At 47.5% G+C, this 131,710-nt stretch overlaps 32 protein-coding genes across 32 annotated transcripts in view; 19 read left to right on the top strand and 13 right to left on the bottom strand.

The window, feature by feature from the left end:
* The window catches only part of GGS22DRAFT_172711 (galactose oxidase), a 2,703-nt gene extending 1,470 nt beyond the window's left edge, over window positions 1-1,233 (top strand). Inside the window, exon 1 of the mRNA XM_047962803.1 lies at window positions 1-1,233. This exon is cut by the window's left edge and continues 1,470 nt beyond it. Within this exon, the coding sequence (XP_047815056.1) occupies window positions 1-758 (758 nt within the window). The 3' untranslated portion in view covers window positions 759-1,233.
* Window positions 1,234-3,044, bottom strand: GGS22DRAFT_172709 (uncharacterized protein). Its single transcript, XM_047962802.1, has one exon. It carries the CDS (start codon window positions 2,398-2,400, stop codon window positions 1,711-1,713), a length of 690 nt encoding a protein of 229 aa, XP_047815055.1. The 5' UTR covers window positions 2,401-3,044; the 3' UTR covers window positions 1,234-1,710.
* Window positions 3,045-12,330: 9,286 nt separating this feature from the next.
* On the top strand, window positions 12,331-14,581 carry GGS22DRAFT_181758 (uncharacterized protein; the record flags this gene model as incomplete). Its single annotated transcript, XM_047963894.1, has 4 exons — window positions 12,331-12,530; window positions 12,990-14,081; window positions 14,212-14,392; window positions 14,444-14,581. 4 exons carry the CDS (start codon window positions 12,331-12,333, stop codon window positions 14,579-14,581), a joined length of 1,611 nt encoding a protein of 536 aa, XP_047815054.1.
* Window positions 14,582-17,459: 2,878 nt separating this feature from the next.
* GGS22DRAFT_72416 (galactose oxidase) lies at window positions 17,460-20,434 on the bottom strand. Its single transcript, XM_047967917.1, has 3 exons — window positions 19,808-20,434; window positions 19,433-19,751; window positions 17,460-19,379 (listed from the first exon to the last, which is right to left on the bottom strand). The coding sequence occupies exons 1-3, from the start codon at window positions 20,232-20,234 to the stop codon at window positions 17,846-17,848; spliced, it is 2,280 nt and encodes a 759-aa protein (XP_047815053.1). The 5' UTR covers window positions 20,235-20,434; the 3' UTR covers window positions 17,460-17,845.
* A 1,097-nt stretch (window positions 20,435-21,531) lies between these two features.
* On the top strand, window positions 21,532-23,398 carry GGS22DRAFT_192304 (WD domain-containing protein; the record flags this gene model as incomplete). Its single annotated transcript, XM_047965239.1, has 2 exons — window positions 21,532-23,215; window positions 23,277-23,398. The coding sequence occupies 2 exons, from the start codon at window positions 21,532-21,534 to the stop codon at window positions 23,396-23,398; spliced, it is 1,806 nt and encodes a 601-aa protein (XP_047815052.1).
* A 1,066-nt stretch (window positions 23,399-24,464) lies between these two features.
* On the top strand, window positions 24,465-26,565 carry GGS22DRAFT_72391 (transcription factor IIA, alpha/beta subunit). Its single transcript, XM_047967916.1, has 3 exons — window positions 24,465-24,731; window positions 25,299-26,263; window positions 26,323-26,565. The coding sequence occupies exons 1-3, from the start codon at window positions 24,612-24,614 to the stop codon at window positions 26,405-26,407; spliced, it is 1,170 nt and encodes a 389-aa protein (XP_047815051.1). The 5' UTR covers window positions 24,465-24,611; the 3' UTR covers window positions 26,408-26,565.
* Window positions 26,566-36,220: 9,655 nt separating this feature from the next.
* GGS22DRAFT_72214 (methyltransferase LaeA) lies at window positions 36,221-38,040 on the top strand. Its single transcript, XM_047967915.1, has 7 exons — window positions 36,221-36,606; window positions 36,688-36,820; window positions 36,882-37,042; window positions 37,110-37,169; window positions 37,222-37,365; window positions 37,433-37,855; window positions 37,905-38,040. The coding sequence occupies exons 1-7, from the start codon at window positions 36,542-36,544 to the stop codon at window positions 37,951-37,953; spliced, it is 1,035 nt and encodes a 344-aa protein (XP_047815050.1). The 5' UTR covers window positions 36,221-36,541; the 3' UTR covers window positions 37,954-38,040.
* A 4,259-nt stretch (window positions 38,041-42,299) lies between these two features.
* On the bottom strand, window positions 42,300-45,305 carry GGS22DRAFT_181754 (GroES-like protein; the record flags this gene model as incomplete). Its single annotated transcript, XM_047963893.1, has 8 exons — window positions 42,300-42,558; window positions 42,623-42,707; window positions 42,819-42,945; window positions 42,979-43,109; window positions 43,501-43,502; window positions 43,803-43,855; window positions 44,154-45,060; window positions 45,124-45,305. The coding sequence occupies 8 exons, from the start codon at window positions 45,303-45,305 to the stop codon at window positions 42,300-42,302; spliced, it is 1,746 nt and encodes a 581-aa protein (XP_047815049.1).
* A 1,988-nt stretch (window positions 45,306-47,293) lies between these two features.
* Window positions 47,294-49,432, top strand: GGS22DRAFT_172676 (uncharacterized protein). The gene is made up of 3 exons (XM_047962801.1): window positions 47,294-47,672; window positions 47,754-48,968; window positions 49,123-49,432. Exons 1-3 carry the CDS (start codon window positions 47,445-47,447, stop codon window positions 49,186-49,188), a joined length of 1,509 nt encoding a protein of 502 aa, XP_047815048.1. The 5' UTR covers window positions 47,294-47,444; the 3' UTR covers window positions 49,189-49,432.
* Window positions 49,433-50,496: 1,064 nt separating this feature from the next.
* On the top strand, window positions 50,497-51,060 carry GGS22DRAFT_172672 (Skp1 family, dimerization domain-containing protein). Its single transcript, XM_047962800.1, has one exon. The coding sequence runs from the start codon at window positions 50,663-50,665 to the stop codon at window positions 50,876-50,878; it is 216 nt and encodes a 71-aa protein (XP_047815047.1). The 5' UTR covers window positions 50,497-50,662; the 3' UTR covers window positions 50,879-51,060.
* Window positions 51,061-52,006: 946 nt separating this feature from the next.
* Window positions 52,007-57,076, bottom strand: GGS22DRAFT_172671 (putative 3-oxoacyl-synthase). The gene is made up of 2 exons (XM_047962799.1): window positions 56,896-57,076; window positions 52,007-56,829 (listed from the first exon to the last, which is right to left on the bottom strand). The coding sequence occupies exons 1-2, from the start codon at window positions 56,997-56,999 to the stop codon at window positions 52,209-52,211; spliced, it is 4,725 nt and encodes a 1,574-aa protein (XP_047815046.1). The 5' UTR covers window positions 57,000-57,076; the 3' UTR covers window positions 52,007-52,208.
* A 129-nt stretch (window positions 57,077-57,205) lies between these two features.
* GGS22DRAFT_72152 (fatty acid synthase beta subunit) lies at window positions 57,206-64,130 on the top strand. Its single transcript, XM_047967914.1, has 3 exons — window positions 57,206-62,830; window positions 62,906-64,018; window positions 64,089-64,130. The coding sequence occupies exons 1-2, from the start codon at window positions 57,595-57,597 to the stop codon at window positions 63,934-63,936; spliced, it is 6,267 nt and encodes a 2,088-aa protein (XP_047815045.1). The 5' UTR covers window positions 57,206-57,594; the 3' UTR covers window positions 63,937-64,018; window positions 64,089-64,130.
* A 1,664-nt stretch (window positions 64,131-65,794) lies between these two features.
* On the top strand, window positions 65,795-66,589 carry GGS22DRAFT_181750 (uncharacterized protein; the record flags this gene model as incomplete). Its single annotated transcript, XM_047963892.1, has 2 exons — window positions 65,795-65,955; window positions 66,037-66,589. 2 exons carry the CDS (start codon window positions 65,795-65,797, stop codon window positions 66,587-66,589), a joined length of 714 nt encoding a protein of 237 aa, XP_047815044.1.
* A 2,867-nt stretch (window positions 66,590-69,456) lies between these two features.
* Window positions 69,457-70,983, bottom strand: GGS22DRAFT_71936 (uncharacterized protein). Its single transcript, XM_047967909.1, has 3 exons — window positions 70,487-70,983; window positions 69,967-70,414; window positions 69,457-69,828 (listed from the first exon to the last, which is right to left on the bottom strand). Exons 1-3 carry the CDS (start codon window positions 70,740-70,742, stop codon window positions 69,654-69,656), a joined length of 879 nt encoding a protein of 292 aa, XP_047815043.1. The 5' UTR covers window positions 70,743-70,983; the 3' UTR covers window positions 69,457-69,653.
* Window position 70,984: 1 nt separating this feature from the next.
* GGS22DRAFT_71944 (putative citrate synthase) lies at window positions 70,985-73,124 on the top strand. Its single transcript, XM_047967910.1, has 5 exons — window positions 70,985-71,490; window positions 71,555-71,752; window positions 71,814-72,551; window positions 72,746-72,828; window positions 72,933-73,124. Exons 1-5 carry the CDS (start codon window positions 71,279-71,281, stop codon window positions 72,989-72,991), a joined length of 1,290 nt encoding a protein of 429 aa, XP_047815042.1. The 5' UTR covers window positions 70,985-71,278; the 3' UTR covers window positions 72,992-73,124.
* Window positions 73,125-74,915: 1,791 nt separating this feature from the next.
* On the top strand, window positions 74,916-77,487 carry GGS22DRAFT_71947 (MFS general substrate transporter). The gene has a single exon (XM_047967911.1). The coding sequence runs from the start codon at window positions 75,471-75,473 to the stop codon at window positions 77,106-77,108; it is 1,638 nt and encodes a 545-aa protein (XP_047815041.1). The 5' UTR covers window positions 74,916-75,470; the 3' UTR covers window positions 77,109-77,487.
* Window positions 77,488-77,825: 338 nt separating this feature from the next.
* GGS22DRAFT_197000 (FAD binding domain-containing protein) lies at window positions 77,826-80,176 on the bottom strand (the record flags this gene model as incomplete). The annotated part of the gene is made up of 2 exons (XM_047965921.1): window positions 77,826-78,633; window positions 78,688-80,176. 2 exons carry the CDS (start codon window positions 80,174-80,176, stop codon window positions 78,380-78,382), a joined length of 1,743 nt encoding a protein of 580 aa, XP_047815040.1. The 3' UTR covers window positions 77,826-78,379.
* Window positions 80,177-80,281: 105 nt separating this feature from the next.
* On the bottom strand, window positions 80,282-80,727 carry GGS22DRAFT_71950 (uncharacterized protein). The gene has a single exon (XM_047967912.1). The coding sequence runs from the start codon at window positions 80,627-80,629 to the stop codon at window positions 80,387-80,389; it is 243 nt and encodes an 80-aa protein (XP_047815039.1). The 5' UTR covers window positions 80,630-80,727; the 3' UTR covers window positions 80,282-80,386.
* Window positions 80,728-81,264: 537 nt separating this feature from the next.
* Window positions 81,265-82,837, top strand: GGS22DRAFT_172652 (uncharacterized protein). The gene is made up of 5 exons (XM_047962798.1): window positions 81,265-81,709; window positions 81,797-81,811; window positions 81,949-82,274; window positions 82,351-82,404; window positions 82,473-82,837. The coding sequence occupies exons 1-5, from the start codon at window positions 81,688-81,690 to the stop codon at window positions 82,644-82,646; spliced, it is 591 nt and encodes a 196-aa protein (XP_047815038.1). The 5' UTR covers window positions 81,265-81,687; the 3' UTR covers window positions 82,647-82,837.
* Window positions 82,838-83,334: 497 nt separating this feature from the next.
* Window positions 83,335-85,933, bottom strand: GGS22DRAFT_172651 (uncharacterized protein). Its single transcript, XM_047962797.1, has 3 exons — window positions 85,431-85,933; window positions 84,057-85,296; window positions 83,335-84,000 (listed from the first exon to the last, which is right to left on the bottom strand). Exons 1-3 carry the CDS (start codon window positions 85,494-85,496, stop codon window positions 83,840-83,842), a joined length of 1,467 nt encoding a protein of 488 aa, XP_047815037.1. The 5' UTR covers window positions 85,497-85,933; the 3' UTR covers window positions 83,335-83,839.
* A 533-nt stretch (window positions 85,934-86,466) lies between these two features.
* On the top strand, window positions 86,467-91,000 carry GGS22DRAFT_196992 (uncharacterized protein). The gene has a single exon (XM_047965920.1). It carries the CDS (start codon window positions 86,741-86,743, stop codon window positions 90,662-90,664), a length of 3,924 nt encoding a protein of 1,307 aa, XP_047815036.1. The 5' UTR covers window positions 86,467-86,740; the 3' UTR covers window positions 90,665-91,000.
* Window positions 91,001-91,413: 413 nt separating this feature from the next.
* GGS22DRAFT_71890 (uncharacterized protein) lies at window positions 91,414-93,426 on the bottom strand. Its single transcript, XM_047967908.1, has 3 exons — window positions 93,301-93,426; window positions 93,181-93,229; window positions 91,414-93,111 (listed from the first exon to the last, which is right to left on the bottom strand). The coding sequence occupies exons 1-3, from the start codon at window positions 93,360-93,362 to the stop codon at window positions 91,450-91,452; spliced, it is 1,773 nt and encodes a 590-aa protein (XP_047815035.1). The 5' UTR covers window positions 93,363-93,426; the 3' UTR covers window positions 91,414-91,449.
* Window positions 93,427-96,433: 3,007 nt separating this feature from the next.
* On the top strand, window positions 96,434-98,081 carry GGS22DRAFT_71859 (uncharacterized protein). Its single transcript, XM_047967907.1, has 3 exons — window positions 96,434-96,672; window positions 96,730-97,198; window positions 97,252-98,081. Exons 1-3 carry the CDS (start codon window positions 96,545-96,547, stop codon window positions 97,738-97,740), a joined length of 1,086 nt encoding a protein of 361 aa, XP_047815034.1. The 5' UTR covers window positions 96,434-96,544; the 3' UTR covers window positions 97,741-98,081.
* Window positions 98,082-100,071: 1,990 nt separating this feature from the next.
* Window positions 100,072-101,769, bottom strand: GGS22DRAFT_71848 (CTLH/CRA C-terminal to lish motif domain-containing protein). Its single transcript, XM_047967906.1, has 2 exons — window positions 101,398-101,769; window positions 100,072-101,335 (listed from the first exon to the last, which is right to left on the bottom strand). The coding sequence occupies exons 1-2, from the start codon at window positions 101,522-101,524 to the stop codon at window positions 100,152-100,154; spliced, it is 1,311 nt and encodes a 436-aa protein (XP_047815033.1). The 5' UTR covers window positions 101,525-101,769; the 3' UTR covers window positions 100,072-100,151.
* A 376-nt stretch (window positions 101,770-102,145) lies between these two features.
* GGS22DRAFT_172641 (uncharacterized protein) lies at window positions 102,146-105,422 on the top strand. The gene is made up of 2 exons (XM_047962796.1): window positions 102,146-102,578; window positions 102,642-105,422. Exons 1-2 carry the CDS (start codon window positions 102,364-102,366, stop codon window positions 105,175-105,177), a joined length of 2,751 nt encoding a protein of 916 aa, XP_047815032.1. The 5' UTR covers window positions 102,146-102,363; the 3' UTR covers window positions 105,178-105,422.
* Window positions 105,423-105,677: 255 nt separating this feature from the next.
* Window positions 105,678-107,851, top strand: GGS22DRAFT_172640 (LETM1-domain-containing protein). Its single transcript, XM_047962795.1, has one exon. It carries the CDS (start codon window positions 105,925-105,927, stop codon window positions 107,557-107,559), a length of 1,635 nt encoding a protein of 544 aa, XP_047815031.1. The 5' UTR covers window positions 105,678-105,924; the 3' UTR covers window positions 107,560-107,851.
* A 2,093-nt stretch (window positions 107,852-109,944) lies between these two features.
* GGS22DRAFT_71835 (uncharacterized protein) lies at window positions 109,945-112,403 on the top strand. Its single transcript, XM_047967905.1, has 4 exons — window positions 109,945-110,545; window positions 110,612-110,882; window positions 110,947-111,101; window positions 111,164-112,403. The coding sequence occupies exons 1-4, from the start codon at window positions 110,334-110,336 to the stop codon at window positions 112,134-112,136; spliced, it is 1,611 nt and encodes a 536-aa protein (XP_047815030.1). The 5' UTR covers window positions 109,945-110,333; the 3' UTR covers window positions 112,137-112,403.
* Window positions 112,404-112,586: 183 nt separating this feature from the next.
* On the bottom strand, window positions 112,587-117,766 carry GGS22DRAFT_71810 (Golgi CORVET complex core vacuolar protein 8-domain-containing protein). The gene is made up of 3 exons (XM_047967904.1): window positions 117,294-117,766; window positions 116,801-117,239; window positions 112,587-116,749 (listed from the first exon to the last, which is right to left on the bottom strand). The coding sequence occupies exons 1-3, from the start codon at window positions 117,630-117,632 to the stop codon at window positions 112,638-112,640; spliced, it is 4,890 nt and encodes a 1,629-aa protein (XP_047815029.1). The 5' UTR covers window positions 117,633-117,766; the 3' UTR covers window positions 112,587-112,637.
* Window positions 117,767-118,192: 426 nt separating this feature from the next.
* On the top strand, window positions 118,193-119,605 carry GGS22DRAFT_172634 (uncharacterized protein). The gene has a single exon (XM_047962794.1). It carries the CDS (start codon window positions 118,273-118,275, stop codon window positions 119,416-119,418), a length of 1,146 nt encoding a protein of 381 aa, XP_047815028.1. The 5' UTR covers window positions 118,193-118,272; the 3' UTR covers window positions 119,419-119,605.
* A 527-nt stretch (window positions 119,606-120,132) lies between these two features.
* On the bottom strand, window positions 120,133-122,212 carry GGS22DRAFT_71796 (uncharacterized protein). The gene is made up of 2 exons (XM_047967903.1): window positions 121,680-122,212; window positions 120,133-121,613 (listed from the first exon to the last, which is right to left on the bottom strand). The coding sequence occupies exons 1-2, from the start codon at window positions 121,967-121,969 to the stop codon at window positions 120,419-120,421; spliced, it is 1,485 nt and encodes a 494-aa protein (XP_047815027.1). The 5' UTR covers window positions 121,970-122,212; the 3' UTR covers window positions 120,133-120,418.
* Window positions 122,213-125,305: 3,093 nt separating this feature from the next.
* Window positions 125,306-127,106, top strand: GGS22DRAFT_172630 (putative U-snRNP-associated cyclophilin). Its single transcript, XM_047962793.1, has 8 exons — window positions 125,306-125,521; window positions 125,624-125,649; window positions 125,854-125,996; window positions 126,049-126,108; window positions 126,163-126,240; window positions 126,290-126,575; window positions 126,631-126,800; window positions 127,052-127,106. Exons 1-6 carry the CDS (start codon window positions 125,484-125,486, stop codon window positions 126,488-126,490), a joined length of 546 nt encoding a protein of 181 aa, XP_047815026.1. The 5' UTR covers window positions 125,306-125,483; the 3' UTR covers window positions 126,491-126,575; window positions 126,631-126,800; window positions 127,052-127,106.
* Window positions 126,668-127,734, bottom strand: GGS22DRAFT_71783 (uncharacterized protein). The gene has a single exon (XM_047967902.1). It carries the CDS (start codon window positions 127,698-127,700, stop codon window positions 126,915-126,917), a length of 786 nt encoding a protein of 261 aa, XP_047815025.1. The 5' UTR covers window positions 127,701-127,734; the 3' UTR covers window positions 126,668-126,914.
* Between the last annotated feature and the right edge of the window lie 3,976 nt (window positions 127,735-131,710).

The following is a 131,710-nucleotide window of genomic DNA, read 5'->3' as shown; positions in this document are numbered from 1 at the left end:
TTGGTGGCGGCGATGGCCCTGCCTATTACAACGATGTATACGTATTAGATACCGTCAACTTTCGGTGGCATCGACCACGAATCGTAGGAGACCGGACACCAAGCGCGCGGCGAGCGCATACAGCATGCCTCTATAAAAATGGCATCTATATGTTTGGTGGCGGCGACGGAGTACGTGCCCTGAATGATATCTGGAGGTTAGACGTGACGGATCCTCAAAAGATGAGCTGGAAAATGGTATCGGGACCCTCGACGAACTCGACCAGCAGCGCGAATGGCAGTACCCCGGTCAAGGACACCAGTCGGCCGAAAGCGCGGGGTTACCACACGGCCAACATGGTGGGCAGCAAGCTGATCATCTACGGTGGCTCAGACGGCGGGGAGTGCTTTAATGACGTATGGGTATATGACGTGGAGACGCACGCGTGGAGAGCGGTGCATATCCCCGTCACTTTCCGACGGCTGTCGCACACATCGACGATCGTCGGATCGTACCTCTTCGTGATCGGTGGCCACGACGGCAACGAGTACTCCAACGACGTACTGCTGCTTAACCTGGTGACTATGACTTGGGACAAGAGGAGGGTGTATGGCCTGCCTCCCAGCGGACGCGGATACCATGGCACCATACTTTATGACAGCAGGCTTGTCGTCATAGGTGGCTTCGACGGTAGCGAGGTTTTTAGCGATGTCTGGATTCTTGAGTTGGCTGTTCATGCGTACTACTCGCAGATCAGCCATTTTTCTATCGAGGTCTAAGCTATTTACCTAGGTCTTTTTGATCATCTACATACATATATATCTTGGCATTTAACAATCATATTTGGAGCGTCGGCGAGAATCTGGATGCTAACATACCTTGGAACCAACATGGAGATAGCTAAACTACCTATCTACCTACCATCTCATCACTACAGAGATATCATCGCATACATTAGAACGAGGACTAGAGGATAATCTTTTTTTGCTCTTTTTAGCGAAACCGTTGGTCTTTCAGGGCTTCTCCCGAAGGGAGGGGAAACGGATATAAAAGGGGTTTCTTGGACCGGGAGGGGATCTTGGAGGTTTTTTATATCTCGAAGGATGGGTTGGATGGACGACGGGTCACGAGATGACGATTACAGGAGTCTGTCTAGTGGCTTAGCACCTAATGTTTGTTTGGTCGATCTAGGTATGCGTTGTAATATATATTGAAGCACGATGCATTCGTCTATCATGACACTTTTTGCCGCCGCCTCTACCCACCACCGTTTATATAATCCGCAATATCCTAGGTTCTCAAGCCAATCTTCCGTTTCCTCCCCTAAGTTTTCGTAGCTCTGGTCAAGGAAGATGTAGGAATCGTAACCAGAACCTCGACGACTTGGATGTTCTCTATCCAAGGTAAAGGAAGTAAAGGTGATTTTGTACACGAAGCGAAGTGAACCGATGAAGAGAAGAGAGGAAGAGAACCGATTTTTTAAATTCAACGAAAACCCCAACTGCGTGAAGCAGTCCCAAACTCCGGTACAATGATCTGATCTAAGGGAAATATGCAGGTGATTGAATATGTGAAAGTGAATCCAGGACGTAAGTGTCCAAACCCCTTTTTCCTCCCATTATCACGAAAGCGGCGTGAGGCTGGCCTAGCAGCCTAGCCTCACCTGCTCCTCTCGCCATGTTCCCATCTCTCTTCCCTGCAACAGCGAGATGAACCCAAGCCCACACCCATCTATTTCTTCGCCTTCTGCGCCGCAATCCTCTTCTCCTCAGCAGCCACCATATCCTTCCACAGATCCTGGCCCTCATACTCCTCCTTATGGACCTTCTTCTCGATCAAATGCTTCTGCTCGGGATCATCCGGGTCAATGACCTTAATAATCTCCCACCTGCCCGTGCCACTCTTCGCGTCCGCAGTCTCGAACACCGCGCTCGCAATCAACACCGCGAGCGTCAGGCCCTGCGCGTATACTCGGGCTTGCACCAGTTTCTGCGACGTCGTGATGTACTTATTCCGCCCCACGATCCCCAGCGCGATCCCCATCGCCGCAACCCACGACACGAAGACAATCGAGTACCGGTTCTCGCGGCCCCACGTCGTGAACCGCTGCCAGCTCGTCTCGTTCTGTCGGATCAGCTCTGCGGTGCGCTGCGCTTCGTCTACGTAGAAGTTCATCGGGTTGTTGTTCCGGTGGAAGGCGTTCGACCACCGCTCTGCGTTGACGATGGCGCCGAAGGTCCCTGTGGAGGTGACGAGGAAGGCGCGGAAGGGGACGGTTAAGGAGCTGAAGGTTGGGTATCGCTTTGAGGCGAAGATCACGCCGCCGATCCCGAGGCCGATCCCGAGGGTGCCGCCGATGGCGCCGCCGCGTAGGACTTGCCCGTAGTGTGCGGCTTCTTCTTCTTTCGAGATTACTTTCATGGTTGCGGGGTTGTAGTGGGGTTGGGACCCGGCTTGGTTGTTAGGGATGGGTGATGTGGTTGTAGGTGGAGGTGGAGGTTTGAGGTGAGTGGAATTGGTGGCTAGCTTGGTTTGGGTTGGTTGTTTGGCGGGGTGTTAAATCAGTTTCTTGACCGGGTTGGGATGATTCTTGGTTTGCTCGGTGCGACGATAAGATGGATGATCTTTGTAGCTGTGAGGGATTTTGCCTTTGTAAGATTGATGTCGTATGTGTTTTGTGTATCTTTAGGTAGGCACGTGGTCGTATGGAAAGTGAGTAATATTAATGTAATATTCGAGGTATGTCGGATATCTAATGGGAGGAGGTAATTGGTTAAGCTGTTCTTGGCTTGGTGTCTTATGTCTGATGTCTGATATTATCTGATGTCGCAAATTGCAATTGTTCAGGTATGACGAGGTCGCCACGCAGGATATTTATTATTCTAAAGCGTCCTTAGGAATAGGAAAACGGCGATTGGATTTCTAGGAGAAGCGATGTAAAAAAGTGAATTCTTTCCCCGGTCGGGATTTCAAGGGCAAGTGGTGGTTCTTAGTAACACAACGTCAAATTGACGATGTTTTTCCAGACGGCGCATGGAGAAAGTCGGGAAAAAATTACATGATGTAATCCACCCCGTTCAAGGTGGCACGTTTAGCGAGGGTCTGGTACGATGCAATTATGGTTCCTCGCAAGGGGAGACCCCGAGCTATTCCCGGATCGTGGCTGGTGAGCTTGTGGCTTTCGCAGGTATTTGTCGGGTTCTACAAGGCTAAAATGCTCTCAATCATTCTCTCGGGCAAGTGGCGGGGCAGTAACGGCCAACTAAGCCACACCTAAACTTCATAGAGGAAATGCTAAGCGCCGCTACTCGCCGTCTGCTTGCGGTTACACAAGGAAGTTCGGGGTTTGGGGGATTTTAGCTTTCCAGCTATTCGTAATGGGTAACGAGAAAACACGGCGTCTTCCGTCCCGCCACTTTTTGCTTTCCCAATCACTACAGAAGCCACATTATGCACTTGATGCCCTACAGGCTATCGCCCACTTACCATCTGCATCTGTATGTATATGCCTTAATAAGCCCTATGCCTTGACTCGGTCACGGTCGACTTTTGGACAACGGTCGGCGGTACGGCGTGTCGTTCAGGCAATTGACTCGGTGTCGCCATTTGAATTCCTAGAGATTTGCATCGACTTGGGTTGAATAAAATTCCCATGACGATGGATGATGGTCCATGGATGATCATGACCTTTCGATCATACGTTTGGCTTTTATATTATATCAACCATAAAGAAGCCCGACGATGTTCATTCTCAAACTTGCTCAAGCTTCAACGAACGGACGACTTTGAAATTACAAAATAAACGCCGTGGCTAGGCGGACCACCGGCTCAAATATCGGAGCTTACGATCCAGTGATCACTTTCCCAACCATCACAGGGTCGTATCCCATCACGTGCCACGATCCTCTTCTTGGCAGTCGGTCTCTTGTCAGCTCCGTTTCCAATGCGTTCGTGATGTCTTGGCTCAGCCAGGGCTGTTCGGGAAGAACGCATGAGATGCCGGAGGACGCAGGGAACGTTTCATGGGTTGCTATGTAGGGCTCGGTTAAAGCTGACACGACCGTGGTGAAGCCAAGCCAACTATTCTGGAAGCATTCTTCTGTAGGAAGGTGAGTTGTGTGATGGGATTTGTGAAATCATGCATACTAGGGTACACATATCTCTTAACCGTCATAGCTATCGCCATTCATACCCTGTCCGCTTCGAGGCGATTATGCGCCTCATCAAGAAGCCAACAAACCGATATACCCAATTACTTACCTTAATCATTACCGACTAAAGGGAGTCACGAACACGTAGCCTTAGGCACGATAGGCAATTCAAAGTTCATATTCATAGGATATTAAGAACTTCGAGATCTATTAAGACCAGGGAATCAAGTCACGCCGGTTCTCTTTCGGGAATGTACATGCAATAGCAGTCTGCGTTAAGGAGCTGAGAAAGGAAGACATGATCCGAACGGATCACAGAGCGATCCAAGGTCGCGGCCGAGATGGGGCTGCTTCAGGATGATCGATCACAATTTCCCAATCGAACCCGTCGCCGTGGTAGTCGTCGGACCAAACTCCGAATGTGTATCCATCGAAGGTGCACATGGTGTGGGTTCTTAGTGCTGTCTTTTAACGCGGCTCGGAGATGAAGGCCTGTCGTTTAAACATGGCAGTGCTCTCAATCGGCACTTCAACGGCTACTTGTGTAATTATGTAATAAGTTGCTACTAGTCGCGAAGCCGTCGCCTATGTGCTGGCTAGATATAGCAACTAGAGATGGCATCTCCGGCATTAGCATTCCTCAACAGCAACATTCTAACCCAACCGGTCTCTATAAAGTAGCATAGTCCAGCGTAGTTCTGCGGGACGATCTGTTTAGTGTAAGTGAGCTGCTTGGCCGTCTGGCGACGAGGATTGGTTAGTTGGGAAAGGTGGGAAAAGTGGAAAGGTCTAAAGGACGGATTCTATTGAAGAAATCGAGATTGCATGTGGATTGCTTGTTCTGCTCGTGAAGTTCGCGAAGTGGGCGATATGGTTGAAGCTTTGCCGGAGCTGACACCGGACCAGGGGATATTTAGCATCTGGTTACTAGTAGCCCCCCTGCAGGGTCCAAGGGATGGGATACGAAAAGTGGAAACAAGATTTCTCTTCGTGGGCATCTCTAATTCAGGGTCCAAGAACGCTAGCGCATATCATTAGAAGGCAAGCGCCTTGTGACGATCGTGGTGGGCATGGTATGTAGGTATAGGCATAGTGGGCGCGGTGGGCGCTGTGGGTTGAAGTTCGTTTCTAGTGCTTCTAGCGTGCAGCGTGTTGCCTCAAGCGCCATCCATCGCTCATCGGCGTGCCGCACCCAGGGGAGAGGATCAGCGAAGTAAGAGGCATTAGACGATATTAGACAACATCTCTGATTGGTAGCATCCCGTGCGGCAGTTCGATCTCTCATAGGCGGCTGGTGCTAAAAAAGCGGTGAACGTCCTTGCTGAAGTGTCATGTTTTCCCGTTCGTACGTAGTAGAAATGGTGACCTCACTTGGTAAATTGCGACTCTGTCTGGGGATGCTGGTTGATGCTGAGGTCAGATTGTTATTTAAAGGAGTATAGAAATATTACACATCACCCTCATATCCAATCGGTATAGAATTGTCGTGAGATATGCATAGGGGTAATCGGGATTGTCTATAAGCGACCAACCGCATTCTAGCAATTGGATTGCGTAGTCGCGTAGAAGATATCCGATCAGTTGCTAGGTAGTTGTTCCCGCGGGTGTGACATCAAAATCAGGTGAATGCGCATAGTAGATCGAAAAGTTCACGAGCCTCTCATGTAAATGGAAAAATATCGATGATTGGTAGCGAGATCATCGATTGGCATCGTGGACACATCCGTTCAAGCCTTCAATTTCGTCATAATAGCGGAACCATGTTCCATTGGTCGCGGGGTAGGATAATTGCTAGTTTACCTAGGTACGCAAAGACCTTACTGCCTTGGAAAGCCTTGGTTTAGATCGAAGATCATAGATTCTAGACTGATAGATTCGCATCTTGTAAACTTGTTCAGGAGATAGTGAAGCCGCGAACGCGAAATGATGTCGCGCATAAGACTTACGACGCAGCGACGAGGTATGGGTATGGGGTTAAACAGCATCGATTTCGTGCATGTCGAATATTCCGCACTTGCATCGACTAGAAGGTGCTAAGATATCAATCACGAGTATCATTCGTTCACTATTAAGCATGGAACTATGCCACGCAGTAGTACCTAGCGGAGATTTAATATCAAGTAAGCCAAAGATTACCATCCCACCTTATCATCATCATATGCTAACGCGCTATGCGTTATGTATTCTTAAGGGGGGGTTGGTGGTTGGGGAGGGGGAGGGGGAATAGGGGATGGTGATGACGATGACGATGGCGATGGTGGAGGCGGTGGCAGATATTGGCGGATTAAAGTCATGTGAGGTTTGCTGAAGGCTTCACATGAAGCAAATAAAAAAATGGCCGAAGCCGAAGAATCGGTAACTCATTTCTTTTTTCAGCTCGGCGTCGTCGTAAGGCTTCCGAAAACAAGGAATTGACGCACGAGCTGAACCTCGAAAGAAAAAGGTCAAGAGGCCAAAACAGGGGGGCGGCCGCATGACCCAGCCCTGAATGTCTTGTGTTTCAAGAATTGCCTGCCTGTTTAGGTAATTAGTTCTTCGAGGCCGATGTTTGTGTATATGTATGTGTTTATGTATGTATGTATGTCGAGGTTATCGTAGTTTGTGTAAAGAACATCCATGATATAATAGACTAGAAGCATAATACGGCCTAGTCGCTCAACAACTTCTATTCATTCACTGGCTGACTGGCCAAATAGGGGATGTTTGCAACGATTTGTGTCCCCGGTTCGTGTAACTAAGTGAAACCAATGAGAAGAGCCAGCGAACCGAGTCCGGCATCTAATGCGGTATCCGAGGCTTACGAAGCAGTCGGATTCCGAATAAGATTGGTATTGGGATAATATGGGATCTGAGATATGGGATATGGGGCACGGGAGAATATGGATGTAAGCCGGATGTTCATATGTCTAAGACGCGCACCAACGGGACTGGATTCCCTCGGCTTACGGGGATATAGAATGGAACCATCAAATGAGAGGTCAGCGCGTATCGGGATTATCAGTACGAAGGCAGTAAGTGGCGTCCGAGAGGCTCTTGGATCTGATTCACCAAGTGGCGTCGGGACAGTCGATACTATGCCAGTATATGCGTACCTAGAAAGCCACATGTGATTATCATTCGCCGGGAGACCGGGTACGTATGAGTCAGGGCAACATCTAGCGAATGAGACATACAGGGACATGAAAGATGGACGGCTATTAAGGGGGGAACTCTAGAACATACCTATATGTATGTAGGTAGATTCTATTCCCGTATCTTGCTTCTTTATGACAGCACGGTCAAGGACGGTCTGCACCTGGATTCCTGGGCACCGTATGCAGCTGCAGCTGATAAAGGGAGATGGATAGGGATAGGGATAAGGATAGGGGAGGGAGAGAGACATACAGTAGACCAAGAAAGATAATTCCCGATTGCGTTGGCTATCCAAGTACGAATATGTATGCATGCCGCGGTGCCGCACGAGTAATAAAGTGCCCATCTCTTCTCATGCAACCACTTAAATTAGGAGTAAGGTTACCTACTGATGGCCGCATCGTGTGGCAATCCGTGCGTGAGAATGAGCTTATTCAATTCCATCCGTCTTTCGAGTCATACGCATGCTGCGATGCTTTGCTGCCAGGTAGATGCTTTTGCTTACTACCAGTCTGCCAGTCTGTCAGTCTGCGAATCTACTACCCTACCACCGTTTTCACATGATGGCCAATCAGTCCCGGGATAATGATGATCATGGCTGAGACTCGAGGCTGGCTGGTCGGGTACTAGGCAGCTAGGTAGCCTTGTCTAGAACCGACTTATTTGGCTTATTCGACTTATTTGTCTTTTGAGGTTGTACGAACAGGAAGAGTTGGTTGTGTGACAAACAGCAACTAAACTACAACTAATAAACTAGGATCTCTTTAGCCTTTAACAATTATACCTAGTACGCTAGCATGTACTTCGTACCCATGGATGTTATGCATACCAGCTAGTCTACTTATGGTATATAGGGACTATGACGCACGAGCATGACATAGCGTTCAAGCAGAAGTCGCGCACAGGCGCAGAGGGCGAACAATAAAAAAAAGACAGGGAAAGAGCAGTATCATCGCAGCATCGTTCCCCAGATTCTAGGATCAACAGATCCCGATCAACCTTGAAATCCTGTTACTGTAAACATAACATTATTTTTATTAAGTTTTCTTAATTAAGCACATGCTTGATAGTTTGAGAGAACTCGTGGAGAAGATAACTTAAATTTGTCGGTACGTATACCGTTTGGATATTTTAAACATTGTTCAATCATTCAATTAAATCCTCAGCCGGGTCCCTGCTAATTTCATACGCATCGGCTTTCCTTAATCGGTGATCGTGTCGCCCATAACCCCCCATAACCCCCCCATAACCCCCCTAGTTCCTTTGATTCCCTAATTCCGTAACAGACTTGCCGTTGAGTGTAACCTTGGAAGCCATGGAGCCATGTGAGTTCCACACCATCTCTTCCGACGATTTGAATATGAATTTTAATAAATCAACACGATCCCGAACTGTTCACCGTACCGGTATTATTTCACGGTCGTGACATTAGCAGTCGTCGTGGTTTGTTTTGAGTCCTGAGTAACATAAGTCTGACTAGAAACAAACCTTCTATCTCGGGTCTAAGTTACTTTTAAATCCTTGCTCATACGGTATCATTCTGATTCACTATTATAATCGGAACTTATTAATGGTTTTCTTGGTTTCTTGGGGGCGATAAATGTCACTGTGCTGGGACTTCTAAGTCTCTCACAGGTACTGTAGATATGGGGAACTATCGTCACTGATCAACATAACTGGTGATTCCTACTTGCTATCGATGTTAGACGGCCGTTTCCGGAGGTGCTAAACATCACTCTCAACATCTTTTCCCCTCGTTGCCCTCGCAAATAGCTTGTACGAGACTACAAGTCAATTCAGACGATCAAACGACGTTGCAGCGAGTCTAGTATCCATAACCCAACTAAGGTTAGGAGATTGCCGTTAGATCGAGTAAAGTGGTTCGGTGACAATTACAAACATCAAATTCGTGTGTAACTAGCTCCATCCTATCCCGTGTGCCTAAATTGTAATAGACTTGATATATCCTTGGTATAACATAGGTTAGTTTAGCTTCAACACCTACATAATACTTACCCACAACTCTAGCCGCGCATTATATTGTTGTGATGGATCAAGTGGATGGATCGTATTAAATAACCACTACCCACGTTTCTGACCTTGTACATGCAACATGCATACAAATATCCTTGCGTAGCTGCGTAGGTAGCTGCGTAGATCGAAGTAGGTATAATACATCCATGGATATATTCGTACACATGGATGCGTAACAATATATTATTAGCTCTTCCGTGTTTACTTTACTTGCTTTCCTTCTGAAATATCTCAAAGTGTTGCTATTTTCGATCGCGCTGGCGAGAGCCTATCCGTATCCGTATCTACCTGGTATCCAAATCACCTCCATCTTTCGACTTACATACACATTGGACACCGCCGAATCTCGACTCGGGATTAAAGACAGCTCATCGTAATTATAATCCTTCATCCCATCATCCATCTGATGCCGTGCAACCTGTTGCCGTAGCATCTGCTGCACAACCTGACTAAGTAATCGTCGAATCTAATATCCTGAACATCCTGAACATCCGCGACGACAAGGACCAAGGACCAAAGGCCTCAACATCTGCAACTTGGCTGCTTGGAAGCTGCTTGGAAATCCTTTGATGTTTTCCGCCATTACCCACGGATCTAGGTGCAACCCGAGGAAGCTTATGTACGCGGCAACGTTGTCTACCTACGTCGAGTCTAAACTCAGAATTTAGTCTCATCTCAAGTTTGGCAGCGGGTGGCTGCGGAGTTTACGTTTACGTCTCAGAGGCGAGAGTTACGTTTCCATCCGACTTAGTTCGCCTCCACTAAGGTGACTATTATTATTACCAACAACCCGGAGAGGTCTCGTGATTCCTTTGTGCTTTACACATCGCGAAGTTTCAAACATCTATTTATTATTATTTACTACTTCATCCGAACTATTATTTGGATCTCACCGGAAACTCGCACAGATCTGAACTGTGTGATATTTGGGACGGCGGATCGTGCACACGGATCGTACAAGATATACAGGCATACTGTGTGTTTGGTTTACGAAGCTTTGATCACTATCCGGGGCGGTTCTCTAAACCAACCCCATCACGTCGTCATCTTAGCGTTAATCTCAACCAACGATCGAACAGCAAACACTAAAAAGGGCATCCAGATTCTGGATTCTAGATACCTAACTGCCCAGACAACTTTGAATTGGGATAACTGGGACAACTAGAACGTCCTGTTTTCTAATTAAGCTTACACACATATATCCATACCTACCTACCTCATAAGGTATACACTCACCTCTTACATACCTCCCTACCTCCCCAACCTACCTACACGATACGCACATAAGTGTTACACGGGCGTACATGAATGTCGAGTTGCGAAGTGGTACGACAGGCTTGGAAAGGGTTCCTACAATACTACGATACGGCAATACGACTTTGACGACTCGGGACTCATTCTAATTTCTAACTGCAGTCACGGTCATAATCCTGTAAGTGCTGGAACTAAGTTATATTAACTTATTACCTTATGTACGTACCTTAGTCAAGGCAAGACGGAAAGGCGCGTCTTCGGATTCGTCCATCCGCGCTCCAGATGCATCTGGTTTCTTGTTCGCCTGTTCGCCAGTTCATCTGTTCCTGTTCGCGCTCACGCTCACGCTCAAATGCTCGCCATTCTTATCCCCCCAATCCCCTATTACCTACCTAGTACCTACCTTATTATTCACTTCCGTCACTTTCACATTTTCGACCGCTACTTTTACTAACCTAACCCCCCTTCTGTTCAGCTTGTAATATTGGGATCTCGACTCGACCTCCTTTCTTACATTTTTATTCACTACTATTCAGTCAAAGATTAGATTCGGCTCGACTCGACTCGACTCGACTCGACTTGACTTGATCCGACCCGACTCGGTCTTAAGTTGAACTCCTTGAATTCTTGAATTTTCGTGGTTTTATTCTATTTTCGAGGTTACCGTTTTAGTCCCTAGGCGTTTCTCGTTAAACACTTAACTCAATTCTGGAACTCTTTAATCCCTACTACAACGTGCGGCTACTACATCCCTAGGGGTATCCGTTTGTTAGGAAGGTACGTAGACGTCTTGCCTCTTGCATCCCGTCTCCCATCTGATCCGTCCTAAAGCATTGACCACAGTACCTAATACCGGTGTCTAAAGGAAAGAGCAAGCGCAGGCTAAGGACCGAGGACCAGGAAGGCCGTCCAAGGGTTGAGTCCCACTAATAGCCAACTGCCAATCATGAAGAGCAGCGCCCTGGGTCGATGGCTAGCAGGCACGACACGTACCCCATCTCCAGCGACTACCCAGTCTACACAGTTAACCCAGTCGCACTCCACCCAGTCTTCCGCCCAGTCTACCACCCAGTCTAATGACACCGAGCATCCGTTTAGCAGCCGCAGCAGCGCCGAAAATAATAATTATTATTTGACAGGCACCTGCTTTACAGGAAGTGCCTCTGGCTCTGATCTTGCCGCAGTCGCAACTACTACTGCTTCTACCGCTCCTACTACTGCCCCTACACCAACTTCCTCCCACTCACTCACCTCGCCGTCTCCTTCACCACAGCCCGCGACCCCGGACGATCACTTTAATAATATTCCCGGTCGCAACAATTATTTCGCAACCGCGACCGCAACCGCAAAAGCGACCGCAACAGCAACCGCAGCTGCGTCCGCCTCCACCACCACCACTACTTACTTTACCTCCACCAGCAACAAATCCGCCCAATCCACCAATTCCACCAAATCCTCCACCAAATCCACAACTAAACCTAACACCAACAATACTACCAATACCACTAATACCAATACTACCATTAATACCACCACCACCTGCATCGGCGCACCCACTGCTTTTACTGCATCTGCATCGCACTTTGCATCTGACTCTGCATTCCGCCCCTCATCTAAGCCAATCGATATCGCGAATAAAACAAGGCCGCGCATTCGTTCCGATAATTCTGTCTCTCCGCCCCCAGGCCACCACCCCAACCCAATCTCCATCCCCATCGAAGCCGATTTTCTTCAACTGAACGTCGACGGCGATCTTGACCTCGACCTCCAAGATTTCGAAATGACCACCGGTCCTGCGCTCGACTCGGCCGTGGGCCGCAGTCGCCAGGACTCCTTCGTCAGCGCTGGGCCTAAGCCCATTTCCATGATCAACCCGAATCGCGAACAGGCTAATCGCGGTAGACGGGAGAGCTTGGCCGGTAGTTTAATGAACGGCATGAGCTGGGGAGGAGTGTCAGTTGGGAGTTTCATTAGAGATGAGTAAGTCGCATCATCATCATTTTCCCATGATTTTCCTTTGTACCGCCATGTCATGTCATATCAAGTCATGTCTTGTCATGTCTTGTCATGTCTTGTCATATCTTGTCATGTCATGCCTTGTCTTGTCTCGTCTTTTCTTGTTGTATTGTCCCGAATATTGGTTCCAATCCCGAGTTTTCAAATCCCAAATCCCAATGTCCCAAATCCCAAGTCTCAGGTTCCAAGTCCCAAGTACTTGTCCCTCGCGCTGTCATCCCATCAATTTGTCTTCCGCCTCCGGTTACCGATTCGAGGTTTGCTGCTGCTCTTGCCGCTGCTGCAACTCGTTACGCAACCGTTCCCGTTTTACCCGGGTATATTCTTTTTTGGGGATTTATTTTAAGAAACATTCTTTTACCTACCCGGCATGTGAAATCCTCCGATGACGGGTTGCTAACCATTATGTCTTGTAACGAATAGCCTCGCTATGACTGGCACCTCGCCGTTCACCGGTGCCCATCAATCGCCTTCATTCCACTCCAACTCTTATATACCGAAGATGGAGGCGGAGTATTTGCGCAACTTTAAATGTTGCGACTTGACTTTGGATACCATGCACGACCTTCTTCGCCACTACGAGACAGTCCACACGGGCCTTCGAGATGCCCAGCTAAATCGCAACGGATCCGGCGTGCAGATGCCCCACCGACTCTCGGTCACCAATCGACCATCGATGTCCATGGTCGGACGGCAGGACTCGCAGGGTTACCAGCATCCCGTGCAGATGGGATTTCCGCAGAACCGATCTATGGGTAATAACGTTAGCTCAGGTCTAGGCTTCAGTGGATTGCAGATGGGACGACAGTCTTCGGCTTTGGATTCGAATTCTCAGAAGCGCTCGCAACAGCTCAATCGAATGCAGCTGAACGACGAGATGGACGCTGTAGGCGATATGGAAATGGACGATGCTCTTGGTATGATGGAGATGGATGACAGCCAACGAACCATCCAGCAAACTCGTCAGATGTTTGGGCAACAGCAGCGACCTCAGCTGTCACTGACCACTCCTGGCTTGCAACACCAAGCGCTCCGAACATCGCAGCCATCGACGCCTGGCTCCTCGAATTTTGGATTCCAGAATAACCCTACTGTCTCGTCAGTTAATACCCCGACCCTGACAACTCAGCAAGCCGCAATTCAGCAACAGTTGGGTGGGAACGGAAATAAGGAGGGAATGGAAATGGATTTCTCTCAGCTGGGCAACCTTGACCTGACGAACATGGGCAACTTCAATGGGACCAACCTTTCCGAGTTCTTCATCCACGATCCGGCTAAGCGCCTTTACAGCCCGGGTGGTGGGCCGGCGAACCAGAGAGCATTACAGCAACAGATGGCTCAGTTCGGTTTGGATGCAAGCCAGTTTGGAAATATCACGGATCCGAGCCATTTGGCTGCATTACAACGTGCGATCGCAAATCCAGGATCTTTGGTCATGCCTCCCGAAGAGGATAAGCCGTTTAAGTGTCCCGTTATTGGTTGTGAGAAAGCTTACAAGAACCAGAACGGATTAAAGTAAGTTTTCATTTTTTTAAGGAAAAAATCTTTTTCATATCTTGTCTTTCTTTCCCCTCTTCTTCTCCCCTCCCCCCAATTTTGCATTTCCCGGCCCTTATCTTAACTTGTCGCTAAATTGATTATGCAGGTATCACAAGCAACATGGCCATCAAAACCAGCAGCTCCATGAGAATGGGGACGGCTCTTTCTCCATCGTAAATCCCGAGACATCCGCTCCTTATCCTGGAGAGACCGGAATGGAGAAGGAGAAGCCGCACAAGTGCGAGTACTGCCACAAGCGGTATAAGAACTTGAACGGTCTTAAATATGTATGTCGAATTCCAATTGTATCGGATGATGCGAAGCTAACAAAACAATAGCACAAGCAACACTCTTCGGCTTGTGAGATTCAAGCTCAAGCGGCCAACATTAGAGCCAACTTGGCTAACAATCAGATGCCGTTCAATATGTCTGGCATGAACGGACTGCCCGGGATAGGCGAAGAAATGCAGCTGTAGGACATGGAGTAATTCTTGTCTGTCCAAAAGGCAGTGGTCTCTCTCGAGGATGATAGTCCTGGTTCGAGAGTTGGCTGCACCGACTCGTATACATTCGACGATCACATGATTCTCGAGGATTGATTCAACAGCATAGATGTGCTCTTATAGACTGGATACCCCTTTTTCTTTTCGCCGTGGCCACTGTACATAGCCACGGCTCATCTCGGTTTCGGAAAAGTTTGTCCCTTTACGGCATCTTGGGCGGCGTTTTTGTCATAAGGCGTCCAGTCCAAGATATACCCCTTGATAGACTTCTACACTACCCCGTCGTCTTTCGCATATTTCCTTTGGTTCTTAAAATAAAACTCGATCATCAACGACCCCCCCTACGACGATACATTTTCCAGCACCCTGCATTAAAACTGCGTTTCGATGCCACGGTATATAATCCCCGCACGACTAAAACGAGGACACGAAAAAACTGGAATCTACGGCGGATGGAAACGAATGACGGAGATGATGATGAGCGTCGAGCTATATGTTATGGTCGATGAGAGATAATAGCAATCTTGCCCCTCTTATTCGCACGACTATAGCCGAATGCATTTTCCTTTTCTTATGCCCTTTTCCTTTCGCACAAAAAAAGAGACGCTCGTTCTCGGAGATTGTTACGCCTCACGGCTCATGAAGATATTCATTTCCCCTCTATTTCCTTATTTCTTATTCGACGTCGTTTTTGCACCGCTCCTACGAATAGGGGAGCATAAATAGGCGTTTTTCTACGGTCTGACATGGGCAAGGGTCATGAAGAGCAGATAAAAAGGGGAGATGGAAAAGGAGATCAAGAGAAAAAGAAAAAAGCAATTTAGGCCTTCCTTAAACGTCTGTCTACCCACTCATCTAAACTCACAAACACTTTCGTCGTCTTCTTGGGCTTGGACATGGGACCTCGACAGACCAGACTTGTCTATAGATTTGGGGTGGCTAGATAGGCATCTGGCTTTACCCCTTAGACATACTTCGTACCTTTCTACGTGTAATTAATCATGAGAACTTCTACGAAAGCTTGATGATATGCTTTTTACGTGATATCTACCATACAAGCTCAAATACATTATCCACTCTACTTACCACCTGCTCATCGTAGGTAGGTAGGAAGTCTTTCACCTGAGCCCTTAATGTCTGCCCGTAGAGGTTACTGCATAGCACACTAGAAGATGCTATATTCGTCTCCTTACCAGAAGAATTTGTTTGCTGCCCTATAGCAAAATGGATCCAATATTACTAACACAAACCAATTTCCCAAATTTCTACCTCCACAACCTTGAGCTAGAAGCAAGGCAGATGCTCTCCCATCTGCTTGCTAATCTAGTCCCATTCTATGGACCAGCCAGCCCACAATCCCTCGTCTCGAAACCGGAGTCCTTCACACTAGCATCGGAAACCCAAACCTCCACGGTGGACCTCCAAAACTTCACATCTCACTAACAACGACATTTGCCCCGTCGCGCCCTTAGCAAAAAGAGTCCACTCTCAGATCCCGAACCCCCATGCCCCACCGGAGTTCTCGGGTGTGGATATACCTAACCTACCGACCTAAGAAGGTGCTTCAGTCTAGAAGCCTGATGGAAGCCGGTGAATAGTGTTTCTGTTACATTATGGGAAATCCCGAACCATCTGGCTGCATATGCGGGTAAGGATAGGGGTCGTTTTATACTTTACAGCGAAATGAAGTTCGACAATCACTTGTATCCTTACACCCAGTCTCAAGGCTCAACAGTTGGCCAGGCTTTGCTGCAAGCCTGTCTACCCTCTTCATCTATTCACCACGATCTTCCTCTTCCTTGCCTCGTTAACGCTTGATACACGTCCATTCTATTAGCCTCAATATCCAAAGCTCCTCCCCCCTCCCGTCTGCGCCTCAGGACTAAAAACTATTACGAACATCCTGCATGAAAACCCCCCTCAGCTCCGCCTCAGCTGAAGCCGCCTCAGCTCGCACAAGCGAAAAGCAGAAAGAAGGCACACGACACACACGACACCCAACACGAGCCCATGACGCGTAGCCCGCGCGCCAATCCCTAACCCGTTAGATCCGCCGACGCGGCTCCCGCCCTATAGAGCCTCTCGGATATGGCCTTAGTAATAAGCAGCGCGGCCACATGAAATCGACAACACCTAGCGTTCTAGCGCTATATAACACCTACCAGGAAATACCATGTTAACAGAGGTAGAACAAGATGCAGAATCCAAGAGGCCAGACCCATGTATCTAATTTACATACATGTACGCTACAGACCAGGAATTTCCGGAGTTCCGCAACCCACAAAACCCTACCGAAGCCGGCTCTTGGACCTAATGTAGGGCCCGAGTCATACTACCATACCGTCTCAAGCTAGGCCATGCCGAGCTCCGTAACGATGACCCATCTCATCTAGACTTACCTACCTACCTAAGTACTTACCTCATGTAACGTTAATGCAATCCCAATTTCACATGCCTAGTATGTAATAGCCCTTTCCACTCACCAACCAAGCCATCAAACGAACGAACGAAGAAAAACCCACGAAGTGGACCACCCAAAGAAGGCATTGAATAATTTCCGTAACACTACTAACTACCTACTGCACTACTACTACTCCGGCAAGCTACATAACAAAGTAATAAGGTAAAAAGTTTAAAAAAATACGCAACGGCACCCTATACTTATAAGGAGCGCAGCAAGAAGCCAAAGCCAACCCCGATAACATATGTATGTAGACGTAGCATAGCCTAATCGCAGCTCACAACTCAACTTCATCATCTCCCTTTCCTTCCCCGTGTCTTTCTTTCTCTCTTCGACTACTCATCTCCCCACCTCTTCAATACTCTTAGCTCAATACTACAGCCTAATCTCCTCATTGATATCCATCCCATCCCAAAAACGCCGAAGCCATGCTCGAAGCCCAATCTCAACACCTCGCCTAGGTGTGCAAAAAAACAAGGAGAAAGGGGTGTGGGTTAACAATATAAAAAGGTAATAATGGATGCGTCGTTTCCGTTGAGTTCGTGAGAGGATACACGCCAGGTGTATTCCGGATATCCATAAATTGTAGTCCTCTTTGCGAGGTACTTGGGTAGGTAAGCATATATAGTAGCTGAGCTAAAGGCGCGACCGAATAGAGCGATATTCATATGCTTGAATGTGTGTATGTATGCTTGTTTGTCGTAAGTCGCGTTGCTGATGTTGAATATTTGTTATTATTGGAGACCCCTATATTGCATGATCTCCAGCATGCATTGCTATGCGAGGTCCATTCCCTCCGAGTCGTCAACGTCGGAAGGTAGAGCTTGCGTGTGGTCGCTGCTGATGCTATCTTTTCGCGAGACACCGGATGCATCGAATCGGCCACGGCAGTTATCCACATATTCCAACTCGTCACCTCCGATGACCCTGCCCTCCATGTCGATCTCTTGTGATAGCTCGACTAGAGCTGATCGCGGTAAGCGCAGGAACCCCTGGGTGCGTACGATACGGCCCCAGTGTGTTAGACAGAATTGTGCGGCTCTCTTACGAAGCCAATCCTCGCTCGCCAGTCCTGCGCAGTACCAGATAATACATGCGTGCTCTACGTCAAGCTCCTTTGATAGTCGATTCACGCAGAGAAGGCGTAGGTGGGGTATATTGTAAATGTTGGACATGACCAACAATCCCGCGACGTCCGAAAGATCGGTCACGCCGTCGTCGGCATGGATGCTGTCCGTGTAGAGGTAGTATAAGAATGCCTTGACTACAGTGTAGGGCTCCGGAATGTGCATCTTCTTTGTGTGGAACTCTGCCATCTGCGCATTATACAGCCTGGCAAAGTGCGGCCATCTAGCTTGGAGGATGAGCTTGTGAACATGAATCGGGGCAGAAGTGGGCGCATCAGGCGTGAGCCAATTTTGGTCCATTGGTGATTCCCCTGCTCGAATAAGACTCGAACCCATCATGTCGTCTTCGTCGTAGTCATCACCGGCAAGAGCGGTTATTGTGAAGTCAGTTCCACTTCCGGTCTCCGGTGGCTGATTGAAAAGTTTGGCAAGATCGTGACCGAGTCCTTTCGAGGGCTGATCTTGAATCCGAGCGTGGGAGGTTGGTCTAGCATGGTCCGCCCGAAGTTCAGAGCTCGCGTTGTTTCCTAAAAAGCCATATCGTCGCAGATCAATTTCCATTATATCACTTAGATACTCCTCAAAACCATTCGGTCCCATGTCGTTAACTGCGTCGGTCGGGCATCCTAGCAGCCAGGCTTTCGTCCCATCTTCATTCATAGTGCAATAATGCCATTGATAACCCGACTTGAAAATTTCCCGGCCCTCGGCCAGTTTCTGCCATCTCAACGTAGCTAGATCCAAGGCCGATAAGGAACATTCCTTCGAAGTAATCGTCGCAACCGGGGTGACGAAATCTAAGAGCGTACCCGAGGAGTAGATGTGAAAATGGATACCGGAACCTTGAGACGGAATATTTCCGCCGGATATGAATCTTAGGACGGAGATCGGGCCGGGGGCCATCGGAACCTGTCTCTTTAGATGGAATGAAGGGGTGTTGACCTGAGCTGTCCGGATGTTAGCTGCAAAGCCTGAAGCTCCAATAGGTGGAGCTGAACCAATCGAATAAGACGGCCGTGGGGAATCGCCGGGACGGCTTGTCGATGCTTGTCGGTCAGGAGCGGAGCTCCCGATTTGCGGCGGAGATTCGAAATCCGGGCTGCCTTTGAGGTCAAGCCACCATAAATCGCCGATTTTGTCCATGTCCCTACTTAATCCGCCAAATACCCAGACTCGATCGCCCCTACAAAATATTAGCACTAAGCAGTAGGGTTATAATAAACTAAATGAATATACCATATATAGGCCGAGTGGTCGAATCTGGGAACGAAGCGCCATGATCTCGACCAGGTGTAGGTCTTCAAGTCTAAATAGCATATGTCTTCCGAGACATAGCTCTCATGGCCTGTTATGCCACCAACGATGAACAACTTGTCTTCGTGCAAGACCGCCGCGTGTCTAGCTCGACCCTTCGGAACGGGACCGGAGACGTGGGGCTGCGTCCAATGAGCGGTCTTCAGATCGAATACTATGAGATCGGAAAGATACGTCCTATGCTCATTCTCACCGCCGAAAACTAGGAGCTTATCACCCTGATACAAAGTAGCAGTATGTCCTACAAAAATACGTAAGCTTCGGCGCACACGTGAGAACACAGCAGGCCAAACCTACCCATTCTTACGCCAGGGATATCCCCATAGTTGTCCACAAGACTCCACTGGTGGCTAACGAGGTCAAGTTTTAATACGTGGTTGTAGACCTCATCTGTGTACTGATCAAATCCGCCGAAAGCATAGATTTGATTATTTCCACAATATGTAACCGATGCGTTGACCAAACAAGCAGGCCGCTGGCCGAGAGTTCGCGTCACTTTCGGTCGGTAACCATCCATCATAGGCCTACTTTTCATGGGCGAGTTTGGCATAACGAAGGTGTTATTCGACGACACGGCAGACATAGCAGATACGGGAGTCGGCGCATTTGAGGTTGACGGTGTTACGGAGGAGGGCGCGGAGGGAGCGTAGGGAGGGTTAGCGGAGTTGGAAGGGCCGCCAAAAAGGGAGTGCGAAATGGACGAGGGAGTTGAGGGATGGGCCATTTTCGATGTTCGATGTTCGATTTATCGATTATCGATTGTAAGGCTACCTAGATTTAGCTGCGGCAGGTTTTCGACTGGGTTTTGGCTGGGTTTAGCAGCAGCTGAACACTGGAAAGGCTGGACTGGGACTGGGACAAGAAAGACAAAGGTTATCTGTCGATCGCTTTTAAGACTACGTCGACATTTCTATTCCCTTCAGGCGCAAAAAAACTTGCGACGAGAAGACCAAATTGACCAACAAAGGGGTTTAGAATTGATTTGGAACAATGAAGATTATAATCTGAGAGGTGGATCTTGGAACCTTGGACTTGGGATGGCAGAGAAGAGTTTGGTTGTCCTATTGAGTCTGTGAGTCTGTGAGTCTGTCCAATATTTCATCAATCATCAATTTAGATGCACTGATGCAGCATTTGTCAAATGCAGGGGTTACTTGTTCTTCTTTCGATCAGCCAGTTCAGGCTCGGGTTCCCGTCTCACACCCGCTCACGGTCGAAGACAGGGTTGGTTCTGGGTTGGCTCTGGCCTGGCACTGGGTTGGCTATGATCAGGCTGGAAGAGTCCAAGTGGAGATACTTTTTTTAAATAATGACCAATGCGGCCTCGTTAATAAGTGACTAAGCATGGGACTGTGGAGACATGACTTTCGTACGCATTTTATGTAAAGTGACGCACGAGCCACAAAAGCCACTTGAAACGAATGTATGAATCGATAATTAAAATTTGGTACGTGACTATGGGCCTAAACTTAATCGGGCGTCGTTTGCTAGAAATTGGTGGGGTGAAATGGTTGCCCTGCACAACAAAGAAAGTGCGACCCACCCGTTGTAAACACATAAATCCAGAGAGTTCATCAGGAATTTTGACTTTCGATTCTTTCCTCATTACAAACCTTCACTCTCTCCATCCGCAACCCTTCAAATTCCATAAATACTCTCTGCCTTTCTAGGCCACATTACCATCACAAAGCCTTTCGCAAAGAATTCATCACTTTTCGAGTCCATTAGATCTCATCGCTGCTACATACGTACAGCCATTTGATCGCCCCACCGACTCAGCCATTCTACGTGAAGGCATACTTCGATTTATCGAGCACAACAACGACTGATACTAACCAATTTACCCAATCCAGGAACCATTAACTTGAGTCTCTTGGAGCTCGTTCGATATTATCGGAGCTCTCATAACATACTCACATCAATACTCCTTCGAGACATTGAGTTGTACTTCGTCGGAGTTCAACACGTACTTATCTCGATACGCAACCTATTTATAGTCATACACTAGACAATTAGACGCCATGGCATCAGTTGCAGTATCGACTCCACTTAAGTCCCACAAGGGACTTTTCTCTTCCCGTACCGCTGGCGGTCGCATGCCCTTGACCCCATCCCCTCGCCAACGCACCGTGACCAACAATATCAATGTGGAAACGTCTCCCTTCACCCCCGACCGACAATCTCACGATGCGTGCCGCCCAGCTGGCAAGTCAGTTTATGGAGGAAACCTATCGGCACACTTTGCCAAGTCCAACACAAGAGCTTCGCACCGCAATTCGCCCAAGTCTAACATTGCCCGAAGTGTTGCCACTCCCCGCAAGGCTCTAGAGCTAGGTGTGTCGGACTTCACTCTCGTTGGCACTGGACATACCAAGTCCCCTTCTAGCAACAAGACGAAGAAAGCACCCCTACGACAGAAGTCCAACAAGACTACCATCAGCTATGCCGCCGACCGATTCATCCCGAATCGTAGCAACAGCTCCGCCATTTCCAATGTGGGCTCTGGAAAGCTTGATACTCAGGACAAGTCACGACCTAAGTCGGGTGCCAGCAACGAGCCGTCCACTGTCTTATCATCTGCTACAGACGATGCCATCGCTGCTCTAGAAAGCCTGAACATCAACGAGGATGAAGAGACCACCTACGCTCGCCCATCCCCCAACACTGTCGCCTACCAAGACTCCTTGGCTAGTGCTTGTGGCGTCAACCTTAACACACGCATTCTGCAGTTCAAGCCTGCTCCTCCCGAGTCGTCGAAGCCTATTGATCTTCGTCAACAATACAACCGACCTTTGAAGTCTGCCAGTGCCAACTCTGCCCAGTTCAGACGTCGCATCGCAACTAACCCCGAGCGTGTTCTCGACGCACCTGGTCTAATTGATGACTACTACTTGAACCTCCTCGACTGGAGCTCAGGTAACCAGGTTGCCATTGGTCTGGAGCGCAGTGTCTATGTCTGGTCCGCTGATGAAGGCTCTGTGAGCTGTTTGTTGGAGACTACCCCTGACACCTATGTCAGCAGTGTTAAGTGGTCTGGTGATGGTGCCTACGTCGGCGTTGGCCTTGGAACTGGTGAGGTTCAGATCTGGGACGTCGCTGAGGGCCAGAAGGTGCGCAGCATGTTCGGTCATGATACCCGCGTTGGTGTCATGGGCTGGAACAAGCACCTCCTATCTACTGGTGCCCGAAGTGGACTCGTCTACAACCACGATGTCCGTATTGCCGAGCATAAGGTTGCAGAGCTCGTCTCTCACACTTCCGAGGTCTGTGGACTGGAGTGGCGATCTGACGGTGCCCAGCTTGCTACCGGAGGCAATGACAACCTTGTTTCCATCTGGGATGCACGATCCCTTGCCGTCCCTAAGTTTACCAAGACCAACCACAAGGCTGCTGTCAAGGCTCTTGCTTGGTGCCCTTGGAACATCAACCTTCTCGCTACTGGTGGTGGCTCTTACGACCGTCATATTCACTTCTGGAACACCACGTCTGGTGCTCGCGTTAACAGCATCGACACTGGTTCTCAAGTCACCAGCCTCCGGTGGTCTACCAGCTACCGTGAAATCGTCAGCTCCAGTGGTTTCCCTGATAACTCGCTCAGCATCTGGAGCTACCCTACGCTCGTCCGCAACGTCGAGATCCCCGCCCACGAGAGCAGGGTTCTCCACAGCTGCCTCAGCCCTGACGGACAAATGCTCGCTACCGCAGGTAAGGAACAATCTATCACGAAATATGTCTTCTGAATATGCACTAACTTTTCCTACTATAGCTGCCGATGAGAGCTTGAAGTTCTGGAAGGTGTTTGAGAAGAAGGCCGGTGCCTCGGCAGGCATTGGTGCCAGTGGCTCTTCCAGCAAGGCCCAGATGGCTAAGCAAATGACCATCCGCTAAATCGCCATGCAGATCTGGTGAATGTCAGGATCACAATCAACAACAGTAGGTATCGCAATTTTATTCTGGCATCTCTGGTACTGCATTTGGTGTCCCTTAAGCGCGGCGTTGGGGATATTCGCATCCTGCGACCGTGTAAAGGTCTTCGTCCGGATAGGATAGGAGTTGGTCATGAGCTACGATATGATAACGCCTGTCATGGAAGGCCTGAAGATTGAGATTCATATGGGGAATTGTATCACAATGGGCATAATAGGCGTTTACGGTCATCAGGTTGCATTAGGCACTATTAATTAAGGATGAAGCAGTGATAACTAGGAGGTTCGCATATTCTAGTTTGAGCTTCTATTTATATTCCTAAAATTTTTGTGTATTCTCACGATTGTGACTTGCGATGCAGGTGATTCGGCTTACGCTCTCGATTGCTTCCGCTGTAAATGAAGATCGGGATTTGGTAATTAAGACCTGATTTGGCGTGCGATGATGACTTTCTTAGGTACATGCTTAGGTGCGTCATTCCCCGTATCAATGGTGGCAGTACCTGCCAATGTGTACCTGGGCAGCTGGGCGGCACAGTAGCGAGAGGTACGTAGGTACCTATTTTAGTTCGGCGTTAGTGCGGTTTAGGCTGTGTTAGGTAAGCATAGACGCGGCACTTCCCAATGTATTAACAAACTGCACTGTTTTAGGTGAACTTCGCGAGAACATCACCAACTTCATCCATTTCATGGTCAGCCCAACACGCTGCAGCAGTACACAACCGTGAGAAATCATATGCGAACATATGAAGTAAGATCAGGGAAGGCATAAATTTAAGTTTTAGCAATATTTGAAGAGGGCGCACGGGGAGGAGTTTGGGCATTTGAGTGAATGCTTGGGGTTCCGTTACCGACCTGCGTATTCCAGCCATTCTACACATTCTACACTCACTCTACACACACTCTACGCACTCTAACTTTCGCTATTCGCCATTCGCAAGTCGCCGCATTCAACTTTATCTCCTTCGAACTTTCGCAACCCCACGTTCCCGACAATTGTAACTCTTTTCTTGCAATTGTCAATACTTTCCAAGGTTCATAATATTTTACCTTGAATTTTTTATGAAACCTGACAAGTCATTCGATTTATCGCATCCCTTCGCTCTGATCCGCACCCGACCTTGGCTTAAATAGCCATCCGATCTACCCAAACAACCGCGACTTGATCACTCAAGATGTCTAATTCGCAGGTCGGAAACGTTTATTCGCAGATCATCACCGATGTGCTCGAAGCATCGCGAGTAGATTTCGAAGAAGGCGGCGTGGACGAGACTGTTTTGGAAGAGCTGAAGAAGGTGAGTCATCGCGATCTTTTCTTTTTCTTCTTTCCTTCTCTACCGCTTCTCCCTTCGGTCAGCATCAATCATCGATAATCATCATATTATCATCGAATCCTTCATTTCAATAGAATTTTAATCGATTATTGTATACATTTTAAAAAGAATTGTTCGGATTTGAGGAGTTGGGAGGCAACCTCTGCTGTCACTTACCAGACAGGCGTGTGCTGGCAACAGGCGCGGCCGAGGGTGGTGAGAATTGGCGGATTTCGTGAGGGGCGGGCAGGCACTATTTGGGCTTTTTATCCCTCTGCGCCCGCTGCAAAGCTCCTTGTGACTCATGTCGTTTTTTATTGGCTCATTGGTTGAATGCTAATCCACTCACGTGCCACTCACTGTGCACGTTTACACTATTTCACTCGTCGCTCTCATATTCCAAGGATGCCGTCAACCGTCTACTCATCCAATACATTGCAAGCTCAATGTTTCAAGTCACTTACCCATGTCTCCTACAAATTGTCAAAATATATGACATTGTATTATTCATGCAAATATGGGTTCTATTAGCTAACAATTCTCTACTAGGGATGGCAAAAGAAGCTATCCCAGCAGCAGCTGGCTGTCTTCCCTTGGGACCCTAAGCCGGACCCTCCTGCGCCTGCTGTTGCAGCACCTCAACCTACTCCGGTGCCTGAGCCTACTCCTCAGGCTCCTACCAACGGCGCTTCGTACAATCAGCAACATGCGCCTCAACCACAAGGCTTGACTATGCCTGGATCGCAACCCCTTAGAGATGCTGCGATCAAGTCGGAACCCGGCGTCAAGACAGAGCCCGATCTTGAACATACGCCTTCGTTCCCCCAAGCCGCTCAGCAAGGTGGTTCTGACGTCGTTCAAGAACGCGTCTCCCAACAGCTGCAGTCTATGTATGGCGATCGTGCGGCAGCTTCAATCAAGCAGCTTCAGCAGACCTTTAACAACGGCCAGCCGCAGAACGCCCAGAGGCCTGGTGGTCAACCCGTCCCGCAGAACTACCCTGCTCAGTTCCAGGGTCATCCTCAGCAGCAGTACCGACCCACCATGCCTCCTAATGCTCAACAGCAACGTGCCCAGATGCAGAACGGACAGAGACCTCCGCAGTCACAGATGGATGGCGCAAACGATGATCATGGTCACCTCGGAGTGCTAATGCGTCGCAGCCAAGCTGGCGATGTGGAGATGGGAAGAGTAGAGATTGACAGCTTGCTCCATGCCCAGATTGCGGCGAAGGCGAAAGCTATGGAAGGTGGTGGCTTAATGCTACCTCTCAAACGTACGGGTAAGGGCAAAGCTGCTGCCGCATATCACCGCACACCAGTCTCTAGCGGCCCTTCGCAATTCGACGGCACGGGCGCGGACGAAAGTATGAAGGACGAAGTATCTGATGAGGATGCCATCAACTCTGACCTCGATGATCCTGACGATAACCCCGAAGAGGAAGACGAGGACGAGGATGGTGGTCAGATCATGCTTTGCATGTATGACAAGGTCCAGCGCGTCAAGAACAAGTGGTAAGTAAAACTTTTTTGCTGGTAGATCTCTTGAACGGCATTTGCTCACGATCAAACAGGAAGTGTGTCTTGAAGGACGGTGTCCTTAGCGTGAACGGCAAGGACTACGTGTTTCACAAGGCTACTGGTGAATATGAATGGTAGTAGCCGGACGCTCTTCTTTCGATCATTGGCGTTACGTTGTACAAGACATGATTTCTTTTTTCGTATTTGAGGGCGTACATCGCCTACAGGCCGACTGCGACGATTTCCTTACTTCACTGCGTTGCAACGTACTAGCACCCTCGAATAGATAAACGATCAGGGTTAGCAAGGCAACTTAAGAAGCAGGAAGAGGGAATCTGTCTTACTCGGCATAAAATAGGGAAATAAACTAAAAAAAAAAAAAAAAGAACATGAACGAGACTCACAAGTGGATGGGCGGATGGAGTGATTCATTGATTTGCGATTAGGACTAGCATGGGAGGGACGTTGGTAGATATTGCTCTTTTTTCTACACCTTACTCTGTCTCTCTATCTCTCCAACTCTGCATTACCTCCGATCCACTTACCTGCGACGAACGAACGTACTTCACCCCTGATTCTTCCCCGGCTTTTCGAACAGCGGGGAGGGGCGAGGCGTGCGGGAAGTGGAATGTGTAGACCTGGCTTTTTTCTGCCTGGTGCTTTAGGCTACTGGAGCTGGGGTGCTTGTACTAATAGCAGATACTTGTTGCTGAAAATTCCGTTTTTGATATGTGTATGTGCTTTGTGATTGTGATTGTGATTGTGGGTTTGGTGATTTGTGGTGAGGGTTTGGATGGTGTAGAGGGTGGTGATCGGGTAAGGCTAGCTGACGCCAGCTAGCTACGGGTATCGGTTCCGGCGATCGATCTGATTGAAGGGGGAATGTGATTACTCACGTAAGTATTGCCGGCTGATGGCGGGTAAGCTTGGGACGGACCGTACCGTGGTGGGTTGGTTGGGATGGTGGTAGGGGGTGATATGTGTGTATGTCCCCTTTATTAGAGAACTGCCTTGCTTGGGACGTATTTTATATATCTGCAAGTATCTTAGGATTTGGGAGGTGAGCAGGTAGTATTTAGGAGGTTGAATGCCTAGGGGGGAGATGAGTTCATTGGCTTATAAAGGATAAGTTATATAGATAGGTACCTACATTCGAGAAGGGGAATGCTTGAAAAGGGAGTTTGGATATGGAGTATGCTATCTAGATTCATCTTCGGCTTATCAACGGCAGATCCTACCTAAGGGGCTCGACGGGGAATATGTGCCGGGAAACACGTGACCCCACGGCGTAGTTCTGCCTCAGGGTGACTCAGTATCTCAACCCTTGCCGTCGCTAAATTTTCGGACAACGCAACAAGGCTTATATAGTGTGATAAAGTCCGGACATTCAACCGACCCCACTAAATGGACTTATCCTGGGTGACTTGAGGCCAGAGAAAACTCTAACAAGGCTTGCTATATGGTGGAGCGGTATCTCTCACCTGCACTTGACACCGTGGCTTGCCTGACTGGGGTTTTTCGTAGGTTCTGGATTCGAAATTCAGTTCTGAGCTTTTTTTTGGGCTTTTTTATTTTTTTAACTTGGATTATCATCATCGCCATTATAAGCTGATTTTCTCTAGATGACCTTACCCACATACCTATTATATAATATTCTATGCATTAATCTTGACTTATCTGCACACATTCGTACCTTTATATGCTGTCGTGGTCTGATTAGACTTCTTACACATGTGCTTACCACCCACCTGTGCAATACTCATCGAATACTATGCCGTGCCTGCGTTTTATTAGCCACCCAGGTACCATATCTTGGATTTTACTAGAAGGCACATGTCATGCATTCTATGAAATTCTCTACTTTTATGCATTAAAGCTTTCGTGATAGGACGAAGTGTACTCGGATGCGACTGAGTACCTAGTATATCCATGGATTACTCAGATCTACTCCTACTCCTACCCCATCAATTATCATAGCACTATGTCTAAGCGATCATCTACCGCCCTTAAATCCCGTGACTATCGACAGGCGACGAGTACACACAGCTACAGGGAATCATAGTTTATATTATGCATTTAATCGTCCATCTACACTTCAGCTGCTATCAACCGGATGTCATATCCCCCTTTCCTCCAAGACTCGGTGACCTTAATCTTAAGGGGGCCATTGACGATGGGCTAACCCTTCTATTTTATGTTATCGACCTTCTCGATACTATTAGGGCACACGAGATACGCGATGAACGCCCTTTGAGGGTATCAAGATCGCGCACGGGGATGGACGTGAGGGTCGTTGCCTGTCGATGACCCTCAATCCGACCTTGCGCGTCCCATAAGACGCCTAGTTAGAAACAACCATAAGATAATGGCAACCTCGTAAGGAAAGAAACAGGTATCAGACACGTTATAACATCACAAAGAGTACACGATATGTTACTACAACCACATCGAGGTTACCCATGACAACAGTCGCTTGGAAATCTGCGATTACGTAACCAAGTATACATATAAAACATAGTTAATGTTAGATGGTTAAGAGAAACACTTGGAGCCACTTGACTCGCAATCATACACATACGGCTTGAAATCCCGACGTACTTGGCCAGAGTGACGTTAGTTACGTTTGTACACTTCTTAGTTCGATGGCAGGCCATAAACGGGGCCGATATACGAGGTCGTTCTCTGCTGTTTCCGTAGAGATTCACGAAGCCATGCCATATCCGGCCTCATATAGGGACCTTCATAGAGCGTCAAGTTCCGCGAGACGGAAGTGCAGTTCCGAAGGCGCGGGAGCATGACTCCGGTATGATGAACTAGAAGTTAGGTTAGGAAGTAAGTATGTAACTAGTGCTGGTCCTAGAAAGACGGCGATATGTAGTAAGAAATATGGAGGCGGTCTGCGATACGGTCTTCTAGATGAGTTGTCGTCTCGTTCCCAGAGCGGTATGCCGAATCCTGGAGATCTTTACGAAACTAGCATCATCGGTCTGACACGTGGGTCCGTCGACCGGGTCTTATGCCCTTGAGTTAAGACTCGTCATTACTGACACGTGAACTTTTCGTTATCCCTCTGAGGGGGAAACTAAGTCGCATGTGGAAGCTCGTCTCCGTTCGTGTATGGATATCCGTCCCTTTGGAGTTAAGTTATCATGTATGTTGGTCCCGGCGGCCGGGCGGCCGGGTCTCGGGTGGGACCCGCGTCGTAAATCTTACCAACGCGGGAGTGATATGTTATAAAGTTGACATAATTGTGAGCTGAGGGGTATATGGAATGGCTGCATGGGGCAACCTCTACCCGGTGGATGGTGCGTCGATTATAACTTTGTGGCTTGAGGAACTAGTTCGTGTTGGGCTCGAAGCTCGGGGGACAAGTCGGTGATTACACGTGTATTGGTATATGTGGTAATTGATCATAAGTAGCCGTGAGCGGTTGATATCTCGAGAGCTAAGGAAGGGCTAAGGCACCTCACATTCTGAAGCTATCCATGTTATCATAAGAAGAGTGTCATTGGGTGCCGCCGTGTTGGGTTACTCCTCTATGCCATTTTTAGTTGGTACGAGTCTCTTAGCAGCATCTTATACCCTGATAAATGCGCCACAACTCTCTAATTGAGATGAGTCAGCATCCTTGTCTATAAGTACAGTACTTACCTACCCACTACCTAGCATTGCCATCCTTGACCCAAAGCGAGCATGGCTTGTTCAAGTCGGAGTATAACCCGGGGTTTAACGGACAGTAAAATAGCCTCGCAGGATTTTCCTTAATAGGTTACCTCTATGTGGGTTTATGTAGGACTCCTACGACTTCTAGCTGGCTTGGGGTCCGTGAAATTGTTGGAGGATCGAACATAGCGACGTGGGGGAAAGGGTCCGAACATTTAGCTATACGAAGATTCTAACAAATTGTAACAAGTCGTAACCGCGATGTGCCGTTACGTGCCTGGGAAATTGATGAGTGTGAATGCAGGTCTCACCTTCGGTAACTTTTTCTATAGGCCGAACTAGATCGGTCAGGGTTATGGTGAAGATGTGGCGCCTGCGACATGCGGCTCGCGGCAGATGATCGCTAGGTCTAGTGTTCTTGTGTAACTCTTGTTGAGATGACCGGCAGGGGGGATGATACAGCTTGCAGGTTGCAAGGTTGTTCGAATATCCCTTGTTTACGTAATGTCGAGATGGAACTTGGAAGCGAGCTTGTGTAAGGGCTGTCTAGGTATGGTAGTTCTTGACCTAGAGACCGAATAAATTAATACCTACTAGCCAAACAAGTTCACCGGCTGACCTTGATGTTGGAAGTTAAGGCGATTCCATCCCGTGCCTCCCAGGAGGAGATTCTTGAAGCGGGGATTTTCTCTATCCCCTAGTCAGATCCTTGGTCGAATCCATCTAGCTGACTCTTACTAGATCTAATCATAATAGTTAATATAAAAAATGAAATGGAAAAAGTATTAGTACGTACCTAGGTACATATGTAAGCCGGCGAGGGTGGCGGGAAGTGCGGGATCGGCGGAAGAAGAGCAAAAATGTGGAAAAAGTGAAATTTAGTTGACCCGACAATCTGGTAACGAATGTGTGAGCGGTGAGACGTAAATTTATAGGTCTATTCGATAGGCAGTCAGACAGGCAATTCGGGATTTGATTTCGGGTCCCGGTCCTAACTTGGATGCTTGATGCAACCTTCTTCGCCGGCGGCAATTATGATTTGCAAGAATCCTCGCCTTTTGCATAGGATTCTACCTGGTCCTCATCCCCGGCAGACCCGTACTTTCAGTAAGATGTTAAAATTCCGGCTGGCTGGCCGCTTGTCTATCATAGACGGTTCGATCAGCTGATACCAATTTGATGCAACTAGTCTCTCACTATTCCCGTCTTGGGCGGATTGAGATTCTGAGATTCTGGTACTGCGATATGATATATGCATATGAGCTCAGTTTAATGCGCGATCAAATTAACGAGACGGTGTCTGTACGCCTTGGAGAAACCTGACGATAAAGCTAGGACAAATTAACTTGGAAGTGTAGCTGGTCATCGGATGGCTATTCGGTTCCAACTGCGTCTCCTAGATTTTAGCCAGAAGCATTAAAAATGTGTTGTATTATGTCTCCTGCCGAGGGAAGCGCTCTGAGATGATTTGTCAACTAATCTAATATGATTCGAATGGCGACTGACTCGACGGACTCGTGGGGTAGCTTTGTAGCCATGATAACCGTTCCTTTCCAGGGCAATTTGTTGATTAAGAGGCAAGACATATACGACTCGGAGATGCACCTCACCTACATGTCTCGGCGCTTGGTAATTGAAACGCGATAAATTTGTCCTTTCAAGTACCGAATGTTTTCGGTAGAGTTACATGCAGCCGTGTCGCCCTTGTATACCGAATTGGAATTTTTATAGGCATCTGACAGGCGTTGGTGAACGCAGGTCAAAGCTGAAGACGGCTTATCGCAGTTCTCTTTCTGCTTTCTGCGAGATCTATCTTGCTGGCTGTAGGAATGCAGGTACCAGTGAATTACCCGACGGCGGCCTTTGCGGTCTACGATCGATACCAAGACCAGCCCAGTCATTTGATCCTGCAGCCGGCCGTTGCAAGGTCAGCTCGCTCGCTCGGCATCCAATAGGATGGCATCGATATGGTTCCAAAGTAGACGGGCGTCGCACAGTCATAACTGAAGGACCGATGAAATCTAATGGTCAAACATGCCACTAGAAGACCAGGCTGGCAGATAAAATTAGAACGGTGGGTTTTGTACGTCGGGATCGAGAGCGGTTCGCAAGAGTGGTTCGCGGTGTTGTCCGAAAGTTGAAACTACAGAGTGAAAATACGAATCGCGGACACACCAGCGATCGACATTTGTCTACAAGGCCTAATTACAACCTAGCGATCGTTTCAGCTTGGTTGGAACCTTGTAGATGTATTTTTGCCGGAGTAGTGATGCATACCTGCCTAGGTAGGCAGCTATGAGAACTCGGATTGGCTGAGGTGAGCTGTCGGATCGGCTAGCCATGCCCTTGTCGGGCCAGCATAGTCCTCGACGACCAAAATACCGGGCCGAGGACAGGGGTGGCTTAAGGGACATCCCGCTAATGCCTCGCTGATGGAGGTGGAAGTAAGGCCCACCATCTGCATTCTTCCTGACGTGAGGATGACTCTTTTGAATCGATGTGTCTAATGTATGTAGGACACGAGTACATCGTACGGATTGCTGGGTCGCTCACTTTGTTGGAATCCTTTTCAGCAGCCATGGACCCTTTCCATGTCTTCATTAAAGAATTCTGACCCGAGACAATTGCCAACACAGCTCTCTAACTAGTGGGGAAATGCCAAGAACCATGTTAATTGCGTTCCGTACTGTCGGGTTCGATATTCTTGTCCTAATTGGTCTTCGTGGCAGGACTCTTCCCCCGTGAGGGTTAAACCCAGCCTGTGCTAAGTCACTTAAGTCTAGGGTACCTGCTTATACCTCGATATGATAATAAAAACTCCTTAGGGAAATGTCGATTATCTAGGTCATAATACGATGCCGATTATCGTAATAGGCTAGGTTTTGCGACGAACCCTGGCTGCTCCGTCATGCTTATGAGGTTCGACGTATGTCTCTACTCAACTTATACCTGCAGTATTGGGTTAATGACTTGTGGACCCCATCAGCTCGAATGCATAGGTAGAAATGAGGTATCCAATCTATGTGAGGACTTTGTGAGGGCTAGACGTGCTTGGGTCTCGTCTAAGTGAGTTGGCTGACGATCGTCGTGAACACATGGCATTAGACCTCGTTTAAAGATGGGCTTGATTGTTACTCGAGAGGAATTGCGAGTTGCCCGATTGTGATGGTAAAATAGATAAATGAGGGTCAATTGGTAGGTAGTACTGCCTCGCAACGAGATGTTAGGGTAGGGAATTGTACCGAGGGCGCTGTATGGTGTTTTCATATGCAATAACAGCTCAAGAGGAACGGCCTAGTTGCATCTGCAGATGCACCCAACGGTGCAACAAGCAACGAGTACTTCGTAGGTACACCGCTGGACATCCCTGATGCCCATGTTGAACATGTACTTCGGTAGGTTAGAGCTCCATCATCATAACTGTCCCACCGCCATGGTTCGGCGCCCCGCGATGGGAAGACGTGTTTCCAATTTGGACGAGTCTCGTTGATGACTTTATTTCCAGCAGCCTTAAGGTGTACTATAACGAACGGAAACCACAGAAAACCAAGTTTGGTTCTCGCTGCGGTCTCTATCCTAGTCATAAGTGACACGATCAAGGCTTTTAGTTGACCATCCTAGTAAATATTTCGCATATTTAATGGGTATACCCGAATGTTATAGAGGCGGGAGTGAGGGTATCGTCATTGTGCGTGCAGCCACAAAGCAATAACACCCCTTCGAATCTAAGCTCTTATTTGGATTAGCTTGGATGCTGTTAGTCTTGCGCGTTTTCCCATCAATATCGTTACGAGGTTAGTGATACTATCAGGGAAAGAGTGTTTAAGCGTATGTCTGTCTATAGGTAAGAGATGTAAATGCTTTTGACGAGATGTATCGCATTGCGTACCTCCAACTTACCTGCCGTGAGTACAAGGGAGACCTTGCGGAGAGCGGATACCAGGGTTGTTGGTTATCCTAAAAGGGACCGCCGGTGGACAGTCATTGGTGGGAGCGCTGGGAGTTGTTGGAACGAAGAATGTACAGTGACTTTGGACCATACGGAGCCTTATTTAGGATAGTCTTATGATCTGACGTCGGGATGATTCGTTGCGAGAGGCCATTTCGCAACCGCAAAGTGACGCACGCTCTCGGGAATCTGCTTAACCAGCTATAGATTGTCGCCTCTCTAAGTTGCACTTTGTGACTGATTCGCAACAGCGCATTAAGGGGATGTTTCTCCAGAGGGTCGTCTGCTTAGATGCGTCTAACGTCCCCTCTAGACGTAATGGTTTGTTTATGTCTTAACCATGATGCGCACAAGTCGGTGTATTGTTTAGCCATCTGACCTTGAGGCCTCAGTAATGCGCGTTTACAGATATATCTAAGTCGTCTAGTCGTGTAACATGCCGCGTTCTCTCGAGATACACTACAGAGGAGGATATAAGCAACGGTCATAATGTGCCACTAATAACAGGTGGTAAGATGTTGTCAGCAACACATGTTACGCATATGGTAATTCCTCCCTCACTCCTGTGCTAGATTAGTTTCCGGACCTATAATAGCATAGTAGATGATTCGAGGCCATTAAGACGATTGTAGGTCGGGTAGAGTCTAGACTCGAGGGTTAGCAGATGTTATTTTGCTGCATCCCATAAGCTCTCCATTGATTACAAGATCTTGTACTAGTACCTCTCCCTTCAGCATTGTGTCACCGCTAAGGAAACACGATCCTCTTCATCGGGACTGAAAGCGCTATACCGGTGGGGCTAGGCTCTTAGGCGATGCGTCCACCCGAAGCCTTACAAAAAGAACCCACTTTGTCACCAAGTGGACGGGTCAAGCAACGAGGCATCGTCGGGTGTGTCATTAGATTGGTGGTACCGTTCCCGAGACTGCTCGTTGGCCGAGACGGATATGGCTTGATGCTTCATAAGACCTTGTACATACTCAACATTTCGACTTCAATGGATAGGTATCATCTCTTCTCAGCAGAGGTTGATACTTATGAGAAAGAATAATGAAATGTATTGAGAATACCTCTAAAATGATGTTACGAGTCAAAATTGATGAATTCCATATCGATAACTATTAGTAAATAGGTAGGTAGGTTAGCTTGAAGTTTAACAATATGGGTCTCGAAGTCTGGGGTGGATAGACTGAGAAGGTGCATGGACGGTAATTGCGTAGTGGGTACGATGTACCTTCCAAGGAGCATTGGAACCTTGGAACCTTGGAAAATTGTAGGTAGAGTACAGAAGGCGCATTCAAAACATTTTGCCATAGGCAGATCAACACCAGCTGGCGGTGTATGCGCTCACAGCTATCACCCAGCTGCTGACTGCTGGCCTTGATCCACTTGGCAGCTACCAGCACTCATGCCAACAGTTGGCTTACAGCTGTGACCCACTTCAGTGCCAGCTGTTGCCGATCTACCTATGGCAAAATGTTTTGAATGCGCCTTCTGTACATACAGCGCTAGCTAATGCTTGGCTGCTTAAGGGACCCACATACCTCTTCTCCGAGGTGCTAGGATGTGTTGTACCTTAAAGTACCGCTATATAACCAGGTAGGTTGTGCTATACATTTGAGGCCGGTGTAGAATATCTACTTAGGATACCTGGAAATCCTAGGTATTGTCCAGAGTGAACCAGTTAGACAGGTCAACTAGCGGTCGACCAGTAAGAGTTGATGTACCCTACATGCATATTTAAATGCATATTACCTATAACCTCAGAAAGCGATGTTCCAACGTCGTTTTTACCAGGACTTCCAGCTCTAAAGGTCCCCCTGTCCATTATAAATCTCTATCTCAACTTTAAAAAGTCTCCTATGTCTACCTGCTACCACGTCTTCCTCCTCCGCCTACTCCTGCTTCTCCTCCTCCTCATCCATTTTTATGTTTTACGTTTATGCTGCTCGATGTTGCGTCCGCGTCTCGCGTGTCTAAGAGATTACGGATTTACATTACCTATTACATACACCTAAGCACCTATACACCTATACATTAACTATACATTACCTATACACTACTACGACAAATACGGCACCGTGACTGCTCTGGCATACCGGTACTTAGGCTATACTGGGTGGTACTTAAAGCTAGGGTTGGCACTAAAATAATTTTATGTTGTACCTCGTTCGATTGAAACTCACAGCCCCCACTACCCGCTCATCGTCACATACTAGTCACATATCATCTTCTCGTCCGCGATTTCTTCAACACGCGTACCTTTGTTCTAAAGTTCGGTCCCTCGTTGACTTTTTGTCTTTCGAACCTTTCTAAATTCTTTTCTCCTTCGGTATTATCTCCCTATTATTCCTCGGTTGTGAATTTTCGCCTTTGTCATTCATTATTTTTCTTCCTTCCCCCTTTTTAAAACTTTTGCGCTTTCGAGGTCCTAATTTAGAGCCAGGTGTAGCTGGTTCAAGTATCCCAAAGCTACCTATCTGCACCTATACAATTTACAAGGTTCTAACTTAGCGCATCGCCGACTCGACGTTGTCGAATTTATCGCAACATTTAACATCATTCCCATCTAACCTTTCAATACCTTCACCACGGATTCCCTAGGGTTGCGCCCTGTCGCGCGCGTGCTTCCGCCCCGATTGGGCCACACCGTTCCCGCCATGGCTTACAATGGCAACGGTTCGATTTACCCTGCGATTTCAGGCTCGGTTTCTGGCCAGAATGGGTACGTTAAAAGGTCTCCGAGCTTCTAAAATTCTATCTAAAGCTTTTGATTATACTAACAAAGGTCTTTTGTTTTTATTAGTGCACCGATACCACCCAACTCCATCGCGCCCCGAGTCGAAAATAGAATAAAACCGGAAGAATGGTGGTACACGGAGAATGGCCGATCCTACGATACGTTTCGAAGAGGCAAATATATGTTTCCAATGGATGAGGTATGGAGCTCGTTAGATCGAATCTTGACCGAATGGGACTTCGACTAAAACTGGCGTTTAGGAAGAAATGGATAGAATGGATTTATTACACAAGTTCTTTCTAGTGGCACGGCGGGAAGACAACGCTAGCTACGGAGGCCTCTGCCAGCGGCTGCTACCTCGCCACCCCCGAATTCTCGATCTTGGATGCGGAACTGGTATCTGGGTGATCGATATGGCTGAGTGAGTCGTTTATATGACATCGTGTTAGCGCACAGACTGTCGGCTAACCTTACCTATCTCTTCATAGTCGCCATCAAGGACGAGCTGATATTCTTGGCTGGGATCTCTCCTTGATACAACCTCTTAGGTGCGCTGATCTTTGCCATGGCCCCTTATTTCTACTAATGACCTAAGTATAGAATTCCGCCCGGTGTCGCGTTTCAGCGATGCGATATCGAGGAACCTTGGTCTGGTGTTGAAGAGTCTTCTTTCGATCTCATCCATATGAAAATGCTTGCTGGTTCCATAGAGAACTGGACATCTTTGTATAGTCAGGCACTCAGGTACGGGCCATTATCTCTATTTAGTCGCAGACCCACGTAATTATCGACCGCTAACTGTGACTTATAGGTATCTCAAGCCCGAAACGGGAGTACTTGAACATGTAGAGATCGATTTCACGCCCAAGTGCGAGGACGGGGAACTGCCCGAGGATTCCCACATTAAAATATGGGCGCACGAACTAACTCTAGCGATGGATAGAGCTAGGCGACCTATAACAGCGAATCCCCATACTGTTGGGTTGTTGGAACGACTCGGCTACGTTGACGTGAAGCAAATTAGCAAGCGGGTTCCGTTCAATTCTTGGCCCCCAGATGAAAACGAAAGAGAGATGGGTAGATGGTTCAACCTCGGAATTACGCAGGGACTATACGGCCTATCAATAGCTCCCCTAACCAGAATGAACGGTTACGATCCGGAGCAGGTTTCGAATTTAGTTGCTAAAGTGCGGAAGGAAATGTGCTCTCGTGGGATAAGATCTTACTGCACCATGTAAGTTTTCTCTGCCGCTACCCGTATTGACAAAACTTACAAGGGATAGGTACATTTGGACAGCGAGAAGGCCGTCTATCCCCGGCCAACGGGCGTGAACAATTCGGTTCCCTGCGACGCAACAATTGGACCGGTATCTATCTACACGCCACCAGAACCAAAGCTCCTGTTATTTGATCTCCGAGGCCACAGCCCACCTTGGACGTCTATGGCGCTTGCAGAAAAGACCTATCACTCCTCTATGCAGGCTCTTCCGCCTTTTTCAAGTGGATTAAGAAGCTACTATAAGGCTCACTCTGATGTACAACGAAGTACATGTGACTTTAGGGACGTTACCCGAGCTTCTTACGGCCCCCAAATTCCAGACGAACAACTTCCGCAAGGTTGAAATGCACCATTGACCAACTATCTTGATTCTCACGTATGAAATCAGGCTTGTATGAAATGGCACATTGTCCCTGCAGGTTGCCCGTATTGTACGATTTGCCATGTTGGTCGTTTGCTCGACATTCCTAGGCCATTCCGTTTTGACCACCACCGCCTGTTCGACATACTCCTGCATCAAGAGCAAAGTCTGGGTGCCATTCTCAGGGGGCTGAGCACACCTTTTTTTTCTCCGGTATTGGCTAACTAGGCTGATCTGGAAGTAATACGTCTGCGCGTGCATGTCGCAGATTAGCGTGGGATATAATTGGATGTACACTACTTTCTTCACGATGCATTTCGCCTATTCCCGACAACGAATGGCAAAGACTAAACTGCACTTGGGCCTTCTTGATGTTGTTTACGTCGGTGCCTTTCATCTCGACTTGCAGCGATTCCGATTTCCGATCATGATCATGATATGCGCTGCCGGGAAATGATTTCTATCGATGTGTATTGGTCGGTCGTTTTCTGTTTGGCGCAGCAGAAGTCGAACCTTGAGATGGGGAGGTGTCTTCATTGGCGGGATTGGCTTGGCACCAAGCATACAGGTGCATTGGGCAGTGAAGAGTTACACTGCTTTCCTCCGCCTTAGACGAGACGGCGCTCCGGGTCATGATTGCATTACTTTCCCTTGATTGTATGCATTATACATTTCGGCGGGTGTTATTTCGGTGTCATGTTTGTCTGGCTTTGGCTTTTGGGTGTGTGGTTTTGAAAAAAAGTTGACCTGCAGGGCGGCCTCTGGCAGCCTAGTCCCGAGGCCTGTGTTATTTGTTGTCTATTGTTGCAACCCCGTTGCAGTAAATACATTTTTACTTCTATTGTAAATAACAGCATTATTACTATTGTTATTGATATTCCGACCGTTACTGAGCTGGTCTCAGACGTCTCGTGCATTAGTACCATATTGTGTGCTCGAGCGTTGGCTACTTGGCCACATCAAGTTGGTGAGCAGTGATCCTCGTCCAACCAACGTGTTTATCTTAGAGCTTTGTTGCATTCCATATAGCTAACAGTTCCATAATAGGTACATGTTTCAATAAATATGCGCCGGTCAATTAGCAATTGAAGCCAACATCGTATGCCTCAACCTGATCACCAAGTTCGTGCAACTTACCCGACTATTACTACATACATGTAGTCTACTTACTACATACCTACTTAGTACCTACCTAAGTAAGATAGGTTATTGATCATTAAAGAGATGTACCTGTTCCATATATCCAAGGAACAAATACGAATATATTTCGGAGCTTGCTCCTTGTATTCATGTTCATGCCATTTTACTTTAGAATGTTCTTCAGCTTCTAATGCAACTCAACGCGCCTAATGTTAGAAGTTACCTTCTCCAACCAGAATAGGGCTTGTCGGTTTGAAACCACTCGGCCGGGTATAGATTAATGTGCCACACTTGATTAACGTCCATGCGCATGCGAATGACGCACGTCTGTGAGGCCCGGCTGTTCTTCAACGACATCCTCCTCGATACCCGAAAGTCGTCGACGGGAGGGTCGATCCGATCCGTGCTGACTTATCCTGTTCGCTCCTGGATGAATCCCTTGTTCCTTGGTGGGTTTCCCTGGCTGCCGTTTCGAAGGGGCGGATGGGGCCATTTTTATGGCATTCATCCCTTTCGATCACAATTTACCAACCCCTTGGCGGCCGGCTCGTGGTGGCAACGATGGCGCTCTCGAACGGACGGGTAGAGACGACTGCTACCCAATCTACGTAGGAATCACGCACGCTACCTTGACCAGCGAGCGAATCGCTTCCACGCTTCGTTCTACCGGCCCGATACGTCTAGCTCTTCGTGCTATCCGATAATAATTCTTAACGGTGGAGTCTCGGGAGCTTTACGAATACGTAACTGGCTGGCGACATACATAGCAGTAAGCCAGGCCAGCTATTACCTACATCTGCCACATGTAGCGGTCGCCTTGATACCGTCCTTACTCGTGCTCCGGCGCTTCACGCTGCTGCTACTACCTGAACTCGTGCATAGATAGGTATTATATGCAGTAGCGTATTAAATATTTCCTACTTCCTCACTACTACCACGTTCCATTCCTAAAGGAGGTCAGCAGATCTTCCCTCTCATGCAGTTGGTTCCTTCTATATCACCGCACATCACATGAAAACATATAATTGCTTTCCTGCCCCCAAACCTCTGTTCCCTAACTAGAAACGTGTCGTGTTGGCTATCATGCAGTTGGTGCCGGGTCGCATTCGATGATGCCGCCTCTCACGATATTTGAGCGTGTGGAATGAAATAGGGCGAGCGGACGGGGTAAAAGGAGGATGGATGGCCGCCGGCTCCAACCCCCTTTCCTTTTTGACTCTCTTTTCGAGCCGGCAATATTCGTCACGATTGTCAACGCGATACCTACGTGTCAATTCGACTATACAAGGAGGTTCTAGGCGTTGTCGTTGCCCCGGGCGTCGTTACACGATCATCGAGCTCCCGGCAGAACGGCGATGGCTTCCGCCACCCACCCCCCTTTTTTTGTTGTTGAGTATTACACAATGGATACTCGGGAATATTATATTTCGACTAGCGGTACTGAATAAGCGCCTTCGGGAGGTCCCCGGCTCGAATTCGATTACTTTATCGATGAGTGAGTAACGATGACACCCAATTCTCGTACGCCCAACTTTCTGGCCGGCTAGATCCTACTAACAAGTAAGCGGCATATATCACATCAGAACTATAATAGACTCGCATACGCTACAGGCATATGACACGAAGTACATGTATATGTATGTAACGAAATCTGCCGAGGCCAAAATCGCGAACGCCACACACACGGCCACGACCCGACCAGCAATTCCAGCTGTAAACCGGGGAAGCCAGTCCTCTTATCCCGCCGACGCCACTCGGCCGTCATAAAGAAGCCGCGGGAGCGAAATCTGAGCCTCGATCTACACAATGACACCTCCCTACGGCAACTCCCGCCCCTCCTCCCCCCCAAACCTGCTGTGCCCCTTGGCCACTTGCCGTAAACCGTCACCTGAGCGGCTTGGGTCAGACCGTCCGACCAACCAAAACCGGGGTCCTTGCCACACCTTGTTGGTTCGAGTGGGATATGTACAATATCTCGCTCGCACAACGCACGTCAAAGACGACGCACGCACGCCACTCGTCGCCCGATACGATACATAAAACCTCGATCTGGCCATATGTTCTTCCTGCGAGTTACTTTGTTTGTCCCAGATCCAGGTAGGCAGGCGGTAGCACAGGCCGGTCATGACGTTGCGGCAAAAAAAAAAAAGAGGAAAGGAGATAAAAATGTAAAAACCAACACCTTTCCGGATATCATGTCATAACAACAAGCAATGCCCCTCCCACTACTTCCCCGAGTCTGTTCGGCGACAAAACACAATACCAAATAGTAAGCAAAGAAGAGGAAACCAACACGCACGCACGCAAGCAAGAAACGGTGAGGTGATAACGGTGGGCAATTACTTTAATTCGTCGACTGCTGCAGAACACCCTCTCGATGCAAGTTCGTAGATATTGTACACGGGATGACACACGAACAAAGGAAAGAAAAAAAAAGCAAAGACGATGGTCGACGGCACTGGAGTAGGTACTCAAAAAGGGGGATTTTTGCGAAGGGTTGAGTGTACCCTTCTTCGAGAGTGAATAATACATGGTGAGGAATATACACCCTGGCGATCTCTTGATCTCTCCTTTGCACTTTCCCACGCTTGCCGCCGCCGCCGATCAAAAATAGAGAGACGGCCAAAAACCCCCCTTCTTTTCCTCCCCTCTAGCGGGATATTGGCACATCATCGTCGGGTCGTCTAGTTTAAGAGAGTTTTCCGAACTTCGGAATCCTGTTTTTTCGTCCCTTCGTATTACCCACTATGCTTTACCCTTGAATGCAAGAACACATTTGAATCAATTCCGCCTGTCTATAACGTTCCCCCATTCATGCGTAATACAAGAGGTATCTTTTTTAAAAGTTTTCCTTCCCTCGAGAGCTGCCGTAAGCTGCCGTTGCTGCTATCGTTGCCCTTAGTGGTGGGCGGCGTGGGAGTCGCCGTGGTATCCGATTATCTTGAAGCGACCGATCATCTCGCCGACGGTGAAGAAGCCGAGGCATTCAGCGAGTAGGACGCCGCCGACTGCAAGCTGGGTTTTGCTGACGTTTCTCGCTTGCTGCATGAGGGCGGCTGGTGACTGCGCGAACTTGTTGGCCGTCTGGAGCAGCGCGTTCGGGTTCTGGACGGACTTCAACACGTTCTGCCAGTAGCTCTGGACCGTAACGAGAGACCTGCGCATTATCCTGTTAGAACTGTATGCTGTATTTCGCGTAGATGTCGTTGCTCGGAACTCACGGTGGTGACATCTTCTGGCCGTGGAAGATGATCTTGGCGAGCTCTGATACGACCTTCGAGTAGTAGACGACGGTGGGGGTTTGCTCTGTAAATTCAAGATATCAGCCGCTGTCCCGGTATAATACCATATGTACCTCTTCCTTTCCCCCACGATGCAAAGTGTCATCATATTAAATATGTATCCGTATGTACGTACTCTCAACGAGGGCAACTAGTTTTCCCGTACGTCCACCAACGTTACCCAACGACTTCGATAATCCCTTGGTCGCAGCTGCGATAGCCGGTCCGGCCGATGAGGCAACCCTCGAAAGACCCTGCTGTGCCTTCGCCGCATACTCGGAAGCGACCTTAGATGCCTTCGCTGCGGACTCCTTGGCGGTCTCGGTCGCCTTCTGCGTCGAGGTCGACTCGAATCTTCGGGCCGCCATGCGACTCCAAGCTCCCGATTGCCGAAGCATGGGACGTGCGAGACCGGACGACATTGTGACTCGGGAGTATTCGGGGGAGGGAGGAGGGAAGGAAAATAAAATAAAAAGAAGAAGAAACAAATACAACGATTACGTCGATTGACGGAGAAAAATGAACGGAGGAGGGGAGAAAAAAGTCGCAAGGGTCGTCGTCGGATTTTCAAGGTGCGCTATCAACTGTTTTCTCTCGCAGCTAAGGAAAAAACACTCAAAACTTATCGGCTGTTCAAAAATGTCGACGGCGGAAAAACCCGATCCGAGCTTGGACCTCAAGGTTCAACCCTGACTGCCCTGATAACTAACTTTTGAACAATTGACCAATCGGAGTTCATATAAGTATGTGTAACCCCACAATAATTAGATGTGTTAAAGGTACAGAAGTCGCCTTCAAAAGATTTTGCCATAGGGAACCCCTGTCAGGCTTGGCAACAGCTGTGAACCCTTTTTTGCCAGCTGTTTCAGGGGCTGGAAGTTTAGTTCAAATAGACCTTATTTTTCATCAGGTATTCTACCTTGAAAGCTTCATGTTAACTATTAAACTTTTAGATTTCTATTTAATCAAATGAATGCTTAACATTATAGAAGAAATTTGATTACTTTTAAAGCATTATCTATGGCGTGAAGGTATCTTAAAGCCAAAGATTAATCCAGGAAATCAGTGCCAAGCTGAAACAGCTGGTGATGATTAGCTGCCAGTTGCTGCCAATCCTGACAGGGGTTTCCCTATGGCAAAATCTTTTGAAGGCGACTTCTGTACATTAGGTACCTTCCCTTCATCCATTTATTTCTCTTCTAATATTTCAATCACTTTGGTTTTTATGCACTTCAATGTTGCATCTATCATATTCTCATTTCTTTTCCATTACTTGGAGCCGAATAGTCTTCATTATGCTTCCTGTTTATTAGACTGAGGGGATCTGTTCTAAGAGCAACTACATACTCCATAGGTACCCGTCTGGTCTTTAATACCAATATCCATGGATATCCCTAACCCATTATGACCTTTACTCTTAATTATAATTCAACATTTCGCTCTTGATCTAGTCTTCGCTTTTGATCTGAACTTTGATGGCGCCAGTTTTGGGATCCGCTGCCGTGTTAAAAGCCTCGAGGGCATCTTCAAGCTTAAATCGATGAGTGACAAGCTTCTCGAGGTCTACCACGCCGTTCTCGACGAGTCGAATAGCTCGAGGCCATGTGTTGCTGTATCGGTATTGGAATTGCACGTCGATTTCTCGTGTGCTAGCTCGCATGAAAGGGAAGTTGATCTCGTTCTTTCCCACGCCGATTACGAATACCTTGCCTCCGAACTTGAGGGCCCAGACAGAGGCCGCGACGCTGCTCTCAACTCCGGTACACTCTAAAGCGATTGCTGGCTCGATGCCACCAAAGGACTCCACTATCTTCTTCGCCGATTCCTCAGCGCTTAACCGTTCTACCTTGTGTGTTATGACCGATGGGACGAGCTCCTTGGCGAACTTGAGTCGTCCTTCATCAATGTCGGTGACGACCAAGGGACAAGCACCGGCAGCCTTGCAGCAGAGTAATGTGATTAATCCGATCGGTCCAGCGCCGCAGACAAGTACCGGATCACCAAGTTTGACTCCGCATCTCTGGATACCCGCTAGGGCAACACTCAGGGGCTCTAATAGAGCTCCGTTCTCGTATGACATGTCTCCGATCTTGTGACACCAGATAGCCAGATGATTCACGTATCTTCTCAACAGACCGGGGACAGGTGGGGTCGACAGGAATTCGACTTTCTCGCAACCGTTGTATCGGCCAGTCAGGCAAGGCTCGCATGCGTTGCATATAATGTTTGGCTCTATCGCGACTCGGTCTCCAACCTTTAGGTGTGTCACGGATGGGTGTACGGCGATGACCTGTCCTGCCGACTCATGTCCTAGGATATGATCCCCTTCCACGATCATAGGTCCGATGCAACCGGCATGCCAGAAATGAACATCGGAGCTACATAGAGAGTTAGCGAGTCAACCTCTCCCTGTTTGCTAAAACTTCAAACAGTTTACTCACCCGCATATTCCAGTGCTCTTAATAGCAACAGTGACCTCACCAGGCTTCAAGCTTTCTCCCTTCTGCACGTCCTCCACCGTTGGTCCAGTTTCCTCGATCCATAGCTTGTGAGCGGGGTTCGTGAAGACTCCGATGTTCGCCTTAGTAGGCTTGATGATGGTCTCAACAACAGTTGAGCTCATATTGACGGCAAACAGGTGGAATTTCCGAAAAGAAGAGATGGATGAGGACCCTCTTTCAACTGCTAAGTCTGAGGAAAGTTTTAAGCTCCTACAATCGTTGATGGGGGGCAACCTTAAAAGAGGGGGGACTACTAATTGTTTTTATTTCCTGGTAGCTTCCTCTTTGTTTCCCCCATAATTTTTTGTCGAATCCAATACTTTTTCCACCAAACGTGGCTGACCGAGACGATGTCGGATAGTAACCTTCATCCGGAGAACGGAGAACCCATGTTTTGAGCGGCTACACCAAAAGTAGATCGTGATCTGATACGGCTACAGAGCTGTAGCTCTGCCTGGATCGGGACAATTTCTAAATCAGGGTTACCTATGGGGACCACATCGGTTCCGCGGAAAGGTAAGAAAAAAACAACTATTGTCTGGATTGAGGGGATGTGGGGTGTCCGCAATTGGAGATGGCAATACGATAACGTGACGTTCGGTCGGTATACGTCCGATTAAACGGGGATATGTGGAAATGAAGACGGAGGTTTCTATTGTCGATGTTGTTTGCCGCACCAATTAATCGCGTCGCATCGCACATCGCCAAATATTGTCCCCGCAGAAGCTTCTATCACGCGGTCAAAAGCCATACAGTAGCGCGCCTCACAGCGGGTAAGCTAGCATCCCTTCTAGCACCCCCCCTACATTGTAAGTGTGCCACGTAATTATTTGTCCGGCGGGAGACTAGGTACCTACCTAGGTATCGCGATTCTAAGGGTCCTGTCGCCAACCATCTCCATACGGGTAGTATGCCGAATTTGCTCACAGATGCGCATCTATAACCAGGCGAGCTTATCTCTACACGAGCCATGCTAAGGTGTCTTAACGGGATGTCAGGTAGGCGTGTATACCCCCGCGAATGGGAACGGCCCCTTCGGGTGTACATACAAAGATCTAGAATTCAGCGGGGTTTTAGCGAGATATCTAGCATGGTGCCCTGATCTACAGCCACTGCATACGTCTAATTAAGCCCTGTACCCTTACATACCGGTTTCTAAAGCGCACAACAGGGAATTTTTCACGTGCGACACTTCCAAGGTTAATACGAATGCAAGAACGGCTCTCTCATACTTGCCTAGGTAGGTGCTAGAATGAAGAATGTAGTTTCTTAACCTTCAAGTCCTACTAGGAAGCAATGAACCTGTTTTGAAGCCATCTTAGATGTTTAATTGTGATATAGGTACCTACCTATACTAAACGTAGGCCGTGATTCTCGAGTCTTGCTACTGTTTCAATAGTGTTGTAAGTCCCAGTCTTATCGATCTCACTCTCATTCAAACAGCACTGCGATAAGATCAACCTTTTCGAGCTTGAACAACTTCTTCCCAAGATCTCATATATTAGTACAACTATTTTATATTTAAAGCTTTTTACTCAAAGGCTCTAGGAGTCTAATTCTTACATTTATACATTTCTTTGTGACATGAGACAATTATGTTGAAATCTACCTCTTCTGTAATGTTCAAGTTATTGCACTTGCGATCGGTGTTATATGAGACCCCGACTCCCGAGGTCTTCTCTAGAATTGTATAGGTTGTCTTATAACTTGATCAAATCTCTATAGAGTATAATGCATCTAACTATATCAATTGATTTCTAGCACACAAGCTGCAATGTTATTATCAATCATAATTATAAATCTGCTACGCCCGTATTAAGGAAGTTATCTAAGTGTCAAGTGTTAAGTTTAAACTACTACCTACCTGTTGTGTATAAGAAACGAACGATGTACCTGCCACTTTACCTGCTTCCAGTCATCGATTAATAGCATTTCAACCAATTAAATAAACCCATTCAAAATACGAAACATTACCTAGGATTAAAACAGGATATTGTAAATCATTTTTAAATATTACTTCAGCATTACCAATCACCAAAAAAAATCTATATATTTGGAGGGGAAACCCATTTTCGAATTCTTTTTTACTTATAAAATACCTAGCTATATGATATTTACAAAATATTTTCAATCTCCGAGTTTCGCTTCAAACAAATCAAAATATATATTGACTTAATCTCCTGGATTAAGCGATTTAACGTCATATTTTCTTTTTACGTTTGGAATTTCCTAGCTTCATTTAGATATATTTTCATTTGAAAATGAGCGCCAATACTAGCGGCAGCTATTTAGCGCGCCTTGAGAATTTCCATCAACTTGACAAGGAAAGAGAGGATATGTTAAAAGAGCTAATTACTAAGTACCAGGAACTTGAACAGCGCTTCGAGGCCAAATGCAAAGACCATGATAATGAAGCCCAGACACGCAGCCTTTACCAGGCGCAAGCCAATGAAGCTCATAAAAAATACACTGAGATACAACACAAAACGGTAACTTTACCATATTTTCTAATACACTTAAGTGTCAGGGTTGTAGGACTCGACGTGACGGATTATGCTCACGTTGAATAGGAAATTAATTCATTTGTATTTGCAATTATTGACGGCGACGGTGCTTGTTTTCGTGAAGATTGGATTTTAAAAGGGGCTGAAGGTGGCGCTATAGCTGCCGAACAGTTACGCCTCGATATTAAACATCATCTTAAAAATATTTATCCCGATGTTAACGTGGACCTTTGGAATGTTATTGTCCAGATTACCCTCAACCTGGAAGGCCTTTCCAGGAAACTCGATAAGATCGGGTTTGTGAGGACTTTAAATGACCTCCCCAATTTTACTCGCGGCTTCAGCCGTGCTCAAGGACTTTTCTCAATTATTGATGTTGGCTGGGGCAAGGAACAGGCCGATTTTAAAGTCCGGGAGACGTTGCGCCTGATGATTCATAACTTACAGTGCAAACATATTATATTCGGGCCTTGTCATGACAGAGGCTACATCGTCGAATTAAGGCCCTATAAGCTCGACGCCTCGATATCTAATAAACTTTCATTGCTCGAAACTACCATCGCACCGCGAGATTTCCAGGAGCTCCAGCTTCGTAGAGTTAGATTCCCGGATGTGTTTCGCTCTGAACCTCTTCCGGATAGTCCGCTGTCTCCTCCGCCGCCTCCTCCATCTCAATCCCCGCCTCCGCCTCCGCCCCCGTCTTCTATACCATTGTTGCCAGTATCGCCACCAAGGCAAATAACACCAATAATCAATTCAAGCATTGACAGTGATCCTAGCGTCACCGCTAGAGTTCCCTCCAGGATCCCCTCTTCTTGGGGTACACCAAACCCGACTCCGACCATTAAAGAATCCAGGAAATTTATGAGCAGCCCAGACGCTTCGCCAAAATCGACCGCTTCTCCGTTCAAGTACTGTTTAATTAATTCCTCGGGTCAACGTATCGATGAAGAGATACCAGCTTATGACTTTGACGCCGAGTATCGCCTTAAGATGCGCAGCGAGAGAGAAGAGATGATGTTGAAGAAAAAGGGGCCTTGCAATCGATGGCATTTAAACGGTAAATGCGAGTTGACCATATGTCCTTACTACCACGGAGAGCGCCTCAGCTCTGGCGAACAGCTTCTTCTGAAGGGAAAAGCTAGAAACATGGTCTGTGTAAAAAAGAGTGCTTGTAGGGACGTCGACTGCTTTTGGGGCCATCATTGCAAGTATGAATCTAGTGGGAAAAAGTGTCCCCATAGCAATTGCTATTTTGCCAGCACCCATTCTATGGACATGGTAAGCCTCCTTCTTTCCTTGTTTCTCCGTTCAGGTTGCTCCAGTATGTCTTCGCACCCCGGTTTATCTGGGCAGCTACTGAATAACGGGATGCCTGCTCTATATTCCTTCGTCTCTATGTTCCATTTTGTGGATTCGGCTCACATGACTGTAGACACCAACGGAAAGAATTTATGCAGATGGTTCACACGAGAGATTACCTAAGAGACAGTCCTTCTAAATGAGATGACTCGCTGCCGCATTAGAACGCTTATACAGCCGCTGTCCTAGCTATCGCTGTCGCAAATGGGATATTTTTATTTTTATTTTAAACAAATTGATGACTCTTGAAGCTTCAGGCGTTTGGACGATCATTATATTTATTTTAAGGGGTTGGATCTCACAACTTTTTATATTTTAATACATTATTGACTATTCAACATAGTCGCATTTATATTATATACCTATCTAATGCTGGTACTCAATTATTCAGTATTATTTTCTATTTATATTGTACTGAAGTACCCGCAACATTCGATCAACGGGAAGTGGTGGTTAGAGTCATGATGGTGCATCTTGTCATTGAACATGACCCTTTATTTGATTTAACAACGAGATATGCAGTTACCTGTGACTCGTCTTTATGGTATTTGAACACGAATCACAAAGCTCGGTGGTCTTAGCTAGGCAAGGACAATGGTCTTGTCGTGACTTCCATTACAATCGCCTTGTTTGCTCTTCGTACTCGACACTAAAGCATTGTCCAGGTAGCATCACAGTGTTCTTATACCATCAGTGAACCACCGGAGCATCCACCTACGTATTTATTCTTCCACGAATCTTCTAATTCTTGATCATCCATCACTCAAGCTTTCTACAATTCATACAATCTTAGCAAGCTTTACTTCTACTTTTCTACAAAAAAAAATCCAACATCACATCAGCTCTCACATACGCCTTACAATTCCAACTCTACAATCATCTCTCGCACACCATATCAATCCAGCTCCGACTCTTCAATCAGCTCTTGCGCACCAAATAATTGCCATTCCGACTCTATCATCGACTCTCAAATAAAATCAAAAATGTCGTCTAACAGCACTCTCACCCTCCATACCGAGGACGGCACCGACGTCACTATCACTCGCGACGCCGCCAAGCAGTCCGGTATCCTCAAGGACATGATGGAAGATCTCGGTGAAGAGAAGACTAGTGTTCCCGTCCCTATCGCCGCCACCTCCGGCGAAACTCTCAAGCTGGTCGTGGAGTGGTGCGAGCGCCGCGCTGTCGATGATCACGAGCGACTGGAGCTAAAGCAGAAGGAGAAGAAGGAGCGCGAAGAGAAGCGTGCCGCCAAGGCGGCGAAGAAGTTGGAGAAGGAGAAGAAGCTCAAGGAGGAGAAGGAGCAGAAGGAGAAGGCGAAAGCCGACCAAGGTGGCGAGGCGGACGCAGACAACGCGAACGAGAACGCGGTCTCGGATGCCAGCAACGCCAACAACGCAGACAACGTCGACGATGCTCATGCTGCCAACAACGCTAGCAACGCCGACGACGCCAATGATGCCAATGATGCCAAGAATACAGACGATGCAGACCATGATTCCGACTCCGAGCCAGAGGCCGAGGAAAAGGACGAGGAAGAGACCGACCCCCTCAAGGCCCCCTGGGAAGCCACCTTCCTGTCCTCTCTCAACCAAGGACAGCTCTTCACCCTCATGATCGCCGTCAACTTTCTCGACGTCCCCGATCTCCTCAAGGCCATCGCCCGAGCTATCGCGCAAGAGATTAAGTATATGTCGACGGAGCAGATGCGCGAGTACTTCGGCATCGAGAACGACTTCACGCCCGAAGAGGAGAAGAAGATCCGTGAGGAGAACGGCTGGGCTCATGAGCGCGACGCGGACTGTGATTCTGATGATGGCGCTTGGTAGGGGGGTGAGGCATTGCTGTTTCATCTACTTTCAGCTTACACACGTTGCTGAGATGCCTTTAAACCTCTCTCTGGCTCATGGCTAGCTGCTACGACTGCCCACGACTGATGCGTGGGTGGTTTCGACCTACCTACTGTTCATAGCTGCTTGGAGCCTAATTAATTCACATAAGTCTACGCCCCAATAACTGTGTTTTTGAGTGAATAATGAATGTATTGATATTTTCACGTGATTTTGAAGTATTTTGATCCCGAGCTCGATGATTAGGAGGTGAAGATACGTACCGGCGAGAAAGGTGGGTCACGGGGTCGAAGTGGGTTCTTTGTAGGCGCCTCGGTCTACGATGCTGAATTACCACTTCACCAGATGCTCGATTCTAGATTACGATATGGTGTATTAATATTGATGACGATATTTAACAGGAAAAAAAGTTTTTTTGGTGAAGTGAATATGTGGAGTCAATAAGATGTCGGGTTAAAAAAAGATAATTCAAAAAAGTGATTCGGCCGCCGAGGGAATCGAACCCTCAAACGGAGCTCGCTAAGGAGCCTAGAGCTATAACACTGGGATCGATTGCAAGCACCGCCATGCCACACCGGCCCTGCGTGTATTTGCTGCTGGTCGCTTCATGAAAGTCTGGGACCTTATTATATTATATATGTCTTCCTGCGTGAATGATTATTCGGCCAATAGGATGAAAGTATGTATTCGGCACTGTCTGTGACGGGGTAACTCCGGTACTCTTCGAAGACGGTTGCTATGGGTTTCCGGGAGTAGGGGGTCGTGTTGCCTTGGAGTTTTGGGATGATAAGATGATGGTTTGAGCTGCGGTCAAGCTTGGCGGTGGCTGGATGCCGACTAGCAGTACTATCTCTGCTCCCCTTTATTCTTAGTCGTCGAGAGTTGACTTTGTGGCTCAAGGACACAAGATGGGAAATAGCTATAAATAAGCGAGGATTCGAATAATGAAAGTTGCGCTTCTTGTCTCTTTGTTGAGAGATGAAGGCTCATCCGACGAAAAGTGGAGAATCGGGGAGGGAAGAAAAGGGGTATCACTGGCGGTGCGAACCTCGAGTCAAAACCACCATACAACAATTCAATCAAGCTCAGAATGCAACAATATCAAGATCGTAGAAAATAATGATTTAATTACTGCAACATAAAATTAACACCTTTCCACCACCTTCCAGAACCCCTCGCCTATCTCGTCGTGATTACGTATGTGGTGGCGCTGGTACGACACGAATCATCAACCCTAGCCCTAAGCCTCATCACGCTCAAGGAAACGATCACCCTGCAAACGCCTCTCTGAAAACTCTTCCCCTCCTCATCACCCAAACCTCGCCGACGCATCCGTCAAAGCCCTCAGCTTCTCCTCCTTGGAATACGGCGCCGAGTCTTTCAAAACAACTAAACTACCCCCGTAAAACGTGTTCTGGAAATGCTGCTTCGCCCGCGCATACCGCTCCCCGCGCCGCCGCGCGTACGCCGAATACTCGGCCGCCCCGATCGTCGCGAATACGTACTGAGGATGCACCCCTAGCGCTTGCGCGCCCTTCTGCCCAAACCCAAAACTCGTCACGCTGAACGCGTTTACCTCGCCAACTCTAATCGTCCGGTCCGGGAAAACTAGGTTCTCCCACCTTTCTAACGCAGAATCCACGTTATCCAGGTTCCGGTTTCCCGGAACGAGTCCGGACTCGAGGATCTGGCAACACCCGTTCAGCATCCACGCTGCGGCGGCTCCTTTCGGGTGCCCGGTTAGGTACTTTTGGCATACGGCTAACGCGGCGTTACCCGGGGTGCGTCCTAGGTGCTGCAGTTGCCGGTGTAGGACTTCGACTTCGTTTTTCTCGTTGAGGTCCGTGGAGGTCCCGTGTAGGGATACGACGCCGATGTCGTCGGCGGTTAGGTTCCATACTGCTAATGCCCCGCGGAGCGGCGAGATGCGCGTGTCGTGGGTGTGGAAGGAGTTGCCGAAGCGCCGCCGGGCTTCTTTTTCTTCGCGCTGGGTGGCGAGGGTGAGTTCGTCGAGGCTGTTAGGGGTCGAGAGTGTCCCAAACAGTTCTTGGCGCTCCCGTATCGACTTTAGTGTGTGTGAGAGGAGGCGTCGCCGGTAGTCAATATCGAGGAGTGGAGACGGGTTGGGATTGGGAGTTTCCCGCACGTTGACCATGATGCCCTTTCCTGGGGCGGGAACCGATCTACCGGTGCCATCACTTGCTGTCTGCACATGAGCGACAATGGAGCGAATGGGTAGACCTAGATCTAGGGCTATCTTAGCGCTGGTTAGAAGCTGCATTCCGCAGCCCTCGGATTCGACGAAGCCTTTTCTGGACGAGGCACACGGACGAGAGGTCTCGTGTGGGGCGCGGCCTCGTTCGAGGTCCGCCATGCTGTTGTTCGTCGCTTTCATGTTGGCGAATTCGGCTGATGTGTCTTGGGTCATGTCATCGAAACCTCCGACTAGACAGATCTTCGCGGCGCCGCTAGTGATGAGATCAAAGCCTTGGTTGAGCGACTCGAGCGCTGTAGCACAAGCGCCGACGGGGGTTCTTGTCGGGCCGGCCGAGGACATGAGAAGCATGTTTAACCACGCGCCTGTCGTGTTGATGAAAACTTCCGCTAGGATGTCGCTTTGCACTGGTCGATCGAGGAATCTTTGACGATACAGCTTCTGCAAGGATTGACCACCACCCATGCCTGACCCTACGCAATTGGCGAGTTCTGAGATATGGATCGTCTTGTATAATTCGTATATATCTGTTATGCCAGCAGATAGGAAGGTCTCGGCAGCGCACACGAGAGCCATCTGGGTACACCGGTCTACGCTCTCGCAGAGGTCTTGCGGGAGTCCGTATATCGTAGGATCCCAGCCAGTCGGCAATTGGCCGCCTACGATTCTATCGAAGATCCTGGCTTTGGGGATCATCAAGGTGGCGCCCTTTTTGACATGCACCGAGAATTGGTCGCTTTTCGCGATCTGCGTGATCTTCACTTTATCTCCGTGTTCTCGTACGAACTCCATAGCCGTGTCGAAAGACGCGCTAAATGGCTCAAGATCGTGTTGGACGATGACCTCCTGGAGAAACTGCTTGCTGTCTCGGTTGGGGTGGTCTAGGGGGCTTGGTTCGATGAGTCGCAGTCCTGTGTGCTCCAAAATCTGCTTCTCGTACTTCGCTTTTATCTCGCGGTCATGGACAGGTGCGTCGGTAGCTGCATCTATCCATGTAGCTGCGGCTCCGTTGGCAGAAGGAGCTGGCTTTTGGTTGTGTTTTATGAGTCCAGTCATCCACGCTAATTCGATACAACCTTGGATTGAGAATTCTCCTTCGAGTTCCATCTCCCATCTTGTTCGGGAGTTACCCCAGGGTCCAATTTCAGCGAAACCGACTACGACTACCACTGACTCTAGATCGGCCATACCATCGAGCTTGGAGTTCAAAGGTTTTATCTTGGTACTGTAGTCTGGCAGCGCCGGGAAGCCGAGCTCAAGATCAACTAAAGGAGGAGAAGGTGGCGCTGGGTTCGGCTGAGGCGCTGTAGTGGGTTTGCATCGGATAGCACCTTCATCAAGTGCTTCTTCATCGGCAAGTGCGCGCCTTATTTCTTCGTCTTGGCGCATAGAATTCCGGATTCCTGCGATGAATGCTGCTAACTCAGGATCGCTTCCCATACCTCCGCTGAAGTCCGCTAAGAGGCATTCAGTCTGGCAGATTGACACGACAGGATCAGACATGAGCCCTATTATGAGTTTACCCATCTCTTCAGTTGAAAATGTAGTCACACCACGCTTTGCGATCTCTTCTGCGATCGCGTCGTTGGCCGCCATCAGACCTGTCCCACGAGTCCAGCCGATAATGACACCACAGAGACAGAGGTAATCGCTCCAATTCTCAGACGACCACTTGTTCAGTAGCGTCATGAGTCCTATCTTGGATTCGGAGTATAACCCATCACTACCAAAAGTACCATGGTTTGGGGAAAGGGGCAATAAGACCTGCGCCGGTCTTGTTCGAAAACCGCGCGATTCCTTGGCAACTTTGACGGCGCCCATGAGCCTCACAACATTCGTCAACATAGCGCGATGCGCGAGTTCAGATCTAGAATCGATATTATCGATCTCACGACCTTTTTCAGCTAGCGCCGCAAACGGGATGATGAAGTCAAGATCCCATCCTAGCCCGTTTGTCGGGTCGTATATATGGGTGATTAGATTCTCGATATCCTGCTTGCTTCCCTGATTGCAAGGAAGAACAACGAGTTTGGATCCGTCAGCGCCGTGGCGTGCGAATATCTTCTGGTATATTGGACCTGCTTCCGGCATTGCTCTGGTGGTTGTTACTACAACCCTAGCTCCCTCCTGAAGGAGCGATTGAAGGAGGACGATGCCGATTGAATTCGGGCCTGCTCCAGTAAGGAGAATATCCTTGCCGGAGAACATTTTTGATGTGACGGAACCATCTAGGTTCATGAGTGTCGTTAGGTGTTGATTGGGGGTCCACGATGCCCCTTTCCTCCTAAGTATGTGAGGGGACTTGATGGCTCTAACCTCCCCTTCCGGCCGCCCATCAATATTTGAATTGCGGGCTTCGAGCGGTACAATTGGCGGTCTGTTATTAATATGATTTATAGCTTTAGGACTAAGCTTGTCAAGCATCTTTTGAACTCCTTCGTCCCCTTTGTACTCTAATGAACAACATTTACTGAGCAGATATTGCCGGGCTTTTTTGAGTCTGCTACTAGCTCTATTCCGAAGGCCATCTATAGCAGATTCAAGGCCGTCTTGGCTCGCACTATTCTCTAAGAGATTGTAGTATTCTTCAAGAAGGTCGACATGACCCCAGTTCCAGACGGAATCGTACGATCGCTGGTGATCAGCCTTAAAAATTGGCTTGATGCCATTGCAGAAGTCTTCACCCAGCTCTTTTTCGTACGTATCGAGTTTGTCTTGAATCTCTGTCAAATCACCACCAGAAGTTGAAAGTGGTAATGATTCTTCATCATCGGAAAGGAGTGCTGCTATCTTTCGTCTCAATTGAGAATGCTCCTCGCGAATCTGTTGCACTACCTTCGAATCTAGCATCGTCTGTTGAGGGCTTGCAGTAGTGGCGCTCCTTTGCCTGGACAGCCCCGCATCGTCCAGGTACTTCTGAGTGATGCTATCAAAGAACGACTCGGCATCTTCGTTCTTCTTTAACCTGGTTGATGGCTGTTGACCAAGCGCGATTAAGAGAATCGCGTCTTGCCTTCCCGAAGCAAGACCCCATTTATCGCTCAGGTATGATCTGACCGAGATGAGGTCGAATGAACCAGGCATCTTGGATCCGATCATCTTCTCTATCCTGGTGCGCAGGCACTTCTTCAATTTTCCGTCATATGTGCCTTGGATCGTCGAAGCGAGCTCCTTTAGGGGTATGTTCTCGACGTCATCTGCCAACGGCCCGAATTCCTCCAACATATCCCCTATTATCTCATTTTGAACTATCGATCTCCCTCCTGAAACAAATTTTATGCTATCTTCAAGCTTTATATCCGAAGCCGACTTCTTGAGGCTGCTCGCGATGAGTGCTGTGACTGATTCTAATGCGCTAACTGGAACATCTGGAATTGGGGAATCTGATTTTGCGGGTGGTGCTACCTGTGCCACAGGAGCCTCTGAGACGGGCTTACTGGACTCGGAGACTGGTTTTGGACTGCTCTCTGTTGTCTCTGGCTCCGGTGGCGGAGGGACATCGTACCGGAGATCGTCGTAGTTGGCACTGGTTGAAAGAAGAGACCGCTTGATCCCATTAACTGCGTCCGACTCAAGGTTGAATTGGCCTAGGGTCTTCTTCGCCATACTCAGAAGAGTAGGGGATGGGCCGAATTCAACCAGTTTCTCAACATTGATGTTGTCGAACAGTATGCTTTGAGTTTCCGACCATCGCACCGGCATAGCGAATTGATACCTATGATTTTCCTTCGTTAGAATAACTAACTCATCATCCTTGTATTGGGCACGACCGGCAACTTACGCTAGCAGTTCTGTAAGGAGTACATGAGCAAGCTCTTGCTCATGCTGTTGGGGCCCCATCGTGAGGGCTTCAGTTGTTCTGCGATACGAAGCATAAACACTCATCCGATAACAAGAATCACGACAGAAAATAGTTCAGCTTCTCACAACTTGAAATCTGCGATACTGGTAAGGAAGCAGGTAAGTATTCTATTATTCACGTTATTTTTCTCCAGTGTCTCTCTAGGCCTAATGTCATGGCATCCCCAATTCCCTGAATCCCCAAATCCTGCAATCCCTTATTCCGGTGACACAGGGTTGGCAAACACCCAAATCTCAGTGTTTTAGTGATACAATCGTCCTGTAATCCCACATTCCGTTCTTTCGCAAGCCTGGACTTCAGATCTGACTGATGACTTCTGGTAGAATTGGACGAAACTTAAACCCATTTCTAAGATCTTGTATCCCTCTCTATGGAGGCGACGCTACATGCCCTTTCCCACCACGATATACGTTTTATCTCAACAGTCACTCCTAGGTCGACTTAACAGATGTGAAGTCTTATTTGAGTGGTTTCATTTTTATCTTAAATGTTTTGAGGTTGCATGCGCTCAGCCGGCGATTTGACGGGTTGTCGTTAGCAATCGTTATATTATCATCAGCACTTCACAAGTCAAAGCTGGCAAGTAAAAACACAACATCATCTAAAGCTAGAGTCATCATGTTAGACCTAGATGGATCGGACTCAGGTCCGGAGATCCTTACTCCAGAATCAGAGACAGGGTCTCAATCTCAACCACTCACCCTTATCAACAAAACGCTCGAGCATACCTTCATAATACCGACATTTCTATACGCTAACGCGATTCGACTACGAGACAGGTTTTTGAAAGCCATTACCAATTCAGAAGGGCTAGGAAATGGAATAAGGAGTCCATCATCCGTTATCGAACTTGTCGCGGAGTTTCTAGGTTTCATTACCAAAGAATTTGAGAGGAGCATAGACCCTAGTTTCGATAGGGAGGTCCTTAATTTCGTCCTTCAATCATTCGAACGGGAGGTGCTGCACAACGAGGAAGTCCATGCATTCGTAGCGCCACTCCCGGAAGACGTTGACAAACTTATGGTAATACGATCATATTACCTTGCTGTCGGCGCAGTGAGGCGAACCGGGGGTGTACCGGACTCGGCGCTTATGCGCGCAGCTTTAAAAGGCACTGCTCGCATATATGCTGTGTTCGGTGGTCAAGGCAACACAAAAACGTACCTTGACGAATTGAGGGATGTTTATGACACCTACCCATCTCTCACCAGACGATTTCTCGTTCCTGCGGCTCGATATCTCGAACGTCTCTCGCGTGATGCTAGAGCGTCACAGGCTTTCGCTCATGGCCTAGACATCATGCGCTGGCTCGAACAGCCTGATTCGCAGCCTGATCTTGACTATCTCGTTTCCGCGCCCGTGAGTTTCCCACTCATCGGCTTGCTTCAGATTCTTCATTATATCGTCACGACCTCATCTCTTGGGACGCACCCTGGTGGTATGAGAAATCGCCTGTCAGGCACAACAGGTCACTCTCAAGGGGTTATCCTCGCAGCCATAATTTCGGCCTCGGCAGACTGGCATAGCCTTGAGACACAAGGCAAAAAAGCTCTTACGATTCTCTTTTGGATTGGTGTTCGCAGCCAGGAGGCCTATCCACTCCCATCAATTGCGCCAAGCGCTTTAACCGACTCGATAGCACATGGTGAGGGTGAGCCTACTGCAGCACTCTCTATCAGGGGTATTGGTCGGGAAGCGCTCGAAAAGCATATCACCAATGTTAATCGAGCGCTCCCGGAAGATCGACAAATCGTCATAGCTTTGGTGAATGGTGCCAAGAATTTCGTGGTTGCCGGCCCCCCGATGGCGTTATACGGACTCAACGTACAGCTTCGCAAAGTGAAAGCATCTGAGAATGTGGATGAGTCCCGCATACCGTTCAGTCAAAGAAAGCTACATATCAACAATAAGTTCCTTCCCATAACCGCCCCCTTTCATAGCCCCTATTTGAGGTCAGCAATCGAAGCTCTTCAGGATGACCTCAAAGAAACGAAGATATCCCCTAGTGAACTTGACATTCCTGTATATTCTACATTTAGTGGAAAAGATATCAGGAATGAACTACATCAGAAAGATGACATCGTCCCCTCTCTAGTCAAGATGATCTGCGAAGATCCTGTACACTGGGATAGGGTCATTGAGATGTCTGATGCAACACATATACTTGACTTTGGTCCCGGGCGTACCGCAGGTGTCGCTGGTCTTACGAGTCGCATCAAAGACGGCACGGGAGCTCGCGTCATCCTCGCAACTAACATAACCAACCCGACGCATCCCGAAATCGGCTGTAAACACGAGATCTTTGCGCGGAAAACCTCCGATCTGGCGTACGGCGCAAATTGGGCGAAGCAATACGGACCAAAATTGATCAAGACATCCAGCGACCAGATATTCGTAGATACAAAGATGAGCAGGCTGTTAGGTCTTCCGCCCATTATGGTTGCTGGAATGACCCCTACCACGGTACATTGGGACTTCGTCGTCGCAGGAATGAAAGCCGGATATGAAGTCGAGTTGGCTTGCGGTGGCTACTACGATGCAAGCAGCTTAACTGATGCAATTACGAAGATCTCAAAGGAGATACCACCCGGTCGTGGGATTGTTCTGAATGTCATTTATGCGAGCCCCAAATCAATTGCTTGGCAAATCCCCTTGGTCCGTGATCTATGTGCCAAGGGATTGCCTATCAAGGGGTTAACAATTGGCGCCGGCGTGCCCTCCCTCGACGTCGCGAATGAATACATTCGTACCCTTGGTATCAGACAGATCGGGTTCAAACCCGGGTCTATTCAAGTCATCCAACAAGTCATCAAGATCGCCCAGGCCAATCCCGGATTCCCGATAATAATGCAATGGACCGGTGGTCGCGGCGGTGGACATCACTCGTGTGAGGACTTTCACGAGCCTATCTTAGAGATGTATAGTAAGATACGTCGCTGCGCCAATGTCGTGCTCGTAGCTGGATCAGGCTTTGGTGGTGCAGAAGACACTTACCCCTATTTGAGTGGGTCCTGGGCCACAAAGTTTGGCAGCCCGCCTATGCCGTTCGATGGAGTCCTTTTCGGGAGCCGATGCATGGTAGCTAAGGAGGCTCACACTTCACAAGGCGCAAAACAGGCGATCGTCGATGCTCAAGGCCTTAGTGACCAAGAGTGGGAGAAGACCTACCGGAAGCCTGGCGGTGGAGGTGGTGTTATCACCGTTAAATCCGAAATGGGCGAGCCGATACACAAGCTTGCTACTCGCGGCGTCATACTCTGGGCGGAGATGGACCAGAAGATATTCAGTCTCCCCAAGGAGAAACGGCTATTGGAATTGAAGAAGAAGACGACTCGCGATTACATTATCCGAAAACTGAACGCCGACTTTCAGAAACCATGGTTTGGCCGTACTACATCCGGAACGCCCGTCGACCTCGAAGACATGACCTACTCGGAGGTAGTTTCCAGGATGATTGAGTTCATGTTCATCAAACACCAGAAGAGATGGATCGACAAGTCTCTTGCTCGATTGACTGGTGACTTCATCCGTTACGTCGAACAGCGTCTCGCCACACATACTCGTCCAAGTAGCAGCTCATTGATAGAAACATACGACGAGCTAGACAATCCGATGCATATTATCGACAAGCTCGTCGCGATATACCCCTTGGCAGCTACCCAATTCATGAACTCTCAAGACTGCTTGCACTTCTTGAGTCTCTGCAAACGTCCTGGTCAGAAACCTGTAACATTCGTCCCATGTCTCGATGCAGACTTTGAAGTATGGTTCAAGAAGGACTCATTATGGCAATCCGAGGATCTCGATGCAGTTATCGATCAAGACGTTGGAAGAGTCTGTATCCTCCACGGACCGGTCGCCGCAAAGTATTCCACTACTACCGAGGAATCCATCAGGGATATCCTTAACCGGGTATACGAAGGTCATGTCACGATGCTAAAGCATGATATCTATGGCGATGATTATAGCACGGTACCCACAATAGAGTATTTTGGGGGTAAGACGGCGAACACTTTAGGTGCTCACGCAGTCCCAGAAGGAGTTGCCATCTCTGAGACCAGCAATGAGACAAGATTATTCATCCCAGGAACGACGCTTCCAAACGCAGATGAATGGATGCAACTACTCGCAGGCAATCGCGCAACTTGGCGCCGCGCCTTGTTAACAACCGATATCGTTGTTCGGGGGCATCACTTCGAGCCCAACCCGCTGCGTCGTCTTCTTTCGCCTTCTCGCGGGATTATCGTGGAGATCGCATATCCAGAGGACCCAAGCAGGACTATCATTTCAATCGAGGAAAACATCGGTGGCAAGCAACTAGCAACGATGAAGATTGGACCTATCTCTAATACTATCATCCCCCTTTGTCTGATCGAACACCGCACCGCCACGGGTAGATCTGTTTCGCTTCCGCTATTCTATACCTATCACCCAGAAGCCGGCTACGCACCTATCCGCGAATTAACAACCTTGCGCGATGAGCGCATCAAAGACTTCTACTACAAGCTTTGGTTCGGCAACGGTAGACCTATCGTCCCCTTGGACGCAGCGATATCCCATACCATGCGCTGGGATGGTGGCACTACCACGGTTTCCAGTGCCACAATCCGCCAGTTCGCACGCGCAGTTGGTAACACCGCAGAAGCGTACATCGAACGTCCTGGCCGAGATCATCTCGCACCAATGGACTTCGCCATCCTAGTCGGCTGGAAGGCTCTCATGCAGCCCCTGTTTGATGCCGTAGATGGTGACCTTCTAAAGCTCGTTCACCTTTCGAACCGCTTCCGCATGATCCCTGGAGCAACTCCATTTATGAAAGGAGATGTGCTGGGCGCCAAGTCCGAGATCACTGCTATCGTCAATCAAGACTCGGGCCAGATGGTTGAAGTCTGCGGCACGATCACGCGCGACGGCGGAAAGCCTGTGATGCAAGTCACCTCGCAGTTCTTCTATCGTGGTATCTTTGCGAAGTTCGAAAAAGCTTTTCAGAAGAAGGATGAGACGCCTGTTAGGGTGCTTCTCAAGAGCCCTAAGGATGTCGCCGTGCTGAAGGCTAAGAATTGGTTCAAGCCTGAGGGAGCACAGGATCTTCTACTGGGCCACAGTGTGGTCTTCAAGCTGCACACTTTAACGCGGTTTGGCGACAAGGCTACGTTTTCTTCTGTCAAAACTACTGGGTCCATCGAGGTTGAGATACCTACCACCAAAGAGTTAATACATATCGGCGCCGTGGAATATATGTCCGATGGACCTACGCGTGGCAACCCCGTCCTCGAATATCTTTCTCGACATGGTTCTAAGTTAGACCAGCCCGTGTATCTCAAACACCCGATCCCGATACAGAACAATCACACCAAAACTCCGTTGGAGATTGAAGCGCCTGTCTCTAACGAGAATTACGCTCGTATATCGGGGGACTTCAATCCAGTTCACGTTTCGCGCGTCTTTTCCCAATACGTCAATTTGCCGGGCACCATAACACATGGCATGTACACCAGCGGCGCCGTCAGGAGTCTCGTCGAGACATGGGCAACGGAAAACCATGCCCATAGAATGCGCGACTACAATGTGAGATTCACCGGTATGGTATTACCCGGCGATCGCCTTGAGATCCAGCTACACCACATTGGTATGATGTCGGGCTGCATGATCATCCAAATAGAGGTCGTCAAGAGTGACGAGACTAGAGAGAAGGTCTTGGTTGGGGAAGCTATCATTGAGCAACCTACGTCCGCGTACATTTTCACAGGCCAAGGTTCTCAGGAGAAGGGTATGGGTATGGATTTGTACGAAAAGAGCGCGGTCGCGAGAGATGTTTGGGATCGCGCTGATAGACATTTCCTCAACACTTTCGGTACGTCTTGCATCACGATCAATGATTGTTGTTAATATTTTGATGTGTGCTCATCATGCTAACTCATATTTGCAGGCTTCTCTATTCTCGAGATCGTCCGACATGACCCCAAAGAGCTCACTGTCTACTTTGGTGGTGCCCGAGGCAAGGCAATCCGAAAAAATTACATGGAAATGACTTGCCAGAGCCTCGAACTGGCCTCAGACGGCAGTCCCAAGCTCGAAAAGGTCTTCAAGACCATTACGGAATACACTACATCCTACACGTTCCGCTCTCCAGCTGGGCTACTCTCCGCCACGCAATTTACACAACCAGCACTTACATTGATGCAAATGGCAGTGTTCGAAGATCTACGAGCCCAAGGAGTCATCCAAAAAGACAGTGTTTTCGCCGGACATTCACTCGGTGAATATAGCGCCCTCGCTTCTATCGCTAAAGTAATGCCCGTAGAGACGCTTGTGTCGGTCGTGTTCTACCGTGGCCTATGCATGCAAGTTGCCGTAGAGCGGGACGATGCCGGACGGTCTAATTATTCCATGTCCGCGGTCGATCCATCACGGATTAGCCCTCGGTTCAGCGAAAAAGCACTAAAACGTATCGTTAAGATGATTTCGGACGTCACCGGTTCGTTTTTGGAGATCGTTAATTATAACGTTCGCAATATGCAATACGTCTGCGCAGGAGACCTACGTGGACTCGATGTGTTAGGCGGCGTCTTAGACCGCATCAAGGCGCGCGATGTAGACGTACGACACCTCGAATCAGAGGAAACTCATAAGTTGCTGGTTAGCGTGATCGAGGAAGCGAGCCGTCAATCCCGAGATAAGCCCTCACCTCTTGAGCTATCGCGCGGCAAGGCTACAGTGCCGCTCCGGGGTATCGATGTCCCGTTCCATAGCTCGTATCTACGTCCTGGGGTACAGTCCTTCCGCTCGTTCCTACTTAAGAACCTTAAGGAGCAGAGCATCGACCCGGAGCAACTTGTCGGGAGATACATTCCTAACCTTACGGCCAGGCCGTTCGAGCTCACGAGGGATTATTTCGAGTACGTACACGAGATGACACAGTCCCCTCGCATCGGTAAGGTTCTAGAAGGCTGGATCTAGTAGGTGGTGTCGCAGCAGATTACAAAGATGGTATATACTTCGGAGGCTGGCGTTATGGTGTGCGTCTGCTCGGTTCTTATAGGTGCGTTTGTTGGGGGCCATACTTTTACTACCTACACTATAATTCTCATCTTATGTCATGATATAATTAGAATGTCTCTCGTACCTCTCGAATCTCCGGGCTCCTATCCTCGTACTCTAGCCGAACTTACGATCGAAGACCTCTAAGACGTGCTCGTTGCTACCTCTGTATGTGCCCAGGTAGACATGCATGTAATTTCAGCTGCATGCCGCGCCGCGTGACTTTAATGCTGTGGTTAGCTTCGGGAGCCGAAGTATGTAATGTCATGATGGTGATGTGAGTCTCTGGCTGCAGAATGGTCGCTTGTCACAATACGGTTACGAAACCATGGCTGTGGCTCTTTTGGGATCTGTATTTACATTGTATCTGAACCACAAATCGAACCAATCAATGCTACCCCCACAATGTGCAACTCGATCTTGACACAAGTTTGTGCTGCTCTCGCACAACAGGCCCCCAAGTTGGATTATAGCCCTGAAGTTCGTCTTACACCGAAAATATGAGGGTAATTACGTATATACAGTACCAATTGGGATAATATTGCTTCTATAAATAATTTAGAGGAAATTTTGTGCTATCTCATAGATACATAGGCTGATCAATTTGTGAAATACATGTCTTCTAGATAAACTCTATGCATATATTGTGGCGTTAATTGTTTCCGGCCAGCTCTATGCATGCTAATGTCGATAGCATATAATAACCGCTATGGATGTACCAGCGGGTCATACTACCTCATACGGAATATAAAAGCTTGGCCTTTTTTTTTCTCTACTGCTGCTTATGTCTCTGCTTATGTCAACCATGAATAGACTGCCCTGTTTAGAATTATACGGACCGCTCCGTTATAATGTCCAACGTATTGCGTCGTTAGCCCAACCCACGACAGACACAAGGATGACTTTAACCGACGGGCCTGCAGCGAAGTCACGTTACCAACTACCGCCAACAAACGTAGTACCGCAGCCAGACCGAGGGCCCTTAACCGTCTTAAATGGAGCGAAGGTTTTGGGGGATAATAAATGCGAGATAACCATCGTTTATGGAGCGGCGTGGGCCTAGATCTTGTGCGGGAGCGGGCGTAGGTCAAGTCCCAGAGTCTTCCATACAGAGGCTGTTTGGGTCTTCTAGACCTACCTCTCCCCAGGAAAAGCTCCCTTATCTTACTAGGCATTTGCAGTAATGGGGGCGGCCTCGAGCTGTAAAAAAAGGACCGACCTAGCATGCCAATTGCTACCTGCGTTCTAGACCAGCTTTTCGACTTCTCGAATCGCTGCAGAGCCCTCGTGGCTCGGGTATCTGTCGTGCTCTGTCAGGGGCCGCAAAGGTTCACTGAAACCTCAGTCAGACCAGAAGACGTTCGATTCTGATTTAGTTCCGTTCTGCTCCTCGGCAGGTGGTCAGCGTCTCGTTGATTGGGAATTTGTAACTCTTGTCTGAATCCCATAGACTACCTAGGCACATTAGCGATTCCCGTGATAAGACGCATTCTGCTGTTCGGCTACAAGAGGACTCCAGCCGAGCAGATGGTTAATGATATTTAATATCTCAAGAAGTATTTAATATCCGGACTGGCGGGTAAGGCATATACGCACCCTTCACGCGCCTCGAACAAGCTATAAGCTATTATCACTGCCTGTCTATGACCACTACCAACCTATAGCCAATTATCAATTATCAATTACTAGAGATACAGATTGTGGCAGAACCCCTATGACATTCTCCGCAGCTACCGCATACTTTCTAGAAGTTACAATTGTCTTCAACGACGTCAAGATGATACGACAGAAGCGTACACACAACTCTAAGAGTAGAAAAACTCACAGCCACAGCCACATCGAGCCGTTAGATTACCATGACTCGACCAGCGCAACGTCGGCGGATTTTGCGGGATTTGTAGATCCTATACTAGATGGATCAGCCATCTTTGACGAATTGTCTCAGAAAAGGCAAGCTACTCCTGCATGCTACGTTTCAAATTACTGTCTAGGTAGCTAACGTTTATCTACGGGAAACAGTCTCTTCTGGATGGACGATACTGACACTACCCGGAATCGTATCAATGGAGACGAAGTGCCAATGGCATCAATACAGCACATATCAGGAAATCTGGCATCAGTAGACCCGTATCCAAATGCTCTGGATAAGTTGAGTACCGGAGTGCCGGATTTCCTGGGCAACCCGAGCAGCGAGGACCGGACGATGGAGCGGAGTGGAAAACATCGCTGTTGGGACCACGGGTGCAACGGGCGTGAATTTTCGTCGAAGAGCAACTTCGTGAGACACGTCAAGGAGAGGTCGGGGGCTAGTACTAAGGGCGTATGCCCCCTATGCGGAGCGATTTTCACCCGCAACTCTGCTAGGGATACGCACCTGGCCAAGCAGAGCTGCAATAGAATCCGTCGTTATTCCAATGGTCGACCGCGACCCAGCCGGCTCGCCGTCTTGGGAAATCCCCGTCTTGCAGCTGCAGCTGTGGCCGCGACCCAAGATATCCATTGGCAGGCCGTGGACTGGGGCGTGGGATCCATGACCGACTCTGGCGCAGGCGGGATACAGCCGCCGAGCTGATGCCAATGCTCACCAACATAGGCACTTACATACCTACCTACATACCTAACACACATAAAAAAAGCGCTACTTAGAGTCGAAGGTACTTGTATTGGTAATTAGACGGGAACCTCGCGAGCACACGAATAGCTTGGTTAGCAGAGGTCGAGGAAGCAGAGGAGAAGGAGAAGAAAGCGGCTATACCCCCCCTGGTCCATCGATGATCATGTTATTTTGACTTCGGGATGGATGATGACGATGAAAGCAATTCAAGGCGGCGCTACATACGTTCTTCGGTTACGGTAGCAGGCGCGCCGATCACGATCACATCAAGATAATAAGAATAATTCCATCGATCAGTGCAACCACACGCGTATGCGATGCGGTAAAGATCGGTGCCCAATCCTTCAGGACAGAAGTATTTTTCTCTGTGTGGGTTGTCGAATACCACGTCAGGATGATAGAGATGTATAGCCAAGAGGACCCCTTGAAAGGATGGAGTACGTATGGGTGTGGTGGTGTTCGTTTATGGATGTTTTATTAAAAAAGGGGTAAAAAAGCAAGTCCATGTACGAAGGTACATGTTATCCATCCGGCATAATGGTGTGGCCCCTGCTCTTATTGCCTATACTGTCATTGGACCAATCAGAACTTATCAATTGAGTTTTTTGTCCTGACAACTAGCGACACCCTACCCCGTGAGATTAGATACACGTCAAAACAATAAAGTACCAGGTACCTAGTAGCTTCTACACTAACATTGATGCAGCCTCTGACATGTAAGACGCGTCCCCAACTACAAATGTACCATGGCGCTCAAGTAGATCCGTAGTAATGTTACGGCAATAGGTTGGACGTTGAAGTAACGTCCCGATCTGCCCCGGAGCTGCGTGGGGCTTGGGACTAGCGACGATACCCACTTACCCCATTAGGAAATATAGTATATTTTAATGGACCCTGTTCCCCCCTATTTCTCCTATTTTTCTACGTTGTAAGTTGTGTAACGAGGGGAAATACCATAATTTCAACCAGCAACGTCATTCGATTGAAGGTATGATTTATCGTATATGAGTAATGACGTATAGGTAGATTACATATTTTAAATACATCTACTATTTAAGCTTTTAATGTTTTCCATATAATATAGATGCGTTGCCAAGACTTCCACTCCACACACACGCATATACATGAGAGACATACACGCACTTAGACCACCACCACGCACACAACCACACAACCACACATCCACACAACCAGCCACAACAATAATAACGAGTACGAGTGAATTCTAGTACCTAATGCTTACATACCTACCTACCTCTTACCGATATACTTCGGAGATAACACTACATGACTTGGCTGGAAGCACATCATTCGTCGGGAGCATTCGGGATTACCTCAGCTAAGTCGCTAACTCGTCCATGCATCCACGGCTGGCACGGGATGATGAATAACACACAAACTTCAACAATTTTAAGTCGGCGACAATCGAGGCCCCTCGAATTTCGTATGCTACCTGCAAACTAACCGTCACTTAACCAATCGATACCTTGCCGCCAAGGAAATCGGCAGCGGTTTCCACATTCAGCTTGCGTCCTCCAAAATGTCATCTCTCTAGCGAAAAAGCTTGTTGGCGCTGCGCTTACTACTTTCACTCATGCATGCCACCGAACTGGAGCCCGGAGCCCGACAGGAAGAAAGCCGGAATCACGCGCCTAACTCCCTGGGGACTGACTATCAATGAAACACAACTGCCGAGACAACAACTCTGCGAAGCTACCTCGGCGCTGTCAAACACGCACAACACGCACTTGGGGAGTTTCATCGCCTTGGACTTTGGGGTTGGAGTCGCCGTCCAGTCGTCTTCACCTTCACGTAATCCTCCCCCCATCGAGCCGGCACGGTCCGAACCTACTACTTATGTAAGGTGGTATACCATAACGCCATATTTACCTAGTACCTATTATCTGTTATGTACCACAGAACCGAGGTTCGAACTTATTTCGACGGACGTAACGAAGCATGAACGAAATTGCTTGTACTACCTGAGGGATCCCGTTATCGCGTTGCCCGGCACGGCCGGACGAAGTGAGGAGGGTCGAAGGCTAGATTCGAAGTCGCAAGTCAGCGATGACATTGCATTACTGGCCCCCATCCCTCATCCGCAAGCTGCAGACTGCTAAGGACCTTTTGCTCATGAGGATGGGGCCTATCTGCGGCGGGACTTTGGCATTGACTGGCGTCTTTGGCCAAGACATTATGGCGCCTGCAGGCTGGCGGAAGTAGTGTATCTCTATGGTACCGTGGTGGTGTGCGGCTAGTGGATCGCAGAGCGCGGCGCTGAAACACCTTTCGGACGATACGACGATGTCGAAGGGAAAAGCAAGATTGAAGACGGAATAATTGGGAATAAGATGTGGCGGCCATACTCGGACAATTACGCCTTATGAGTCTACATGTCATTAATTCCGGAAAAAAGGAAACTATCTCATATTCCGTGTCACCACTCCCTCACCCCGTAGCCGAGTTCAGGATTGAAAGTGTAGATAGTGGCAACGGGCATGCAAAGACGATACCGGCTATGATCGACGACACGGCCCCGTCTCACCGCGCCGTCTAATATACCATTCGGCTGGCAATCCCATCCCAATCGCAGCCAGCTCCACCAAAAAACCGGTTTTAAGTCAGACATACAGTCGCCAATTTATCCTCAAGCCCCCCCTCAGGAGTTCTGCCTAAAGATCCCCCCTATCGAGCTACTTATTTCCTACTTCTTCCTCACAACCGCCTCGCCTTTTCTTCCTGGCGTACATATATTGCAGATATTTGGAATTTATATGTATTAACTACCTAACAAACTAGCATTCCGCCTCGTATCTAGGTAGGTAAATTTTTCATTTTTAAACCACGCGCGCGCGCCTGATGTAGAAATGATAGACCTCGTCTTGCAGAAAATTCTCAAACAGACACTACTCACGCTGTCGATCGTCGTGCGGTACCTACACGGGTAGCCACTATCTACGTATTAACTCCCCCCTTTTCGCCACTTACACACCTGGCAGTCGAGAGCAGATCCCGCAATCCCTCAGTCGAAGAAAACCCAGCAGCGGACCTCGATCGACCGCCGCGTCGGCGCGTCCTCCGGGCTAGCGTCGTCCCAGAACGCGCCGTGCGGAGACACCTTCGTCACGTCCGAGTCGAACGAGGAGAAGATGAGGGCTTCGTCCAGGTCTAGTTTGCTGACGTAGTGATACTTGTACCTGCTCACGTTTTAGCAACCGTTTCTTCTCCGCGAAACAGACACAGGAATGCGACGTTACGATACACGAGTGTAACGAGACAGGAGACATGGATATGGAAATGGATAGGGATGGATGGATGGACGGATGATCACGTACCCAGGATCGTACTTAACAACACTATCATGTTTCTTCTCGCCACGGATCGCGATGCGCGGGTCATTCGTGGGAAACACGCGCGCGAGATGGGTGTCGTAGCCCCAGCCCGCAACACCGCTATGGTTGATGAAGCACAGCGGCCACTTCTGGATCGGCTGGTCGATCGTGCGCCAGATGTTCACCTGCGCGTACCGCTTGCCCTGCTTGATCAGCTCGTCCGCTACGTCCCCCAGGATCTCCCGCACCCCGTCTTCGCCGGTCACCGCGTCGCGGTCTACGTGTGCCACGGGCAGCGCGGCGTGCGAGAGCTTGTTGGCTGCGAATTCGCCGGCTTTCATGCTGTTTTGCCGGATCCGGAAGACGTAGGGGACGACGATGTCGGAGCCCGTCGCTTGTTTGACTAGCTCGGCGACTTCTTTGAAGTATACGTCTTCGATGTACTTCTTGCCTGGATCAATGCGGTTTTGTTAGTGGAAAGGGGCTGACATTGCTTCTTGGCAAAGGGAAGGTAAGTACATACCCTCGGCCTCATTTCCGGCCAAGAACTGCTCGGGGGTTAGGGACGACTTGTGCTTAACGATGCCGTATCCGTTATTTAAGTAGTCTGGCTTGGGGTTTAATGTGCGGATGTCCTCAACCTCGATCTTGACCTCGAGAGGGTTGTGCACGTTGGTCGAGCCGCTCGCCCAATCGATGTAGCCTTCCTCTCTGCCATCTTTAGTACCGTTCCACATGCCCATGAGGCCGGTGGTAGATGCAACAGCAGCAGCAGCCATGATTTCAGGCGAGATGAATTTAGCGAATCAAATAGGTAACGTTAGTGCTACGATCAACAGTGATAACCCAGGAGAGCCGTGCAGCGAAGGGGTATCTGGCAACAGGTAGGGTTTAGAATCAAATATATAACCTTCTGAAGCCTCGATCGATGCAAACAAAATCTAAGTGATCCCGAATCGCATGTTCCACGGTGAGAGAATCGTATCACCAGCGATGTAATAGGATTTGTGGATTTCAGGATCTGGGGATCTGGGGAACAGTGGATTAAGGGATTGCGGGATTTCCGGATTCCATAACCTACAGCTAGTTCTACGTGATACTATGTGTCCGGTTTACGTGCGAAACCTGTCAAACACAAACACAAAAGGGATCCCTTTTAATAATTTGTGTAATAAGAGACTTCAACATCTCCTCGTCTGAGACTTTATCGTACGTTGGACTGATCGTTTTTACTGCTCCTCTCCTTTACCCCTTATTCTCCTCCGACCCAACCAATTCTTTGCGTAGGTAGTTACGACGATAGTATTGGAGAAGAATGGACCACCACCTCCAAGTCACAGACTCCCGCACGGGAAAGTCTTACAAGATCCCAATCCAAGGGAATTACATACGCGCTGCCGATATTGGTCGCATTGGTGCCCCAGAGGACAAGGAGGATATAGCTTCTTTGAAAGCTGCTCGTCCACTACAAATTCTTGATAATGGCTTCCAACACACTGCATGCATGGAATCAAGCATCACACATATGTATGTGTACCTCGCAGTCAAACCTATCTAAATATTTCTGCTAATTGATGGTTCTCTCCTACAGCGATGGCCTACGCGGCACAATACGATACAGAGAATTTCCCATCGAGAGCGTATTCCACCAATACGTCTACGAAGACGTGATGCACCTCATAATCTGGGGCAGCATACCCACGCAGCAGCAAAAAGATCACGTCCGTGAAGTGATGGGTCAAGCAATGAACCCACCTCAAAGCGTGAAAGACGTAATCTCGTCATTCCCGTAAGCCCCCTTTTTAAATGTCCACCTAACCTACCTAATTTCTATTCTAACCACCCCCCAGTCGAGACGCCGAAACCTTCCCCATGATCCTAGCCGGCATGAGCGCATTCGCATCCACCGACAGCGTAATCTGCAAAACGCGGCACCAGCAAAGCGCCATGTTCCACGGGCACCTCGACACAGCAGACGAAGCGCTCGCGCGCACAATCGCCTACCTCGCAACCACCATCTCGCTAATCTACTGCCACAAAAACAACCAACCCTGGACTCCGCCCTCAGTCTCCCGTTCCCTCCTCGGCAACCTCCTGCACATGATGGGAATAACAGACCCGCGCGTCGAATCCTGTTTGGCCAAACTCTGGATCCTATACGCGGACCACGAGATGACGAACTCGACCGCCGCCGTTCTCCACGCAGGATCCACACTAATCGACCCCGTGTCCGCCGTAACAGCAGGGATAATATGCGGGTACGGCCCGCTACACGGGGGCGCGATCGACCTAGCGTACGAAGCGTTCCGACACATCGGGACAGCGGAGCGGGTGCCGCCGTTCATCGAGCGGATCAAGGCGAAGGGGGGCCGGCTATTCGGGTACGGCCACCGCGTGTACAAGACGCGGGACCCGCGTGTGGCGCTGATCGAGGAGTTGTTGGAGGAGCACCGCGACGCCGTGGAGGCGAATCCGCTGCTGAGGGTTGCGATGGCCATCGATCGCTACGCGAACCAGGATCCGTATTTCGTCGAGCGCGGGCTGAAGGCTAATGCGGATCTTATGGGGTGTTTTCTTTATACCGCTATGTGAGTACTTTACCTATTTACTTACCTGCGTGTCTACCTGTCTGTGTACTTGCATACCTGCTGCCGAGGTGGGAAGTACAGGTGAACAGCGGAGCGTCGAGCGGAGTGCGACTTTAAGCTCGCTACGAGGCGACGTTGTGGTGCATTCGTTTATACACGCGTATATATAACCGCGTGCTAACCTTCCCGATTAGGGGCTTCGACACGGACATGATCATCGCCATTACCATTCTCTCCCGGACTCCGGGCGCGTTGGCGCATTGGCGCGAAAGTCTGAGTAAGTCTACCTGGTACCTACGTTCCCCGCTCGCCGTATACTACCCCCTTTTCCCCCACCCCCACACTTTTCTGTCTTGGAGCTGACGTTGATGGGATTGGTAGCACAACCGGTGAAGCTTTGGCGGCCACAGCAGAAGTATAACCCGCCGCTGGCAAACTAGGAGGGTTACCTGCGAGAGATAAGGGCAATCTGGGAGGGTTCAAAGGGGCTTGGCGTAATGGTAGGTAGGTAGGTGTATTATATCATAGTTGAATGAACCTGGTTACTACTAGGTACCTATGAGTTCATTGGTGGTTTGGTGTAGCGAGTGGCTTCGAACTGAGGTCCGGGGTTAATTAGTGGGATTAAAATGTCAAAATAGATACCTACCAGTCTTGGCAGTAAAACGGTCTTATCAAAAACACGTAAATATCGGTCGTTACCAAATGTGGTGGTGCATTCCGTTTACAAGTCGGTACCAGGTAGGTAAAGATGCGGGTTGGGTGTCTGATAGTGCCCTTCCGATGCTAGATAGCTGGGGCAGCTCAGCTCATAGGGTAAATTCCAAGGCGACGACGAGGCGAGCGACTCAGCGACTTGCCGCTATCTCAATTCGGCCCTAACTTAGAGAGAGTCAACACCGCCAGCTATGATCGACAAGCCGAAGCTGGATCTTGAAGATCGACATGAGGCTGTCGCTGATCATGGCCGACCTGAAGGAAGAATCTCATCACACCCTCTCCGCCCTTCCTAGCCCTTATCCGATCATCCCGGCGAACCGACTTTGCAGCACCCCCAGACCTCGTCAGCTCGTTGTGTCCGCCGCATAGTTTCCTAGTGTGGCTCACAATCGGTCTCTGCGTCTTGACGGAGCCAGAAAGTCCAAGATATGGCTCAAAAGCCAATAAATCCAGGGGTAGGGGGCGTGGGAAAAGGGGGCGTGTGCCTTTTTAAGGCGTCCAACCAGACCGCGTCGGTAATCTATGTGTGAGATGTCATTGGAAGCGAGTTATTGCCGATGTAACGGTGGTTCGTTTATCCTAATTTATACCTTATCTCGACGCAGTTGGCGGGATTGCAGGATCGGTATGAATGTGACATCGTCCCGTTCAGCCGGTGTTGTGTTGTGGGTGAAGATTTGGGGTGGCCCGGTATTCCACACCTAGGTCTGGCTTCTTTATTCCGGAATGCATACGGGGTAACATAGCTACTTTCATACTCGGGGGTGTATGATTAATAAGTAGCTTCTTAACGGATCTATATGACTCGTATTATGTAGGTTAGTTATGAGGGTAGATCCGCGTGCGGGCAGATTTCCGATTCGATATCATACCTTGAATCAACGTCGTATTCCCGGCTGCCACTGTTCCAGGCCGAAATTGTATGTGTGTGTTGACCATGCATATCTGACAAAGGAGCATCCATGCGCCCCAACCCAGTGGCCTTCAGAGTGTGAGCGCCCAGCATTGAGATACTCTAATTTGATTACATCCTTGCATAATCTTCTGCATCTCTCCGAGCCGTCTCGCTTCTTCACATACTTCCTCTAACCAGTCCCCAGTCCCCAGTCCCCCATTCCCGTATTCCTGCAATCCAGAACTCCGCTATCCACGGTATCGGTCCACCAACAATTCGAATTCCATTTTGACTCTAGAAGAAAATAATCTCACGATATCTCGGTTTCGCGGCACAGGATAGAGTCGGCTAGACTGCAAATCCTACCTTCCTTCACACTGGATGATCGTTAGGGACTACTTACTCGATGGCCAGTAATGTACTGCCAAGTTATGTATACGGACCCGCCTTATACCCGGAGATGGGCCTGATCGGTTGGAGCTGGGACTGCGACTTTGAGGCTCGCTTCAGGGAGACCTCCCTAAGTAGGAAACGGAACCAAGCTTAGATTCTAGAAGATAAAGAAAGAAAGAGGTCCGTAAGACGTTGTATGGTAAGATCATAGGTGGTAGTTGCACAAAGATAAGAGCGGTCGATGAACTAACTTACTTTCGTCTTGGGGGAATATGTAGGGCTGGAGGGTCTATACGTATTTGTACGATGACACGTATAGGGGGTGTAGTGGGTCATCATAGGCTGACTCTTGAATCCGGGATCACTGCTACAGTAGATTGCATGCCGAATCTGCCGCCAACGAGATATGATGTTCCTGGCTATCCCCCCTGAATCCCTGTCAGTGGTGAGAGGTAAGGCCTAGACTCGCCTTTTCTGGTCAGCATAAGTTCTAGGCATGACCTCGTGAGTGTTAGCTGTCAACCCGATCAGCGCATGTCAGAGGTGCCAAGAGGACCGGAGGCGAACTGGAGCAAAGGGACCTTCCCATGAGCCACAATCTAGCCATGATGTCGATCCGTACGAAGGGCCGAGAAGAAGCCTTCGGTGCGTGGCTAGAATCGCTTGAAATAATACCGAAATCCATCCCTCGCTTAAGAAGCTGATCCCGCTAGGTATAGATTACACCATGACGTGCAGAGCAGGGTTAGACCATGTTCTTAAAAGATCTTGGATAGCGCGGATCTCTCCTAGCTAGATCCTCGCGGCTGAGATATTTCCAGCTTTCACCGCTGTTCAACTTCCGACGCGATTTCACGTGAGTCTCGGACCCGGACAACCTAAGCCGGAACAACAACAACAACAAATTAGGTATGGAGGACAAGAAGGATGCTGTTATTATCGAGAAGGATATTTCGGTGGAAGTGCCTCTTGAGACGCCAGATGATTCCAAGAGGCCTAGTGAGATAGGTGCACAGACCATCGTCACCGTCGTTGGCGATGCCGAGAAAAAAGAATCGTCGGACTCCGCACCGATCGAGGAGATCCCGCCCCGGTTCACAATCTACAAGCAATGGCAGAAACGATTGATCGTTCTGAGTGCCGCTTTCAGTGCTCTCTTTGCATCGTGGACGGCCCAGATATACCTGCCCGCGCTCAACATCGCAGCCGACGACTTGCACGTTTCGATTACCAGGATCAACTTGACCGTCACCAGTTACATGATATTGCAGGGAGTCACGCCCATCTTTATCGGGGGGTTTGCTGATAGCGCAGGACGACGACCGGCTTACCTGGCCTGCTTCGTCCTCTACATTATCGCCAATGTCGGTCTTGCCAAATCGGACAGTTATGGGAGTCTCCTCGGCCTCCGTTGTTTCCAGTCAGCAACCATATCAGCCACACAAGCTCTCTGCCAGGGTGTCGTGGCGGATATCGCGACAAGCGCCGAACGAGGTCAGTACACGGCCTTCATCGCCGTTCCGATTACACTGGGGCCGAGTCTGGGTCCCGTCATCGGTGGGGCCATCGCGGAGTACTTGGGGTGGCGGAGTATTTTCTGGTTCTTGGCTGCATGTGCTGGGGTCAACCTCCTATTGCTTCTATTATTCTTCCCTGAAACATGCCGCAAGGTCGTAGGCGACGGTTCCATCCTACCTCGGCGGCGCAACCAGACCGTCCTACAACTGCTCAGAAACCGTCGCCAGAGAAAAGTCGCATCGGACTCTGAAAGTAACACGCCTTCCCCCACCGAGAACATCGAGTCCCCTAAGATCAATTTCGCATGGTCCAAATTCGTCACGTCGCTCGTCCTGCTCTGCGAGAAAGAGCTCAGCTTGCTGTTTATGTATGGCGGATTTGTGTATGCGGGAGTATACGCCGTAGCAACTGCAGTGCCCATCCTCTTCTCCGAAATATATGGCTTCGACGGCTTCAAAGTCGGATTAATCTACCTCCCTATGGCCATCGGATCCATCTTCTCCGTCGCGCTTGTCGGTAAGGGTATGAACTGGAACTATCGACGCCACGCACGTAAGCTCGGGCTGCAGGTGGATCGCGATCGGCAGATGGATCTTTCGGACTTCCCCATCGAGCGGGCGCGGATCGAGGTCGCCATACCGCCACTTATTCTTAGTATGGTCATAATTACGGCTTGGGGATGGGCGCTAGAAAATGAGGTCTCGGTAGCGATTATATGCGTGCTTGTGTTCTTACTCGGCTTGGGTCTTGTGAGCACCACCAGTGTCTTCAGCGCATTGATTGCGGACGTGCGTCCCGGGAAGACTGGTGCTGCGAGCGCCGCCAACAACATAATTAAGTTCCTTCTTGGAGCCGCGATGGCAGCGGCCATCGACCCGTTGATCCAAGCCGTGGGGCCGGGTAAGGCGTACTCCATAATCGCGGTGTTGTACGTCGCATTCTCGCCATGTCTATACCTAGTCGTAAAAAGGGGGATGCAATGGCGTAAGGAGCTGAAGGAGAAAGAGAGTGTTAGCGAAGGCACAGGTTAAAATGGGAAATTTTGATGTTCGCGGATACCTACATACATACCGAGGTATAAAATCAGGATAGACTAGGGGTAGGGTACATACATACATAGATATACTTCTCTAATCGAGGCCGGCAAGCCTATCATGCAGCTCCCCGTCGTACCACCATCAGGCCACTCGCGTGTCGTCGACCAATCTCTTCTGGCTATAAAGCCTCGCTAGGCGGTCGCCTACGTGCATGGTGCATATATCAAGTATTTGAGGGCAACATGTAGGGGAAACAGGAAAACAGGGAAACAACATAAAAGCAGGGGAACGCGGTCCGTTTTCTACGGTTCGTGGGCCTCACTGCTGCATCGAGTGCGGCCGGCGGCGCCACCTGCGTAGGCAACCATATTTCCCAACCCCCTTCACCAAGGTGAGCGTGCCGAGTTCCGGGGATATGTATTCGACCTGTCAGATGCCGGCATATCTAGATCTCTTGCTTCCTCCTTACGCCCACGTGCCGGGCGCCGACGACATCGCGGCTACATACATGTCTATTAGCACCCTAGGCCTGTGGCTATCGAAAATCTGACTAGCGCTATTTCGGATTATTGGGATTATTGGGATTATTGGGATTACCACCAAATATTTAGCGAGGGAGGTTGTACCTAAATCGATAATGGTGAGAGGTGAGTATAGAATTAAGAATAAAGTTAACGATTGCCCTCGTTAAAAGATATGTAGGTACTTCGAGGCATATTCTTTCCCATTCTTCTAATCATACCTCTTAGTACGCATTTCAAACAGCCGCTGCTTCTTCGACGACATCATGAGCCCGTTATGTCATGGCCGCCACTGTCGCGCTCAACTGGGCATTTAGAGCTTTCGACACTGGTGTGGAAATTGCGGTCCTGCATCTACTTTATCGAATATTTTCTACCGCGGGTCGCTGCGACGGGGCCAGTCAATATATCAACGTTCGCTTTTCCCGCGATAGTTCTCTTATAAATCCTATTAGTTACCTAGGTAAGTGAATGGAGAAATTTGCTCCCCTCGGGCGCGATATTCGCTACTTCGAATTGTACGACCGAATCGTCGATTGTAAATATTCAGGAAATCTGAACACTCTTGAATCGCTGTTCGGACAAAAAAACATAGATTAACAATGATGAGGCTTCAACTTCTTCCATAGTTCCGCGGACCGCGTCGAGAAGGTCAGCAAGGATTTAGAATTTGCTTTCGCGGTTAGCCATCACCGGTTGGCTTGCCATGCATACACTATAGAAACTCCTTAGATCTCCTTAAAACTAAATCTTCGGAAATATGCGCTTCAAATAGCCCTCAAGTTCCGAAATAGCTTCTATTCCTAACTTGATCATCGTACCGATCCAGCCGTCGGGCCGTAACACGACGATAGCGCCATGGGTGCCGATTCCATATCGCTGATAAGCCGCCTTATCCACGCCGTCGAAGTACGCACGTCCGAGGGGGGCATGCCCAAGAAATTCATACGGAGAGGGTACCTTAAACCCGGGGAGGATGGTCATAAAGTCCAAATGACCTATTGATGTGTTAGTCTTGGCTATTTTTCTCCATTACAGTTTTAGGTGCATACTTCGATTGACGAGTAATTGTAAGACTGGCGAACCGGCTATGTCTTCGTATACTACCTCCGGAAGAGCAGGCCCACGCTCGCTCGTAAAGACGAGAATGTGGAACGTCGCATGGTTTCGAAGCTCACGAATGAGCCTTGTACGTTCGAAACTCCCCGGGCGCAAGAGGGTGATATCAGGTCCTCTTCTCCCCGGTCTAATTAGTGGTTGTGAGCTGGTGAATGAGCCCTCTACATTTAACGGATTCTCTTCCTGAATCCCATACGAGATACCAAGCCCCGTATTGAAAGTGCTGGATTCTTCGAAGAGCTGACCTAAAACCACGTTGACATCAGCATCTGGGTCTCCCTGCCAATTCTCTGGCAGACGATTCGTCATGAGTCGACTGATGTCCCTGTCGTACTGGATAAGCTTCTGTACATTTGGGAGTCGCTCTGCTTGATAGGTCTTAAGAAGGTCTCCGTTGGTCAATCGGCGTATCGTTAAACTCAACTTCCAAGCGAGATTTACCGCATCGTGAATGCCAGTATTCATTCCCTGGGCCGCTCCCGATGAATGAGTATGACAAGCATCTCCAGCAAGTAAGACACATTCATGAACAAGAAAATTCCTAGCTGTACGCTGTCCTACCGCATAGATTGTCCACCAATCAACTCGTTCGAATTCAATGTTGAAAGGTTTAACTGCATCAACCGCTTCTTTGACAGCAGCGTCTTCGTCGAATTTGGGGTATGCGTTGGCTCGATCATCGGTGAATGCGTATCCGATCCTCGTCGCGCCATGGTCTAGGGCCACCCAGAGAACATTTCCATGAGTGGGCGACTCAATTGAACAGTAGGAACGAGGCTTAGGCATGTCAGTTTTGATCTGACCGTCTATTCTCACCCATTTATCTTCGCTGGCGGACCCCTCGAAGGGTATATTGAACATTCGTCGGACGGAAGAACGTCCCCCATCACAGCCTATGAGATATTTGCATCTTATTTTCCGATATGCCTCGTTGCTGCGGTCAAGAAGGACTGCTGATACCCTATAGCCTGTTGAAGGAACGTTTGAATCAACCGAAGCGGCTGTCAACTCGACTGGCGCTTCCACTTGCACATTGTATGTCGCCATTGCGTTTCGAAAAACTTCTTCCTGGAACTTTTGCCTAAGCACAAGAGCAAAATCAAATGTCGTATCATTAATCTTGTTCATGAAACTCCAACCTCGGCCAGGGACTTCTTCACCCTTGGCATTGTAAGTTACCGTATCCCGACAAGCAAAACAACTCTGTAGCAGCGTATCAGCAAGGTGCAGCTGGTCAAGCATCTCTACTGTTCGAGGGAAGAGGGTGATTGCGCGGCCGTACGAATCTTGCATCGATTTGGCGTGTTTCTCAATGATACGAACCGAGACACCGCCGAACAGGGCAAGTTGGAAGGCCGTGATAAGGCCTACTGGGCCAGCTCCAACAATCAACACATCAACACAATCGACGTTTTCTTCCATGATTCTTAAGTATGTGTTGTTGCGAGAACCTTGGGGATCTTGTGATTCAAACAAGAAGAAAACGTGGGGTGGTGGTAACGGATGGTAAATCGGTATGTTGGACGAGGTAACCTACCAATGTAGTAACCCAGGGGAGAGAATCTAACCTCTTTTAAACCATTTCTTGTTGATTCCATCTAGGTCGATAAGGGCCATTGCAGGTGCAATCTCCTAAATAAATATTGAGAAGCATGCTTCAGCCTTATTCTTCCAATACAAGCGAATCCAAGTTGTCGGCGTAGATAAGATATAATCAAGGATATCTCCGACTTGGGAAAGAAAAGATAATGATACGTCGCATACCACTCTCTTTTGCGTTCCATCGTTTTGGACTAGACGCATGAACTGACTGTATGTATGCTGCAAGATTATTACCGACACACATAGTGAATAGGGTATCTCCATGACGATCATGAGTGTCGGTATTGCCAGTCAGCAGCAGCGTCAAAAAAGCAACACCAATACCCTAAAAGCCTTAAGCAATTGATAGTGGTCGCATGCCTAGCCATGGCAAAGTGGGTGATTGGTCTGCGATTAATGAGGCCTGAAGCTCGCTGAGTTCACTGCATGCAGTAAGCCTCTAATCGGTCGATTTTTGAATGGAATGGTAGCACTCACGTTCCCCTTGAATCACCCAACCCAGGTTTGTAACTTTTAAGTGTAGCGGCATGCCACCGCAATAGAGATTCCTAAGCCTACAGGTTCAAAAAAGCTTTGCTGTTCCCTAGGGAAAACTATTAGGGGACAAGGTATGTACTGTATTGTTGAAGTTGAACTTTCTAAAGATCTGGGACAATACCCCTCACAGTGCACATCCATCGCACTTTCCATCCAAATAATAGACTTTATCTCTTATAGAAGTCCTCACCAGGACCGCGAACTCAATCTGAATTAGATAACCCATTAATAAGTAATCATGAAGTAGGCGCCTCCATATGGATGTAATTGTGTTACCACCGGGCACTGGGCATGACCATAAAACAGGTTATCATAACTCCACCACGACACTTCTCTTGGAAGTTTCACCTGCCAACATCCCTGTTTCTTACTATTAATATAGAAGACTATCTTTATGCAGCTACGAGAAATAGACCTAGAAATAGGGAAGAGCCAAGCTACCGTCAAAGGGGTTATTGAAGCCCCGATTACACATACGACTAGCTTAAAGGCTTATGCCCGCTAAAGAGTCTATTAAGGAACAGCATCTCTGGCGATCTTTGGGAGGCCCCAAACACCCCGCACACGTCATCGTCCAATAGACCTGTTAGCGCTCAGCTGGGTTTGCTAGAGCTGTGACGCAGCTGTCTCGGCTCTGAGACTAGATAAACGTTTTTGTCTCTCATGTCTACATAAGATTCCAATTCCACGTTTCTTACAACTTAACTATTCTTCAGAAACACATTCTTGCTTTTCTAATTATACCTGTCTTCGACGACGTAATCATTGCATTCCCCATCCACCAACCCTCCACAATGAGCTACGAGAGACAGCAAGGTAAGCTTGGCGGTTCCGCCCCGCACTCTACCACCGATCCCTCAGCGCAGATCAGGAGATAGCTAACCGCCCGCAATGCAACGGTAGACTTCGGAGGCAATGGTGAGCATCATTTATCATTTCGATGATTATTAGCCTATGGCTCTCTATCGCCTTTCTTATTAAGAAAACTCTATTACATAAACATCCGCCTATATAAAATACCTTCAAAGCTATTTCTAACACCTACCCCACCACAGTCCCCCACGGAGGCGCCTACCCCGCAGGCGGCGGATACCCACGCGACGACGATGACGATCTCCGCGGGGCTTCTGAGCACGCGAGCCGACACGCCGGGTCGTCTGGTTCCAGCGACCTATTCTCTAGCCTCCTAGGCACCCTAACGCAGAAGAAGCACTCGCTCGCCTCAGAAGAAGTAGACGAGGATGATGCAGTAAAGCAGCACAAGAGATTTTTCGACCGCGACGATGACGACGGGGACGAGGCCGATGATAGATCTATGGGATCTGCGGCCGCTATGCAGGCGTTGAAGATGTTTAGCGGTGGACAGAGCGGTAATTCACACGTATGGCGTTGCTTTTCTACGATAGAGGGGTTATTTGAAAGGTGGCTTGGAAGACTAGACGCTAACTGACGTATAGGAGAACAACAGCCAGAGCGCGTTCGTAGGACTTGCCATGGCTGAGGCCAGCAAGGTACGTGCACGACATCAATGTGTTCAGTCTAGCCCACTTATGAACCTATTCTAAACTACCGCTTGCAGCTCTTCGACCAGAAGGCGTCCCAAGGCAAGGTCTCCAGCGACAGCAGCAAGGAATCCGCCGTCATGAAGGCCGGTGAGATGGCACTCAAGATGTACCTGAAGAGCAACGGTGGCGGCGCCTCCTCCAGCTCAGGAAGCTCCGGCCTTCTCGGCCTAGCGTCCAAGTTCCTCTAACTGAATCGCCCCAGCTCCTAACTTTGCCAAAAAGTGATTGTGTCAGACGAACGACGGTCTGGGTGAAATTTCACAGAAGCATGCATACCGCCATGGAATATGAAGTTATGAGAAAAATAGCATAGTTATACTAGCCAAACCTAGCCAGCTATCTAGGGCTCTGAGAATCTCACAAAAAAGTCTTAACGAAATTCCACAATCCGTCTTTCCTGAAACCCGCAAAGTGAAAGTTTCAGCTGTATATGTCTCATTTGTGAACACCCAGCCAACCCCGTAAGAGTCGATCATCGAGATCGTGTAACCAGTTGCCGCTCCCACCTCTCACGAATTCCGCCGAGAGCAAGGCCTAGGCCGACGAATGAACAGTCACTACAATCTACGCCCAACCAACCTAGAGTTTGCGCTATACGAGCTAAAGAAGCGGACGTATTCCGTGTCGTCGCAGATCTGCCGTTGCTCCGTGTTACGGTTGCTGTTGCCGCTACGCTACGGAGCATGTGCCGGGGTCAGGGGACTGGACGAGATGCCGAAAAAGGGGTAATTTCGGTGTGGACCAACACCCGTGAACCATTGATTTCGATTATGGCAATTGTTCGCATACACCGGGTTTTGAATACCCATATCGATGAAGCCTAATTTGGAGAAGATGCATCTTAGTCGTGTTCAGGCGTAAGAGGACAGAAATCAGTAACAAGTAATCGAAAGCTTCATTATAATAGCAGCAAACATTAAGGGCTAATTAAGTGTATTACGTAAGGAAATCGCATCCTCTTGACAACACCTCCTTCAGCCAGACGAGTCGACCAAAATAGAGAGAAAAAAAATCCGCGTTATCATTCTTGTTGCCTTCCTCATGAAATATCGTATACATCCATCTAATAAGCCCGAGCCACGCCCATTTTGTTGCCTGTGAGATATCCCCGTGAAAAGCCCAGCCAAGCCGTATTCCTTTCCCAGGTATCTCGTAGAATCGAAGGAAGAAATAAAAGTAGGCCATGTGTATAAGCCCACCCGTAAAGCCCGACACCGTATTTTAGTCCTAACACCTTGCCTAGCCCGATAGATCTGGAATGTTTCATAGCATAAAGCACATCATTTACCTCAGGAAATACCTATATACGCCTTAACCCCACTAGGGTCTGTCTATATACCGAGTAAAATTGGTATGACAACCGTTAGAATCGTAGAGAAATTTAGTGTTGATCCACTACCATGTGATGTGGACCTGCATTGCTCGCGTGGCCTCCGCTGGTATTCTTCTTCTTCTCCTTCTTAGCCCAGCGGAGACCGCAAGCGTTGCAAAGAGTTTTAGGGCCTGACGGTCCTTTTCTCCACTCGGGAGAGTCGAGCGTGCCTGTCCAAGGTGTGAGCGCGATAATCTGCGGTACTTATGTGATTTTCTATACGCACCGCAGTCAGTGCAGACGTATTCCTCTGCTACTTTCAGCTTCTTCTTTTTCTCCCCTGTCCTGGGGTCTCTGTCGATCGGGATCGCAATGCCAACATCACCCTTAATTAGAGTTGGGCTAGAATTGCCGGTGGTGATGCCACGGCTCCGCTCTCCCTCGACGTATCTTAGACCGGTCAACATTTCGATAGTATCTGTGTGCGATGCACCCTCGTATCTCGCCATCTTATCGCGAATAGAGTCGGGTCGGTTGCCTGCAGTAACACCTTCGAGATTCTCCCTTGTCAATGCCACGTTGAGCGGATTCGGCCTCTCCGGAGGCGGCATGGCCTGCGAGTCTATAGGTTGGGTGAACACAGCAGGACTCTGAGAAGATGTCAACATAGTATCCTCTGACGCGGCGATATCTGATCGGCCTTCTTGGCTCGCAAGCCAGCTTTGTTGTGACGCTTCCTCCTCCTCCTCCTCTCTTCGAAGCTCTGCAATTCGGCGTCTTAACCGCTCGTTTTCGATCTTGTGTTCGAGAAATGAATCCAGTAACGAAGCATTCTTAGTCGGATATGGCCGCGACATCATAAAGACTGCCTGACAGAAAGGAGATTGATTCTCTGGGTTCGGCGCGAACTTGGCCGCGGCGATATGGGCATGGCCGACAGATTCGAATATGGCGTAGGTTCCATCTTTCTTCTTTAGACGATAGAACATACGTAGTGGATTCCCGGTAGCTATAGATTCGTTCATATCAGAAGTAAATGTCCCAACATCATCTGGATGGATTAGATCTTTGACAAATCGGTCGATGAGCTCATCAGACTCATACCCAGTCAAGGGTGTAACACTTGGCGATGCATATTTAATTCTCCCATGTGCATCTAAAATCTGCAAAAAGTCTTTAAGCTCCTCGACGACCTTCGCAGGCCAATTTCTCCTCTTGGTGAACTCAGTCAGAGTGCTCCCTCCCTGTACAGCAGCAGTAGGCTGTGCGGGGACAGCGAAACTCGGCGTCAGTCCCGTCGGCGGCGGCGGAACCGGGCTGTCACCCGTATTTGACGCGAATGATGTAGCATCATTTGGGATGAGCCCGGCCTGGTGATTCGCAGTGACTGGGACAGGCGGAAATGGCTGTGGCGGAGCAGCTGTCATATCGTGAAGGCCATCGAGATTCATTGGCATGGTATCGAAGCTTGTGAACATGGAACTTTCATAAAGCGCCATCATGTCGTTCTGATCGGCGGCTGTCATCTGATGCAAAGCCCGTGATTAGTCCAACGTGGACGCGGAGAACGAAATACAGGGCTAGGAGCTAGCGACATTCGCAGAACTTGAGGTGGTAAAGCTGTATAAGTATTGAGTGCTATGTGCATACAACCACTCACCGGATTCATTGTAGCCGGCGCAGAAAAGTCGAAGATGTTATTCGGATTTGGTGGTCTGTGATCCATGATGACGATAGTGGGTCGTGGCGACGACGGCGGCGCGAGCTTAAAGCTGATCCAGAGTCAAATGCGACGTAGTGGGTGTTCAGATGAGATTTACTTAAGAACTCGAACGGATAGAGCTCTGGTCTCTTCAAAGAGAGCATCTGGTCTAACCGAGCCAGATGAGGGGCAATCAAATTAATCTAAAAAGTTTTCTTAATCAAATGACAAATGAAAACGATTGAAGGGAGAGAGAAAAAAAGATAGAGGCTTCATCAAGCTGATGACGACTATGGCGTTGATATAGTATACGAGGAGCTGAAAATGGTTCAAGGTTCGAAGGTGGGATGTAATATGAAGGAATTGATAAATTGATAAAGGGGCAAGGGCATATCGAAGAAATCGATGGGATTTCACTTTCTCGATTAACAAAATGGATTACCGTGTGACTTGACTTGTACTTGTACATTCAAGGAAGGTGAATTTGCCTAGAATTTCGCTTTTCTTACGTACATCCATCGTACATATCCACTTGCAGTACCTCGATACGCCCGAGAGCCAAGTCGATCTGGAAAAAAGGCGGCATGCTGGGCGATCGCTTCGTTAACACGACTTTTATTTGCACGATACCTTTCCTCTTTTGCTCTCTTACATATATCCCACGAATGGGGTTTTCTCTATGGGTTTAGATCCATGAGACTTAGGATACCGGACTCCTAAGATATAGTACCTATACTTATTTAGTATGAAACTTAGTCACAAAGCCACATTTTATGTATTACCTGTTTGTAATAGGAAAAGCAATTATCTCTAGGGGAAACAGCTGCCCAGTGTGGACCTGAGGGGTAGGAAGCTACAGTTACCAAGAGGGCGGATATAAGAACTTCAACCGGGTGATGGTGGCCTAATACTAGCAGCTAAGTTTAGGCAGCTGCACCCTGCAGGTACTACCTACCTAGCAAGTTACCGTAGATACCTAGGTACAGGAGGTACAGGATTACGGCGCGTTTTCCCCTCCAAAAGTTGTAATCGAGACGCGTTCCATTTTACTTTCGCAACATCCTTCACTATCAATTAACAAAGCTGAGAAGTGACTCTCATCTCGCAAACAAACCAGCCAAATAATACTCGTCACAAACCTACTACCTTAAATACAAAATCGTCTATACTTTGCTGCGACTACGTCACCATTACGTGAACTACATCAGCCTCATATTATGGGACGATTGCATCTCAGTCCAGTAATATTAGGACTCTAATCCGTCATCATGTCTAAAATTGACAAGCTGTCTATCTTGGGTGTCCGGTCTTTCAGCCCTAACGACAGACAGACCATACAGTTTAATACCCCTCTAACCCTGATCGTTGGATACAATGGTTCTGGTAAAACTACTATAATCGAGTGCCTCAAATATGCTACAACCGGTGATCTTCCTCCTAACAGCAAGGGAGGAGCTTTTATCCACGATCCAAAGCTATGTGGAGAACGCGAAGTCTTAGCACAGGTTAAGCTCAAGTTCAACGTCCCTCCCGAAACCACCTACGTTGTTACTCGTAACCTGCAGCTCACCGTAAAGAAGACCGCGAGATCCCAGAAGACCCTCGATGGAACTCTCCTCACCAACCATGCGGGAGAGAAAGGCTCAGCATCTTCCCGAGTCGTCGATCTCGATACCGCCGTTCCTAAAGCCCTCGGTGTTGCCGCCGCTATCCTCGATTCCGTTATATTTTGCCACCAAGATGAATCTCTATGGCCCATGAGCGAGCCCTCGGCTCTCAAGAAGCGGTTCGACGAGATTTTTGAAGCTATGAGATATACCAAGGCCATCGATAACCTAAAGATGCTGAAGAAGAAGACCGGAGACGATCTGCAGAAACTAAAGATCCGAGAGAGCCAAGAAAAAGTCAACAAAGACAAGGCTGAGAAAAGCGAGAAGCAGGCGCAGGCCTTGGAGGCCGAGATAGAAGTACTACGGGTCAAATTTAAGGAAACCAAGGAAGAAAAGGAAGTAGCTGATCAGAACGCTCTAGAGATGCACCAGCAGGCGAACAGTTTCCTCAACATTGTCAATGAGTTGGAGAGTAACAGGCGCGAACTTGGCTATCTACAGCAGAAGTTAGAAGAGACAAGATCTAGAATGGATGAGATGGATAAAACCGACGATTGGCTTCAGGATACTTTGGCTCAGTACGAAGACCGAGTCTCCAGATATGAAGGTGAGCTTGAAGGAAATATCAAACAGTATGGGCAATACCAAAAGGAGTTGTCAAAGTCTCGTCGGGACATGGATGAGAAACTAGCGGAGCGAGGCATGCGCCAATCCGATGAAGCAAAGTATGAACGTCAGCTCGCCTCGCGCGTCGAACAAATCCACCAATCGGCTCAATTACATAGCATTCGTGGTTTCGAGGGAGATTTGGATGATCGTAAAGTCCAGGCATTTCAAGAACGAATCCAGAAACTTCTAGCAGACAAAAAGCGCGAGCTTGAAAGCTTGCAGTCTGAAAATGCCGAAGAGCTTGATAACAAAAGAGCTGCAATCGTCGACTTAGAAAGCCAGAAGAACCGCCATAGCCAGAGCCGTATTTCTGCAAGGCAAGAAATCAGTAAGATCGAGAGACGAATTGCAGCCCTGCAAAGAGATCTTAATTCGGTACAGGTTGATGAGGGTAGCAAAGCACTACTCGACTCTTCTTTCAAAGATGTAGAGAAGCGACTTGGAGAAGCTACCCAAGACTTGGCAACTTCGGATTTCGATGCAAAACTACAGCAGGAGGAAAATAAGCTACAGCAACTCGAGGTGGAGAGTAGTCGACTTGGTCGCGAGCTCGTAGAATCCACCAGACTTCTTGCCGATCGAGCTCAACTCGACGTCCGCAAGACAGAATTGGTTGAGAAGAAGCGAAAGTTAGACACTCTTACTAATACGTGGAACGACAAGATGTCCAGTATGATTGGAAGCGCATGGCAACCCTCAACGATCGACCGAGAGTTTCAAAAGACACTGCAGCTGAAGACCCAAGCTTATGAAGAGGCAGCCCGAAACCGCGACGATATCGCTCAACAACTCAAACAGATACAATACACATTGTCAACCTCCCAAGAGAAGGCTAGAAAGCGCAATGACGAAATAGACCGATGCAAATCTGCAGTTCTCGACGCGCTTAAAAAGGCAGATCCTACCACTGAACCAACAGTGGATAAATTGCCTAAAGAAATGGAACGTCTGGAAGGGGAAATCCTCACGTTAGAGACAGATATTGTTCTTTTCGACCACTTAAAGGGTTACTATCAGTCGTGTGATGACGTACTCAAAAGGCAAAACCGATGCAAATTATGTGATCGCACCTTTGTCGATGCAAACGATAAGTCGCGAATAGTCAGGAAAATCAGGGAAGCTCTCCAAGACGACAAAAAGGAAGACCTGCAACACGATTTAGCTGAGTTTGAACAGCTATTGGGGAACCTTCAAGCGGTTCGCCCAAAGAGAGAATCGTATGTCAGACTCATGTCAGAGAAGGAAGAGTCGGACAGAGAGATCCTAGTTGCTAAAGAGAGAGAAGAAAGCACGGTTCAACGCGTTGAAGAACTAGATGAACTTGTCAGGGGAAGACTAGAAGAAAAGCAAGACCTAGAATCGATGAGCAAAACAGTTCACAACATCTCCCAGACATTCAACGAAATTGAGGAAGCCGAGGCTCAAGTTGAGAGAATTATGTCTCAACAACAATCAAGTGGCACCGTTCGAAGCACTCACGATATCCATGAGCTACAGGATAAATGTGCCGAACAGATGAGGGCAGTGAAGAATGATATCTCTAAGTTGTCTACTGATAAACATCGCGTGCGGGACCTGATAAACTCGCTTGAGCTTGAGCGGAGTCGATTAAGCAACAGGATTAACGACGCAGCCCGGCAGCTTGAGAAAAAGAAAAGTTTCCAAGATCAGATTCAGGCTCAGAAGGACGATATAAGCAAGCAAAAAGAGGCCATCCAGGAAGCAGATAAGGAGCTAGGATTGATCGAACCCGAGATTACCAAGGCTAAAACCATCCGAGATGACGCTCAGCAGAGGGGACGTGTGAAAGAGAAGAGAGTTGCCGATGAGCGAGATGGGCTTGCAGCCTCAGTAAGTGAGCTCAAGCTAGTCAATAGTGATATCGAAGACTATCTAGATCGAGGCGGACCATCACTCCTTGCTGCGACGGAACGGGCAATACAAATCCTTGACAATGGCATTAAACGTATTGAAAAAGATATGAACGATCTGACCGCACGAACCAATAAGATCAAGGAGGAAATTGGTAACAGCGAGAGTAGAAGAAAGAATATTATCGACAATCTCGCCTACCGTAAAACTCTTCGAGATATCGAGAAATTCAGACGAAATATCGAAGAGCTGGAGTCTCGTAATGCGAGCCAAGACTATGAACGACTTGACCAAGAAGCCAGAGATTGGGAGTCGAAAAGCCACTTACTGAACGCGGACATCGGTTCACTTAAAGGACAGATGATGAGTAAAGATGGAGAGCTAGGCCGATTGTTGGAAGAGTGGGAAATCTACTACAAGAACGCGGCCCAGCAGTACCGCGAAATTCATATCAAGGTAGAGGCGACTAAAGCAGCAATTGAAGATGTAGGCATGTACGGTACGGCACTCGGCAACGCCATTATGCGATACCATGCTATGAAGATGGAAGAGGTGAACCGGATTGCGGGCGAGCTGTGGCAGAGCACATACCAAGGCACCGACATAGACACAATTCTAATCAAGTCGGACAGCGAGGTCACGACAGGCCGTAGCTCATATAATTACCGCGTATGCATGGTCAAGCAGGACACGGAAATGGACATGCGAGGCAGATGTTCGGCCGGCCAAAAGGTGCTAGCAAGCATCATTATCCGACTAGCACTAGCCGAGTCCTTCGGCATCGGCTGTGGGCTTATCGCTCTCGACGAACCCACCACAAATCTCGACCGAGACAACATCCGAAGTCTCGCCGAGAGCCTGCACGCCATCATCCAAAACCGCAAGGCCCAGGCCAACTTCCAACTCATCGTCATCACTCACGACGAAGAGTTCCTGCGGCATATGCGCTGCTCGGATTTCTGTGACTACTTCTACCGCGTTAAGCGCGATGATAAGCAGAACAGTATGATTGAGCGCGAGAGTATTTCCACGGTCATCTGAAGGACAGAAAAGACGAAGGGAATAAATTGCTGTGGATTTGTACTTGATATCAGAGTGCTGCCTTTCCTCGGCTAATCGCGCAGCATGGCGTTTTGCTCCCCTACACTGCTATTAGGGGTTCTGGTGCTGGCGCCATGCGAATGCAAAAGAGCTAGGGAATATGGGAATGAATCAATGAATGGAGATACATTCATGGACTACGTTGTGGTCGATTTTGATGAATCGACTTGGGATTCGGTAGAGGTCTAATGTTTATTACCTCTACCTCTGTGTGTACCTAATGTCTAGGTCGATATCTGTCTAGATAGATACGTAGGTGTAAGACGTAATACGACGATATACACAATCCTAAAGTGTTATTGATAATTCGTGTATTGATCGGTAGACGAGACTCGATAGTATATCATGATGCAGCATTCATTCATACCAACTATCCTATACCACGGACGCGAGTAATAACATCTGTCACCCCCTCTCCCTCTCCCCTTCCCTCCCCTATCTCGTCTCGTCTCGTCTCGTCTTGTCTCCATGCTTGGTATCACAATCACTACACGTACAAAACCCCCAATTCCGTCGCCGACGACGAAAGAGAAAAATACAACCAGACTCCCATCCTCGATCGTGTTTCGTTCAACCTAGGTAGAATAATAGCGTTCGTTACCCTATCCCTCTTCTTTTCTTTTCTTTCTCAACTAGGTCCGGGACGAAAATAGACATACCCCTCACTACTCCGTCATTTCTTTCCCATTGCATATAGAGACCTGGAATCGACCGGAAGACTTCTCCTAACCCCCTCCCTTCTCAGCCTCGCCCTCCCCCCTCTCCGCTGTGTCCTTCTTGTTGTCGTCAGCAGACGTATCCATCGCCGTACCCTCACCCTTCCCCTTTCCCTCCTCTTCCTTAACCCTCTTCACCCCACCCCCACCGTCAAGTTCATCCTCTGCCTCCCGTTTAGGCGTCGTGCTCCTACTTCTGCTCTTCCTCGCGCTCGCCTCCCCTGTTTGTGCCTGCGAGACTTCGACATCCATTTTATCCTCGTCCGGCTTCGTCGGGGGACTCTTGCTAGCGCCGCGCTTACGACCGACCGCGGCCTCGATGTCGATTCCCTGCATCTCAACGCCGCCGACCGTCGACGAAGTGCTGCTGCTACCGTGCTGCGGTCCCATGTCCTCCGGGCCGATCTCCTCTGGTCCGCGGGCATGCGGTTTTTCTTCCTCGGACCCGGCGATGGAACCCACGGGGGCGTCAGCGTCGACGGGAGTAGGGTTCGGTTGCACCGTCGCGCCAACCCCCGCTCCAGCAGCAGTATTACCGCCCCCATTCCCGCCACCAGCAGAAGTCGGAGAAGCAGCAGCAGCAGCATCGACCTCAGCAGCCGTAGGCGGAGAAACCGACTTCCTCTCCTCCTGCACCTGTCCCTGCGGCGCCTCACTCGTCGGCGAAGCAGACGCGCGTCTGTGGACCTGAGCATGCGGGTTGGCGCTATGCACATGGTGACTAGGGACCAGCTGACTAACGGGCACAACGCCAGCGCGCTGCTCCTGCCTCAACAACTCGCCCTGCGTGACGCCGATGCCGCGCGCGCCCATAGACGGGATGCCGTTGACGCTGACGCTGACGGTCTCGATCGATCCCACCCCGTTCGGCCCGTCGATCGTCTCCGTGCTCTCGGTTCGCACTTCCCCTTCTAAGTCATTCCCTCCCATTCCGCCTACAGGTCCACTAGCCCCTGCGTTACTGCCTTGACTACCGCCTGCGGACGGGTTCGGGCTCCGCTGTCCGGGCGTGCTGAGCGCGGACGAAGGACCCCCGATGCCGTGGTGGTTCGGCTGTAGCCAGGGAATCGGGGTGAGCAGGGCTCCGCCCAGAGCCTCGTCGCTACCTGGGGTGGCCCAGGGAGACGGCGCGGCGAGCGCGTCGGTGAGTCCGTTGGAGAGGAGCGAGCCGCTTTTCATGTCTGGGATGGCGGGAGGGAGAGGGTAGATGTTTAACCCGGACGTCACGTGGACGACGCGGTCGAGGGCGTGCAGGTACGTCGGCAACGACCGGTAGTGGTGCCGCGGTGCGATGACGAGCTCGGATAGCCGCTGCAACGTGTGCGGTGGGTATTTCGGGAATGTGGATTGTAGGGTCGAGGTTATCTCGGCGAGCATGGAGAGGATTTGTTGTGGGAGCGTGCCGGGTGGGAGGGCTACTGCTGCTGGTGCCGTGGTTTGGGCTGGGGCGGTTGAGGGACGGGGTTGGATGCGTGGGGCTATGGGGGTATTTTCTTTGTTGTCTTGGGAGGAGCTGGAGCTGGTTGGTTCTAGGGGCGATGATGGGAGAGGCGATAGGAAGTTCTCTGCCGGTTCCGAGTCGGATTGCGTCTGTGGTGGTGGTATGGATGATGGTATGATAGTGGCTGCCGGAGGTGGCAGCATAGGTATTGTGAATTCATGACGCGCGACCTAATTGCCAATGTCTGTCAGTATCGAATTGCTTATGAATTAGATAGGTAGGATATAGCCTTGACTGACTCTTTCTATTCGTGAGATTATTCGTGGTAGTAGAGCCGGCCAGACAGAGCTATGATAATGATATTCATGTCAGCAATCGTGGAATTGATAATTGAATATCGCTGCGATTGGTATTCTTACTAGTCGATCTGTCCGCCATTCGCGATATTGCGTAGGATATCTTCCTCTTCAATCTCCATCATATTGGGCGATTTAAAAGCTGCGTTGTTTAAATTATTAACTTTGTGGTGATGCCGCAATCGCGTTTTCGCTGGAGCTTTTTTTGACGTAGTTGTTGCGCCCAAGCGCGTTTGCACTGTTCGGCGTGGGTTCCACAATTGATTACCTTAACAGCTTAATCGGTACCTTGGTACCTTTTCCTTTTCCTGCCGTTCTGCCCGTTACTGCCGACTCTGCCGACCGTAACAGAGTGGACTACGGGTAACATGTGGCGGTGCAATACCGACGTAAAGTTGGGATCTCTGTCCACCAGTTTCAGTTTTATTACATAATAATCTAGCTTGCCTTTCATCCAATCCTTTTCAGTTTAATGTGATTATTATATCCAGTAATTAACCTCTCAACTATTCAAAAATGCCAGATCCGAAGAAATAGCTCATATGCAGGACCTCTTTACCAGCATTTGTTTGCGTTTTACCACTGCAGGTCGGATTGGGTCACGGATAACCAACTTCCATCATGAGTTTACCGCGTGCTATAAACAGGACTGAAGAGAGCTACCTATTCTAGTAGAAGCATGCGATAATATACCCAATCATCACAATAAGAATCGCAACGGGATGGTTACCTATACGTGTATTAGGATTAACCTTACTAGGTATTATGCTAGCTAAGTTGACAGATAAGGTTCAGTTCTTGCCTCAGATATCTCCTTCTGGAATCTGGTTTCAAAGCCCTCGAGCCAGGGATGTTTCAGGTTTCTAGTTGCATTCACCCCAATTCACTTAGATCTTGGATAACAAGACAGCATAGGCACTTAGATAACTTGGCTCATACGTCTAAGTAAACTCCAAGACGAATGACATAATAGTATGTCTTGGTCCATTTTGAAATCCAGAACTCCTAGAGACTAGACGTCGACATGACGACCTTTGTTAGGCATCTCAGTGGCTGAGCAACCCTTGGTCTAGGCAGCCTGGGCAGCATGGGATCTGCCCTGTCTGCCTTGCCTGCTCATGGATTATTCCGCAATGTGGGGCCTTGGTGGGCTGGAAAGACCCTTCTGCGTCTCGAATAGCCTACACTGGCATTGTGACTCGTTACATAATGTCCTCAAGGGGTCTAATGAACGGGGATATGCAACACAATTCAGTCGAATAAGAATTTTCCCTATCGCTCGCTCAGACATTATGAAAAAAAAAAACATCGGATTTGATAACCATAAAGTAGAACATCTAACAGGAAGAGTACCCAAGTTGGAAAGATTATCGCTGTCAAAAGAACTGTTTTAAATATAGAAACAACGGAGGGAGACTAGGCAAAATACATATGCTAGGTTGGCATCTGGGCAGTTGGGAAGTTATGGAGACTTTCTGCATGTCTGCAGGTTGAATCGATTTCCAACCTGGTCGAGATCAGCCGCATAACGGGGTATCTAGCAGTTACATGCCACCAAAGCATCGTCGCTAAACAAGCTGAGATGCATGCTTACTAGAGATCGCCGACGATGAAAATTACAGAAGTCCGAAGGCGTCAGTTGGACGATGAGATATGCAAAAATTTGTATGTCCGAAGCACCGAGGGCGGCCTCTTATTAAAATATTAAAATGGTTAACGTTCCCGTATATTGATAACGAAAAATTGCCCAGAGCGCCCTGGGCGTCCCATAATTCGTATTGAGGTAACTAGTAAGATGAGAGATGACGAACGCCAGATGATGAACAGAATGGGGTGCTTTCCAAGTCGAAGCTGTGCAGGCGGTGGTGGCTGTACGATGAATGTATATATGTACCTTCCAGGGACCCTTCAGGGCTAAAGGGAAGAAATTTGGGGCCATCTGAGAAATAGAACAAGTAGAGCTAGATAGTCCCAAGCTAAGATTTTAGCATATGCACTAACAAACGCTACCGTTAACACCGTTGAGTCCTACCGTCCCAGTGGAAGACAGATCCACGTAAAAACCCCAGTTCGCATGTCAGCACTGCCCATCAAGTAAAAAGACCCATTGAATGCACCTTCTTTATCCCGGTCCCTTCATGTTCCCCGTCAGCAGACATCCATTCTGAACATTTCGAACCAAACTTCGGAAGGTGGAATAGAAAAAAAAATATTACCTAGGATAAACTCAATTCTCCATTTCATTTGAACAAAAACAACTTCGACCAAACAAACGCGTCTTCCTTCTTTTTTCAAGAACAGTTCTCTCACTTTATTCACTGAACTGGTTATTTTCTTGTAAGTCGATATACCTAGTACCTACCTAACATACCTCGCTACACCAACGTCCTGCATCACTTGGCTTGCAGAAGGCAGACCACTTGCACTTCCCCTAATTGCGCAGTCGATTTGTTATACGTTATACGAGCCTTCATTTTGCCGCTCGCTGCAACAATATACCACCAGTGCACCACACATCCCGCCATACATCCCGCATCAATCTGCATGTGCGACAAGGGAACTCAAACAATTCCCAAAAGATTTCTTTTTCGAACACATACTCAAGACGTGTGAAAGGAAGTCCAAGTAACTCGACCTAGCAGTCTAGGCGGCCGGCCAGACCCGAATCCATACCCCCTGGTTCATCCTCGTCACGGATCAAACCCATCGGTCTGTTTCAGCCAGCCCAGCAGCACCTCGATATCTCAATCAACCTGGTCAGCAACAATCTAACAATCAATCTAACAATCCATTTTCACCATTCTCATCAACACATCGTTCATTCATCTTCTCGTCCGTGCCTTACGAAATGCATCGCAGCGTCCCCGTATATTGATGCTAACCACCTCTACCAGTTTTAGAGTAATATCTTCGTTCGCGAATCATATATCCGGCTTCTTTATTTCCTCGCACGCCGTCTCTCTACCTTCGCACCCCCGCCGATTACGATCCGTGTTGTTTAAGGCAGGTGGAAAGATTGTACAGGTCGCCGAGACAAGAATTGGGGTATCCAACCGCACTGTGACAACATTTGCCAATACCTAAATTCGATTATTTCTATTCGCATTCGCCATTCGTTCGACTCCTCCTTTAGTGAGGAGTCTTTTTTGCCATCAATCTGGCGTTCAATCGAGATTCTCAATCATTCCTGGCTGGGGACTCGGCTGGCTTCCGGCAAATCCCCTCTAATCAATCCTTCCATCAGCCGCAATCAGAATACGCACAATATCCCCAGGCTGAGTTCCATCCTCAATACAACGACAGAAATATGGCCTCCAAAGGTAATCGACCAGGCAGTGTAGCGAAGTCTACTGGCGAGATCTTCACTAGGAAATGGCCCCGTGCATTCTTTATCGTCGCTGCGCTGCAAGCCATCATTTGCATCGCCTTTGAGTCGTAAGTCGTTACTCTCTAGTCTGTTTTTCAGCATCTATCTAATCATGAAAATTACAGTTACACATTCTCGCAGTTCCAAAACGGCCTCAAAGACATGTCCGACGCAGAGTGGGGTGATAACAAGGACGATGGCAAAGCTCAAACTAAAACCATTCCTACTTTCTTAGGCCTGTTGATGCTTGCCTTCATCTACGACATTGTACTGGTATGGGATGCGCTTCGCATGAAGAATACGATTCAGATTATTGGTCTATGTATCGCGAATCTGGCCTTCCTTGTCTACAGCGCCCTACAGATCGACCAAATCCACGTCGCTATTACCCGGCTAATAAGCTACAACGCTTTTAATAACAGTGGCATTTGGGACGAGGTTCAAGGCGAGCTGATCGCTATCCCATGCATCATCTCGCTAGTCACCATCATTCTAAGCTTTATCGCCTGGAAGCTGTATCAAGAATTCGCCTGGGATATCCTGAAGCATATAGGAGCTGACTACAGGATGAAGAAGCGATTCTTGCACTACCAGGTTTGTCTATGTTATACCTTAGCCCTTATGTCCATAACTAATATCTTCGACAGGTCTACATCGCTCTCTTAAAATTCGACTTTTTCTTCTTTGTCGGCTTTACCATTCAATTCCTGGTCGTTGTCGGAGGCAAGACCACTACCGAGTTCATATTAACAGCTATCGCCATTCCCGTTACCATCATCATCCTTCTATGTGCCGCATGGTTTACTCGACGCGAATGGAAGCTAGGTATGGCAGTGGTCATGGTTCTTTATCTGGGTGGTCTTACCTACTTCATCTACAAACTGGCTCGAATCTACGACCCTCATGAGGCCCAATATTACATGCCCGTTCGCAAGTCGTTGACGGCATTCGCGGTCCTCACCATCATTCTGATCATCTTGACCATTATAAACGGTCTCGTCTGCATGCTCAACTTCGGCGCCGGTCTGAAGCACCACCTTAACACGCCCCGACAAGAAATCGACAAGGACCAAGCTAGCTACTCGATGCACGATGTCAAACAACCGCAACTACCAAGTAGAATGACAATCGATTAAAAGGCGTGTAGGCGGCATATAGATGTACAGAGTGGATACGATTAAACGACCTTTCCTTTATAAAGCATTCTCCAGATATCCAACCGAGTCGGTCCCTCTCCTAGAATGAGAAGGGGCATGGTTTTTTATGGACACAATTTCTTTTCGGCGTACGGTAATCCAATCTAGGTTCAGCCTCGAGGGAGTTATAGGACACATTTCTGCTTTTTTTCCCCTAAACCATTATACCGTCTCACGAAATTCGGTCGATCTGGATAGCATAGGGCCCAGCTGGGAGAGGCAACGCTGTACCAGTAACGTAGTAAAGGAAATATTTGCAAATGGAATACCCGCCCCCGGCCCAGTTCGATATGGCTGGGTCAACGGGTTGCATAAGTTCGAGGGTTTCCGTAATTAGAGATGACGGAAATCGGACTTGAAAGACGCGTCATGTAGTTAGTCTGCGGAATGAAAATTGAAATTCTGCGAATGGACGTTGAGAGTGTGCTTTGTTTTGTGGAACGCTGCTCATTTCGTGACTTGGAGACTTGGGTTCCGCGTGCCGTTGTGCCGTTGTGCCGTTTGCCGTTTGCCGTTCGGGGTTGCGTGCGGGACCGAGGTTGGGAGATTGCATGTAAGGGGTTAACCCTGCCTACGACGACTTCACACCGAATCTCGGGCTCGGATTTGGGCTTGGGTTAGCTAGAGATCGACTGCGAGGTCATAGCTGATGGTAAGGGGTTTGCTGTGTCTTATGGCTAAACGAATCCCGATGGCTGTTATCCCTTGTTTGGGGCTTTGGTGGGTTCTGAGATTGATGGGCGTAGGGCGATGAGATAATAGATAGGTATTTATAAAACGATTAAATCGTAGAATCTCTTCGGAAGAGCGAAAGAGTGACACGGGGAGGGGGTGCTGGATCGACCCCTTTTCTTGGATTGTGTCTAGATCATTTCTTTTGCGCATCTCGAAGCTCCGTGTATATGCCCACGTTACGCGGTGGGTTACCAAGGAGACGCTAGCGTTACGAACGTAACCCGCCGACCTGCGGCGCTCGGAAGAGTATTTGAGATCGGAGTTTGCGGGGATGGAAGTAGGAATGAGGCGTGCTTGTGAAGTAGGAACATCGTTTTAAGGTAGAGAGTGTAGATTAAGTTTGCCAAGACGGCACGGGTGTGCATGTTGAAACTTTAATCAAGGTTTTGCTTCTATTTGAAGTCTAAAGTTTTACTTGTCTTTATATTGCCGTAGACTAGTTGCTATGTGGTATAGAAGTAATGTATAGTTGAAAGAGTAAGGAGGATAGGCTGTCTGGACATGATGTAAATAGGTTAGTTGTGGTTTCATCAATGTTATTCTTGAGACTTCTATAAGTTTAGATATCATATTGGCAATGAGGCTTCCACGTTTCTATAGTTCTAGTCTCAGTAGTAATATTCTTCTTGTGCGGAGGTTGTAATATGCCATCGTCAATTATGCCTAAGAAGTTGTCCGCGAACTTTGAGGTCTTTGGGTTTATCTCTAATCATCCTCTTTAAATGAACATCGAGAAGCTCCTACCAAATGGCCTTCTTGTTGAGGCAAAGGACTGAACTGAATTAAGTGTGGTAGCTCATCACCATCTAATTGAGTTAAACTACCAAAAGACCAGAATCTACAAGTTGGACAAGTTGAAGATATACAGGTTATAAAGGTCATCTTCCACATATCAAGGGGCCATTAGAGATATTTTGATACCCAACTCAGAAACGAGGTGACATATTCAAAATACTTATATTTGGCCCCTACTTATTCCATCTTCTCTAGTGCTAGTATATTGCTTTAATACGAATTAGTGATTCGTATGGTTCTACCATACCTCCGTAAACTCTAGCAGGCAGTAGGGATAACTTATAGGGGGAAATCCCCCCTAATGTGTCCTGGAGATAGTATGAGAATAGGGTGTTACAACTGGGAGGTGGCTTATATCCTCCCCGCTGGGTCTGCAGCCCCCCCTAAATTATTTAATCTAGCAAATAAGTAAATGAGCTTTCTCAACGCTGACCTAAACAGAGATGACCCTAAAATTCATCTATATTATCATATCACCATATCACCAATATCACCACGTCATAATAAAATCCTTCCAACAAAGTCAAGTCAAGCGAAGCAAAGCCTCAAACCTCTTTTCGAACAAGAGCAGCAAACAATGTATTCACGTCGCCACAGTAAATATATCTACAACCCAGAAAGAGCGTTCCCCCTCCTCCCTAACCCCCAAAAAACGCCTTTGAAGCTAAACACCCAAGCAGCAACCACGCCCAAGCAATCCCACCCATCACCTAAGAAACCCGACGCACCCGTCGCCAAACGCCCGAATCGCAATCCAATCACCCCACCGTCGCGTCGCGGCGGCGGTTCAAACACAGGATATCGGAGGGACGTTGCCTGTCCTACAAGATGATTTCCTTGGCGTCCTTGACGATGCCCTCGCTGGGGCAGTAGGGGCACTTGTACCGACTGCCCTTCGCGAGCTTCTGCAGACTCTCCCGCGCGAGCACGTGGCCACACGGCAGGATCACGGGGGGGTTCGACTCTGTTGTCTGTCCCCTGCTGACTGGGCACACGAAGATCGAGTGGTACATCATGCTCTTGGGTAGCGGGGTTTCGAATGCGAGCTCGTCTGTCGTCGTCCACTCGGTGCCTTTCGCTTTCGCTAGCGATGTGTACTTGGCGAGTACGGGTAGAGCAAGGGCGCCGGCTGTGGCGGCTACGTAGAGGGGTGACTCGGCTGATAGGCCTAAGAGGGAACAGAACTCCCGGGTGAATGATGACGCAACGTCCTCGAAAGCCGCGGATATGTCGAAAACAGGACCGTAGGGCGATTCGGCTAGGTTCGGCGAGTATACTAGCGCGCAGGCCAGTTGTTGGATCTCGTGTAAATGGCGATGCTGAAATCGGTTGAAAGTTGCTCTTCCATACTTCAATGCCCCCAAAACCCCATTCTCTTGCGAATCTGGTAAGCCATTAACACTGGACCCCTTGAATAACCATATAAACTGTAATTTGCAGAGCTCGAACTCCAGATTAGATCCTCGTGCTTCGAGCTCCACGTGGTTTTCTCTTGCCCAATTTATGGCTGGTAAAAGGTTTTGGGCTTTGAGGGCGGAGAGGATGGAATACATGTCGGCGAAGGAGGATTGTAACGCCTGTGATTGGAAGGCTGTTAGGTCGGAGGGAATATCGGCGTCTGTTATAAGGGTATCTGTGGGTGGTTGAGAGCGGGACGATGACGGATGGAATGTAGATGTGGAGGGAGACATCTGGGTTCGTGATTGAAAGGTAGGCAAGGTCTCGGACGATGGTTGTAACTCGTTTATAAATGTTGAAGCAACGCCAAACTGCCCCTCGCGCAATAGGTGCATAGCTATAGCCCGATTTATCAGAGCTGAATGGGGCTCCATAGGATCATGCTCGGTCGGCAGAGTGTCCTTAGAAAACGCCGTTTTGAGAGACTTGTTGAATTCGTTCCATGCCTTGTACACTTGATTCAAGTCACGATTGAGTCCGTCCAATTCTTCCTTTATCGGGTTCTGTAGCTTAGTGAGGGTTAGACATGTCGTATGGGGATCGTTCGCTGAGAGGCAATATAATTAGTATTCTGCTTGGTGAATTAAAGAGGGATAAAGAAAGCTTTACCTGCTGCTACTCTCTCCCTCGCAGCGGTTAAAAGATCTATGATATTGTCTACATCTTCAACTGCATCAGCTAGCTTAGCTGATCTGCTAAGCTTATCTAGGTCCTTCTGCAACTGCAGGACGGCCATCTGTTGTGTGAAAACTCGATATGAAAGGCGGCGTGAATAGTGTGCTCAACGAGCTTTCAATGTTGACTTATCCGATGCCCTGTTCGACTATCGGTTAGGTATCAAGTGTAATGTAAGCCTTCAGTCACCCAGAATATATCGTGTGCACTGTCAATCTGTTGACTGTGATTACGAAATCGTTAAATCGACAATCGTTTAATTTTAGAATGTTGTCGTCGGAATGATGCCTCAAGTTTGAAAGTTACAGGTTCTAAACTTGATGCTGCATTCCCAAGGGCCACGGCACTGCGATACCGATAAGGATAAGGCGATTACCTGACCTTGGAATTATTTTAAAGATACAGTTTGCATTTAGTGTGAGGGTTGCTTGTAATTGTAGGTGCGGGTCTAACATTTAACTCGGATATTGACTGTCTTTTTTTACTTAGTGGGTCTAGCCTTCTCGATCCATTCAACAATGACGCATACCCCACTATGGGGCAACATTTTAATAGTAGCATTCCCCTGGGACTACGTTAGTTACCTAGAATGCAGCCGGCTGTTTCAGGGGTCATTCAGGGCAGCTGAGCTCTGTCCCAGTTGCCTCCCTTGCTGTACATATAGCTACCTGCCAATCTAAACCAGCTATTCCAGTCAATTCAGTTACCTCTTCAAGGTAACATCCGAGACCACCGTCACATGCCAACTTTCCAACTTATGTATTCATACCTTATACGAAGGTGTTCTTGAGCTTTGTCAAACTACCGACGACTGACAACAGATCATCATGTTCTCGGTTTTACGCTTCGACACATTATGCATATAAAATTACTACGAAATCGAGGGACAGTAGTGCAACCATGTCGTTGCGACCGCTTGTATCCTCGAGTGAGCCTAAGGTTCACCGAGACGAAGAATCCGCATTGATGAGAGCATCGTCGCAAAGGAATTTGGCCCCGGGCCAACTGGACGGCTCGATAACTTCCCTCGACTCTCGCCAAACTACTCCCGCTCCCACGCCGTCGTCCACTGCGTCCCGTCGCCGTGTTATTATTCCAGATCCTGTGGCTTTAAGGTATGTTACTGTAGTTGTATGCTATATTCAATAGCGACAACTTTACTAATGTCGCCCACACAGATATCTAGAAGAAGACCCATGCGTTACCGTCGTCGAGCGAAGACAGGTAGTTAAAGGTTACGAGCTGTACCTTGTCGAGCAATGGGCATGTTCCCGTCAATCACCGACACATGTTATCGTTACATATACTGGAGATGAGAAACACTCTGTCGTAGTTGGGATATTGGGCCTTCCATCCGACGAGAAAGCTTGGTCAACGAGGTTGCGCGTCTACTTTAGGGCCATACAAAAGTATCATGCACGCCCGAAGGAAACGAATTTAGGAGAGTTGATGGTTACGAATCTCAGCAGTTTCCCTTCTGCTTTGACGGTTATATCTGTTCCCGACGGAGACATAAGGACACACCGAAAGGAATTTCTCGTTAACGAAGACCTTAAAAGATTAGGATGTTCCGGTCGATCTGGTATGACTTTATCCGAACCTACTGGGGCAGCTAAGGCCAAGTTCACCCAGTTATATAAGACAGCTGATAAGGTACTGTTCTCTGATGCCGTGATCGAGTTGGTCAAGATGTGCCAAGTGGCTCTATCACTATTTGGAAAGCTAGATCAAGTTTATATCGATGGATTGCTATGCGATATTACCGAAACTGCCATCGGGAATTGGTGGACCGAGTTCGGGGCAGAATACTACAACATAGAACCAGCCGATGGTATTCTGGGTCCTACAACAGTCGCTGCGCTTCTCGGCTTATTGATGGGTGCGCGTAATAGGCTGAGTTACTTTGGAGCCCCTGTTCCCAAGGACGTCTTCGACATCGATGCGATTGAGAAGGGTATCTCCCATTTCCAGAAATACCAAAAGTTAGATAGAACTCGACGACTAGATCGACAGACTATGCATAAGCTTCACTCGGCGACGGCAAAAGCGGCTGCGGGAGAGGGTTGGGGCGTGCAGAAGGCAGTTAAGTCGACGATGACCGAAATAGGTGGGAAGCGAGGCGAGATTGTTCTTGGCATGGTTGGCGGCCGAGATAAAGGTGGTATCGGAGACATCGAGGGTCTAGATTTAGACAGGTTTATCAGCCTGGCTTCTGGAGAGCGTGCAAAATGGTTATGGCACGGCAAGCCCAAGCGTTCGAATCCGGATAATCACGAAAGACCGATGTCCGATATGAATAATATCCTATTTGGCAAAGATGACCTTTCCAGCCAAGCCAAAAGGGTACACTCAGCACCTCTAGAGGAAGAAGAAACTCGTCGCCGAGAGGAAATTCCAGGTGTCTATTCCGCCACCCCCGCGTCTGGTTCTGCGGTTAGTATAGTAGACAGCCCCGGGGAAAGGGATGCACTTCGGCGCGGGTTCAAAAGTGTCGCTCGGGATGCTCGTTCGGGTCTTGGTCGGATAAAGGATGCTGTTTATAGCGGAGGCGGCTTACGAGGTCATAATAGCCGGCCATCAAGAGACGAGTCCTCGGAAACCACCATCTCAGGGCCGCGGTCCTCCGTACTGTCAGAATCGTCGGCGGGTATATTAGCAAGTCCGAGTCCAGGGCCAGGACAAGTCGGTAGGGCATTTACCTGGAAGAATAAACCGGAGGAGTATCTGAGTGTTATCAAGAAAGAGAGGGAAGTGGAATCTGCACCGGCATCGGTGGCCCTGCTAGGGACGGAGGACACACATCTCAGAGAACCGCGATCAAGCCTTCATATAAATGGTGAAGCTCAAAAGCCGATAAATGGCGACATCAAACGAATCTTACATGCTACAGAAATACGGAATGAAGTTGCTGCGGCTGTCGAATCCTCGGTAGCCGGTTCCGTTGTCGCCGAGGGAGACTTACAAGGCCCGTTCATAGAGGCAGAACAAAAGTTTAGTAACGTTTTGTCTAGACTTTATAGACGGCACAGCATAGGTGGCTCTCGACCCCCAGACCGCCGTGGTCCGAACGAAGCTCGATGGGCTCGGCGGCTATCTTTTGGCGATGCTGAAGAAGCCGTTCTCCGGTGGGATGAAGTCGCCGACCTCGACCAAGACGAAGAAGTGGACAACATGGCAGCATTGGAGAAACATGCATACCTCACAGAACTTGCCAGGAGTTTGTATGTGAATATTCTTGAGGTTAAGCAGAGTATTGAGCCTTGGGTTGATGCGAAGATCAAGGAGGTTGAGGATATCGACGACCATTACGCGCAGCAACAGGATGACCTACAAGAAGTATACGAGCAGCACGCCGACGCATTTCGGCGTGCTAAAGAGAATTCTCGAGAAGCAGTCGCGGAGCAGCGAGCACGTATCACAGAAGCAATCGGGGAGGTAGGAGTACAGGCGGCTAAGTTGGAGTACGAGATTAATGCTCTTGTCTCCCGCGTGCAAGATGTCGAGGACGGAGTAGCGCAATTTGAGATACAAGTCAACGACGTGGAGCGGAGAGCGGACGAGTTAAAGTCACAACTTGAGACGGAGAGTTGGTTGCATTGGGCTGTACGGACATTGACGGGTATCGGGACCGGTCCGAATATAACGAGATCACGGCCGGAACCAAAACCCGAGTCAAGATCACAGCCCAAGTCACAATTGCAACAAATACGATGATCGCCAATTTCTTTTCTCTCTTCTTTAGTGCTTCTAACTTCTAACTGTTACATATTTCTCTTGGAGATCGTTTTATTTCTTTTCTTGTTAAATTTTTATGGCTTGGGAAAAAAACGGGAACGGGCAAGCATAGCATTTGGCAAAGCGAGCATACGGAGTCTGGCGAGTTTATCATCCTCTCATGCAATCATGCAATACATCCATGTATTTCTAGATACCCGGTGCAATAGATTTTATTCATATTATCGATCGTTGGCATACATAATAATTATTCTCTATTTTATGTTAAAGTGTACTATTTAATAGCGTACAAGTTTGATTCGTAGTAAATATGTAATGTCCACTGCCAGGTGGTTCCAACTGAGAGCGTTCTGATAGTGTTCTGATGTCATTGGTGGATCGTGGTGGGTCTATAATTATCTAATCATGTCCGAACCGGGAATGCCCGGAGATCTGTTGAGTAAAAAGAAGGAATGAAGAAGGAAAAAACGGGCCAGATCCCTACTATCAGCACGTGATTCACATGCCCGACGGACTTATCGGGCTACGGTACCTAATTAACCTGCTCATGGAAATGAAAAGCAACCCTTTCAACCGTTCAACTTCATTCCGATCCATCCTTCTCAACGCTTACTCACGTATACGCGTACTCCGTACACAAACAAACACCACCACCCCCCGAATCGCCTCTCCTTCTATCTTATACCTATATAGGTATCCAGAATCTATCGTTACCTCCAGTTCGAAATGAGCGCATCCTCCAAAGCTGCCCAGAGGGCGGTGCTCATAAACCCCTTCGCCGGGAGGACAGCGGCTCGGCCCGGCCTTTCACTTCCATCAGCTTACCTCGGACGGCAGAACCGACAATTACCCTCAGATCTTATGACGCGAGCCCTTCTAATCCCTATTCGAAGCATATCAACCGAAAGGCATTCAGTTGGCCCGCATAATGGACCGCCTCCCGGATTCAATGCAGAGCAAGCGAAGAAACCTCTCCCCAAAACAGAGACATCTACCAAAAAGGTCTCTGAGCCTAAGACAGAGCCCGCCAAGGATGCCGCTGCAGCAAAGGCTACACAACCCTCCGCTGAGCCCAAGACTTTGACCGAGTTGGCTGCGAAGAAGGATGCGGAAGTCGAGAAGCAGGAGGAAAAACAGGAGAAAAAGTTGACACTGGGACAAAAGATAAAGCATGAGCTCCAGCATTACTGGGATGGCACAAAACTTCTAGCTACAGAAGTGAAGATCAGCAGCAAGTTAGCACTGAAGATGGCCGCCGGCTACGAACTTACCCGACGAGAGAACCGACAACTTCAGAGGACAGTCCAGGACCTTGGTCGTCTCGTGCCATTCTCGGTTTTCGTCATCGTTCCCTTTGCCGAGGCCCTTCTGCCTATCGCCTTGAAGCTATTCCCCAACCTCCTCCCGAGCACATACGAAGCTCAACAATCCAAAGACAAGAAAGCCGCGACATTACGGGCAACCCGTAAGGAGGTCAGTTCCTTCCTTCGCGACACCATGAAAGAGACTGGATTGCCTTTGTCGCCTAGCACGACACAGAAGGAGGAGTTCGCTACGTTCTTCCGAAAATTGCGCGCTACCGGAGAGCAGCCAAGCACGGACGACGTCATCAAAGTCTGCAAGGCTTTCAGGGATGACCTAACCCTTGACAACCTGTCGAGGCCTCAGTTGGTGTCTATGTGCCGTTACATGAACTTGAACACGTTCGGCACGGATATCATGCTCCGATATCAGATTCGTCATAGAATGCGACAAATCAAGAGGGACGACAAGGCGATTAGCTTCGAGGGTGTTGACAGCCTCAACGTCGCTGAGTTGCAGACGGCATGCGCTAGCCGAGGTATCAAGACGCACACAGTATCTCCTGCCAGGCTACGGGAGGACCTCCAATCTTGGTTGGATCTGCGATTGAAGCATGGCGTCCCTTCAACACTGCTCGTGCTAAGTAGCGCTTATATGTACGGCCAAAAGACCGAGGGCGGATTCCACAGTCAGATCGAGGCTTTGACCGGTGTGCTGTCGTCTATTCCTGAAGAGCTCTACCACGAGATCGAACTCGAGGTGCACAACGCTGAGGGTGCCGCGACCAACAAACAGCGACTCGAAGTCCTCAAGGAACAGCAAGATCTGATCGAGGAAGAGAACGAGCAGAACCAAGAAAACCAGGACACCGGTCTCGCCACACCTAAGGATGTGGATAATATCGATGAGAAGGATGACAGGACTGCTTTAGCCGCTGAGCAAGGTCTCGAAAAGGAGGTGGTGGGCGAGGCTGTTGATGCCGAGGCTGACCAGATTCAAGCCAAGGACGCACAACCCGAACAGAAGAAGGTCGAGGAAGCGAAGAAGAACGAGAACTAAAAGGCGCCGGCATAGCCTATCAAAGTACCTACGTAACTAAGATAGAGGGGCGGCAAGCGATAAAGAGATAAAAAAAAAGGAAAGTGTACGAAATGAACACACCAGACTCAAACATTAACTGCCTACCTAATCTACCGCTTCTCTTTTGTTTAAAAAAAAAACACAACCTACCTATACCTAACTACATACATACATGTAACAGCCATGTATTATTCCAATTGGGCAACACGGCCTAGATTGCCAGTGTATCACAAAGCGATTAAGAGAGAGGGTGGTGTTTGTCGGATAGGGGGAGGGGAGGGGGGAGTAGCGGTTACAATAGGTATTACATTCCTGCCTTATTCTTCTTCTTATTGGGGATAGGAGGGGCGTGGGTAGCGGGAATGGGGCGGGGAGGTTTACTGGGACTACTTTATCATAGACAGAAGACAGAAAGATATTCATCTACCATCGTATCGCATCGTATCGCATCGTATCGTTTCTTGTCTTTGGCACTGTGGATTGTGGATTGTATTGGGATGGCGGGGATAGAGTTTGCCTTGGCTACCTAGGTTTTTTTTGTGAGGACTTTTTGGGTCTACGTTTTTTCTTTTTCCCGCTCTCGGGTTTGACTCGTGGACTTGTGATGGCGGCTTTTTTGGGGTCGGTTTGCGGGTTTGGTTGCTCCGATGTCGTGGCGTCGAGTCAGTCGATACACGTGGGTGTAATTTTTTTTCCCCGGGGGGATGACATGTGATACTTTAAGTTGCGTACTTACATACATACCTTACATATGTAAATTTGATGTCGGCAAATCGACCGAGATATACGGCAACAGCCGTCTTGGTCGAGGAGACATGGCTGGTTACGGAATGGAATGGGTTGGTAGAGTTGCGTTGCGCGTCGGCGCTATTAGCTACTGTTAGTCGCGATTGCGACGACGTGCGGGAAAACGCGAGGGTTTTTGGTGGTGTGTTAAGGGTTCTCTGCCTTGGTATGTATATTGGAATTCGCCCTGGTCTGTTATAAGTAGCATCGTTTGAGCACGGTCGCTGGAACTAGTTCTTATCATATCTTGGTGTTAATATTGATCTTATGTACATGGCTATGGGTTTTTGGTCGCGAACGCCAAGATTCTGTCCAACTTCTTTTATGTGGCCAAGGAGCGTAGAAAGTCCTAATCCCGATGCGGCTGCTCGTACCTGTCTGTGGGGGTAGGGGACCTGGTGGCCGGTGTTTGTAGGATGAAGGAATGGGGTATTTTTATATCTTAGATGCGCATGACACGATACAAATATATTTAAAGGTTGTGTTGATTGCTTGCGAATGGGGATACCAAGTGCGAAGGATGGGAAATGTTGTTTTGGAAATAGGGAAAAGGGAAAATGGCTGTTCTCAGCCTCAGCCTAACTACCTAATCCAGAATTTGCCGGGGGGTTTAAGGGTCAGGGGTTAGGGAGGAAATGTGGAATCGCTGGCGTTGGCTTCTGGGTATGTATGCGGGACCCCCTGTTGCTTGCGAAACGGGGCCGCTCCTAAGGGTCGCGAACCAGAACGAAGCTGGGAACCCGTTGTTAAGGGGGATGGGGAGGTGGCGTAGAGAAACGTGCTGGTTTTTTAAAGAATTAGGGATCTGCCCAGCAAGGCTATGGAGATCGCGCGTTTGTCCTCCTAGGACTTTAAGACTTTAGAGGTAGGTTATCTTCTGTTCCGTGCCCTTGGAGCTCTTAGACCGGAGCCGCCTACGTTACATTACATTGAGCGTTCTGAGCTTAAAGGAAATTCCCCGATACTGTTTGCGGAAGGAGGGTAAGATCATTTTAGTCTTGAACGATGAGTTGAGGATGGGATGAGGAGATGTTTTGTTTCTTCCGATCAATGTTGCAGCTGGACGGGGACGGTCTGAACAGCAGGGCTTGTTACCTGTTACTTGTTGCATTTGTTACATAAGACACAAGACATGCAGGAGTGGCTGCTGAGTCGGCAGAACTCCGAATTCTGCACATTCAAAATAGATTAATGAAGAAAAAAAGCAAGGGGTCAGTAATGGGAAGGGGGTTCCGGTTTCGCTTGATGAAGCCTTTTTTTTTCTTTTCTTTTTTTCGGAACTATCTCTGATCATTCGCGTTTGTAGGAGTAGCGTTACCGCCACCGTCACGGTTACGATGTTTGCTATCAATCAACGACAATCAACGATATCTCACGTGTGCGAGTGAGATTCTAACTACATACCTGCTTCGTGTAGAGTACGTAATGCGGGACAGACAATAATTAATATGAGTAAAGCGGACCGATGTTAGCTTATTAGGTCTTCAAGCACCAACACCCATTTACGGCTTGGCGGGTGCTTATTTCGGTTTCATAGCCGGGTTGGCAAGGTTGAATCTGAGCAGCAGCCTTAAACCCCTGCTCAGAATCCTCCTATCTACCTGGTATCGCCCCGTCCAAAAATGCCAAAATACCACATCGCCTGGGTTTGGGGGGCGTACGGTAGAAGCCGTTTCTAGTCCAAAGAGACGAGATTAGATCAGATGATGGAGCCGATAGATAGATATTGGGTGGGGAGGTGAAGGGGTAGGAGGAGCTGTCTGAAGTATATACACTCACGACGGCCCGGCTGTTGGGACACACTTACATCATGAGCATTGTATGCCGTGATAGTTTCTTCGTGGAGGTTTTATTCATTCTTTATAACACATTCACTCCTTTACTCCACGACTTTGGCATCCTCCCTTCGGAACTCAAGCCGAGTCGACATTCATTCATTTAGTAGGTGATACGGATAAACCGTCACCATGTACAGCCTCTTATCTCTCGTCCTGGTCTGCTCGTCGTTGGTGATAGCGAAACCTATCGGCGATGTATCTGAGTTTCAAAGTATCGCTGATCGCGATGTGGAACTCCTGCCACGATTCGGACCTCACACAAGAGGTGTGATGGTCAGGCGTGATGCTAATAAGACTTTTGATTTGGGCTTCGAGGTCAACGACCTGACACTCTTTACTGGGTAAATATCCAAAGCCTACTCCCTATTATATCTACGTCTGTATCCATATACTAATGCAAAGTACAGTTCATGGCCAGTAGCCAAAGGCACTACTGTTTCTCTTGATCTCTCCTGTGTCGAGTGCCGAACCTATGGAGAGCTTAACGCGTTCATGGAGTTCCCCGACAACATCGAAGATATCCTAAAGGACCTGAAGGACTTTAACCCGTTCAATGATGCTAGCTTGACTGTTGAATTCCAGGGCGCCGGCGCTCTTATAGACCTTAGCGTCGCGACCAGGGGTACTGGTCACTTTACAATCCCATTGTTTAAGTCCCAGACCCCTCTTGGTATCTCCGTGAGTTTTCTTCAGTCCTTGCTCAAGAAGATAGGACACTCTTTTCTAATAGATGCGATAATAGGGCCCGGGGTTCCAAGCTGGTATTACCTTCAACGTGGACCTCATAGTCGGCGTGACAGCCGAGATCGAGACTAAGGGTGGTTTCGAGGTTACTATCCCTGACGGATCGTCCTTCACCATCAACCTAGATGACAAGGTTGACAACAACGCTAAATTGTAAGTATCTCGCTTGATCCCACCCCCTAAAACAAGAAACAAAACAATCTAACCCCCATCAGCTCTGGCACCTCCGCAACCCTCCTCCCCCTCCGCGTTGACGCTCCGGCCACCATAACCGTAGCCCTGCGTCTCGCAGTCCAAGGCGGCATCGAGCTACCCAAGATCCCGCTCGTGGACGCGAAGGCCATCGCAGGAGCCTACATCAACATCCCGCAAGTGACCCTCGGCGAGCAATTCAGCATGCCGCCCGCCAACGGCAGCAACTGCATCCTGCCGGCCACCGCAGAGGTAAACATCAACGCCGGCGCCTACGTCGACATCGGCGTGGACATCGCCGACATCACAATCGGGGACTACGACCCAACAGTCAGCACGACATTCTTCAAAGCCGCCACAAGCACGTGTTTCATAACCGCCAGCACCGCGACCTCCACCCCCCTAATAACCGGCACCGGCAGCGTCACCGCAACCCGAACCGGCACCGGCGCAACCGGCACCACCGCCACCGCCGCCGCAACCACAACAACCGCACCAGCCTGCGTCTCCCCCTCAACATCCAAGAAGACAACAACAAGCACCTACACCGTGACCTCGTGCGCCGCCGCCGTCGTAAACTGTCCCAACAGCCTCACGCAAGTAATAGTCGTAACCGACATCCTAACCCAAACCAGCACCTCCTGCGCAGGCTCCAGCGCCACCGGCGCCGCTCTCGCCAACGCCCCCTTCGCGAACGCGACGCTAGTTTCGTCGGCAGAGTACCTCACGCTCACGAGCTTAAGCGCTCCGGTGACGAGCACGCTGAGTATCCCTGCTTCGGTCGTGACGCCCAAGACGACGCTGATTACCGGATCGGCGGGTGTGGCGGCTGTGACCTCGTCGGCGTCGGCGTCGGTGGAAGCTTCGGTTGTGGAGGGCGGTGCGAAGGGGAGGGCTACGACTTTGAGCTCGGTTACGGTGTCGACTACTCGTGCGCCGTGTTCTAAGAAGGCTACCGCGACGTCGGTGTCGGTTTCGTCGTCGTCAACTGCTTAAGGGGGTTTACTCTTTTGAGTTGGGCAGGGTGGTTGTATGAGATGAGATGTGTAAAACTTATTTTGTGAGATTAAGTGTTTGGGATGATAACCATGATGATGGATTGTGGACGGGGTGGGATGAGATGTACAGATAAGAGATGAGATACCATACGTTAGGGGATGGGAAGGGATGGGATGGAACCCGGCTAGGACGGCGGCTCGTAAAGATTTCGTTTCTTATAAATAGATTTGTAGCACGATGTATATATTTTTTGAACTATACATCTCCATTTCCCAACTTGAGGATATCGTGTTATATGAATTCAAGTCTCATAACCACATCTCATATAAAAGGGCAGTGTCATCATACACAACCCTAGAAATAATCATTCAAAGTCTCACCAACGTCTTATTCTAGCGCTCGACTCTACAAAATCGATGAACGCATAAGTACCTCCCTATCGTACTATACACAGAAATACAACGGCTATCCAGCCCGCCCACTTCCCCTTTTCCTAACCTAGCCGTCGATAGGACACCTATACTCCGCCTCGCGACCGAACTCATCCACTTCTCTATGGATGCCGTTTGCCTCCTGCTTCGCCTGTATCGCGTCTAAGCAATCCTTGTGGTATATGTGTCTGCAAGCCAGAACGACGAGCGGACCAAGGGGCTGGTCTCTCCGCCTCCCGTAATTGTCTCCATTTGTCTCGACGGCCTGACCCTGAACGTCCTGTATGCCGTTTGCTAAATGGTCCCCTAATGAGCTAGACCCGTTGCCGATATCGGTACTCTTTCCCTTTCCCTTTCCTTTATACGTCTCATTATCTTCTATCGGTGAATCAGCCTTTTCCTTTCCACGTGCAATAGCCGAATTAGAGGATATGGCCTTCTTTTCCTCCCGTTTCTTATTTTCGATAGCTTGTTTCTCCTCCCAGGCCTCGAAGACATTCCCAGCAACACCTGGGCCCCAAACCCGCTTCCCACAGGCTTCGCAAGTAGAACCTCTAGGTCGCCACCCGCGCTGACGGAGTTCCACAGCTTGTTGGACGTTAACAAATAGCTGTTGCTCTAGGAGTCGATTAGAGAGTCCTAGTATTGATTCTTCGTATGCATAGGCTGAGAATATTGATGTTAACACAGCTCGTAAGTCTGCAAGGTTAGGAGAGCTGCGGGCTGCCCGAGTGAGAAACGCTCGAAGAATTCGAAGAAATGTGAGGCTGCCTCCAGATTTTGCAACGAGGCGGTTGCTGGAGAGACCCGCGCTTTCGGTAGATGTTGCTGTCATAAGCGCCGTGAATGTGTGTTGTACAAGTGAGCGCAGGAGCGCCACCAGCTTGTCGCTATCAAGAACTGGTAGTGGTGAAGCTGTGCTAGAAACTTTGATTGGCTTGGATGGAGAAACAACAGATGATAGGCGCCTCGTAATCTGCACAGTGGTGTCGATCAAATCAAGCCACAACATTTCATCAGGTAAAAGATCGCTGGGCGATGGCGATCCTCGTCGGCCAATTGCATTGAGCTTCTTGGATGTCTTCATCTGCCCTTGACACAGCCATATGCCGACGTGTGTGTATTTCTGTAATCCTCTGAGTAATTCCTCGGCGGCTTCTTTGACGTCAATATCATCCGCGTGGTCATCCGCATTCGCTACTAAACCTTGAAGAGCCGACTCTAATGTTTCTAAATGTTTCGTCAAACGACCCATAGCGTCTTGTACTTGTCCCTCTCGAGCCATAAGAATAACTACGGCGTCGATTACCCCGGTGTCTTCCATGGTTGGTAATAACTTGTCAAGCCTGAGGTTCGTGGCTTGCACGATACCAACATAATCAGACACATGATGGGAGTTATATCTGCACATGAGTTGTACGTATTGCTCAATGAAATCCCTATCCAACGTTGCAGTAGGCTGCTCTGAAGTTTCATAGTCAGGCTCAAGGAGAGCCTTAAGGTAATCGTATTGCGATTCCGAGCCTTGTTCAAGTGAGTCCAGGACAAACCTGTGTAAACCTGGCGCGTATACAGCCAGTGTTTGAGCAGCTCGGATTGGATCGAGCTCAACTAGTTCCCGCGAATGCTGTTTGATAACATCTTGTACCTCTTGGATATACCTCTTTGGAAGGCTAGGATGGGATTGCAAGCACTCCGCAATACACTCGAAAACTTCTATTTGGTCTTCCGGATCCTCGAAGTAGGTCTGCAACAACTTCGCATATTGCTTATCGTTCCTATATATCCGTTTTAGAATACGGTAGAAACACGCTTTCTGAAATAGGGGGATCATTGTTGATATGTCTGGTGGTTGGTACGAGGAGAGTAGATATTCTGCGCTTAGCTGGGCATCCTCAGCCAGATCTAATCCGGGATAGTGGCATAACCCAGCTAAGACCTTATCAAGGGTGGATCCGGGGATGAGAAGATATTGGGGGAATTTGGGTAGATTCCGGGCAATAAACATGTCCAGGTAGATAGTATCTACAGGATCAAAGTCGTTTGGATTCATGATCTCAAGTAGGATGGACACGACATATTGACGATCAACTGTTAAACCAAATATTTGTTCCTCTGGTAAGTCTTTTCCGGTCCCACCATTGAGTTGCTTCTCTTGGGATTCGTTTAAGAATGGATCTTCGAATGCTTCGTTTAGTGCGCTTAAGAAGCTCGGGGCATCGTACTGTAGAATCATCCTGAGATATGGGAAAGATGGCTCATCTGTCTGCGCTGGCTGAGTGCGAAATATTTTCCCGCTGCCTTTCGGCCACACTATACTCTTGCCGGAAAAGAGAAACCAATATAGCTCGGCCTTGGCCTGTGAAGCCACTGCATCCTGCATCCTCTCGCCCGTCGGATATATTCTCCCAGTCAAAGTGTATGAAAGATATGGGAACATTTTAACGGCGTTAACCCCGTGATGCTCGTGCTCCATGAGATTCCCGGGAGCATTCTGCATCAGGGGTATTAAAAGAGTAAGTAGGTCGATAAGGGGTGTGATGTAATCAAACAGCGCTTGGTTCCAGACGTATATAAGAGCATCGTAGAGACCATGCTTCTTACAAAGTGAAGTGATCTGGTCGATATCGAGGGTGGCCGTTTCCATGTGACAGATCACTTCTTCTAGTCGGCTTTCCCAACCCTGGCTGACGAAGTGAGTGACCATCGCTTTAACAGCAGTTGGTGGCGCGATTGATATCGTCTTTTCGAGAATGTACGGCTCCAAAACTTCTAGAAATATGCCCTCGGCGTCGCCATCTTCGTACCATTCGTACATCTCATCAAAGAGGAAGTCGAGATCCCCCACGCTTTGACAAGCAATGAAGCAGGTTTCAGTAAGATGCCGTAGCTGCTGATCATCCACCGAGGATTTATTCTTTTGTCGTTGTCCAAATACATATTTAAGAGACGCGCTCATTATCTCCATGACCTTGTCACGTACCATTCGGTGTCTTAAAGTAGCATCTTCAGGAAGACCGACCGTCAATTTGTTGGCATCCCCCGTATAGTACGAGGTTGCTAGCTGGATTGCTCCGATATAATCGCCATTCTCCATCAAAGCTATTAGTCGATCCGCCCAGTTGGATAACGCGCCGATTGATACGTCATTGAAACCTAACAGGAATATACGCCCTTTATATGCTTTGAGACTCATGTAGAAAGCATCCGCGACAACTCCATGCATAGTGGTATCATCTTCGTCAAGCTGCTCGACTAGATTGTGTAGCTGGGTGGAGAAAAGATCAGCATGATAGATGTACTTGTGGATAAGATCAAAAGCTTCTGTCATCCTCATCGACCGATCTTCAAGGACGATGAGCCTCTGCGTAATCGTCAGAACAGTTAAGACGGAACGACTGAGCCATTGGACGGCCACGATTGCTTCCTCGCACTTCCACCTAGAACGTGCTTTGAACTTGAGAAGTGGTGGCTTGTCCTTATCATCTGATGGCTCTTCATCCACATCCAGTACAGTGAGCACATTGGACCAACAATATACTAGTTTCACTTTAGACATTGTGCTACCGGTGCTGGGGTCTGGTACTTTTAATTTGACTGCGGGAAACCAGGCCAAACAACCGGTCATGGCACTGTGTGGCGCTACATCTTTTGGTCGGGCTGATTTGTGCTGAGTTTGCGCAATTGGCGTAGTGGAAACAATAACAAGCAGATAGGGAGTGAGCATTGCAGTAAGTCCCATCGTATCTGTTGCTCGTTCCACATTTCCAAGCGGTAATGAAGAAAAGCCTAGTACGGTACTGGGCTTAAGAGGCTTGCCTGATGCAGGAGGTGGCGCATCGGGATATCGGCCCAATATCCTTACCGTCTTGACCGTTCGTCCAAGGGCGCCAGTACCCCGAGTCGCAAGATGAGAAAACGCCATGCCGCGGTCGTCAGCAGAGACTAGGGCGGTATGTCTGGTACCTAGAAAGCCTAGATGTGTTATAGATACATGTGGCATGTGACCATCCATTGTCCGATGTTGCAACTGAGAGTCATCAAGAGGCGGTATGTGTAGGAATGGCCTGGAAGCCCTGCTGGTATCCCATGTGAATATGTTTCCGCTTGCATGACCACCAGCTATCGTTGTATAGTCGGCGGATACAGCAATTGCGGTAATCGGGCCGGATTCAACGGCTGTAACTCGTTAATACTGAAATATAGCATTTTTTAGAAACGGTTACCAACCTTTAGTGCCTGGTCCAATAATCATTTTCAAATTTTGGTTATAATCAAACATTAGTATTATGCCTTTGGTGGTTCCCAACACGATCGAGGCGGACACAGCTATGCATGTAGGAGAACCCAAGCTACGCTTTCCAGATTCAGAGAAAGCCTGTCCATTTAATTTTCTTAATTTCGTCCATCGTACAACTTCCCATGGAGGGGTAGGAGTTTCGGCATCTCCCACTTCTAAGAAAAATTGACTGGTTAGGGACGCTTGTCTGCTATGCCCGGCAAGAAATGCAGGTGAGCCTGGTCGTGGAGAGAGCGCGGATGATGGCGAGGATATACGCGATTGGAACCGTCGGTCGAAGGGCCTAAATGAAGGTGTCGGACTACTTAGTCCAGGGCGCGAGGCTAGAGATGGGACCCTACTACTTCCAGGAGAAGATATCATAGAACCCTAGGAATGAGATTAGTACAAATCCCTCTTTGATAGCATTATAGCATCGCGTACCTGAAGCGAAGGAGAATCATCCGGTACAGAGAGTAGGGAGTCTATTGGGCTTCCGACTCTTCGGGGTATCCCCTCAGCTGATCCTGCTTCCGACGCATCATCGCGATCTAACAGCAGTTGGCGGTATCGATTTGCGATAGCTCCATTTCCTGTAGGCTGAGTCGATATGATGCTCTCTTGGTCTTCCTCGACATCAGCTATATCTTCATTTCCCTGCTCTCCCTTAATTGTTTCTTCGTCGCTTGAAGCCGCGTCCCCATTTTCTCCATTTGGAGATAGATCTAGTTGATCATCGTCCATGTTGGCAGCCCCATGTCTTTCCGAGGAAGACAAGCTCATCGAGACATGTGCATCGGTCGCATGACTTCAACAACAGTAACTATCGGTCGTAATAATTCGTCGCGTCGTATTTCTAGAAGTCGAGTCGTCGATTTATCGTTACCGGAGCAGTCGGTTCTTCAAAGTTGTGTAGTAAGCTAAAAGCTCAATTGCCGACTATAGAGCTCTATCAAAAGCTAATGTTCGAATCGTGGGTATCGTAATACAAACGCCGAGTTCTATCTTTTCGCGGAACGCGGATTATCTTTTTGTTGAATTAGATTTGAGGCATGTACAGGAAAGGAGTAGCAAAGATAAGTTTAGCTCTTGATATGATTATCGCAGCTTCTCTGAATCCATTCACTACCAGGTGCCTTACGTACATAGGCACCTACTTAGTAGCCAAGCTAGCTCAGCCTTATTATTAGCAAACATATCAACAGCTAAAAAGCGCTGAGGGATAGGCAACGCACGAGCCAGCATGATGCAGCTAGCAAACCCAATATTGGTAGAGACCCCTGCTGATTCGCTCAAATCCCTGCATCTAGTTACTGGTACCTCGATATTTTGTAATCCTCCAGTATCTTTCAAAATTCAATTCTCAACATTGAACTTTCTATTTTAACCATTGTCAACATATACTACCCTTATATAAGCTACAATGTCGTCCATAGGACCACAATTGCCACCTCACCTTGCCAAGCGCAAGCGTACCCCCGACGACGAATCTCCAGAATCCCCAAGAGCAAAGCAACGAGATACAGACCGCAATCAAGACGAAATAAATCTCGACAGCGACGATGAAGACGATTACGGCCCATCTGCACCTACAACTGCGCCCGCACCTCTACCCCCTGCTAGAGGCCCTATAGGACCTTCATTACCACCTTCAAACACAGACGAGATCGATTTAGAAGACAGTGACGACGATACCATCGGCCCATCTGCTCCTCCACCGCCAAAATCAAAACCGTCTATAGGACCTACCCTCCCACCCACAAACCGCGACGAAATTCCACTAGAAGAAACAGACTCTTCAGAAGACGAAGCAGGACCAGCACCACCAACAGCCCCAAAGCCAATACCAGCGCCTACAAGACGCGTCCAAGGTCCCGCCCCACCTCCAGCTCCCCTCTCCGAGCGTCCACCCTCACCCGCCTCCTCCTCCGACTCAGACTCCGACTACGGCCCCGCCCTCCCAACATCAACCTCGCACCAAGCGCGCCAAACCGCCGCCCTCGCCGCCTCCACAGCGCGCGCCGCAGAAGAAGCCGCGAAACCACAACGCGACGAATGGATGCTCGCGCTCCCCACCTCAAGCGGGTACCGCGCGCCGGACCCAACAAAGCTCAAAAACCGGCGCTTCAACTCCGGCCCACGAACCAACACCTCCACCTCCAACAGCAGCAGTGGTGAAATCGCCAGCATCTGGACCGAAACTCCCGAACAAAAGCGCAAGCGTCTAGAAAACGCCGTGTTAGGCCGGGACAGCGGCCCCCAAGCCGCCACCACAACCGGGAGTAGCACGAACCAAAGCAAGAAAGCGGACCTGGACTCGGAGCAAGCCGCGCGGATCCGGCACTTCACGGAAGCGACGCGGGGGAAGTCGCTGTACGAGGAACACCAGGCGTCGCGGAAGGGGCGGGAGCTAGGCGCGGAGGAAGAGGAGGACGATCCGAGTAAGCGGGCTTTCGACCGCGAGAAGGATATCCGGTCCGGGGGGCGTATTAGCGCGACGCAGCGGCGGGAGTTTATGAATCGGGCGGCGGATTTTGGGGGGAGGTTTGCGAAGGGGAAGTTTTTGTGATGTGGTAAGGACTTACATATCAGTGTGGGTAGGGGGATAGATGGGTGGGTTGGAAGATGTGTATATACCTACCTACCTACCTACGATGATAAGGGGGAGGGAGGGACTAGATTTAGATGTCGACGCAAGATACCCTATTCATGTTCATATGCCAGACTGCAAAATGACGATATACATCTACGATCATACTTATCGCACAAACCCCCTTACATCACCGCAGCAAATCAAGAGCAAACCAATCATCATACCGAATAATAAACAATTATTCTCGCGTTCAGCTGTCTGCTAGTCCTCAGCACGGGATACATAGGTAGGCACTCCAATAGCCCAACAACCACCACCCGATCACAAGAGCAAGTAGGCGGGACAAATACCATACATAATTCGAACATAACACAATTCGAACCCTCCTCAGCATACTCGTCCATGCACCTAAACTACCTACTTCAACGACTCTGGGTGGAAAAAAATAACCATTGCCAAAAAAAGCCCGCCTGCTCGTAACCCCGAACTCGAAAAAGAAAACACCGCCTACTCCTACAAAATGCAATGTGACGCCTCCCTCCCAACAGACCCGGATCCAGGTAGGCTCAGCTCAGCCCCATTCCCGCGAGCGAGCGAGGGAGCGTGGGGTCTAGGCCGAGCCCTTGAAACCTAGGGTTATGACAATGACGAACTGTCTCAGGTTTTCCCTCTCAGACATCGCCAACGCCGTGTAACAACAGAACGTCAACCTCTGGAAACTCTCGCATTATGCTCCCGCCTTCCTGCATAGTCTACCGAATCCTTCGCGTCGGATCGGTAGATATTAGCAAGATATCGACAACCGTAGGAAAATGAAATGAGAAAATTTTAGAGCAAACAATAAGGGGTATGAGGATATGCTAGCTCATTTCGCGGGGTCGTGTACATGATATGGTCGAGAAAAAAAGCCATCAGAAAACAATGTAACATTTATATATTCCGTTGATTAAGCCGACGTTCTATGGATAAGAGATTCTTAATTCGCCGTAGTTGCCGACGGCCGTACACCTGCTTCTAATTGCGACGGCGTGGTATTCGCGGCGCCGTTAGCACCAGAAGCAGTCGCTTCGCTAGCCTCGTTCGCCTGCCCGTTACGTTCCCTTCGCATCATATCATTTAATCTGAATGGTGGGAACCGACTGCGAACTCTCGTGAAAAGACCTGGATTATCCGACGCGGCCGGCTGCGCTTCGGTATGGCTTCGTTGGCGATCTGCGCGATTTCTCTCCCATATTCGAGGTTGTCGACTATAATTGGATGATTCCGTACCCGCGCCCACACCTCCGAAGCGACCCGGAATCATACCACGCGGGCCTCCCCGGAAATTACTCCACGAAGTAAACGTACGTTGCGGGGACATCGGCATGTTCATACGGCCGTTATTTCGAGTCGGATCAGCATTAGGCGATGTAGGACTAGTCGGGTCCCCGTCCGCAGGAGGTGGGCGGGGTTTAGGTGTATAGTAGTCAGCCTTGCAGAGAGGACAGGAAGCCCTGCGGTTAGTTAACCAAGGATCGATGCAAACTGCGTGAAAAGCGTGACCGCATGTCAGACCACGGATGTCGTCGTCGTCCTCAAGTGTGTCGATACAGATGGCGCACGTATCACCTTGTGTACCGACAAGCTCGGGAGGCAAGGCAGCATCTATATGTTCGTCTTCATCATCTTCATCAACGCTTGTGCGGTGATCATGATCTTTCGTAATGATGCTTTCGGCAGTTCTCGATTGAGTAAGCGTATCTTCGGTAGCGGCATTATTCTCCGATGTGTTGTGCTGGATTCCCGGGCTGGGGTTCGGCTTTTCGTGGTCTGCAACTTTCGGGATGGCGACAGAATCTAGATGTTCTTCGGTATGGGATGGTTCTTTAGATGGTGTTTCTGGCACAATACCTTCGACGCTCATGACGCTATTAGCGCGACTTGCTGGTGCAGATACGCCGCCGGCGGTTGGTAATCCTTCTCTCGCACGTGCTGACACCCAGGCCTTGTATTTCATCATAGGGAATTTTTCGTTAACTTCATCCATCGTCATTAATTTCTTCTCACGACGTCGTCTATGCGGCCTTGCAGGCATGTTCTCGAGGTTGATGGGTTCTCCATTTTCATCCAACCCTCTCAGTTGTCGATTCCGAGCATTATACCTAAAACAATACTTGACGCCGACAATAATCCTATCCTAATGATTAGAACAAAACAAGAGGATATAACCATAGACTATATCATCAGTAATAGCTCACCATAGGTTAGTGAAGACGACACCAAACCCCAACGCAACAAAGAATAGCAAAGGAGAGCTAGTCGACGACTGTCCACCATTGTTCTGATCATTATTGCTGTTGTTGGTGGGTGAAGGGTCCGGGGATGCGGTCGGCGAGGTTGTCGATGAAATGGAAGTACCGGATGTTGGGGATGGCGTCGCAGAATTGCTTGAGCTCAATACTGTCGAAGTAGCCTGTCGGATTTGGTATTCGACGGCTCTTGCGACCAAATGAGCGCCATCGGCCACGACTTGATTGAGGGCGACCATCTTCGCAAATGGATATAACCGTTAGAATTTCGATTTCGGGGAGTTAGCCGATTTAATACTCAAGCGAGGAGGTCATTGGCAAAAAGCCTCGACTTGATGGCCGGAAATGGACAGATGATCCTATCAACACGATCGTACCCCGAACTGCGATGCCATTTACTACCAGAATCGTCCGAATAGAGATTTGTACTGGATCAACTATTAGAGATATCGGCAACTAGGGAAGTATGCACGATATTTGTCGTCTTTGTTCGTTACTTGAGCCAAGTTCCAAGATTGAGGAAAAAAAGATGGCAAAATGATAAAACGACAAATGAAGCCGACCGGTCCAGTAGCGGCAGCGATAGCGCCAAGTATAGGCGAGTTGGAAGGAACAATAGTGTCTTGAAAGTTAGAGGCGTTAGTTCGGTCTTTAGCCAAGGGGATGGGTGGAGAAAGAGAGAGGTGCGACCGCAAAGGACAAGGGAACTTTAATGGGGGGGAATGCTAGATTTGGGGGGGTGACAGTCCTGTGATTGTAATAAACTGCAGATGCGCAGTGCGAGAGAGTGCGCAAGCACAGCCAGACAGCCAGAACAGCCAAGTGCGGCCAAGTTCAAAGACGGAACTGGCCAGACGGTTGGATCGGGGCTGGGGACGGCTGGGGCGGTTTTGAACTTTCGGCTTGAATGATAGGTGGTGGTGGGTCCTTGAATTAGCCAATAAAAAGGTGGCCTCAGCGCCTAGAAGAAGGAACATGGCATGTCTAAACTGAACAAGGAAATGGAGATACAGTATTAGTCAACCCCCGTCAACCCCGTCTCGGGTCATGATTTTAGGCCATGATAAATAAATAAGAGATAAATTATCAAATACCCCAAAATTGGTATAGTTGAGAGAACCTGTCAATTACGTGAGTATACACAGTGCTGACGATAGTAGCAAACAAAAATAAGTATTTCTAAATGTTTTATCCCAGCTGCCCAGGTACACTAAATTCATCGTACGTACATACCTAATGCTCAGGTGAGTTGTCTGATTACATCATGAATTGTTCATACATGTACCCAGTAGTAATATGTGGGAGCAAGGAAAAGAGATCGGCAATGTGACTTGCAGATAGTGGATTAATGGCTTTTCTATTGGTTCCAATCTATTGAATTTGAGTTTCAAGACGGGCAGGGTCAAAACGGTCATCAACGTTATGCTAAATTTCAAGTCGTAATTGCTAAATGTTAAATACCCAATTGACGTTATACAGTAATTACCATAACCTTGAAACTTTAAGACATCACCAAGTTTATACTATTTTCAGTCCCTCGAAGCTTAACGAAACCCGTTCCCTTGTTTCGGCAGTGTTGACAATAAAAATAAATAAGAATAAATCTCCTTGTACGTGCGTATGCATATCGCAACCCGAAACGTATTGTTGTTGGTCGTGCAGATATTTCTAGATCTACAGTAAGTGACCAGATGGCTAGATGGGCGCTTAGATACAGGCTAGCATACCCCTGAAGCATTACTAGCATAGATGCCCCCATCATCTCGTGTCGCTGTCGAACACATAGCAAGCTTCCAAAGTTACCAGAATGAAATAGAAACAAATGAAAGGAGATTGTATTTTCAACAGCCTACAGCATTATACGGTGTTGCTAGTATAAATTATCTGTGATACGATTATGTGTTTTCGTCAGGCCATCATGTGGGAACACATGTACATAGTTGTTCCATGTGAGCGTGTTATGTTCAATGTTCACAATATGCTGTAGGCAGATGACATGATAGGTTAAGTTCAACAACAATTATTCGGTTTCTTCAATCGTTAATCGTAATACCTGAGGTTGCATATCTACATCAATGCCAAGAGTCCCGAGACTCCCGCCGCTTAGGGAACATCGGATCTAATTGAGGAATTAGAGATCTAAGAACTCCCGGTACTACGTAAGCGTAGCAGGGTCTAAGTTCCTTACATTTGTTCGAGCATGATATAAAACCCGTATAGTACAGTAAGACGCGACAGCTTGTTTGTTGCTATCAGATATTATGTAGTATCGTGTCCAGCTATGATACAGGTGAAACTGCCAGCATTAGCTTGTCACAAATTTTATCCATACATAATTACGCAATTGCAGCCCCTGACTTCATTCCAAGTCCTACGCTTATGAGCGACATATTATGTGCCGCTCAGCTCTAAAATAAGTTAAAATAACGTTCGAAATGTTTCCTCTGACATAATTTGTAATAAACGACAACCGTAACTTAGATTTTGTCGGATGATTCCTACATGTTAGTAAGAATGCGGCTATGTTATTCTAGTAAGTCTCGGTCGTCTTTTTTGCGCCGGCAATTTCTCTATGCGGTATCGTAGTATTCCACGAATCATTAAAGCGCACTGGTACACTATTAAAAGAGGACCTTTGGCCTTCAGGCTGTCTGGATTAGGTCATCCGTGCCACATGCGCCAAGCTAATGATCTGTATTAGACCAACGACGCTTCCAGGCCTGCTAAACTTCAGCTTTGGGTATTGGAAGTGACTCGATGCTCGACAGACACTCAAATACTCTTCATGTCGACGACCCATTCCTAATGCCTGCCCTCGTTTCCCATACCTCTTTCCTGTATAGGCAATTCGCGAAGCTAAATGGATAGCTCAGTTTGGCAGTGCTCTGCTAGTGTGACAGTCGGCGATTTGTGCCAAGTAAGGCCTCTAATATTTGTCAATGACTAGACCAATAGCATGCGAAGCTGAAACCAAAGAGTAACGAGGCTAAAAGAGCGCCGAGCGCACCATTAGATAGAGATACAGATACGAGTATTCGTAAGTTGGAGTCTGCCCTATTTGTTTTGGTTAGACTCTTTTTAGACCTCATTGACATTGATTCGATTGTCGAACGTTTTGACAATTCCGCAATTGGTTTCCGATCGGGTTATTTCAATCACTTATATGATTGTCATATGTTAAAAGTGTCTGATATGTACCTAGTCCGCAGGTGTAGTACCGATGTATGCATCATTGAAGTCTTGAAGGTGGGAATGGTTCAATACGACAACCGCATTGGTTGCTGTGGCCATAGCGGTCGTTAATGAGATGTTGGAATATTGCGATTTGCTTCAAAAAGATCGTTGCTATTAGTCATTCTCTCAATTCTAAGTTACAATAATAAAATATTATGTAGCTGCTTCCAGTTTGTGGCATCTGCAGATATGGAATGTACGTGTTTCCAAGGTTGGCATCAAGCCTTGAAACTCCACTAGTCCCACAAGCCCCGCGGCGCAAAGTCGATCTTGCCAACTGATCCGGTAAAGATGGGGAAGTTACGTACCTATTTCATACCTCCGGATTAGCAGATTGTAGAAGTCGATCACTTTAACTTCCCGCTTTCCGAAACTTCACCACCGTAACCGAAGCCGAAATAGCTTTTTCAAATTCTTCACCTTAGCTACCGATTTCGGCAATCCTATCCCATCCCCCGAACGAACACACCATCACGCTACACGCGATTCAAGTTTCAATTACCTCTCCACATTGCCGAGATGGCGCCCACACAGCTTCCGGCTTCCGGGAATCCTTTGTAAGTAAAAGCCTTTTACGCGGACTAGTGGCTGAGCAGCTGTCAGCGCCAACATCCATGGATTCTTCCGAGGCTTCCGCACTAACTGGATGGCATCATCAGGGTCTTCTTTGACATTTCTCTAGGAGGTAAGTCTATTCCTGTCTAGATTTCTAATTTAGAAACCAATGACGGTTGGGGGTCGATTGAAATTCGATATCAATGAACATCACGTGATCTATTTGACTTACATAATTCTACAAATGGCTCTTTCATGAAGCCATCGAGGCTATTATATGCCCATGTTTACGTTTATGCGATTACTTCTTTTATTCGTTTCTAACCAGTGTTAGGTGAGCCTCTTGGCCGCATTACATTTGAACTCTTCAAGGATGTTGTGCCTCGCACCGCCGAGAACTTCCGTCAATTCTGTACCGGCGAGTACAAAGACAGAAGCCAGAGCCAGGGCTACAAGGGAAGCAAATTCCATCGAATCGTATGTTTTCCCGTGATGTCTCTAGTAGTCGCGCCACACTAATAAGAGCTAGATCCAAGGCTTCATGATCCAAGGTGGAGACTTCATCAATGGTGATGGTACTGGAAGCGTCGTAAGTCACTCAGGGGAGAGGAAGCTGAAATGGATGCTAACTTCTCCTTTCAAGTGCATCTACGGAACCCAGCAATTCCCGGACGAAAACTTCTCTCTCAAGCACAACCAGAAGGGACTGCTTTCTATGGCCGTGAGTTGTTCTAGTTTGTAATTCCGTAACTATGCTGACCATATGCCAGAACTCCGGTCCCAACACCAATGCTTGTCAATTCTTCATCACCACCACGGCCACCCCTCATCTTGACGGGAAGCATGTTGTCTTCGGCAAGGTTGTCGACGGTATCGAAGTAGTTGATATGATGGAAAAGACTAAGACTGGTCGACGTGGACGGGACATCCCTGATATTGACGTCGTCATCGCTCAATGTGGCGAGATGTGAAGGACTAAAAATCCTTACTTAATCAACGAAATCAACAAAATATCATATTTATGCCATCAATAAAAGTAATATTTAGACACTTAAGGTGAGTTTCAAGATTGTTATCTCGTTCAACACGATATTATATTAATACGACTCAGATAGGCCTCTCAAATTGGCCCTAGAGATACGAAGCAAAGTTGCCGTCGAGAAATCCGATACCTCAACATATAGAAAACCAGCATGCTTCAAATTAATTCCTCCGAGCCTTATTCATCCTCCAACACTGTGGTGTATATATTGATTAGGTAACATGCTATTGAATGGAGAGGTAAGCTCCTTTACAATGCTTAACTCTCCACTCAGTCCCCAAAAATGCCAGAAATCATAATTCCAAAGTCGTATCCACAGTAACAGCATATATCACCTTCCTTGATGTTGAGTATTACCGCCTTGTTGCACGACCGCCTGCACGACTACGTCTCCTGCTCCTCGTCGCATTATCCCAGTCTGCAGGATATGCCACATTGGTGTACTTTTCGAGGTTCATCGTCACTGTTATCGTTCTAATGAAAGCGGCAGATGTTCCAGTCTCAATCCAAAGTATCTTTCGAGGTCTTCCCGGTTCGTCTCGTGCTAGAAAACGAAGCAAATCCCCGATGGCGTTGCAGGCTTCGTCAAGAGGTCTCTCGTCTGCTAATAACGCCAAATCGTTGCATCCCTCGAAGAAAAATAGTATCTCGGTAGGTATCACATTAATGAGGGCTATGATGATTCTTACAGCCGCAGGAATCGTTATGGACATGTCCGGCGAGTGTAGACGTAGACTGTTGAATACCCGTCGTGAGAGTGCCATGTCCGGGTCCTCGAATCTCCTTGGTAGTATATCGATAAGCTGCTTGATCATGCTGCTCACAAGCGACAGCATTTTGGCTCGTGGTGTGTTATATCGCCTCTGGAAGAGTCGGTTGCTGCCAAAGAACCAAGTACAGGGGACACCGTATAAATTACGCGCACCATCTAGGAGCTCTTGGGAGAGGATTAAAAATTGGCGTGAATTGTGAGGCAGTTGGATGTGTAAAATCTCGTTTCCCTGGGCGGTTACGAAAGCATCGGCGGCGTCATATATATGTCCTGGTGAGCAGCATATATCTATCAAGCCCGGTAGTCCAGCATCGTAATAATTGATGATACCTTGGGCACGCCGAAGAACACTTGACTTTTTCTCCATAATCCTATTTCTTGTTCAATAGATTAGTTAGTGCATTTAGAGCTTCTGGGTTATAAGAAGTATTCTTTTATAAATTTATATTCTAGATGTACTGGAATGCGTTACACCTGCCAATATTACACAGGCACCTATATTACTACTACACATCGCCTCATCACATTCACTACTAAGTACGCAAGGTTATCGTTCTACTTTATCGAATCATGAAGCCAGAGTCTACCTAGTATTAAGAAGATGATACCTAATGAGATAGTTATATATATTAGTAACAACACTTTTTTTTCGAATATGACCGTGTGAAACTTTTATTTTGTTAAAGTGTGAATAATAGATCGTTACATATAACGCTGTAAAGCGCCTATGGGGCTATTACCTAGGTTAGTAGTTTTACGTTTCCATATGTATCCTCTTTTGAGTACCTTTTGAATAGCATCTTAAAGACTTACATTTACTGTGAAGAGTCACCGTTTGCAACATATCCATTTATTTGTTTCCCACATAGCAAAATTAATACTCATATTCTGCCATATGCCTACTATGTACCTTGGTAGATATGGGATTTCTCTATATAAACCCGACTTTTGACACCCTTTCAACAGATACTTAATTATCAACATATACTGCGTTCTATGAGATATCAACCGAAATGTTGAATTCCTCTTTCTTGCGGTTCCATAGCCGGTGGTTCTCAGGTCAAAATCCTATGGACTTCCTGGGAAATCTCTTTGAACCACCCTCAAGTAAGAACACCCGTATTTTCATTATTAAAGTCAAAATATAACTAAACTTGAATGAACAGACGATTCCGAAATTAACGAACGAACACAAAAACAAACAAAACAAGAAGTCATCCAACGATCGCGCCATCTTTAAGATTTTAACAAGTCCGTCTTTAATTATTTACGGAAGGTTATATTTACTATTAAAATAAATGTAAATTATAAGTATTACATATATTAATTAATTAATTAAGTTATTAATTTTAAGTAATAATTCGTAAATAATATATATATACTTTTTAAATATAAAACGTAAACTTTTAATTATTTAATATTTTAACATTTTTATTTAAATTATACGAAAAAATTTATATTTATTAGTTTTTTTTTTATTATATAATTTTTTATTTTATAATATTCTTTTTTTTTAAAAGTTTTTAAAGTTTTTATTATTTATAATATTTTTATTATTTTATAAAACTTTTATTATTTCGTAACGTATATTTTATAAAAAATTTATAATTAATTCGATTAAAATGAATAATTATTTAAAACGAAAAAATTAAAATTAATAAACTTTTTTTTTTTATTTCGTTTTATAAACGTAAATTTAAAATATTTTTAAAACGTATAAAAACATTTTTAAAAAATAATTTCGTAAATTCGTCCGTTATTTAATTTTATATATTAACGTATTAAAAATTAACTTTTTTAATAATTTACTTTTCTCGTATAAAATAAACATTAATTTCGATATATTTAATTCGAATATAAAATTAAAAATTTTTTATAAATATTAAAACTTTTTAATTATTTTTTTAAATTATAATAATTTTTAAAGTTTTTTTATTTTTATTAAATTCGTTTAATAAAACTCGTAATTATATAACTTTTTTCGTAACGTTTATTATACTTTTAAATTTCGATTTATAAATAAACGTAATTATTATAAATTAACGTTTAAAAAATTAATTTATAATATTATTATTAACGTTAAAAATATACTTTAAAATAAATTTATAACTTTAAATATAATTAATATAATTTACGTTTATTTATTTTATAAAGTTTTTAAATTTATTTTAATAAATTAACTTATAATCGAAAATTCTTTTTAAATATTTTAAAACTTTTCGAATAACGGTTATAAAATCATTTATATAAAAAAATAAATAATAATTATTAAATAAAAAAAAATTTAAAATAAAATAAAATATAAAAGAAAATTTCTTATATTAAATTTCGAATTACGTATAAAATGTTTTTTCTTTTTATATTATTTATTATATTTTATTAATTTCCCGGCTTTTTATAAAAATATTAATATTTCGTTAATTTTTATTTTAATTTTTTATAAATAAATAATAAAATTATAAAGTTATTTTTTTTAAATAACGACGGGGGTAATATAAAAGATTAAAATTCGGGAAATTAAAACTTATTAACGTTAAAAATTATTATAATTTTAATAATAAATCGAACCTTTTTTTTTAGTTTAATTAAGTTTTTTTATGTCGTTTTTTATAAATTTATAATTTTTATTTTATTAAAGTTTATAAGATTTTTTATATTTTATTTATAAATTAATTTTATAACGTTTTACGATAAAAGTTTTTTCGTATATTATTAATTATAAATAACCGAAAAATTTTTTTAACGAATTAAATATTTTAATATTATTTTACTTTTTTATTTATTAATTTATTATTATAATAATTTTTTTATTTCGTATAATTATTATTTATTTATGTTTTTTTTAATAACGATATAATTAAGCGTAAAAATACGGCGTTTATAAAGATTTTAACTTTACGGAATTTTATATAATTAAAATATATTTATAACTTTATGAATTTTTTAATTATTAAAAATATTTAATTTATATATTATATTTCCGATTTTTTTCGTAATTATTAAAAGTTCGGTTTTTTAAATTTTAAATTTTTTATTTTTAACGTTTAATAATTAATATTTTTTATATAATTATAAATATATTATTTCGTTAATTTTAAAATTTATATTTTTATATTTTTTATTATATTAAACTTTAACGTTTATAATTATATAATTAATCGTTTTTTTCGTTTTTTTTTAATATTATTTTTTAATTATTTCGTAATTAAAAATATTAATTAAGATTTTTAATAAATTAAAAGTTATTTTTAATTTAAAACTTAAAATAATTTTATTTAGCGATTTTTTAAAAATAAATAAATAAATATTATTAATATTATATTATAAAATTAAAATAATATTAATTTATAAAATGTTTATTATTATAACGTAATATTATAACGTAAACTCGACTTTTTAATTTTTTTTTTTAATTAATTATTTATTTAAAAATAATATATAATATTTATTACGAATTTAATTCTTATTTTTATAAAAAAAAATTACCATATATTTAATATAAATTTCGAATTATAATTAAATATTATTTTTATTAATATTCCTTAATTATATAATTATAATACTTTTAATAATTATAATATTTAATTTTCGATTTTATATATAACATTTTTTAATATTAAAATAACTTTTTTATTAAATTTACATATAATAATAAATAAAAAATTAAAATGTTTATATTTTTTTATAAATTAAAATAAAAAAACTATTTTTATTTTTAATAAATCGATAATAAAATTTTAAATAATTATATAATACGGTATTATTAAAAAGTTTATAAAAATTAATTAACTTTTTATTTTAAATTTATTCGTTTTATTTTTAATATAATCGAAATATTAAGTAATATATTTTTAAATTTTTTTCGACATATTTTATAATTAAATATATTTTAATTTATAATATATACGTTTAAAGTTAAAATAATATTTCGTATCGTAAATTAAAATTAAAAATTTTTAAATATAATTTAATAAAATTATAAAACGTTTTTTATTATTCGTTATAATATAATATATTAAATTATTTTTTAACTTATATTAATATTATTAAGTTATATTTTTTTTATTTCGTTTCGTTTTCGTTAAAATTTCTTTCATTTTTTTTTAATTTTTAATTATATTCGTATTTAATTATAATTCAATCGCGAAATTTTATTAACATTTTAATTTTTAATATAAAATATATTATTTCGTTATTATTTATCGTAATATTATTCGTAATATTTTCGAATATTAATTTATTTTTTTATACTTTTTTTTTAACGTTTAAAACATTATAAATCGTAAGTAATTTTAATAAAATATTTAATATTAAATTAAGTTTATTAATAATATAATATATTTTTAAATTAAATTAAAATAAAAAAATTAAAATAAT

This window comes from Annulohypoxylon maeteangense, assembly GCF_022496945.1.
Source record: "Annulohypoxylon maeteangense strain CBS 123835 unplaced genomic scaffold GGS22scaffold_20, whole genome shotgun sequence".
Taxonomy (NCBI): domain Eukaryota; kingdom Fungi; phylum Ascomycota; class Sordariomycetes; order Xylariales; family Hypoxylaceae; genus Annulohypoxylon; species Annulohypoxylon maeteangense.
Note: the sequence above shows the minus strand (reverse complement) of the source record. Positions and strands in the feature narration are given on the sequence as shown.

What these genes read in the sequence shown, in the direction of transcription:
- GGS22DRAFT_172709 (XM_047962802.1), bottom strand. Translation starts at nt 2,400, where the DNA reads ATGAAAGTAATCTCGAAAGAAGAAGAAGCCGCACACTACGGGCAAGTC.
- GGS22DRAFT_72416 (XM_047967917.1), bottom strand. Translation starts at nt 20,234, where the DNA reads ATGGCCCATCCCTCAACTCCCTCGTCCATTTCGCACTCCCTTTTTGGC. An exon ending in TATCCCTGGCGTAAGAATGG is followed by an intron (nt 19,752 to 19,807) that starts GTAGGTTTGGCC and finishes GTATTTTTGTAG; the next exon opens with GACATACTGCTACTTTGTAT. An exon ending in GACCACTCGGCCTATATATG is followed by an intron (nt 19,380 to 19,432) that starts GTATATTCATTT and finishes AATATTTTGTAG; the next exon opens with GGGCGATCGAGTCTGGGTAT.
- GGS22DRAFT_72391 (XM_047967916.1), top strand. Translation starts at nt 24,612, where the DNA reads ATGTCTAATTCGCAGGTCGGAAACGTTTATTCGCAGATCATCACCGAT. An exon ending in TTTTGGAAGAGCTGAAGAAG is followed by an intron (nt 24,732 to 25,298) that starts GTGAGTCATCGC and finishes ATTCTCTACTAG; the next exon opens with GGATGGCAAAAGAAGCTATC. An exon ending in CAGCGCGTCAAGAACAAGTG is followed by an intron (nt 26,264 to 26,322) that starts GTAAGTAAAACT and finishes ACGATCAAACAG; the next exon opens with GAAGTGTGTCTTGAAGGACG.
- GGS22DRAFT_72214 (XM_047967915.1), top strand. Translation starts at nt 36,542, where the DNA reads ATGGCTTACAATGGCAACGGTTCGATTTACCCTGCGATTTCAGGCTCG. An exon ending in TCGGTTTCTGGCCAGAATGG is followed by an intron (nt 36,607 to 36,687) that starts GTACGTTAAAAG and finishes TGTTTTTATTAG; the next exon opens with TGCACCGATACCACCCAACT. An exon ending in TTGTATAGTCAGGCACTCAG is followed by an intron (nt 37,366 to 37,432) that starts GTACGGGCCATT and finishes TGTGACTTATAG; the next exon opens with GTATCTCAAGCCCGAAACGG.
- GGS22DRAFT_172676 (XM_047962801.1), top strand. Translation starts at nt 47,445, where the DNA reads ATGAGCGCCAATACTAGCGGCAGCTATTTAGCGCGCCTTGAGAATTTC. An exon ending in CTGAGATACAACACAAAACG is followed by an intron (nt 47,673 to 47,753) that starts GTAACTTTACCA and finishes CACGTTGAATAG; the next exon opens with GAAATTAATTCATTTGTATT. An exon ending in GCACCCATTCTATGGACATG is followed by an intron (nt 48,969 to 49,122) that starts GTAAGCCTCCTT and finishes ACATGACTGTAG; the next exon opens with ACACCAACGGAAAGAATTTA.
- GGS22DRAFT_172672 (XM_047962800.1), top strand. Translation starts at nt 50,663, where the DNA reads ATGATCGCCGTCAACTTTCTCGACGTCCCCGATCTCCTCAAGGCCATC.
- GGS22DRAFT_172671 (XM_047962799.1), bottom strand. Translation starts at nt 56,999, where the DNA reads ATGAGTGTTTATGCTTCGTATCGCAGAACAACTGAAGCCCTCACGATG. An exon ending in CTCCTTACAGAACTGCTAGC is followed by an intron (nt 56,830 to 56,895) that starts GTAAGTTGCCGG and finishes GGAAAATCATAG; the next exon opens with GTATCAATTCGCTATGCCGG.
- GGS22DRAFT_72152 (XM_047967914.1), top strand. Translation starts at nt 57,595, where the DNA reads ATGTTAGACCTAGATGGATCGGACTCAGGTCCGGAGATCCTTACTCCA. An exon ending in ACATTTCCTCAACACTTTCG is followed by an intron (nt 62,831 to 62,905) that starts GTACGTCTTGCA and finishes TCATATTTGCAG; the next exon opens with GCTTCTCTATTCTCGAGATC.
- GGS22DRAFT_71936 (XM_047967909.1), bottom strand. Translation starts at nt 70,742, where the DNA reads ATGGCTGCTGCTGCTGTTGCATCTACCACCGGCCTCATGGGCATGTGG. An exon ending in GGCCGGAAATGAGGCCGAGG is followed by an intron (nt 70,415 to 70,486) that starts GTATGTACTTAC and finishes GCATTGATCCAG; the next exon opens with GCAAGAAGTACATCGAAGAC. An exon ending in GTTGTTAAGTACGATCCTGG is followed by an intron (nt 69,829 to 69,966) that starts GTACGTGATCAT and finishes AAACGTGAGCAG; the next exon opens with GTACAAGTATCACTACGTCA.
- GGS22DRAFT_71944 (XM_047967910.1), top strand. Translation starts at nt 71,279, where the DNA reads ATGGACCACCACCTCCAAGTCACAGACTCCCGCACGGGAAAGTCTTAC. An exon ending in GAATCAAGCATCACACATAT is followed by an intron (nt 71,491 to 71,554) that starts GTATGTGTACCT and finishes TCTCTCCTACAG; the next exon opens with CGATGGCCTACGCGGCACAA. An exon ending in GCATTGGCGCGAAAGTCTGA is followed by an intron (nt 72,829 to 72,932) that starts GTAAGTCTACCT and finishes TGGGATTGGTAG; the next exon opens with CACAACCGGTGAAGCTTTGG.
- GGS22DRAFT_71947 (XM_047967911.1), top strand. Translation starts at nt 75,471, where the DNA reads ATGGAGGACAAGAAGGATGCTGTTATTATCGAGAAGGATATTTCGGTG.
- GGS22DRAFT_71950 (XM_047967912.1), bottom strand. Translation starts at nt 80,629, where the DNA reads ATGATCGTCATGGAGATACCCTATTCACTATGTGTGTCGGTAATAATC.
- GGS22DRAFT_172652 (XM_047962798.1), top strand. Translation starts at nt 81,688, where the DNA reads ATGAGCTACGAGAGACAGCAAG. An exon ending in GACAGAGCGGTAATTCACAC is followed by an intron (nt 82,275 to 82,350) that starts GTATGGCGTTGC and finishes ACTGACGTATAG; the next exon opens with GAGAACAACAGCCAGAGCGC. An exon ending in CCATGGCTGAGGCCAGCAAG is followed by an intron (nt 82,405 to 82,472) that starts GTACGTGCACGA and finishes TACCGCTTGCAG; the next exon opens with CTCTTCGACCAGAAGGCGTC.
- GGS22DRAFT_172651 (XM_047962797.1), bottom strand. Translation starts at nt 85,496, where the DNA reads ATGGATCACAGACCACCAAATCCGAATAACATCTTCGACTTTTCTGCG. An exon ending in CGCCGGCTACAATGAATCCG is followed by an intron (nt 85,297 to 85,430) that starts GTGAGTGGTTGT and finishes GCTTTGCATCAG; the next exon opens with ATGACAGCCGCCGATCAGAA. An exon ending in ATACGTCTGCACTGACTGCG is followed by an intron (nt 84,001 to 84,056) that starts GTGCGTATAGAA and finishes CACCTTGGACAG; the next exon opens with GCACGCTCGACTCTCCCGAG.
- GGS22DRAFT_196992 (XM_047965920.1), top strand. Translation starts at nt 86,741, where the DNA reads ATGTCTAAAATTGACAAGCTGTCTATCTTGGGTGTCCGGTCTTTCAGC.
- GGS22DRAFT_71890 (XM_047967908.1), bottom strand. Translation starts at nt 93,362, where the DNA reads ATGATGGAGATTGAAGAGGAAGATATCCTACGCAATATCGCGAATGGC. An exon ending in AATGGCGGACAGATCGACTA is followed by an intron (nt 93,230 to 93,300) that starts GTAAGAATACCA and finishes TCATTATCATAG; the next exon opens with CTCTGTCTGGCCGGCTCTAC. An exon ending in TAATCTCACGAATAGAAAGA is followed by an intron (nt 93,112 to 93,180) that starts GTCAGTCAAGGC and finishes ATTGGCAATTAG; the next exon opens with GTCGCGCGTCATGAATTCAC.
- GGS22DRAFT_71859 (XM_047967907.1), top strand. Translation starts at nt 96,545, where the DNA reads ATGGCCTCCAAAGGTAATCGACCAGGCAGTGTAGCGAAGTCTACTGGC. An exon ending in ATTTGCATCGCCTTTGAGTC is followed by an intron (nt 96,673 to 96,729) that starts GTAAGTCGTTAC and finishes TGAAAATTACAG; the next exon opens with TTACACATTCTCGCAGTTCC. An exon ending in AGCGATTCTTGCACTACCAG is followed by an intron (nt 97,199 to 97,251) that starts GTTTGTCTATGT and finishes TATCTTCGACAG; the next exon opens with GTCTACATCGCTCTCTTAAA.
- GGS22DRAFT_71848 (XM_047967906.1), bottom strand. Translation starts at nt 101,524, where the DNA reads ATGGCCGTCCTGCAGTTGCAGAAGGACCTAGATAAGCTTAGCAGATCA. An exon ending in GAGGGAGAGAGTAGCAGCAG is followed by an intron (nt 101,336 to 101,397) that starts GTAAAGCTTTCT and finishes ATTGCCTCTCAG; the next exon opens with CGAACGATCCCCATACGACA.
- GGS22DRAFT_172641 (XM_047962796.1), top strand. Translation starts at nt 102,364, where the DNA reads ATGTCGTTGCGACCGCTTGTATCCTCGAGTGAGCCTAAGGTTCACCGA. An exon ending in CCAGATCCTGTGGCTTTAAG is followed by an intron (nt 102,579 to 102,641) that starts GTATGTTACTGT and finishes TCGCCCACACAG; the next exon opens with ATATCTAGAAGAAGACCCAT.
- GGS22DRAFT_172640 (XM_047962795.1), top strand. Translation starts at nt 105,925, where the DNA reads ATGAGCGCATCCTCCAAAGCTGCCCAGAGGGCGGTGCTCATAAACCCC.
- GGS22DRAFT_71835 (XM_047967905.1), top strand. Translation starts at nt 110,334, where the DNA reads ATGTACAGCCTCTTATCTCTCGTCCTGGTCTGCTCGTCGTTGGTGATA. An exon ending in GACCTGACACTCTTTACTGG is followed by an intron (nt 110,546 to 110,611) that starts GTAAATATCCAA and finishes TGCAAAGTACAG; the next exon opens with TTCATGGCCAGTAGCCAAAG. An exon ending in AGACCCCTCTTGGTATCTCC is followed by an intron (nt 110,883 to 110,946) that starts GTGAGTTTTCTT and finishes ATGCGATAATAG; the next exon opens with GGCCCGGGGTTCCAAGCTGG.
- GGS22DRAFT_71810 (XM_047967904.1), bottom strand. Translation starts at nt 117,632, where the DNA reads ATGAGCTTGTCTTCCTCGGAAAGACATGGGGCTGCCAACATGGACGAT. An exon ending in ATGATTCTCCTTCGCTTCAG is followed by an intron (nt 117,240 to 117,293) that starts GTACGCGATGCT and finishes TCTCATTCCTAG; the next exon opens with GGTTCTATGATATCTTCTCC. An exon ending in TATTGGACCAGGCACTAAAG is followed by an intron (nt 116,750 to 116,800) that starts GTTGGTAACCGT and finishes AACGAGTTACAG; the next exon opens with CCGTTGAATCCGGCCCGATT.
- GGS22DRAFT_172634 (XM_047962794.1), top strand. Translation starts at nt 118,273, where the DNA reads ATGTCGTCCATAGGACCACAATTGCCACCTCACCTTGCCAAGCGCAAG.
- GGS22DRAFT_71796 (XM_047967903.1), bottom strand. Translation starts at nt 121,969, where the DNA reads ATGGTCGCCCTCAATCAAGTCGTGGCCGATGGCGCTCATTTGGTCGCA. An exon ending in GTCGTCTTCACTAACCTATG is followed by an intron (nt 121,614 to 121,679) that starts GTGAGCTATTAC and finishes TCATTAGGATAG; the next exon opens with GATTATTGTCGGCGTCAAGT.
- GGS22DRAFT_172630 (XM_047962793.1), top strand. Translation starts at nt 125,484, where the DNA reads ATGGCGCCCACACAGCTTCCGGCTTCCGGGAATCCTTT. An exon ending in GAAGCAAATTCCATCGAATC is followed by an intron (nt 125,997 to 126,048) that starts GTATGTTTTCCC and finishes AATAAGAGCTAG; the next exon opens with ATCCAAGGCTTCATGATCCA. An exon ending in GTGATGGTACTGGAAGCGTC is followed by an intron (nt 126,109 to 126,162) that starts GTAAGTCACTCA and finishes TCTCCTTTCAAG; the next exon opens with TGCATCTACGGAACCCAGCA.
- GGS22DRAFT_71783 (XM_047967902.1), bottom strand. Translation starts at nt 127,700, where the DNA reads ATGGAGAAAAAGTCAAGTGTTCTTCGGCGTGCCCAAGGTATCATCAAT.